At 38.2% G+C, this 144,179-nt stretch overlaps 2 protein-coding genes across 2 annotated transcripts in view; one reads left to right on the top strand and one right to left on the bottom strand.

Moving 5' to 3' along the window:
• The first annotated feature begins 44,507 nt into the window (after positions 1–44,507).
• Positions 44,508–128,157, top strand: METAP1 (methionyl aminopeptidase 1). The gene is made up of 11 exons (XM_028506149.2): positions 44,508–44,682; positions 85,331–85,382; positions 97,287–97,399; positions 100,312–100,372; positions 104,892–104,983; positions 106,464–106,547; positions 110,531–110,669; positions 112,624–112,755; positions 115,992–116,135; positions 122,971–123,036; positions 124,701–128,157. The coding sequence occupies exons 1-11, from the start codon at positions 44,569–44,571 to the stop codon at positions 124,862–124,864; spliced, it is 1,161 nt and encodes a 386-aa protein (XP_028361950.1). The 5' UTR covers positions 44,508–44,568; the 3' UTR covers positions 124,865–128,157.
• Positions 128,158–136,132: 7,975 nt separating this feature from the next.
• Positions 136,133–144,179, bottom strand: part of ADH5 (alcohol dehydrogenase 5 (class III), chi polypeptide) — a 13,170-nt gene continuing 5,123 nt past the window's right edge. The window contains exons 3-9 of the mRNA XM_028506591.2: positions 143,948–144,089; positions 143,164–143,251; positions 140,449–140,668; positions 139,754–140,014; positions 138,899–139,034; positions 136,766–136,904; positions 136,133–136,436 (exon numbers count right to left, since the gene is read on the bottom strand). Coding sequence (XP_028362392.1) covers positions 136,412–136,436; positions 136,766–136,904; positions 138,899–139,034; positions 139,754–140,014; positions 140,449–140,668; positions 143,164–143,251; positions 143,948–144,089 — 1,011 coding nt within the window. The 3' untranslated portion in view covers positions 136,133–136,411. The remainder of the gene's footprint in view (positions 136,437–136,765; positions 136,905–138,898; positions 139,035–139,753; positions 140,015–140,448; positions 140,669–143,163; positions 143,252–143,947; positions 144,090–144,179) is intronic.

The raw sequence follows: 144,179 nt of genomic DNA, 5'->3' as shown, positions 1-144,179 counted from the left end.
ACAAATATGGTAGCTGAACTGTGGGTCAAGAATCTCCCTATCCCGGACTAACAAAGTTGGTGACACCTATAATTTAGTAGGCTATAAAACTCAAAAAACAACCCAATAAAACTAATCCCTAAAGTGGTTTCAGATAAATGCTGATGATGGTAAGTGGAGACCAAAATAGTACTAATTTCTCTTCTATCTTACCAAACACCATTCTTTCCCTGAATTCTTTACCCTGGTTACTGATGAAAAGCATCTTCCAATGACTCTTTTTCTACAAATGCTGAAATCATCCCTCCAATGACTCTCCCATTCTAGCCATGTGGTCCTACTGGAGTCTCTCTCTTACATTTCCTTATTCCAGCTTCAAGTGGAGGCACGTGACGCAGGGAAGGGAGTTAGAAGGGGAGGCATAACTGAAAGGATGTGCTCTGAAATTTAACCTTCTTCAAGTCAAGGTTATTTCAGTGGCCATGGTAGGTGACTGCCCAGCATTGGTCCCTCTCCAAATGATTAGTCTAAATTAATAAGTCTTTATATCATTGACATTTGGAGTCAGATAATATTTTTCACTTTTATTGATACAACTGATGCACAGTTCTATATAAATTTAAGTTGTAAAGCATATAATGGATATATGTATTGTGAAATGATTACCAGATAAGTTCAGTTAACATCCATTACCTCGTATAGTTACAGAAAATTATTTTTTCCTTGTGATGAGAACTTTTAGTATGTACTCTCCTAGGAACTTTCAAATATATCACATAGCAGCATCAACTATGAGTCACCATATTGTACATTACATCCCTGGTACTTATAACTAGAAATATGTACCTTTTAACTATCTTCATCTAATTCCTCCACACTCCTATCCCCTGCCCCTGGTAACCACAAATCTGATCTATTGTGTATGAGTTTGAGTATGGGATTTTTTGTTTTTAGATTCTTCATATATAAGTGAAATTATACAGTATCTTTCACTGACTTTTATTTTATTTAGCATAATGCTCTCAAAGTCCATCCATGTTTTCACAGATGGCAGGATTTCCCTTTTCTTGTGGCTATATATATATATATATATATTTCAATATATGTAAAACTTTTGTTAATAAAAAATTATATACAGGGGTGAGCAAAAGTAGGTTTACAGTTGTTCATATGGGAAAATATATAACACAAGAATAAATAATAGTACAGGAATAAACTCTGTGTTTCATGTACTCACAACTGTAACCCTACTTTGCCCACCACTGTATATATCACGTTTTCTTTATCCATTTGTCTGTCAATGGACACTTCTTGGCTGCTGTAAATATGCTTCGATGAACAGGTGGGTGTAGATTTCCCTTTGATACATTGATTTTGTTTCCTTGTGCTTGTTTTGGACATATACCCAGAAATAAAATTATTGGATCACGTGCTATTTCTTTTTTTCTTAAAGTAATTCATTTGTATTTCCTTGATGTATAAATGATTTATTTTTATTTATTTATTTTTAATATGTTTTGTTGATTATGCTATTACAGTTGTCCCATTTCCCCCCTTCACTCCCCTCCACCCTGCACACCCTCTTCCACCCACATTCCCCCACTTTAGTTCATGTCCATGTGTCATACTTATAGCTTCTTTGGCTTCTACTTTTCCCATACTATACTTACCCTTCCCCTGTCTATTTTCTATCTACCATCTATGCTACTTATTCTCCGTACCTTTTCCACCTCTCTCCTCCTCCCACTTCCCTGTTGCTAACCTTCCATGTGATCTCCATTTCTGTGGTTCTCTTCCTGTTCTAGTTGTATGCTTAGTTTGCTTTTGTTTTTGTTTTAGGTTCAGTTGATAATAATTGTGAGTTTGCTGTCTTTTTACTGTTCATATTTTTGATCATCTTCTTTTTCTTAGATAAGCCCCTTTAACATTTCATAAAATAAGGGCTTGGTGATGATGAACTCCTTTAACTTGACCTTATCTGAGAAGCACTTTATCTGCCCTTCCATTCTAAATGAAAGCTTTGCTGGATAGAGCAATCTTGGATGTAGGTCCTTGCCTTTCATGACTCGAATACTTCTTTCTAGCCCCTTCTTGCCTGTAAGGTCTCTTTTGAGAAATCAGCTGACAGTCTAATGGGAACTCCTTTGTAGGTAACTGTCACCTTATCTCTTGCTGCTTCTAGGATTCTCTCCTTCATTTTAATCTTGGCCAATGTAATTATGATGTGCCTTGGTGTGTTTCTTCTTGGGTCCAACTTCTTTGGGACTCTGTGAGCTTCCTGGACTTCCTGGAAGTCTATTTCCTTTGCCAGATTGGGGAAGTTCTCCTTGATTATTTGTTCAAATAACTTTTCCACTTGTTGCACTTCCTCTTCTCCTTCTGGTACCCCTGTAATTTGGATGTTGGAATGTTTAAAGATGTCCTGGAGGTTCCTACACCTCTCATTTTTTTAAATTCTTGTTTATTCATTCTTTTCTGTTTGGTAGTTTCTTTCTTCCTTCTGGTCCACTCCAGTGATTTGAGTCCCAGTTTTCTTCCCATCACTATTGGTTCCCTGTGCACTTTCCTTCATTTCACTTAGGGTAGCCTTCCTTTTTTCATCTAATTTGCAACCAAAATCAACCAATTCTATGAGCATCCTGATCACCAGTGCTTTGAACTGTGCATCTGATAGGTTGGCTATCTCTTTGTCGCTTAGATGTATTGGCTCTGCGGCTTTGATCTGTTCTTCTGTTTGAGCCATTTTTGGGGGGAGGGGAGGGGTCTGGTCGCACCTATTAGTGAGGGGTGGAGCCTTAGGTGTTCACCAGGACGGGGCAACCCAGTCTCTGGGTTGTGACACTCTATGTGGGGGCAGAGTCAGAGAGCGAACAATGACGCTTGCTCAGCTCTCATATTTCAGTCCCTTCCTCCAAGCAAATTGGGCCCTTTTGGTGCTAATTGCCATGTGGGTGGGCTTGTATACATTCTAGGATCCTGTGGGTCTCTCCAATGAACTCTCCTGTGTTGCTGGGAGTCCTTCCCAGCACCTCAACCCCCACAAGTGTTTTCAATCGGTGCTTTTAGGCTTTATTTCCCTGCACTGGGGCCCTGGGTTGTGCAGTCTCTCTTGCTCCCCATTTTCCCCTGGTTTATCTGTAAGCAAATGTGTGTCCGTGGTTAGCCAGTGGCCTTGCATGCCTCGCTGGGTCTGCCTGTTGCCACCCTGTGCCCAGGATTGCCAACCACCACTTTTTCCTGCTGCGACCCCTCTCTGCTGGCTGCCAATTCCACCCCTCTTACGGGTCTGGATGAATGGTTGTTGGGCTTCCATGCAGTTCAATTTTCTGTTAGATCTGGTTGTCTTTTTGTTATCCTTAATTTTGGTGATGCAAGGAGGCACAGGGTGTCTACCTACGCCTCCATCTTGGCCAGAAGTTCGGTATTTCTATTTTTGATTTTTTGAGGAAGCTCCATACTGCTTTTCATACTGATTGTACTAATTTATATTCCCATCAGCAGTGTACAAGGCTTAGGGTTAGATAATTCCTGGTTCAGTACATTCTAAGATGACTAGCAGTATTCTTGTCTTCTATCCATTAGATGCCAGTAGTAGCCTCCTGCAAGTTGTAACCAAAATGCCTCCAGGTATTGCCAAATGCCCTCTAGAAGACAAAATGACCCTAGGTTGAGAATCACTGGTCTAAGCTATTTATTTATTTCTCACTGTTAGATTTAGATTCCAAATTGGCTAATGTGGCATTAAGAAGTCGTCCACTAGAGGGCTTCTAGAAAGGTTTCATCATTTTTAAGAAAGTGAACTCCAAAAGACAATCTTTTTCTTGCTAGAAGTTATGTCTGCATATAAGCACTCAAACTCCTGCACCCATCTCGTGACTGTAACCTTTATGACGAAGGATAATGTGCATAGCCCTCATTAGCAACATATTACAGTACTTGCTGCCCCATCCCTCATAAATAAACTAAGTTGTTCAAGTTTTTGTGCTTTAGTAATTTCATGAAATGTGATTTTGCCATTTTAGTTTATATGTCTCTTCTAATGAATGAAGTTTTTATGTAAGAAGGAGATATAAGAATTATTTCTTCCTATATTTAGGAACCATATGTAAATTCATTTTAGGAAACACCTGTTCATATCTTTGCCCATTTTTTATTGGATTTTTAGATCACTTTATTTTTTACTTAGAAGCCCTTTATGTATTATGGGAATTGTCTCTTGTCCCTTTGTGACATGAATTGCAAATATTTCCCTCAGTTTATGGTTTGTCATTTTTCTTAACCTTCTAAAGTATATTTTATTGATTATGCTATTACACTTGCCCCACTTTTTTCTCCCTTTTATCCCCCTCTGTCCTGCAACCCTCCTCCCATGTGCATTCTCCCACCTTAGTTCATGTCCATGGGTCGTACATGTAAGTTCTTTGGCTTCTACATTACCTATACTATTCTTACCCTCCCCCTGTCTATTTTCTACCTACCATCTATGCTACTTATTCTCTGTACCTTTTCCCCCATTTTTCCCTGCCCTCTCCCCACTGATAACACTCCATGTGATCTCCATTTCTGTGATTCTGTTCCTGTTCTAGTTGTTTCCTTAGTTTGTTTTTGTTTTTAGGTTCAGTTGATGATAGTTGTGAGTTTGTCGTCATTTTACTGTTCATATTTTTTATCTTCTTTTTCTTAGATAAGTGCCTTTAACATTTCATAAAATAAGGGCTTGGTGATGATGAACTCCTTTAACTTGCCCTTATCTAGGAAGCACTTTATCTGCTCTTTCATTCTAAATGAAAGCTTTGCTGGATAGAGCAATCTGGGATGTAGGTCCTTGCCTTTCATGACTTGGAACACTTCTTTCCAGCCCCTTCTTGCCTGTGAGGTTTCATTTGAGAAATCAGTTGATGGTGTTATGGGAACTCCTTTGTAGGTAACTGTCTCCTTTTCTCTTGCTGCTTTTAAGATTCCCTCCTTATCTTCAACCTTGAGTAATGTAATTAAGATGTGTCTTGTTGTGTTCTTCCTTGGGTCCAACTTCTTTGGGACTCTGTGAGCTTCCTGAACTTCCTGGAAGTCTATTTCCTTTGCCAGATTGGGGAAGTTCTCCTTGGTTGTTTTTTTTTTTAAAATAAGTTTTCAGTTCCTTGCTTTTCCTCTTCTCCTTCTGGCACCCCTATGATTTGGATGCTGGACTATTTAAAGTTGTCCCAGAGGTTCCTAAGCCTCTCCTCATGTTTTTGAATTCTTATTTCTTCATTCTGTTTCAGTTGAATGTTTATTTCTTCCTTCTGTTCCAAATCATTGATTTGAGTCCTGGTGTCCTTTTCTTCACTCTTGGTTCCCTGTATATATTTCTTTATTTCACTTTGTGTAGCCTTCACATCTTCCTCTATTTCTCATCCATACCCAACTATTTCTGTGAGCATCCTGATTACCAGTGTTTTGAAGTATATATCTGATAGGTTGGCTATGTCCTCCTTGCTGGTTCTTTTTCTGGAATTTTGATCTGTTTTTTCATCTGGACCATTTTTTTTGTATTGATGCACCTGGTATGTTGTAAAAGGCAGAGCCTTAGGTATTCACCAGGGTGGGGCAATGCACTTCACTGTGTAGTGGTGTTGTGTGGCGGGGAAGGGTCGGAGAGGAAACAGTGACACTCCTTTTGCTCTTGGACCTCTGTCAGTCACTTCCCCTGCTCCCCATAAGCAAATTGCGGCTTTCTGGTGCTGATACTCGAGTGGGTGGGTTTGTGTACATTCTAGAACCCCATGCGTCTCCTCAATGAACTCTCCTGTGAAGCTGGGAGTTTCTATTACCCTGCAACCCCCACAGGTTTTTACAGCCAGAGGTTTTGAGACTTTAGTTTCCTGCACTGAAACCCCGGGTTATGTAGTCTGTCTTGCTCCCCAGTTGTTCCTCTGGTTTATCTGCACACAAATGTGGGACCACCTGGTGCACCGGCTGTCACCCTGCCCACCCTGTCTGCTGCCTTGCCACGTGTCCTCTCCACCCCAGCTTCCTGTCTCCAGCCCTACTACCAGGCTGGATGAATGTTTCTTTAACTTCTTGCTTGTTGGACTTTCATATAGTTCAATTTTCTGAAAGTTCTAGTTATTTTTTGTCTTTAAATTGGCTTTGTCCTTCTTTTGGTTGTGTGAAAAAGCAAAGCATATCCACCTATGCCTACATCTTGACCAGAAGTCCAGACCCTCTTTCCCCACTGGAATGAATCTATGTCATTTGGGATATTAGAATTTCATGTCATTGTGTTTTCATGCTGCCATGGGTCACTATTGCTGAGGGGACTCAGCTAGTCTTTGTAGCTGCAATTTCTACTATTCCATTCTCTCCATTGTCTTTCTTGGCTCTTGCCATTCATGGTTTATGACTACTCTTAGCTTTCATTGTCTCAGTGCTTATGATCATTGCTTTTTCTCTAGGCATTTGGTTGGTTTTGTTCTTTTCATTTTAGAATTCTCTGTCCACAATAAAGTGCTGCCTTAGCCTATGTACTATGCATTCAGCTTTTGTAAGTAAGAATATTGGTCCATTCATTCAGTTATGTCATATCTATTGGACAGAGTTCTCACACCTCTCAGCTGTAGCCAGGGTCATGGGTTCTTGAAACTTTCTGAGCCTACCTCACAAGGAATTGTGGTAGGGATGGACTGTATGAGAATAATAAAGATAGCTAACACTCATGGAGGCCTAGCTGTAGTCTAGACATCATTCCTAGTGCTTCACAGTTAGTTTGTTCAAACCTCTGAATAAAATTACCATTTTATAGATGAGGAAGCTAAGATGGTTAGAACTGAGCAATATTTCCAAGGTAACAGAGCCAGGATTCTAGGTAGGTAGTCTGTCTTTTAACTGCTATCTTGCCATTTCAACCTACAGTGAACTTGCTATGGATAGCAGAAATGGCTCTGCCATTAAATAATTCAAATTCAGTATTCATAGTGGAGAGTTGTTTCTGGGAAGCAACTGCCCAGCCAAGGTCCACATTTTCCACTTCCTTTGAATCTAAGTAGGAGCATATGGTTGTTTCTAGCCAATGTGAACTGAAGTCATGTGTTTCACATTCAGGTCAAGCAGGTAAGGTTCTTGTGTGCCTTCCTCATGCTCTATTCCCCTTCCATGGAAACCTTGGAATTCACATATTTACAATGATAATGCCATGTGAAAGGGAGTGCCTACTTCTTTCATTGACCAGGTGGAGAGTTGCCTAGGAGAGCTGCCCAATAAGAAGCATTCACTAGTCTTTGCATAAGAGAGAGATATACTTTCACATACAAAATTTGGGGTTGTTTGTTACAGAAGTTAGCATGTTCTGTCAAATACACCATCTAAGCACCTATTTCTTGAAAACAAACTTGTAAAAATTTCTTGATACACATGTGGTTGAGATCACCTAAACAACTTTGATAAAGGCTCTGGGAAGAAAAGGTTGTAAATCTTTTACTGATTTTACTTAAGATCAATACATTACAGCATTACAACAATGGTAATTGACTCTTTTATTCTGCATGTGTGGCCATATATGCAATTACTGTTGTACACTGAAGCATCTTTCCCTGGACTTCCTATAATTATTATGCAAATAGTCAAGATCATACATTAGGAAATATTGTGAACTGCTCCCATATTTCCTGGATCTAGACCCTGATAGATAGAATAACATACTTCCCAGTTTTATGGGCTGAACTCTGTTCTCACAAAATTCATATGTTGAAGTCCTAATCTCCAGGGTTTCCAAATGTAACTGTATTTGGACATAGGGTCTTTAAAGAGGTAATTAAGGTAAAATAAGATCGTGGATGGGCCCTAATCCAATATGACTGATTTCCTTGTAAGAGGTTAGAGCACACACAACACAGACCAAGAGATGACCATATGTGGACACAGCAAGGAAGTGGCCATCTGCCAGCCCAGGAAAGTAGCCTCAGAAGAAAACAAAGTTGCCAACACCTTGATCTTGTAATTCCAGCCTCCAGAATGAGAGAAAAGAAATTTCTATTATTTAAGCCACCCAGTTGGTGGTATTTTGTAATGACAGCCCTAACAAATTAATGTATCATCAAAGGCCCTTTGTCCCTCAAAATCAGCATTCTGCTTCTTCAAATCTCCTGTCATCATAGGTATAATCTTGCACAGCATGGGCAGGATTCTTTATATATAAGCCAATCCCAAATATTGTGAACACAAACATTTTTTTGTTTTACTAATTCCATGGGCAAAAGCTCTCTGTTTGCATCCCATGAAATCCTTGTATATTAAAAACTGTTCCTTTATTTTCTGAGTTGGGACAGATAATACAAATTTTTAATTAAGTCAGGAACATCCTACTAAAATGCTGATATTCAAAGATTGAAAAGCATTTAACTGCAAACTAATAGTTTTAGTTAGAAAGATTATTTTTGTAGTCTCACAAATTTATCAAATGCTTTCTTCCTAAGTGAAACAGAAAAGAAATATTATTATGACAAATATTTTCCTTCAATATTCAAGGAAATATTGGGACTATCTGGAGTATAAATGGTTTTGTTTGAGACCTCTATATTTATTTTAAGAGAGGATGGAAGCCTTAGAAGAACAGATTCATTAATATCATACTTTTAAAAAAGCCTTCAAAAAGTATTTTATAGTCATGTCCTATTCATTTTCATAAATTACAGAATCAAGCGCTTATAGATAATACCAATAATTTAAATAAGATAAAATGACATGAGGAATTGGAACACTATTCTATTTTTCTTTGCAAAAAGTAACAGAATACACAGAGAAAGCAGTAATGAATATAAAAATACTTGAGAATCCTTAGAGATGTATTACTAATATCCTTGTTGTAAAGACTATTGTCGGAAAAAACTTGCATGAATGCACTGTGTTTGAGAAGAAATGTGGTTTAACTATAAGATAAGGAAAGAGAACTGTATTGTATTATTCAGTTGCATTATTCATTTTTGTGCTGATGAGACTGGAATAAAGTAAAATAGATAGTCTGTGCAATCCCAGGTTGCACATTGACACTTTTTGAATTATCAAGAGACACTTAAGTAGCGTCACCCCCACATGCTTGCTGGTTGTTCTCACAACAGCAGCTGTACTCACAGCTGGATGACATTGCATTCTCACAAAGACATTCTGACCTTGGTAGCATGTCTGACCTCTCCTTTGAGATTTCTCTGCTAGCCCCTGTCGATCTCACCTCTTGCATTGCCTTCAGACATGCCCAGAATAGAGCTGAAGTGAAGTCCTGCCATAAATCTAGGTTCAAGAATGAATTCTATAAAATTCCTAATTTATATGCTATTTGGTGTGTGTTCTTTTCTGAGGCATAAAGCTATGTAAATGGAATAACTAGAAAGCACTGATAGAAAGGGACTATTTTGCTAAGAAAGGAAGCAACACATCAGTCAACACATGTCATATGAGTGAGTGTATCACCAAGCAGTACAAAAGGTCAGCTAAGAGAGGGCCTCCTCAGAAGCTTGCCTAAGCTATCATAAAAGACGTGGATAAATTTATAAAACAAACAGGCACTTGTCTTTCATTTCCAAACTGGTCTGATGCAGGGTAGTTATCTCTGTAGCCATCTACTTGCAAGGCATGATGAACCATTCTGTGTAATCTGAGCCCAAACTGAAAGATAAGAAAAATTGCATCAATAAATCCCCTTGCTTCTTTCATGGGCCTTTCTCTTTGCTAAAAGGGTTGCCATGAACCCAGAAGAAGCCTCATAAGAGGCTATTTATTTGCATATGAAAGTTATGTTCTGGAGTAATCAAGTCTCCATCTTTTAGATCCTGTTAGCTGGTACATGATGCATTACTTTCACAGTTCAAACGAGAAATAAAGTTCAGAATCTGTTTTGGTGTTAATGTATATGTCAAATATTCCACAATTTATGGACATTCTCTAACCCTACTTACTCATAATTTCACTTCTTTTAAATTTATCATAAGCACTGAAGACAGAAAACCAGAATGGTATTCATTTTATAGCACATGGTGATTTTTTATACCACTTAAAAATAACTTTTAGTTTGACTTGCATGTGTAATCAATCTTAGAACAGTCTTGTAATACATTGTAGAATATGGCAGCAGAAATAAATTTAAGCAACTCTTCAGTATCTCTTTCTGCCTCAAAGGTTTAGCAGATGATGTCACTTGCCATTTTAATTTGTTAGACTATTGAGGGAAACCAGGCTGTAATGTGAAACACATATTTCAAATTAAACTTTGTAGTGCCTGGTTGATATTTATCTGAGGTATTGCATTTTGGAGATGTATTAGCTCAAAATTGGAGTCAATTAATTCAGAGGATGATTTGTAAATGAAACATGTGTTTCCTATGCAAAGTAGAAAAGATGGTTTCAGGAGTTTGTTACCCTTGTGAGTCCAGATTTCTTAGACCACAGGTGGCAAACATAAAGTCCGTGGGCTGAATCTGGCCCTTCACCTTATTTTATCTGGCCCAGCACCTTGTTCCTACCCGGTGGCAGCACTGAGCTCCTTGCCCCTAGTTAAGGAGTAATTACATTTACACAGTCCTAAAATTACATTTGGCCCTTTGAAGGCAACTGCAAGGCTGATGTGGCCCCTGGTGAAAATGAGTTTGACACCCTGTCTTAGACAATTTAAAAAAAATGCACATTGAAAAATCCCCATGTTATAATTGAACTGAAATTCAGAACTTGTAATGAATTCAAAAGATATAGATATGGACAACAGTGTAGGGACTGACTGTGGGAAAGGGGTATGGGCTAGGTGGAGGCGGGCAAAGGGGGAAAATTGAGACAACTGTAACAGCATAAACAATAAAATATTTCTTAAAAAGATGTAGGTAATTATGGGCAATCCAAAAATAAAGTGGATTTCATACTTACTATTATAAATAGCATATTATGTAAGTAAAAAAAATAATGTGCCCTGGCTGGTGCAGCTCAGTGGACAGAGTGCGGTCTGCAAACCAAAATGTCGCAGGTTCGATTCCCAGCCAGGGTACATGCCTGGGTTGCAGGACATAACCCCCAGTAACCGCACATTGATGTTTCTTTCTCTCTCTCTCTATCTCCCTCCCTTCCCTCTCTAAAAATAAATAAATAAAATCTTAAAAAATAATAAAATAATGTTCCTCCATTTTTAAATAGCTTTTCCCCTTCATTTTAAGAAGGCACATCTTCATTAGGGGTATTAGAAAATTAGAAAAGTATATAGAATTGATGCTGTGCCATTATGGATGAGATGAAAGAAATTTACATGGATTACCGAGTCCTGTGGAGGAAAAGGGATGGCATGGCAGCTCTCTTAAGGGGAGAGCCCCTTGGAGCACCTCACCCACTCTCTCAAGAGGAGAGCACACCAACCCTTGCCTTGACTAGCTTTTATTGTTTTTCTGGGCACAGAAAACACATTGAATATGGTCCTCATTTACTATCTTCAGGTTCGCTTTAGGTGATTACCTTTTACAGAAAACAAAGGAGAAGATGCCACTAATCACATCACAGATTGCCTTTGAAGGTAATCACTAGGCTGATGTGGCCCCTGGTAAAAATAAGTTTGACACCCCTGCTGAGTAGAAGAATAAAATATATATTTAAACTCACGGGATCAAAGAAAATGAGAATGAAAACATGACGTCTGAACAAGAGGAAGCTGTGACTCCAGAAACTAACCAGGAGAAAAAAGCAAAACTATGCAGACTAGTTTGTTCAAGCAGTTGAGGCAGTCAGTTATACACAACTTCTTGGCAGGAGACAGAATTATTTTCTGGAATAACTTAAGATCAGGAAAAAAGATCACCAAAAAAATCACATTTTAGGCTCCTAACATAAGAGTTGGCTTGTCTGAAATATTGAGACAACAACTTGGAAAAGAGAAAGGATAGAAAATATTTTTAAAAGAGCATAAGAATCATATGGGACATGGAGAAGAAATTGAATACATGTGTAATTGGAGTTTACTTTTAACATATGTATAATGAGAGATATTGACTAAGAATTTAAAAAATCTAACAAGATTAAGTGCTAGCCTGTGAAACAAAGGGTTGCCAGTTTGATTCTCAGTCAGGGCACGTGCCTGGGTTGTGGGTCAGGTCCCCACTAGGGGACATGTGAGAGGCAACCACACACTAATGTTTCTCTCCTTCTCTTTTTCCCTCCCTTCCCCCTCTCTAAAAATGAATAAAAATCTTTTAAAAATCAAATGGGAGGTGTCAAGTCATACAGTAAATAAGCTCTAGACTCTAGGGAGGATACAAAGAAAATCATGTCAGGTACATCACAGAAAAACTGCTGAAAACCGAAGACAAAGAGGGATACCTTAAAAGCATTTGGGGGCAGGGTGGAGGAAATCACTTTGTAAAGGACAAAAAAATGGTTAACAGTTAGTTTTTAAACAGAAGTCCTGAAAACTCAGATACTGGAATGACAACTCTAAAGTCCTGTTTAGGCTCACCTCCATGTGTCAGTCTTTCTATCTTTCTTTCTGTTTCCTCTTTTGTTTTAGCGGCTTTTAAAAATTGAGATATAATTAATTAATATACCATAAAATTCATTTTAAAATGTACAACTTGGTATTTTTAGTATATTTACAAGGTTGTGTAACCACTGCCACTAATTCTAGAATACTTTTATCACCCCAAAAGAAACCCCCAGTCATTCTCTGTTCTCTCCTCCCTGCAGCCTCTGGAAAGCACTAATTTAATTTCTCTACTACAAATTTGTTTATTTTGGACATTTTATATAAATGGAATCATACTGTACAATATGTGGCTTTTTGTGTTAGGCTTCTTTCACTTAGCATAATGCTTTTGAAGTTCACTCATCTTGTACCATGTATTCATACTTCATTCCTATTTTATGGCTGAATAATATTCCATTATATAAATATAACACATTAAAATTTAGTCATCAGTTGATGGCTATTTACATTGTTTCCATTTTTTGGAAAATAAATTTATAGAGTTATTTCTTGACTCTCAGTTCTATTCCACTGATATTTATGTCTGTCTATAAGCCAGTATCACACAGTTCTTTATTTTCTTGAAAACACTTCTTTCCCCCGATATTTATTTATTTGATTCTTGTTGGAACCTTCAACAATACAAACTATATGTTGACTGTTGTTCACAGAATAGAATCTAGAATAGCACTTAGGATATGGTAGATGTTCAATGGTATATGGTAGACTTACATTTGGAATTATTCTTGAATTTTTAATAATTTCTAACTGTAGAATTCTAGAAAATCTCTCAGATGTTTTACAAATATCCAATTTTATTTCTGACACTTATTCTTTAGCTAATTATAAAACCTTCAATTTTTTACTTTTGCTATTTGATTTGTTATTTAAATTTTTTTCCAAATTGCTTTCTAATTTTCTTAAGATTATTTATTCAATCATTCCTCCTTCTTTGTAATAGTTCTGTCATGCATCATATGTGAGTAAATCCTCATATATAAAAGGAGGGCAAGGAGAAAGTAAGTAGCTAGAGAATGAAATAGAATGTGAATTCAGACATTCCCACTTCATCACTCTGCTTTCTAGACTATTTTGTCCCAGGGGACAGTATTATTATACTGATACTATATATTGTTTAATATATGGTACATTTAGGCTTCTCTTTTAATTTATTATTTCTTGTGGCTACCTGTTTTTAAAAGATAAATAAAATTCAAAATCACTTCAAAAACAATTAAGAGCAATTACAACATATCTCACTGGTATTTAAATTGTAATTATAACTAACCTAGACATTAGCTTAGAACATGGACAATTTATTAAAAGCCTGTCTATATATAAATAGGTTTGTCATTCTATTTATTTAAGTTTCTCAATAAGATTTAAATTTTTTTCTTTATATTAACATCAACAAGTTATTGTTAGTATTTTTACAATTAGTATTATAAAAGACTTTTTTGTTTTATTTTCTAGTTTCTTACATCTAGTAGATATCATTTATAAAGTGTGAAAAATCCTCTTAAAAGCACTAATGAATACTTATCAACTAATATTTATTTTTTATTTTATTTTATTGATTATGCTATTACTGTTGTCCTAATTTTCCCCCCTTTGCTGCCCTCTACCAAGTACCTCTAACTCCCTCAGGCAATCCCCACATGCTTATTCATGTCCATGGGTCATGCATATAGGTTCTTTGGATTCTCCATTTCCTATACTGTACTTTACATCCCCATACTACTCTGTAGCTACCTATTTGAACTTCTTAATCCTCTCACCTCTTCATCCATTTCCCCACCTCTCCTCCCATTTGTCAAACATCAAAACACTCTCTAAATCCATGATTCTGTCTCTATCCTTCTTGTTTGCTTAGTTTGTTTTTTAGATTCAATTGTTGATAGATATTTATTATTTGCCATTTTATTGTACATAGTTTTGATTTTCTTTTTCTTAAGTAAGTCTCTTTCACATTTCATATAATAATGGTTTGGTGATGATGAACTCCTTTAGCTTTTTCTTGCCTGGAAAGCTTTTTCTCTGCTCTTCAATTCTAAATGATAGCTTTGCTGGGGAGAGCAATCTTAGCTGTAGGTCTTTGCTTTTCATGACTTTGAATAATTTTGCCAATCTGTTCTAGCCTGCAAAGTTTCTTTTGAGAAATCAGCTGACAGTCTTATGGGAGCTCCCTTGTAGGTGACTAACTGCTTTTCTATGGCTGCTTTTAAGATGCTCTCTTTATCTTAAACCTTTGGCATTTCAATTATGATGTGTCTTGGGGTGGACCTCTTTGCATCCATCTTGTTTGAGTCTCTCTGTGCTTCCTGGACTTGCATATATAATTCCTTCACCAAATTATGGAAGTTTTCTTTCATTATTTTTTCAAATAGATTTCCAATTTCTTGCTCTTTCTCTTCTCCTTCTGGCACCCTTATGAGGAAAATGTTGGAATGCTTGAAGTTGTCCCACAGGCTACTCACACTAGCCTCATTTTTTGGGATCCTTTATGCTTCTTGTTGTACTCATGGGCTGTTTTTGCTTCCTTATGTTCCAAATCATTGTTTTGATTCTTAGTTTTATTGACTCTACTGTTATTTCTCTGTAAATTATTCTTTATTTCAATTAGTGTATCCTTCATTTGTGACTGTATTTTTTATTTTTAATTTTTAAGTATATTTTACTGATTATGCTATTACAGTTGCCCCATTTTTTTCCTCCACCATACAATACCACTTCCACCAGCATTCTGCCCCTTAGTTTATGTCCATGGGTCATACATATAAGTTCTCTGGTTTCTCCACTTCCTATACTACTCTTAATCTCCTCTGTCTATTTTGTACCTACCATTTATGCTTTTTATTCCCTGTACCTTTCCCCCCCATTCTCACCCCTCTATGTCCCTGCTGATAACCTTCCAGGTCTTCTCCATTTCTGTGATTCTGTTCCTTTTCTAGTTGTTTGCTCAGTTTGTTTTTTAGGTTCAGTTGTTGATACTTGTGGGTTTGTTGTCATTTAACTGTTCATAGTTTTGATCTTTTTTTTCTAAGATAAGTCCCTTTAACATTTCTTTTTAACTATATTTGTCATTTCAAAGTCTTGGTAGTGATGAACTCCTTTAACTTGAACTTTTCTGAGAAGCACTTTATCTGCCCTTCCATTCTAAATGGTAGCTTTGCTGGATGTAGTTCATTGCCTTTCATGACTTGGAATACTTCTTTTCAGCCTCTTCTTTCCTATAAGATTTCATCTGATAAATCAGTTGATAGTGTTATGGGAACTCCTTTGTAGGTAATTGTCTCCTTTTCTCTTGCTGCTTTTAAGATTCTCTCCTTATCTTTAATCTTGGGTAATTTAATTCAGATGTGTCTTAATGTGTTATTCCTTGTGTCCAATTTCTTTGAGACTCTCTGAGCTTCCTGGACTTCCTGGAAGTCTATTTCCTTTGCTAAATTGGGGAGTTTCTCCTTCATTGTTTGTTTAAATAAGTTTTCAGTTTCTTGCTCTTCCTCTTCTCCTTTTGGCATCCCTATGATTTGGATGCTGAAATGTTTAAAGTTGTCCCAGAAGTTCCTAAACCTCTCCTCATGTTTTTGAATTCTTATTTCTTCATTCTGTTCTGGTTGTTTACTTCTTCCTTCTGTTCCAAATCATTGATCTGCGTCCTGATTTCCTTCCCTTCACTGTAGGTTCCCTGTATATTTTTTGTTCCACTTTGTATAGACTTCATTTCTTTCTCTATTTTTCATCCATACTTAACCATTTCTGTGATCATCCTGATTCCCAGTGTCTTGAACTCTGCATCTGATAAGTTATCTATCTCCTCCTCACTTAGTTCTTTTTCTGGAGTTTGATCTGTTCTTTCATTTGGGTTATATTTCTTTTTCTTGGCACACCGTTATGTTGTAAGGGATAGATGCTTAGATATTCACCAAGGTGGGGCAACCCACTATGCTGCACTGTGGCACTGTATGTGGGGGGATGAGAGAGCGGACAATGTCACTTGCATGGCTCTCACCCCACTTTCATTCACTCCCTCACTACCCACAAGTGAATTGGGTCTTTATGCTGCATATTCCTCATTGGGTGGATTTGTGTATGTTCTAGTATCTTGTGGGTCCCTCCAACAGACTTTCCTGTGAAATGGGAGTTTCTCCCACCACAACCTCCACAGGTTTTTACAGCCAGAGGTCTTGAGGCTTTATTTCTTTGTGCTGGAAACCTGGGTTGTGCCATCTGTCTCACTCCCCAGTTGTTCTTCCTGCTTTATCCTCACATGACTGTGGGGCCACCTGGTCTTCTAGCCACCTTTCCATGCATCCTTTCCTCCTTGGCTCCCCATCTCTGCCCCTCCTACCAGTCTGGATGAATATTTCTTCTTTTATTCCTTCATTGTTGGACTTCCATATGTTTTGATTTCCTGGCAGTTTGGTTGTTTCTTGTTTTTAAATTGGTTTTTGTCCTTCTTTTGGTTGTGAGAGGAAGAAAAGCTTATCTCAAAAGGATGCCTTGGCCAGAAATTCAGACTGGATCTTTTTTATGCTTTTGAGGTCCTTACTAATTTCCTTGAACTTTGCATCTGATAGATAGCTTACCTCCATTTTGTTTAGTTCGTTTCTGGAGTTTGATCTGTTCCTTCATCTGGGCCATGTTTCTTTGTCTTCTCATTTTGGCAGCCTCCCTATGTTTGTTTTATGTATTAGGTAGAGCTGCTATGACATCCTGTCTTGGTAATGTGGCCTAATGTAGAGGGGTCCCGTAGGGTTCAGTGGCACAGTCTCCTCTATTACTCAAGCTGGATATTTGTGGTGTGCCTTTTGTGTGGGCTGAGTACAACTTTGTCTTGCAGTTGAAACTTGATTGCTGTTGGCAGGTAATGGGAGGGATTCACTCAAGCCAGTTAGCCTCTAGGACCATCCTTTACCACTGACCACCAACCTCTACCCTTCATGGAGGATCAGCTGTGCAGGGACAGGGTGGTGGTGTTCTGATGTGGTCTTTAGCTGTCTAGTATGCGTATGTATCCCATGGGATATCCTGGATTGTGCAGGCCAACATCACTCCCTACTTGTGTTCTGCCTAGGGTCACCCTGCATGAGCTATAAAGCAATCTGAGATGGCTGCTGCTTGTGCTGGGCCTGGAGATTTTCAAGGGAAGCCAAGCTATGAACCAAGCTGGCTACTGCTAGTGCCTGGCTTGGGGCCACTTAACAAGTAATATGGTGGCTGGGGACTCACTGAGGCTGGATATTGCTTGCTTGAGAGGATTTGGAAGTTGTATAGCATGAGACAACACCAGCTATTCATATGGAAAAGCAGCTTGGTTGGGCCCATAAAGTGGGTTGTACTGAGTCTCTGAGGGACTCCGAGGTGGGGCATACTGTGTTAGTCAGGTTGATGGGGTTTCAGATATGGCACCAGTTGCCAGCTCTGCGGGAGGAGGGTTCAGAATGGGGAAAATGGCCTCTCTCTGCCTCTCTGTCTGGGAAAAAGCTGTCACCAGCTCTTGCCTTGATGCCAGATACTTTAGTTTCTCCCTGTATGCCACTGGTGCCTGTCAAACAGCTACCACAGTGCTGGAACTCAGAGGGAGTGCATCTGAGTAAGTCTGTGTGTGGGTTCTTTAAGAGGAACTGCTTTGGACTCCACAGGTTTTCTTCTACCGACTCAGTCCCTTTGGTTTTTGCAACCAGAAGTATGGGGACTTTTCCTCCTGGCATTAGAACCTTAGCTTGGGGGGCCTGGTGTGAGGCTAGGACTCCTTGCTCCTGAGATATCCCTCCTGAATTTTTATCCACCATATCTGGATGTGGGACCAGCCCATTCCATGTCTCTGCCACTCCTACAAGTCTGGATAGATGTGGTTTCTTTAATTCCGTAGTTAGACTTCCATTCCACTTGATTTCTGATAGTTCTGAGTGATGGTTATTTTATATTTTAGTTGTAATTTTGATGTGGTTGTGCAAGGAGGTGAGTCATGCTTACAGATGCTGCCATCATGACCTAAAGTCTCTATCAACTAATATTTATGTGTCAATTTTTAATATGGCTTTAAAGGGAAGTGTCATATTTTTAATATTTTAAAAGCCTATGTATTTATGTGTAAAATGGGTGTGCCAAGTTTTCCCTAATGATGATTCCACATGCACATTGGTAATTTGAAACCAATAGAAATTGTATTATTCATACCTATAATTTAGTCAAAGCATATGAGTACATTAATGTGTATTTAGTGCTTTATAATTTAATAAGAACAATATATCATTGTTCAGAATTTTAAACAGCTTGTTATATAATCTGGTTATTTAAAAAAATTAAAGTATATTGCAGAAAAGTCACTCTATGACAACATAGTGGAGGAAATATAACTTGTAGATAGGTTTTAGTAAGACATGCTAATCTATTGCATTTCTTTAATAAAAATTATTATTGGAGATATAGTTTACTATATCTATGATCTAATGAACACATGGGTATTGTATATAAGCACAGGGTTATGTTTTATGTGATTAATGGCTGACATGAGCATTTGTGTGAGCCCACTATTGTTGGGAACCACCCTGCCTGGTATCAGAAGCTGTAACCCCACCAAGGCTAAGGCTGAGGGAATGACCTTGGACCTAAGGCTGAGGCTAGCAAGGAGACAAAAGCTTATTTCCCTGGCAGGAGCACTGCTTCTGTTCCTTTTACTTCACCCTGCCTGGCCCCTAATGCTTGGTCAGTTAGCCAATGACGGGTAAGATTCCCCAAGGGGGGAACAACCTAAGACAGGCATGATCATGTGGGAGGCCCCCAAGGAAGGACTTTTGGGGCTACAGCAAAAGGGGGTGATGGACCCTTGCCCCTTGGATTTGAAAAAGCCTGAGTCCTCATTGTCTGCAAGAAAATCTCCTAATCTCTTGACTGCCTTACTTCTCTTGCTCCACCTAAGCCTGAGACAATGACAGAGGGTGGTGCGGCCCTGTGCTGGAAAGGGTGAGTTCCCCGGGTGATCAGGCCTAAGAAAGAATATGTAAAATCCTGTGAAACCTGCTTTGTTTAGAACGTTCTCAATGAAATGATAAGGGTCCAAGCAAGAAGTAAGTTTGTTCCTCAAAGTTTTACAGCTCTTTAGCTATCTGACCCTGACTCAAAATAGGCCCTCAGACTTCCTTGTTATCTATTGTTTGATCCTTACTTCCTGGAAATGTTTAATGAGCTTTACCTGAACTCCTGTGTAAACGAACCCAATAAAAGCCTGCTCGGGCTGGAGGATGGGGCACTCTCCCCTAGAGAGGGTGGCCATGACGCTTTCCACTAGAGATAGTGGCTGTTCCGCACCTATTTCCCCACAGGACCTGGTTGTCTCTGTGTATCTTTTTCTCGTGTTTCGATAAGCCATCTGCAGCATTCTGTGGTCACTACAGGCCAGTGGTCGTGTCACACTGTTCTGTTATTTTGTTATTCTGTGTGTGTGTATATATGTGTATATATATATACACACATATGTATAAGCATACACAAGTATGTACTTTGTTTATATTAATGATAAAATCCACTTTCTAGTGGAATTAAAATATGTACATTCTAAAATGAAAGCATTTGCATCAATGTCAACCACAGCCTGAAAAAAGGTCAGGTAATTTTCAAAATATTGATACCTATCTGTAGGTCAAGCAATAGCTCTGCCTATAAATTACCATATGATTTAAAATTTTACAAAAGTTTATTGTACTCTGCATTAGTAAAATAAACAAGTATACATAAAATATTATTTTGAAATACCTTGCATGGAATGAGGCTACATTTCTTGAAAGAATCTCAAACTTTGAGAAAAGTTGTAAGTACAACACAAAAACTATTTTTTCTTAACCTATTTGAGAGTAAATTGCCTACCTGATGGCCCATTATTCCCAAACAATTTAGAGTATATTTTCTAAAACCAGGGTATTCTCTTATATAATCATACACTGCTGTAAAAATCAGGAAATTGCCATTCATATATTACAACCATCTAATCCTCAGACCCTGTTCAATGTTTGCCAGGTATTGAAATAATATCCATTGGAGCAAAAGGATACACTTCAGCATCACACATTGTTTTTAATTGTCATGTCTCTTTAGCTTCCTCAGTCCAAAACAATTCCGTAGTCTTTTCTTTATTTTCATGATCTTAATTCATGTGGCCATTGCAAGGCAGTTGTTTGTATAATGTTCCTAAATTTTGGGTTTTCTGATGTTTTCTTGTGATTAGATTCAGTTTATGCATCTTTGGAAGGGACCTAAATTCTTCTTATTGGATTTTATCAGGTGTAGCACAATTTCAAAGCGTCCCTTTGTAGATGGTGTTTACTTTGCTTGCTTGCTTAAGGTGGTGTCTTCTAGGCTTGTCAACTCTAAAGTTAATTTTTGTCCTTTATAATTGATAAGCACTTTGTTGGGAAGTACTTTGAAACCATGTAAGTATTCTATTCCTTATCAAACTGTTATACATTTATCATTTTATAGTGGCATGATTCATTGTTTCCTACTTTATTCAATGAGTTATAATCTATTACTATCATTATTGTGATTCCTTTTAGGAGAGACTGATATTTGGAAGCACTAGATATGATCCTTATAATTTGGATGCTGCAGGTCTCAGGCTCACTCAGTAGATAGAGCTAGGGGCTGTGTATATTTATATATACAAATATACTTACATCCAATTTATCTTTATGTCTATAACCATCTATATACAAGATATGTCTGGAAAAAGTCAAGCCATTGTTAATATAGCAAGAATGATTTGCACAACATTGATGTGACCTGGTAGCCAAGGAATGACAACTTCACTGTACTAGTCAGTGGGCATTGTAAATGCCATTGAGTGAGCATGTATGCTGTGTGGCTGTTGCATTCAAAATGACTGAGGGAGTAGAGTGATGAATCTATATGAAATTTTGCATTAAGCTTGAATATTCTTGCACAGAAACTATTTGGATGATTCAAAAGACTTTCAGGGACAATGCAATGAGTGCAGAGCAAATAAAAGTGTGGCACAAACACTTCAAAGGTCGTCTAGAATCTGTTCAAAGTGATCCACTTTCTGGAAGGCCTGCACAAGCAGAACACCTGAGGATGGTGAAGACATATCAAGTTCAATCAACAAACATCACTGACTGACAGCCTGAGAACTAGAAGCTGATCTAGGGATTCCAAAAACTACTGTGTCTACAATTTTGATGCAGAATCTTGGCATGAAAAGTGGCATGGCAAAATTTGTTCTGTGGCTTCTGCTATTAGAGCAGAAGAAACATTGTGCTGCAGTTGCTAATGACTTGATTCAAACCACTACCAATGAACCAGATTTCCTCAAGAAGGTCACAACTGGAAATGAACCATGGGTCTACTGCTATTATCTACAAATGAAGGTCCAGTTGTCCCAGTGGAAGTTACCTAGTTATCCACGCCTGAAAACGGTGTGTCAATGTTGCAGCAAGATCCAGACCGTGTGTTTTTTTGATTGGGAAAATGTTGTCCATCGTGAGTATGCTCTTCTAGGATGAATAATTAATAATAGGTACTACCCCAATGTTCTTTGTCAGTTGAGAGATGCAATATGATGAAAACAGCCACAGCCATGGGCGACTGATGATTGGCAGCTTCATCACAACAACACGCCCGCTCATGCATCACATCTCTTGCAGTTTGTTGGTGAAACAACAAATCACCCAGTTGACTCAGCCCCTCTACAGCCAGGATTTGGCATCTGTGACTCCTGGCTTTTCCCAAAAACAAAATCTCCTTTGAAAGGGAAGAGATTTCAGACGGTCAATGACATGCAGGAAAATATGATGGGGCAGTTGATGGTGATTCCGACAAAGGATTTTGCAGATTGTTTTGAACAGCAGAAGAGATGCTGAGAGAACTGTGTGAGGTCCCAGGGTGCCTACTTTGAAGGGAATTGCAGCATCATTGTCCAGTGTACAATGTTTCTTGTATCTACAATAAATGTCCCCATTTTACATAGTACATGGCTGGATACTTTCTGGACACACCTCAAATATTGAAAATGGTAGCTTGCACAGATTCCTTCAGTTCAAATTTAACATCACAGAATTTTCTACCTTTTCATATTTTAATACCCTTCTCTGACAGAGAGAAAGCTAGCTTTAATTATTCTTAACATATTAATTTATTTAATGGTCTTAGCATACAGAAATTACCTCTATTTTCACAGCTGCCCTCCTTTATACACATTTTCTTCTTACCACATGTAGGCACCAACACTCATATCATCCTCCCCCTTCCACATGGATCACTTCCTCAGTCAGCTCACACTCCAACACCTTGTACCTGCCCCCTTCTCCATGGACACCTTCCTTGCAGGATTCAGGCTCTGACTCTCCATGTTGGACCATCCCACTGGGGTGTCTTCTACCTTACCCCCATCAGGCTCTGACTTACCATGCAGAGCCTGTGCGCCAGCACCCTCCTCTCTACTCTCAAGGGCTGATGCTCCTAGCCAGGCCACCCGTCTGTGAGGGTGCCCTTCTCACCCTGCTCAGGTTATGACACTCAAGCCTGGACCATCATTCTGTAGAGATGTGCTCATCACCATGCTGGGGCTCAGACACTCTACTCCAGGCAATCCGCCTTGGGCAATACTATCTTCACACTGAGTATCAGAGCTTCAGAAGGCTAAAAAGGGAATCGCTGAACAGAAGCACCCCAGTGTAGATGTCAGCCTGAGCAGGGTGAGTGAAGTGACAAGTGCCATGCTATCTCCTTGCATGGACTGCCTCTACACCCTGTTTAGGTACTGACACCCTATCTGAGCTCCATAGACCCCCATGCCGGCATGGAACTCTTCCTTACAACTTTTGAGCTTGACACTCTGTCCCAGTTCATTCCCCTAACACTTCTGTGGACACTTTCTTCACACTGCTTGGTGCTAAGAACCAAATGTCTTGAAAAAAAAGAACAAAGTGGAAAAGCTTGCTCTTTTATTTTATCATTATTATTTTAAAAGATTTTATATATTTATTTTTAGAAAGTGGGGAAGGAAGGGAGAAAGAGAATGAGAGAAACATCAGTGAGACAGAAACATGATTGGGTTGCATCTCTCTTGTACCCACCCAAACCGTGGGGACTGAACCTACAACTCAGGCATGTGCCCTGACCAGGAATCAAATCAGTGACCTTCTACTTTGCGGGATGAGACCCAACTTACTAAGCCATACCATTCAGGGCAGGACTTGCTCTTTTAGACATCAGTATTCACTATAAAGTTATGGTAATAGAAGCAAGGGATAACCAAATAGATATTTAATAGTGTCAAGACACAAATCCACTCACATATGGAAGCTTGATTTTAGGACAAAGATGGCATGCAGAGCAGAGGGGAAAAGGTGGACTTAAATAAATGAAGCCTTTGTGTCCTGTTCTTATGTTCTACCATGTCACAAAGATATTTGCAGTATTACTATCTAGAAGATATATTGTTTCACCTTTTGCATTTATACCTACAATCCCCCAACATTGAAAAAAAAAAGTGCCTCCTTCACAGAAGTTTCAGGGGAGACTTCTTAAATGGTGACTAGGTACTGAGAAGGAGTACTCCAAGACGAGTTAAAGTTGAAGCTGCAACTCTCTTGAAGCCTAATCTCAGATGCTTTCACATTCAGGTTCTTACCTGTGAAGAAGATTGAGGTGGGGAAGATACAAATGTATAAGTGGAGCCCTTGTTGTTTCAGAATGAAATAGAAAAGGGTTAGTCTCTTGGTCAGCAGGCGTACATTACAAGCCATCCATGTGAGATGTTGAAAGCAAGAAATTAGGAAAAAGAGCTTCTGACTCTTTTTCTAAGGAAGGTAGACAATGCCATGATGTCATTAGAGAATTGATCTAGTAATGGGGCAGCACCACCATTTGATAACTAATCTCTCCAAATCACCTCCAGGAAACAGGATTATTGACAAGCAGCTAGGCTCTCAAAGAGGCTTAGCAGCACACACAGGCATTTTAATTGATTCAAGTTCAATATTAAAGCATTATTGAGATACTTTAAAAAAGTGGGTATTAGGTTGCATTCATATATGTATACAGCATTCATTTTTCATTTATTAATTTTGGAAATATTTATTGAATGTCATAGCTAGATGCTGATTACATGCATTTTCCTTTTTTCAAGACCACAGCTAAACTACTTTTCTACCATCTGTTGGATCAAGATGTGGCTAGTGGTTGACTTCTGGCCAATGAAATAAGCTAGCATGAAGTGCAACACTCTCAGGGTTGACCTGTTAAATCTCATGTACACAAATGTTCATTTGCAAGCCTATCCTCAACTGAGGTTTCCGAGGACCCATCAAGTGGTAGAGATAAAAAATGAATCTGCAATCTGATTGACTGGGAGAGCAGGGCTTCCTTATTTTTTTTTTTTAAGATTTTATTTATTTTCAGACAGAGGGGAAGGGAGGGGGAAAGAGAGGAACAGAACCATCAATATGTGGTTGCCTCTCAAACTTCCCTACTGGGGACCTGGCCAGCAACACAGGCATGTGCCCTGACTGGGAACTGCCCTGACTTGCGACCCTTTAGTTTGCAGGCTGGCGCTCAGTCCACTGAGCTACACCAACCAGGGCAGAGCAAGTCTTCCTTGGATGACCAAATAGCTGACTCTGATATAAGGAAAATATACATTTTGATTTTTCTTAAGTCACTGAGAGTTTTGGGACTGTTTGTTATAGTCGTTATCCTTCCCTAATTAATGAAATGCCTACTCAGTGCCAGCCCTCATCTGGGTACTAGAGACAAAATAGCAAACAAACAAGAGAGACACGTGGTGCTCTCACAAGACACATTGCAGAAAGTTGGAGGGTGGCAACAATAAACAGTGATTACTTGTTGTACATTCATATGGTGCTTTACTAAGTGCTTTCATAGGCACTAACTCATTCCATCTTCATAACAATATTTTAACAATGAGGAAATGAAAAGTCAATGATTTTAAGTGCCTTGCACAAGACAGGTAGGAGCTAGACACATGGAGCAGAGTTTTCTGACTCCCAGCCTGTTTTTTATACCATGATGTTTACCAAGCATGAGGATATGACAGATCAAGAAAAGTGCTACTCCTTGTCAGAAAATTCCATTATTCAATTTTATTTTTAAAATAACATATTAGGGAGAAGTGTAAGAATCCTGTGGTAGCACTGAATAGTAAAAGCAAAATAAAGAAAACAAAGTAAATGCCTACCAACATGGTAAACATACATTGTGGTATATTCAGAGAATAGAACACTATAGGGTAGGGAACATAAACAAACTGTTACAGGGTGCAGCCAAGAGGGGGGCCCAAAATAGGCATTTGAAATGGGGTCCAGAACTTAAGGTGTCCAGGAGATTTTGGGATGTCTCCATTCCCCCCCCCCCCCCCCCCCCCCCCAGGGTGTGGGTTGGGGGAAGGGACAAATGGAGCAGGGCTATTGAGAGCTGTTTAGCATAGCAACAGCCTTGCAGCTAAGCTCTGGCGTGGTCGTTTGGCATATCTATAACCTTTGACTGGTTGCATAGGTATGCTAAGTAGCTGTGATCAGCTCTAAGCCAGGGGAATGGAAGTAACTTCCCCACCTAGATGTAACTGGGGGGGCGGGTCCCCTGCGTTACAGCGCCTGCATGGGAGCTCAGAGAGGATTGGCTCCAGGACATGGGGCCACACCTGCCCAGACTCATGATGGCAGCCCAGTAAAGCTGGAAGGATACGAGTTCTGGCATGTGAAGCTGAGTGTGGGAGGAGTTGGAAATGGGGCTGCAGAGGGAGATTGGCTGCGGGGATTTAAAAACCCAGATTTGGCGGCCATTGAGAAGGAGAACCACGCGGACTTAACGGAGTGGAGACTCCTGCAGCCCTGAGAGAGAGAGAACCACGCGCAGCCCTGAGGAGGAGAGCCATGCGCAGCCCTGAGAAGAAAGCCATGCAGTTTTGGCAGAGTGGGGACTCTCCCTTCCCACAGCCCTGAGAGAGAGGGGGAACCACCACCTGGCTTTAGCAGAGATCCTGGCAACTCAGCTGAGGGTGCTGGGAACCCAGGGAGGTCTCCCAGTCGAGATGGAGTACTAACTGGGAATAACCAGAGGACTGCCTGAGCCATGGACTTCTATTTCCTTTCCTGAGATATGGTACTCTGGACTGGACAAAGGGGGAAGGAAGGAAGGACTGTGTGTTTGTGGGTGTTTTTAGGGACTTTGGGATTTTGGTAAAGACAATAGGTCACTACTTTAAGTTTGTATAGCATTAAATAAACATTTCCTTTCCTTTTCACAAATCTCTGGCATTGAGAGACGTCTTTCCTCGGGCAGCGGACATAATGGACCCGCGGCCTTCTTTCAATAATAGTATATCGTCCCAGGCCCCCCTTGTTGCGTTCTGTAACAAAACTAGAGCTGTTAGTGCCAACAAGGATGAAGTCCACAGTCAAAATGAAGAATGATAAATGTAAGATGAACATTATACATAGTACAATGTCATTATAAAGTTTGAAAACATTCATGGGGATGATAAACACCAACTTCAGGATAATGACTCTTCTATAAGACAGAAAGAAGGGAGATGTGATCAGGGAAGAATACACCAAGGACTTCAACTGTACTGGTAATATTCCATTTCTTAAGATGTGTTGTAGGTACAGCATTCTGGATTATCTTTCATTTGCCTCCTCTGGATCCATTTTCCACCCTTCTTCAACCGGTCCCCTTCTCTGGGAGAACGGCTTGTATGGTCTATTGTAGATCAATTTGTGCCTTTTCCTTCCTACTTGTAGAAGATTGGAAGGATGGAAGAAAATGTGGTCCCAGATTCCTGATTTTAGAGTGGACTTGGACTGGCTAGATTTCTTAACCAAAGGTCGCAACTCCTATCAGACAGCTCTCTCCACCTAGGTCGCTTTGGGTTTTGGTATTTGCCTGGTTTCATTATTCCTTCAGGCCTAGGAATGGAAATATTGCCGCATTGTTAACTCCCAATTATTGCATTATTACTTTGCTCTTCCAAGATACTGCCCATGCCTTAGTATATAGTCCCTTTATTAAACTCTTCATTCTTCTCAAATTACCCCACTTGAGAGAGTCATCTGATTCTTGCTGGGTTCTGACTGATAGAATGTCTGTTTCTCTCTCTCTCTCTCTCCATTCACACACACAAATTTTTTGATATTTGAGATAATTCATATTCATAAAAAACTTAAGACGGAAAATGCTTTATTAAGCATTTATTATATGTCAAGCATTGTGATAAGGTTAAAAGTTGGGAACATAGACAAAAATGAGACATAAACCTTCCTGTCACAAGGAAGTCACAGTCTAGTAGGAGAGAAATTAAAGGCATTAAGTACAGTGGTAAAGAGCATGGGTTTTTGCAGTCAGACATACTTGAGCTCAAGTACAGGCTCAGCCACCTACTGGTTATGTGAACTTGGGCTAGAGAGATAAAGAATGGAATTCGTACTAGTACCTTCCTAATATAACTCTTGTGAGGATATAAGTAAACTCACTAGCATCTATATGTACTTATACATTAACATATGGTAAGTCTTTAATAAAAGTTTCTTAAAATTATTAACTGCAAAAATTGCATTTTGTAGCTGGTTTAGAGGTAGCACAGGGGAGGCACTAGTTAGCTAGAGCTGAGGAAGTCTACAAAAGTTTAATTGGTGACGTGATGCCTGAGCTGGATTTTGAAGAAATATTGATTTAACCAAGAGATCAAATGAGACATGTAGGCCAGGTGGAAAGAACAACATCTATAAAAACATGCAAAACTGAAATAGTATTATGTGCTCAGGGAACCATGAGCAGTTTGCTATTGCTGGAGAATATAGGCCAAGGCATGAAGAATAGTGAGAGATACGGCTAATGAGTTAAGCAAGGTATACATATAGACAAAGCCTGGTTTGAACTTGATCCTGCAGGTGATGAGCACATAGGGAAGATTTTTAAAACCTTTTACTTTGGAAAAATTTCTAACTTACAGAAACATTGCAAGAATTGTAAAAATGTTCATCTACCCAGGTTTCCCAATTATTAACATTCTACTACACTTGTCTCATAATTTATTTTCTCCCTCATATATGTTGAACCAATGATATACAGTATAACTGTCACAATCAGGTAATTTATAAGGATATAATAAAACCTAATTTCCTTTAGAGAAAAAATACTTTTTTTCTTTTGGTACAAAATCCAATCCAGGATCAAGTGTTGCTTTAGTTGTCATACCTTTTCAATCTCTTTTGATCTAGGATAGTTACATTATATATTATATAGGGCAATTATATTGTAGATTATCTTCAGTTTGGATTTTGCTTGGTATTTTCTCATGATTAGAACCAGCAATGCATTTCTGGCAGGAGCACCATGAGATATACTGTGTTCTCAGTGTTTCATATCAGGAGGTACACAAAGTTGATTTGTACCATTACTGGTGATTTTAACTTTGATAACATAGTTAAGAGAGTACCTGCAAGGTTTCTCCACTGTGAAGTTACTATTGACATTTTGTCTTTTTAATGATAAATATTTTATAGGGAGTTACACTGAGACTATGTAAAGGTCCTGTTTCTTAAACTCTTACCCAATTGTTTTAGCAACCATTGATTCTTGCCTGAATAAATTACTATAACAGTTGTCAAATGGTAATTTTCTAATTTGATCATTCCTTTATTAGTTGATATTCTATTGTAAGAAGAGTTTACTTTTGTCCCTCATTTGTTTATTTATGTAATTTTATTAGTATGGGCTCATAAATTACTTATATTTCAATGGATTATAATCTGCTATTATTTATTCTGATGTGCAAATTCTCTCCTGTTTAGTCAGTGGGAGCCCCTTCATATTGGCTACTATGCCCTTTTTTGGTTTTTGTTAAATATCTTACTGCTTTGCTATTAGAGTTACCCCAGTTTCCCCACTTTGGCCCCCTTTACCTAACCTGTCCCACCCTGTAGTCAATCCCCACACCACTGTCCATGTCCATGGGTCAAATATATATGTTCTTTGGCTAATTCATTCACCTTCTATCAATCAGTTCCCACCTACACTCTCCCTTCTTACAGCTGTCAGTCTATTCCATGTTTCTATGTCTCTGGTTCTATTTTGCTCATTAGTTTATTTTGTTCATTAGTTTCCACTTATAAGTGAGATTGTATTTTCTTGCTTTTGCTTAGCATTATAGTCTCCAGTTTCATCCATGCTGTCACAAAAAGTAAGAATCCCTTCTTTTTTACTGGTATGTACTGTTCCATTGTGTAAATGTCCCCTATTTGTTTTATCCACTCATCTACTGATGAAAACTTGGGCTGCTTCCATATCTTGGCAATGGTATATTAAATATGCTGCAATGAAATTAGGGTGCTGATGTTCTTTCAAATTAGTGTTTTGGGTTCCTCCAGATATATTCCCAGAAGTGGGATGATTGGGTCAAAAGGCAGATCCATTTTTAATTATTGGGGGTATCTCATACAGCTTTCCACAGTAGCTACACCTGTCTGCATTCCTACCAACAGTGCAGAAGGATTCCACTTTCTCCACATCCTTGCCAATACTTGTTGTTTGTTGATTTATTGATGATAGCCATTCTGACAGGTGTGAGATGATATCATTGTGGGTTAATTTGCATTTGTCTGATGATTAGGGGTGTTGAGCATCTTTTCATATGTCATTGGCCATATGTATACCCTCTTTGGAGAAGTGTCTATTCAGGTCCTTTGCCCATTTTTTTAAATTGGGTTTTTTTTTTTTTTTTTGGTGATGAGTTTTGTACGTATTTTATAAATTTTGGATATTAAGCTGTTGGGGACCACCCTGCCTGGTTTCAGAAGCTGTAACCCCCCATGGCTAAGGCTGAGTGAGCGACCTTCAGACCATAAGCCACTAAGGAGACAAAGCTTATCTCCCTGGCAGGGGCACTGCCTCTGCTCCTTTTACTTCACCCTGCCTGGCCCCCAATGCTTGATCGGTTAGCCAATGACAGGTAAGATTCCTCAAAGGAGGGACGACCTAAGACATGCATGATTACAGGTGGCCCCCAGGGAAGGACTTGGGGGCTACAGAAAAGAGGGGTGATGGACCCTCACCCCTTGGCTTTAACATAGGCTGACACTTCATTCTGTCTGCAAGAAGTCTGATAATCTCTTGGCTGCCTTACTTCCCTTGCCTGACTTAAGCCTGAAACAATGCTGGTGGTAGGTGCAGCCCTGTGCTGGAAAGAACAGGTTCCTTAGGGCGATCAGGCTTAAGAAAGAATGCATAAAAACCTGTGAAGCCTACTTTGCTAATACTCTCAATTTAAATAATAAGGGACCAGGCAGGAAGTGAGTTTGTTCCCCAAAGTTTTATAGCCCTTTAACTATCTGACCCTGACTCAGAATAAGCCCTCAGAGTTCTCTGAATGTTATCTATTGTGTGATCATTTCTGCCTAACAATGACTGATGAGCTTCATTCCTGTGCAAATTGAGCCCAATAAAAGTCTGTCAAGGCAAGTCAGGGCACTGTCCTCCTGAGAGAGTGGCCAAGGCACTCAGAGGCTCTCTCCCCTTAAGAGAGTGGCCACACCATCCCTTTTCTTTCACAGGACTTGGTAGTCTGTGTGAATTTGTCTCGTATCTCATCCATAACACTGTGGACACTGCGGGCTGGTGTCCGCATCATTAAACCCTTTATCAGAAGTATTGGTGAATTTCTCCCATTGTGTGGTGGTTTTCTTATTTTGTTGATGTTTTCCTTTGTTGTGCAAAAACTTATTAGTTTGATGTAGTCTCATTTGTTTATTTTTTCTTTTGCTTCCCTTGCCTGGGGAGTTTATCTGATAAAATATTGCTACAAGCAATGTCTGAAATTTTGCTACCTATATTTTCTTCTAGAATTTCTATGGTTTCAGGTCAACCATTTAAGTCTTTAATCCATTTTGAAGTTTTTATCATGTATGGTGTAACAAAGTGGTCTTGTTTCATTTTCTGCACATGTCCAATTTTCCCAACACCACTTATTGAATAAAAAATATTTAGCTTATTGTATAGGCTTTCTTCTTCTGTCAAATATCGCTTGATTATAAAGGTGTGGGTTTGTTTCTGGGCTCTCTATTCTGTTTCATTGATCTATGTGTCTGTTTTTATGCTAGTATCATGCTGTTTTGATTAGATTAGCCTTATAGTATAGTTTCATATTAGGTAGTGTGTTTCCTCTAACTTTGGTCTTCTTTTTCATGATCATTGTTGCTAAGTGGATTCTTTTATGGTTCCATATAAATGTTTGAAATATTTGTTATAGTTCTGTGAATACATCATTAGAAACTTGATGTGAATTGTGTAGAATCTATAGATTGCTTTGGGTAGTATGGACATTTCCATGATGTTAATTCTTCCTATCTATGAACACGGTATGTGCTTCAACTTATTTGTATCTTGTTCAACTTCTTTTTTCAGTGTCTTATAATTTCCCCAGTACATGTCTTTTATATCCATGGTAGATTTATTCCTACGTATTCTATTCTTTCTGAAGGAATTGTGAATGGGATTGTAGTCTTAATTTCCCTTTCTGTTAGTTCATTATTGGCATATAAAAATGCAACTAATTTCTCAATATTAATTTTGTATCTTCCTTCTGTCCTGAATTCATATATCAATTCTAGTAGATTCTTGGTGGAATCTTTGGTGTTCTGTATGTCCAGTATCATGTTATCTGCAAATAAAAACAGTTTTACTTCTTCCTTTCCAATTTGAATGCCTTTTATTTCTTCTTCTTGTCTGATTGCTGTGGCTAGGGCTTCCATACTTTGTTGAATAAGAGAGGTGAAAGCAGACATCCCAGTCTTCTTCCTGATCTTAAGGTGAATGCTTGTAGTTTTTGCCCATTGAATATAATGTCAGCAGTGGATTTGTTATATATGACCTTTATTATGGTTAGGTATGTTCTCTCTGGTTCAACTTTGCTGAGAGTTTTTGTCATAAATAGTCACTGGATTTTATCAGATGCTTTTCCTGCATCTATGGGTATGGTCACATGGTTTTTATTCTTTATTTTGTTTATGCGGTGTATCACACTTATTGATTTGCAAATGTTGTGCCAACCTTGCATTCCAGAATAAGTCCCACTTGATCATGGTGTATGATCTTTTAGATGCATTGCTGCATTTGGTTTGCTAATATTTTGTTGAGGATTATGTTCATCAGGGATACTGGCCTATAATTTTCCTCCTTTGTAGTATCTTTATATGGTTTTGGAAGTATGATAATGCTAGTCTCATAAAATGAGCTTGGGTGCCTTCTGTCCTCTTGAATTTTTTTGAAATAACTTTAGAAGGAGAGGTGTTAGTTCTTGGACTGCTTGGCAAAATTAACTTGTGAAGCCATTCAGTCAAGGGCTTTTGTTTGTTGGGAGTTTTTAAATTACTGCTTCAATTTCACTAGGTGTAATATGTCTATTCAGATTCTTAGATTTTCCCTGATTTAATTTTGAAAGATTCTATGTTTCTAAGAATGTATCCATTTCATCCAATTTGTTGGCATATAGTTATTCACCTTTTCTTACAATCCTTTGTATTTCTTTGGTGTCAGTTGTTATTTCTCCTCTTTCATTTCTGATTTTAGTTATTGGGTCCTCACTCTTTTTTTCTTGATGTGTCTGGTTAAAAATTTGTCAATTTTGTATATTTTTCTCTATTATTCATTGATTTTGTATCTTTTCTTAGACTCTATTTCATGTATTTCTGCTCTGATCTTTATTATTTCCTTCCTTCTACTCACTTTGGGTTTTGTTTGTTGTTCTTTTTTTTCAGTTCCTTTAAGTGTCAAGTTAGATTGTTTATGTGAGGTTTTGTGTGTGTGTGTGTGTGATAGGCCTGTAAATCTATAAATTTCACTGTTAAGATTGCTTTCGCTGTGTCCTACAGATTTAGGTTCTTGGGTTATCATTTTAATTTTTCTCAAGGTATCTTTTGATTTCTTCCTTGATCTTGTTGTTGACCCATTCATTGTTTAATAATATGTTATTTAGCTTCTAATTCTTCACAAGTGTTCTTCTTGTGATTCATTTCTAGTTTCATAGCATTGTGGTCAAAGAAGATGCTTGATATGGTTTCAATCTTTTTAAATTTATTGAGACTTGTTTTGTGTCCTAACATGTGGTCTATCCTAGAAGTCATTCCATGTGCACTTGAAAAGTATGTATATTCTGCTGCTTTGGGGTGAAATGCTCTGAAGATATCAATTAAATCTATTTGATCCAGTGTGTCAAGGCCACTGCCTCCTTGTTGCTTTTCTCTCTGGAAGATCTATCCACTGAAATCAATGGCATGGTAAAATCTCCAACTATGACTGTATTTCTAGCTCCCCCTTTATGTCCATCAAGATTTGCTTTACATATTTAGGTGCTCCTTGTTGGGTGCGTAAATGTTCACTAGGATTATATCCTCTTGTTGGATTATTCCCTTTATCATTATGTAGGGTCCTTTGTCTCTTACTATAGCTTTGGTTTTAAAGTCTATTTTGTCAGATATAAGTACTGTTACCTGAGCTTTTTCCCACTTTCCATTTGCATGAAATATCTTTTTCCATCCCTTGACTTTTAGTCTGTGTGTAGCTTCCACTTACTCCTCTGCCATCTTGGGTCTTTCTAATTTTCTTTCTTTGTTGTGTCTTTACCAGGTTTGGGAATAAGGATAATATTGGTGTTGTAAAAAGAGTTTGGAAGTCTTTCTTCTTCTTGGATTTTTTGGAATAGTTTGAGAGAGATATGTGTTAGTTCTTTGAATGACTGGTAAAATTCTCCCGTGAAGCCATTTGGTTCAGGACTTTTGTTTGATGAGACTTTTTGATTACTGCTTCAATTTCACTAGTTGTTATTGGTCTATTCACATTTTCTGCTTCTTCCTGATTCAGTTATGGAAGATTGTATGTTTTTAGAAATTTATCCATCTCACTCATGTTGCCCAATTTCTTGGCACATAGTTGTTCATTGTAATTTCTTAAAATTCTTTGCATTTCTGTGGTATCAGTTGTAACTGCTTCTCTTTCATTTCTGATTTTACTTATTTGGGTCCTGTCACTTTTTTTCTTGGTGAGCCTCATTAATGATTCATTAATTTTGTTTATCTTTTCAATGAACCAGCTCCTGGAGTTATTGATTTTTTATTTTATTTTTTAGTGTCTGTGTCATTTAATTCTGCTGTGATATTATTTATTTCCTTCCTTCCACTCACTTTTTGTTTTGTTATTTTACTAGTTCTTTTAGGTGTAGGATTAGGTTGTTTATTTGAGTTTTTCTGCCTTCTTTAGGTAGGCCTGTAATGGTATGAACTTCCATTTCAGGACTTCTTTGCTGTGTTCCATAGGTTTTAGGTTGTTGTGTGTTCATTTTCATTTGTTTCCAGGCACTTTTTGATTTCTTCCTTGATCTCATTGTTAACCCATTCATTATTTAATAACATGTTATTTAGCTTCTATGTATTTCAATGCTTTTGAGGGTTCTTTTTTTCCCCCAGAAATTGATTTCTATTTTCAAGCTATCGTGACCTGAGAAAATACTTGATATGATTTTAATTTTCGTGAATTTATTAAGAGTTATTTAGTGTCCTACCATGTGGTCTATCTTTGAGAATGATCCATGTGCACTTGAGAAGAATGCGTATTCTGTTGTTTTGGGATGAAACATTCTGTAATTGTCCATTAAATCCATTTGATTTAGTGTGTCTTTACAGGTAGCTGTTTCCTTGTTGATTTTTTTGTGGAAGATCAATGCATTGGCAACAGTGTTAAAATCCCCTACAATGACTATTGCTATTGATTTTTTTCTTAAATTCCTGCAAAATTTTCTTTATATATGTAGGTACTCCTATGTTAAGTGCATATATGTTTACAAGGGTAATAGCCTCTTGTTAGATTGATCCCTTAATACCATGTAGTGACCTTATTTGTCCCTTTTTATGGCCCTTTTTGAAGTCTATTTTGTCAGATAGAAGTATTCCTACCCCAGCTTTTTTTCTTCTCCATTTGTATGGACTATTTTTTCCACAACCCTTCACTTTCAGCCTGTGTAAGTCTTTTGTTCTAAGGTGAGTCTATCATACACAACATATATACAGTTATGTTTTCTTATCCATTCAGCTACTCTATGTCTTTTGATTGGAGTATTTAATCCATATACATTGAGGGTTATTATTGATAGGTACTATTCATTGCCATTTTCCTTTGTACCTGTGTTCTTTTCTCTCCCTATTTCTTCTTTTAAAGCATTCCTTTTAGCATCTCTTGAAGTGCTGGTTTCATGAAAATGTACTCCTTTAACCTTTTTTTTATGGTCTGGGAAGCTCTTTATTTCACCTTCCATTTTAAATGAAAGCCATATTGGAGAGAATAGTTTTATTTGTAGGTCCTCGCTTTGCATTACTTGAAACACTTCCCTTCTGGCCTATAGTGTTTCTGTTGAGAAATCTGCTGACAGCCTCATTGTAGCTCCCTGGTAGGTATATAACTGTTTTTATCTTGCTGCCTTTAAGATTCTGTCTCCGTCTTTGAAGTTTGCCATTTTAATTGTGATGTGTGTTGGTGTGGGTCTCTTTGGGTTCTTCTTGATTGTGACTCTCTGTGCCTCCTGAACTTATGTGACTTTTTCCTTTACCTGGTTAGGGAAGTTTTCTGTCCTTACTTCTTTGAACAGGTTTTCTATTCCTTGCTCCCTTTCTTTTCCTTCTGGTATCCCTACAATGAAATATTGTTATGTTTCATGTTGTCCCAAGGCTCCCTTAAACTATCCTCATTCTTTTTCAGTCTTTTTTCATGTTGTTGCTTTGTGTGTTTTTTTCCTACCTTGACTTCCATATCACTAATTTGATCTGCTTCATCTAGCATGCTTTTAATTCTTTCTATTATATTATTCATTTCAGATATTGCATTCTCTATTTCCACCTGGTTCTTATTCACATTTCTATATCCTTTTTCATGCTGATGTAGTTCTCATTAAGTTCCTTGAGCATCCTTATAACTATTACTTTGAACTCTATGTCTTATATTGCTTGTCTCAATTTCATTTAGCTCTTTTTCTGGGGATTTCTCCTTTCTTTTGTTTGTCTTCCCATTTTATCTGACTCTTTTTTTTTCTTTCTATGTGTTAGATAGATCTGCTTTGACTCCCTATCTTTGTGGGGTTGCCTTATGTGGTAGGAATCCTGTGGAACCCACTGGTGCAGTCTACTTGATCTCCTGAGCTGGATGCTCTAGGAGATTCTTTGTGTCTTTGTGTGGGTTATGTGGACCCTCTGTTATATTTGGGTCCTAATAGCTGTTGGCCTGTTTGTCAGTGGGATCTCTCCTCTAGCTGACTGACTAAGAGGCTCAATCCCTCACCATGTCTTGTGTGCTGTTGTACAGGGTGCTGACAGAACAAAGCAAAACAACACAAAAAGCAAACCAAGACAAGGAAAAAACAACAACCTCCCAATAACAACAGCAAAATCAATGACCAAAGAAAAAGAATAATAAAAGTGTAAAGAAAAATGGCATAGTAGAGATAGGGGGGAAAAGAAAAGAAAGGAAAAAGAATAAGAGAAAACCAAAGGAAAGAAAAATTAGTATGAGAAAAGAAAGAACTAATATGAGTAATGAATAGAAAGAGGAAAATGAGAAAAACAAAGAAAGAAAAAATAACAAAAATAAGAAAAGAAAATAAGAATGAAAAATGGACTAATCAAAGATAAGAGTAAAATAATGGATATGAAAGAAAAAATAGAGCATCAAAAATAAAAAAATTAATTAAAAATCTGTGAAAAAGAAACATAACAAAAAAAAAAATGAAAAAGAATGAAGTGGAATTCCTCTCAGCAGAGTTTAGTGTTTATCTTCTGAGTTTTTCCTTTGGATATGGCCCCGATGCTGTCTGAGGCTAGTAAAAGCCAGTGTCAGGTGCTGTCCACACGTAGCCCTTGGCAGCCTGTTTGAAGCTACAAGTGATTCATAGTTTGTGGCTGATTCCTCTGGCCTTGGCTGTACTCAGGATGGGCCAAGCTTCTCTGCAAAGCTGGCATTTATCTGCACTGTCCACAAATATCCCAAGGCACTGCAGAATCCACCACTCCCTGTCTCTGCCTGCTGGCCTGCTGTCAGTCTTAGACTACTCGCAGACCTGACTGTTTTTTCTAAGAGGGCTTCTGGTGGAAATGGGGAGATAGGACTCCTGGATCTCCAGTGGGAAGTGCCTTTAAGACTGCAGGGAAGATGGTGGGTGTGCTACCCTGCCCTTGAGCTACTAGTCTGAAACTGTCTTGGATTATTTCCCTGAATTTGACAGGACAGGGACCCTAGTAGACTAGTGGGTGGGGCCTCCAGAGCCTAGATTTTGGGTCTGTGGGAAACCAGGAGGGTGTTTTTTCAACTTTCTCTTGAAGGGAAAGCACCAGTCTGGTTCCTGGGAAAGTGTATGGAATGGCTGCACACTGCAGTCAGTCTCTGACACCCCCGGAGTCTGAATGTATTGCTGTCTCCTCAGCGGGGTAAGTTAAGATGCAGGATGGGAGGAAAGAAAGAGAAAACCCCCAACAAACAAAACGAACGAAGACAAAAAAAAAAAAATGTAGGGTGGGACAGGTGAGATCCCAGAGGAGGGGCGAGCAGTATCTCGCAGGGTAAGGTAATCGCTTTTCCCCTGGGAGGGGTTTGCTCTTCTCAAGGAAGATGGCTGCTGCAGTGTCCACGTATCCCAGCTCTGGAATCCCCACAACCACTCCTCCACATCTTCCCCCAGGGCCTCCCAATCCATATTCTCCTGTGCAACTCCAGTTCATGCTGCCTTCCCTTCTCTGGAGCCAAAGGTGAGTGGCTGCAAACACAAAACCTTTGCTTTGGCCCCTTTAAGAAAAAAAGAAAGTAAATGGTGGCTTTGTCTCCAGAGGTTCAGTCTTTCTCCAGCAGACAAAAAACCCTGGGCCTTTCACTGCTGTACTCGATGTGGTCAGTTGATCCCAGAACTGGCCCTCTGTGCTTGAGAGTCCTGTGTGTGCACCTGGCTTCTCTTCTCTCAGGGGTAAGCTCCCACAGCCATGCTGCAGACTCAGCCCACTGCCCATATGAATGGCTGGCCCTTTTCACATCCCTGCCCTTCCTACCGTCTCCTGGCGGTCTTTGCTCATCCTTGGTTAAAAGTCTCTTTTTCAGGTAGTCCTCAGTTTATTTTGGGTGATTGTTCTTCTTTTTAGTTTTATTTCCAGGTTTTTAAAATTATTTTAATTGTTCAAGTACAGTTTTCTGCCTTTTACCCCCATTCCAGCCCCCCTCCTCCAACCCTCCCCACTTCCTTCCCATTTCCACTCCCCACCTTGTTATTGTCCATGTGTTCTCTATAATTGTTCCCACAAACCCTTTCCCTTTTCCCCTGAAATTCCTTCCCCTCTCCCTTCTGGTCACTATCAGCCTATTCTCAATTTCAGTGTCTTTGGTTATATTTTGCTTGTTTGTTTTGTTGATTAGGTTCCTGTTAAAGGTGAGATCATATGGTATTTGTCTTTCACTGCCTGGCTTGTTTCATTTAACATAATGCTTTCCAGTTCTATCCATGCTGTTGCAAAGGGTAGGAGCTCCTTATTTCTTTCTACTGCATAGAATCCCATTGTGTAAATGTACCACAGTTTTTTGATCCATTCATTTACTCATGGGCACCTAGGTTGCTTCCAGCACTTGGCTACTGTAAATTGTGCTCCTAGCAGTGGAATTGCTGGGTCAAAAGGCATATCCCATTTTTAGTTTTCTGAGAAAATTCCCTACTGTTTTCCACAGTGGCTGCACCAGTCTGCAATCCCACCAACTGTGCACTAGGGTTCCCTTTTCTCCCCAACCTCTCCAACACTTGTTGTTTGTTGCTTTGTTTATGATGGCCATTCTGACCGGTGTAAAGTGGTATCTCATTGTGGTTTTAATTTGCATCTCTCTGATGATTAGCAATACTGAGTATCTTTTCATATGTCTCTGGATTCTTTGTATGTCCTTGGAGAAGTGTCTGTTCAAGTCCTTTGCCCGTTTTTTAATTGGGTTTTTGTCTTCCTGGAGTGAAGTCATGTGAGTTCTTTACATATTTTGGAGATTAAATCCTTGTCTGAGGTATCATTGGCAAATATGTTTTCCCATACAGTTGGTTCTCTTTTTATTTTAGTACTGTTTTCTTTAGCCATGCAGACGCTTTTTATTTTGATGAGATCCCATTTGTTTATTCTTTCTTTTATGTCCCTTGCTCTAGGGGACATATTATTTCCAGTTTGGTTCTGGGAAGAGTTTTGTGAAATATTCTCCTACTCTGCCACCATCTTGCAACTCTCATTCTGTGTCCTTTCTATGGTCTCCATCATTTTTGAGCTGTGCCTTACATTCTGGTACAGTGAAATTCTCCAGATGTATCTTGCACTTTTCCTTTTCTGGCAGTGAAGTGAGCCAATCCTCCAAAGAGCTCTGATTCCTTTTAGTGGAGAATGGTATTTAGAAACCAAGATCTGGAGATTAGGTGTGCTCACTGCCATTAGGCCCTCTTAGTAGTCAGAGCTTTACACACACACACACACATCTATATTACTTATTTATCTAAACCTTGAGTTCATACCAATACTTCAAATTCCAGTAAAATTCTACATAATTAATTCCAGCCTTCATCCTTTCCATACTTGTAACTTCCTTCTCACAAAGTGAAAAACTTGGTTTTCATTATCCTTAATATAGGCACTTATTTGCTCCTTTCCCCTTTATGTACCATGCCTGTGATCTTTTTAACCTTTTCTTTAGTTTCGGCTGTATAGTCTCACAGATGCTCTTAACCCTAATAACTTAAGCCTGATTGTTTACTTGTTTCCAACTGCTTAGGCTCTGGCCACTTCTTTGTTCCTGGCTCCATCTCTGCAGGCCCCGCATTAGTGAAGGGTTTTAAGCAGGGAAAGGCATGATCAGATTTGTCTCTTAGAAAATCAGCTTGATGTCAGGGTAGATTCAATGGATTAGAAGCAGTTAAGTGGCTTACAGTAATAGTCCAAGCAAGGCTTAAAATGGCCTAAAGTTGCAGCCATATGAAAAGAGAGAACACATAAAAATATTAGAAGATCAGATCTATAGGACTCATTAGTTTGCTGGGTGTCAATAAGGAAGAGGTAGGAGCCTAATTCTGAACTAGGAAAACAAGAGTAGAGAGAAGGTATCACTAAGAAAGATAGGAAATTCAGGAGAAAGAGCAGATTTAAAGGGGGTGGCAAAAGTGAGTGAATACAAGATAATTGTTTCTTTTTGGTCATGTTGAATTTGAACTAGTCAATGGGCACTAGCAGTATAGGAGGTAGTTGGATAGATAGCTTTGGGTATGTGCTCACACACTATCTCCAAAGTGCCTTTCTCTATGTAAAAAGTCCAGGGAAACAAGTGCTTTCAGGTCAAAGGACTCTTTAGACATTCCAAATTCTCATCTGAGACATTGAGGTCCATTCTTCCTCCTGGAAATGGGTTGGCTGAACTTTGCCCACAGGAATGAAAATAGTGACTAGATGTCCAATGGGGACTTTGACTTAGTCTCAGGAGAATACAACAGTAACTATTATATAACTTATAAAAATCCTTTATGTTTTGCCACTTTTTTATGCTTAAACAAAAAAGATCTGGGTGATTATCCTAACAGCCAAAAAGGTGGTCTTAGGAAGTTTATCTTACTCGTTAGTTTGTCATGTGGGAGTGAAGAGGGCCAAGGAAGGAGGAGCTGATGGCCAGGCTAACTACTAATATCTCTTACTGGGCTCTTAAGGACTACACAAATCCTATCCAATTTAAGTACAAGAAAACTCTATGAGTTAGGTACTCTAATCTGTATTTTTCAGATACGGAAAATGAAGTTAAACAATTTGCCCGTGGAAACATGACTGAGCAGGGTTGAAAGCAGAGAGGTTTGCCTATTATCATGCAATATCTGTGTTCTTAACTGCCCCAGAACACCACTTTCCTAAAGATGTGAGGAAGTGCAGCCCCGAGAGGCAGATTGCCAGTAGGGGCAGGACCATCTCCAGTCTCCTTGTACCCAAGAAGAACCCTTATGGTCTTTTGGACCAGAGTTTTCAGAAATTCTTATTCCTCTATTTTATTAGCACAATACTGACACAACCCATCAGGAGTCAACAAACTGTAATTCCTTCAGAGTAAGTGGACATGGATTGCAAGGGATCTAAACGTGCTATATAGCCCTGGCCAGTGTGGCTAAGTTGATTGGAATGTCATCCAGTACAACAAAAGGTTGTGTGTTTGATTCCCTGTCAGGGCACATACCTAGATTGTCGGGTTGGTCTTTAGTTGGGGTGCACATGAAAGGCAATCAATATTTCTTTCTCACATTGATGTTTTTATTTCCCCTCTCTCTAAAAGTCAATAAAATTTTTAAAGAATCATAAAACATGCTATATAATACAAATGGATATTGTAAGAACTGACATACCATAAGGTATGATAGTTAATCTCAAATACATAAAGAGCTACTGTATAGAAAAGGAATAGGATTTATTACTTCTAAATCTAAGAATAATCCATGGTATAATGTTATGTGAATATATGCAATAAAAATTTTGATCAATAACTGCAAAAATGTAAACATTGAATATGCCTGTGGTCCAGGACTAAAGATACCAAGGGTGAATGAAACATTGATGGAACTGTGGTCAATTTGTCTTGGCTTTTTTTTTTTTTTTTTTTTTTACTTTTTAGTATTTTTCTGCAAAAAAAGAAATATTAACAAATAAAAGCAAACACATAAAAGAAATATAGCATTGGCCAGTGTGGCTCAGTTGGTTGGATCACTGCCACATAACCAAATAGTTGTGAGTTCAATTTCCAGCCAAGGCACATACCTAGGTTGTAGTTAGATCCCTTGGGCAAGTGTGTATAGGAGGCTTTTCTCTCTCCCTTTCTCTCTAAGAGCAGTGAAAAAAATGTTCTCAGGTAAGGATTTAAAAAAATACAAATGCTAATGAGAAAAATGTCATCTTGCTATAATTTAATAAAAAACCAAAACACCATTTTCATTAATCAGAATTACAAGCATTAAAAATAAATAGCAACTGGCACTAGTAGTCTCAGGAAATAAGATCTTTAGTGCAGTTCTGACCAGAGTATAACTATGTACACACTTTCTGAAGAAAATTTTGACAACCTGTATAAAAAACAATAAACAGTGACAGCCCTTTGATGCATCAGTGCCACTCTCAAGAATATATCCTAAGTAAATAAGGATGTATGCAGCTCTCTTTGGTCTTGGCCACAGAAGCCAGATGACAATGGAACATCTTTTGGCAAGTGCTGCAACATGATGTATGTGCTGAGCCGGACACTGAGCTACGCCGTGGCTCCAGGGCCTACCACCTTCAGAAGTCCACCTGCAGGAAGTATGGCTACCTGGCCAAGCACAATTGGAAGTGTAACTGGGGGAGTGCCAAGGCTAAACAACAAAACATCACCAAAACATCACTGGGACTGGTCTCATGAGGCACCTAAAAGTTGTCTATTGTGGATTCAGGCATGGATTCTGTGAAGGACCAATACCTAAACCCAAGAGGGCAGCTGTTGCAGCATCCAGTTCATCTTAAGGATTTCAATGGTTAATCATGCAATAAATATTCCGGTTTTAAAGTAAATAAGTAAATACATAAATAAGGATGTACACAAAGTTCTAGCTAAAAGGGTATTCACTGAAGTTTTCTTTGTAATATATACCAATTAAAAATAACCTAAATGTCTATAGTGGGTTTGGTTCAGTAAATTATTATTGTAATAGAACGTTATGCACACAGCAAAATCATGTGGTGAAAATATATTTAATGACAAGAAAAGAAGTTCACAATAATAACTGAAGAAAGTAGTTTACTAAATACTCTGCATGGTATGTTTTCCTGTTCTTGTTAAAAAAGATTTTGTGTGCATATGCTCACATGTAAATTACATATATACATATATTTGGTGGTTGATGTCTTTTTGCTTATTTGTATAACATTTACAATTTTATTACATTATTTGTATTGCTTACATTGCAAAAGTTATTTAAAGTAATGTGAGCTGTTAATATAAATTTTTAAAAAACGGGTTAGATAACACAAAGTTCACAGTACTTACTTGACCATAAATTTTAGTTCCTCTCTCTTCCCTAGTAACAAGAGGTATTCAAGCACAAATCAGCAGTGAATGGCAGATCTGGGATATAGCTGAAAGGATTTAGGCAACAGATTTGCATCAGATGACGGCTAACGTTCCTTGCAACTCTATTTCATGATTAATACAATTCTCCCCTATTTACGTCTTAAGTTACCCGGGATAATACAAAAATACTATATATAGAATATAACTAAATTTTGTACTTAATATTTAGTAGCTACCATCTTACTAGTACTAGCATTGTAGATTGTGAATGGAGTGGGTTGGTGTGGAAAAAATATCCGGCGCGAAGGAGGACGTATGCAAATCCCAGCCCACCTCCTTACAGACAGCTGTCTGGCTCAATTTTTTTTTTTTTTTTTTTTTTTTGAATGAGCGGCTATCCTTCGGCCTCAGAGAAGTCAGTGAGAAACACAACTTTAAGAAAGGGCATTATTTTCCTTTTCTAAGGAGTTGCCGGATAGGCTAACGCATAGGAGTGGAGCGCTCTTTGCAACTGCTTGGGAGCTTGGGGGACTTTCAGGATCTCGGGACTCAGTCAGTGAAGTACGACTGGGAGTGTGTCTGGCCAAGTAGCGCGAGGTATGTGAGCCTATCCTCGCGGGCCTCACCTGGCCTCCACTGGAAGGCGCTAGGAGGACGCGCTCCCAGAGGGCCGACAGCCTGGCGGCCCGACGGCCGAGGGAGGTTTCAGCCAGGGTCTCCGGCGTCTCCCACGTGCGAGGCCCGAGGCCGAGGGGGCGGAGCGAAGGAGGTGGGCCGGACGCCAGCCGCGCGCGCGGGGAAGGGGTGGGGCGCGTAGCGTCGTCCGGGCCGACCCGGCTCAGGTCTTCCTTCCGTCCCCAGGCCCGGCGGGTCCAGCTCCGCCTCTGGCTCGGCCTCTTTCTCCTCCCCGGCCCTCCCTCCGCCCAGCCGTTCCTCCCTCCCTCCTCCTCCTTTTCCTCGGTGAGGCGCTCTTCCAGCAGCCAGGCAGCATGGCGGCCGTGGAGACACGGGTGTGCGAGACGGACGGCTGCAGCAGCGAGGCCAAGCTCCAGTGTCCCACCTGCATCAAGCTCGGCATCCAGGGCTCGTACTTCTGCTCCCAGGTAGATCCCCGCTCCTCTGCGGAGCCCCTGCCGGCGGCTGCGGACCCTCTCTCCCCTTTCCTCTTTGCCAGCCCTTGCGGCGGGGTCAGGACGCGCTCCTCCTCTTCCCCGGGCGGGCGCGCCTGCTGCTCTTCCTCCTCCCCCAGTTTCGCTGCGCCGGCTCCTCCTGCGGTCGCCGGCGATCCTGGGCCCTGCGGGACTGGGGGCTCACGCGGGGGCGGGGGCCGGTCCGTCGCGGCCATGTGGGGTGGAAGCGGAAGCGGACTTGCCCGAGGTCGCCGGGCTGCCCAGAAGACCTGCGTTTAGGGATCGGTTTCTGCCACGCGTATTCTGCCGGGGCAGGGGCTCCCAGGTGTGCGGGCTGCCGGACTGGTGGGGACGCCTTGGGAAGGGGTCGGCCCTAGCCGAGCGAGTTACCGCTACCGCAGCTCCCAGCAGGGCTCCTATGTTGGGTCGCCGGGGGCTTCGGGGCGGGTAGTCACTCTGGTCACGGCGGGATTGGGGTCGAAATAGACCCTCAGGGCTTTGAGGAATGGGTTGCCTGAGGATGGTGGCAGTCACTGGGAGGAGGAATACTCGCTCCAGCCCCACATCCGTCCTCGTGTTTAACTATCTCGCTTTGATACTTAAGCAACTTTGGGGGTGATGATGGGTAGAGGTCTATATAATTCATTGTTTTCATTTGGCATCCTAAGTTATTAATTTAGAAAACCTCAAGTTAACTGTATGAGTCACCTTTGCATTCATTGAACTTCCACTGAAAAAGACAGTGTCGTTAAGGGCTATACTTTAAGACTGTAGTGTATTTTAATAAGTTTTGTGCAGTGGAGCAAACCCAGAATTGGATGGGGTCCTGACTGAAACGTGTGCTCGTGTTTATGTTTACTGAAAAGTGCTAGTGTTCCGGCTGCATTTCGACACTCAGGATTTTGGCAGAGCCGCAGTGGTGTGGCCTTTAGTTACAGTCCAGGTTTGTTGAAGTGAGACACATGAATATTCAAGTATTAAATTGGTAGTGTCCTGCGGGGAGAAGAGCATGAACAGAAAGTCTGAAGACCGGGTCAGGACCCTGTCCTTGCCAATTACTGTGTGATCTTGAACTAGTCAAGTTACCTAACCTTTCAGAGCTCCAATTTCACCATTGTACAGAGGGGAAAATATTTTACTTACATATTTGATAAGGTAGTTCTGAACTCCAAATTTTCCAGTGAATATGAAATACTGGTAAAAATCGAAGGCATATTTTTAAAGGCTGCTAGTACGATATAATACTGCCATATGTAAAAATATCAGTGAATGGAATGAAAGCAAATACTTAAGAACAATAAATACAAATAGTATATTTTAAGTACATGTACATAAAGATATGTGCGAAATAAACATATAAGTAAAATCTGTAAGTCAAAACACTTGTTGATAAGCCATTGTAAGAGAGTCTAGCTGTCTGTGTACAGGTCTTGTTTTTAGAAAGGATATGATCCTTGGCCTTGTTAGTATCATATAGAAAAAGTTGAGAAGTGTTCATTCTAAAAATAGCAGTGGGACTACTCAACATACTAAACCTGGTATAAGTCCTTTTGTTTGTTTTAAATTTTCAAATTCTCATTTGTTGAGGCCTATACAGGACCTGGACTTAAAACAAGAAAACCCCATGGTTTCCTTTTGGAAATTGTGTACCATCTGAATAGAATAATGTGGTTATGTTATGTTTTAATAGAATAATGCGGTGGGAATGGTAATGCTAAATGAAATAATATGTACAGACACTTATCTGTTGGCTTTAAAATGATACTATGAAACCATATTCATCAAACACAGGTAATATTTTCTTAGGCATGGTAGTATTCAGTACAAAGAACACTGGCTCATGGGGGTTTGTTGAAAAATTCCTCCTCATTTGTGAAAACATGCAATGTTTATTCAATATTGTAGGATTGGAGTTATATTGTGTTCTGCAGGTATATTTCTGGTACCATTGCTACACCTGTAGTCAAACGTATCCCAAGTTGCTTTTACACTGTCTCTCTTCTTTCTTATTATTACCTCCTAGGGTCAGTTTTTAAAATTTTCACCAGATGGGTTGTGGTGGTCTCTTAATGAGTTTCCCTACTCTAGTTCCCCACAGTGCAAACACCAAACAACCAAATCGAACCTTTTCTACAAGAGTTCCTTTTCTCTAGCATATCACAGTCTGATTATGCTTACCATTCACCCATACAGATAGTTATACCATTGTTTGCAGGGTGGTAGTCCTATAATCAGGACACCTCTTCTGAGTTCAGCTTTATTCTCTTGCTGGACTTAACGTCTTTCCTTCACCCCAAAGGTAACCTGTCTTCTGAAATCATAGCTATTCTTTCAGTCCCAGCTTGAGGCCTTGGTCAAATCACTAAATTTTTCTAAGCCAGTTTCCACACTGGTGAAACTAGGGCTTCTCCTTGCCACGTTTCTGATCATCTTCACTAGGAGTGGTGTGTCTTTCCTCTACTCCTTGATCCTCTGGTCCTCAGCCTGATCAAATCTTATCTTATAAAGATCTAAATACCATTTTATCTTTGGGAACAAACTGAGAACAAAACTGCAAAACACCATCATGGAAGGACCCTTCCCAGTTACTCTGTCACACCTCCTTGTTTATTTCCTTTAGAATTTATACAGTCTAATTATCTTATTTGTTTTCTTCTATGTTTTCCAATTTCTGATTGAGGTGAGCTTCATGAATAAAGTTACCTTGTTCAGTGCCCTATTGTCATTTTTCAACACAGTGTATTGTATGCAGTACGTAGTCAGTAAAATTTTTTAGTGTGTGTTAATAGGTACACCTGTTAAAAACAACTGAAGGCTATGTATCGAAAACATTATCAATGTCACTATTTTGACTTAGGAATTTAAATTCCAGCAAAATAAAGAAAATCTCAGAGATGAGCACAGACTCATTGCTATAAGACTGATATACCTTCTGTAGAGTGCCTGACAAGTTGACAGGTTGATCTTTTCATGATGTCAAGACGTGACACAGCATAACTGAGTCTGGAAATGCTGGCTGAAGGCCAGTTCACACTACCACTGACATGGGGATCTTTCCTTAGTTTCTTTTCTTTTTCTTAAAAAAAAAACACAGGATAGTGAAATTTGTATTTTGATAAAACTTTTGAAAGCTGATTTTTCTTTAAGGTAAAAATATTTTTTATTAATATTTTTAGTATTTGGTTTACAGTAAAACTGAGAGAAAGCTACAGAAATTTCTCATATTCCTTGCCCCCAAACATGGATAACCTCTTCCATTATTAATATCACTTACCACATTGGTACACGTTTTATCAAGGATGAACCTACATTGACACATCATAATCACTCTAAATCTGTAGTGTGCCATAGAGTTCATTCCTCTTTTTTTTAATTATTATTTTTATTTATTGACTGGAGTGAGAGACAGAGGAAGGGAGAAAGGAACATGAGTTGTTACCCCACTTATTACATGTATTCGTTGGTTGATTTTTGTATGTGCTCTGGCTAGGGATTGAACCTATAACCTTAGTGTATTAGGACAATGTTTCAACCAACTGAGTCACCGGACCAGGGTTAGGATTCATTCTTTTCTTTTTTTTAAATAAAGATTTTATTTATTTATTTTTAGACAGAAGGGAAGGGAGGGAGAGAGGGAGAGAAACATCAGTGTGTGGTTGTCTCTTATGTACCTCCTACCGGGGACCTGGCTCACAATCCACACACGTGCCCTGACTGACAGTCTTAACTGGTGACCCTTTGGTTTGCAGGCCAGCACTCAATCCACTGAGCCACACCAACCAGGGCTAGTGTTCATTCTTAATGTTGTATAATATGAAGGCTTGGACACATGAATAATGACATATCCATTGTAATATCGTACATAGTATTTTCACTGCCCTAAAAATCCTCTGGGCTCTGCTGGTTCATCCTTTCACCCTCCCATCCCTACCAACTCCTGGCAACCACTGATTTTTTTAGAGTTTCCATAGTTTTGATTTTCCAGAATGTCTTATAGTTGGAATTACAGAGTATATAGCCTCCTTAGGTTGCTTTCATTCACTTAGCAATATGCATTTAAGATTCCTCCATGACTTTTCATGGCTTGATAGTTCATTTAAGAGCTAAATAATATTCCACTGTCTGGGTATATCACAGTTTATTTATCCATTCACCTACTGTGTAGGACATCTTAGTTGCTTCCAAGTTTTGGAAATTATGATAAAGCTGCCATAAACATCTGTATGAAGGCTTTTGTGTGAACATACAATTTTCAGCTCCTTTGGGTAAACACCAAGTAGTACGAATGTTGAATTGTATTATAAGAGTATATTTAGTTCTATAAGAAAACACACTGTAACATTTTGCATTCCCATGGCAAGGAATGGGAGTATTGGTTGCTCCACATCCTGACCTGAATTTGGTCTTGTCAGTGTTTCAGATTTTGGTCATTGTTTCAGGTGTGTAGTGAGTGTTATCTCATTGTTTTAATTTGCATTTCCCTGCTCACAAATGACATGAGGCATCTTTTCTATGCTTATTTGCCATCCATATATCTTGTTTGGTAAGGTCTTTATTAAGTTCCTTGACACATTTTTAAAAATTGAGAATAAGTGTATCAAAATAGAGTAGACTGCTGCATTTGAATCATGATGCCATCATTTAATACATTGTGGGCAAATAAATTAACCTCTCTGTTTTCCATTACATGCTTTTAAAATGGGGCCATTAATAGTACTTGTCTCAGGGTTTTGGTGAAGACTAAACACTAAGTATATGTAAAACACGTAGTATATCAGTAAATTTAATCAATATTAGCTTTTTTATTGTTATACTGTGTTTTATCTTTAAGTAGGTAGAAATATTTTTATCTAAGATGCTTAATCTTAAGAAAAGTTTGGTCCTTTAAATGAGTAAAACCCATTTTACTTAAAAGTTTAGCTTTTGGGGGGGTTCCTGAATTTTTTATTAATTTTTAATGGAACTGTTTATCCTTATTTAATAGTGGTTTACTACTTTTAGTAGTAGTTTAGTAGTTTACTCCTAGTCTCTAGGAATTTATAACAATTTTTTGAGAATGGCGCTGTGCTTTACTCATTTCTGTATTTCTCTAAGTGCTTTGCATATACTAGGCAAGACACTTAGTTTGTGAAATGAAAGACAAGAAGTCGATGGGCCTGAGAAGGAAATGATGGAGCATTAATACCTGAATAAAACCTTTAGTTTATAGCCCAGGGCAGATGCTATGGTGTCTTGAGTTAAAGGATCAGCTGGGAAGAACCTGAGTAATAAGACATGAGAACTAAGGGTAGTAATACAGTGTAAGAAGGAGACTGGGTGCCCTCTTCGTGCCCTAATTTTGTGATAGAGGGCTAATGGTGCACTCTCTTCATGGAGTCGAGAGGAAGGTGAGTAAGAGAGAGCATGCAAAGTACCTAGCACAGTGTTCAGTAAATGGTTTTTAATGCATATAGCTTCATGTCTGATGCTATTACAGTTACTTATAAGGAAGGTTTAAAAGTGTTTAAGAAGTATTATTTATTATGAACATTTTGAACAAATTCTTGCAATAGGCTCTTTCAAAGAAGCAGTGGCATGGTAAGATGATTAATTAGGTGTACAGGTAGAAAGCAAGTGGCTGGGCATCTTGTAGGAGGAATTGCCCTTCTAATATGTAGCATCTTTGAAATGCAACCCTACCCTGTGAAACTTTTTAAAAAATATTCTTATTTTTAAAAAATTTATATTTAGAGAGAGAGGAAGAAACAGAGGTAGAGAAATATTGATGTGAGAGAGAAACATTGATCAGTTGCCTTTTGTATGTGCCCCAGCTAGGGACCAAACCTACAACCTAGGCATGTGCCCTGACCGAGAATTGAACAGGTGACCTTTTGGTTTGTGGGACAGTGCTCAACTAATTGAGCCACACTGGTCAGGGCTGAAACTCTTTTGTTTTCCTTCAGTAACAAAGTTTCTGACAATGCAGAGTGTTTCTGAAACTCATCTTTATCATCCGTGGAGATAGTAACCATGTTATGCTTTTTGTTATGGGGACTTTCTTCAAATTTCTCACATTACTCACCATCCTTAGATATTGCTGTAAGTTAAATGACTGGGCACAACTATTGTAGCTTCTTTATTAAGCAAAAGGTAGAATGAAGATATAGAGGTGATTTTTAAACAAAAATAACTCTACTAATATGTTTATTGTAGAAAAATTAGAAAATACAGGTGAAAAGTTACCCAGTGATAATTTTTGTGAAATTTTTGAAGTGTATTTTTACACTTATATGTTAATATACATTAATGTGCATATGCTTGTATATATTTTAACACATAATGTACATAATCTTAGAGTATTTGGTCACCCTGTGTCTTAACCAATATGTTAAGAATGTCTGTTATAGCTACATTTACATTATTTTTTGTAGTTGCTGAATAGTAAACTGTGTTGTGTATGTAGTCCTTTATTTAATTATCTGTGGTTGAATTTAGTTTAGTTTTTTTTTTTTTTCCACTTTTTTACCTGCTCTTTAACTGCTCTTCAATGAATGTGTAACATTTAAAGCATTTTGATTTACTCAGGGACAGAATAAAGGTAGGATGGTACATGAACCCAGGATTGAACCACCCCAAGCTGCTAGTAGTTTTCAGTGTAGTTACTGGATTTTTGTTGGTTTGAGGACCTCTGTTGGTCAATGGAGAGCTCCTTTTATTGACATGCTTATAATGTAAATACTTACATTGGAGTTTTCTGAATGAAATATACTTACATTACACTTGAACTTGTAAAAAGCAAGAAGCATCATTTGGTTGGCAGGTAATTAAAAGTTGAACAAGTCTTTAACTGAGTTACTTTTTTAGACATTGAAGGGCCATTGGGAAGTAGTTATGATCTGATATGGTTCATAAACTTTGTGGATAGGACTTTTAGTCCCCCTCCCCCCCTTTTTTGGTAAGCCCTTTCCAGGTTTGACATACTTGCAGAAATTTTAGTTTGGTCTTGGTAAATTTGTTGGGGGCAACACATGTGACACAGGTAGATGTTAGGAAGGAGAAGCAGTAGTGTGGTTAACTTCCATATTAATGAGGAATTGTCTTTGGTATGAATAGCAAACCTATTTAGTAGATGTATATAGTCTGGTGCCTGACACAGCAACCATTGGTATTCTCTCCATATTAAATTTTTTTTAAAAAATATTTATTTATTTTTAGAGAGGGAAGGGGGAGAGAGAGAGAGAGAGAAGAGAAGAGAAGAGAAGAGAAGAGAAGAGAAGAGAAGCATCAATGTGCAGTTGCTGGGGGTTATGGCCTGCAACCCAGGAATGTACCCTGTCTGGGAATCGAACCTGGGACACTTTGGTTCCCAGCCCGTGCTCAATCCACTGAGCTATGCCAGCCAGGATTAAATTTTTAATGAAATAGAAATATAATTATATTCTTTCTCCCTACCTTACAATTTTAACATAAAGCACTTATTCCTGTTTGGGCAGGTCGTACTTCCAGCTCGACAGTTATAAGTCTTTTTATTTTGATTTCTTTGATTGGTATCATCCTGGTGTCTGGCTATGAATAAAGAACAGTTCAATATAACCCTACCAGTTAGGCCTGCTTTATTCAACATGTGTCTTTGGCAGCTGTAGTTGAACCCAGGAGAAGAACTTCGGGAAACTTTCCTTAAGTTACACATTGTAAGTAAGTTCTCCCCTCACCCCACTGTTCACAATAGCCAAGTTTTGGAAACAACCCAAGTGCCTGTGGACAGATGAATGGATAAACCAAATGTGGCATAAAGTTACAGTGGAATACTACTCGGCCTTTAAAAAGGAAATTGTACAGTATGCTACAACATGGATGAAACTTCGGGACATTATACTAGTGGAACAAGGTAGTCACAGAAAACAAGTACTGCATGATTCCAGTTACATGAAGTACCTAAAATGGTCAAATTTATAGACCAGAGAGGGGAATGGTGGTTGCCTGGTGCTGAGGAAGGGGAACTGGGGAGTTAGTTACTGATCAACGACATGAGGTTTCAGTCATACAAGGTGAATAAACTCTAGATGTCTGCCATTCAATATTGTATCAAGAATGTTGGAAATTGTATTGACACTTAAATTTGTTAAGAAGTTACATCTTGTGTTAAAGTGTTTTTTTCATTAAGAAAAGGTCTCAAGATGGAGGTGTAGGCAAATACGGCTCACCTCCTCACATAACCACAACAAAATTAAAACTAAATTATTAACACCCATCACTCAGAACCATCAGAAATCATGGGGAATGGAAGTCTGACAACTATGGAATTAAAGAAACCACATATCCATCCAGGCTGATAGGAGGAGAACATGGAGATGCAGAACAGGCTGGTTCCACACCCATGTGTGGTGGATAAAAATTTGGGAGGGATATCGCAGGATTGAGGAACACCAGGTGACCCAGCCCGGGGTTCCAGTGCCAGAAAGGTAAATCCCCATAACTTCTGTCTGCAAAAAACAGTGGGGATTGAGTCAGTGGAAGAAACTTTGGTAGTCCCAAGCAGTTCCTCTTAACCCCCACATGTACTTGCTCAGACTCACTCCCTCTGAGCTCCAGCACGGGGTAGCAGCCTGAAAGACACCAGCAGCATATGAGGAGGAACTGAAGTGTCTGGTATCAAGGCGAGAGCTGGGGGACAGATTTCTCCCAGACAGCAAGATGGGCAGAGGCCATGGTTTCTTTTCTGAACCGTCCTCCAGCAGAGCCACAGAGCCAGCAGGCAGGTGCTATATCAGAGACTTCAGCGACTGTTTGCCCCACCCTGGAGATCCCCTGAGGCTCTGCCCCACTCAATTTACAGGCCCACTCAAGCTGTTGACAGTGGCTTTTCCATATGAAGGGCTGGTTGGTCTTGGCTTATGCTTCACAACTTCCTAAATTCTCTCAAACAGCAGGCCTCAGCCAGCCCTCAGCCCCCATACCTCTTGCTAAGTGGCCCAGGCCAGGCACTAGCAGCAACCAGCCTAGGTTCACAGCTTGGCTTCACCTGAGAACCTCCAAGCTCAGTACAAGTAGCAGCCATCTGTGCATTGCTTTGTAGCTCAAGCAGGGTGACCCTGGGCAGAACACAGGTTATGGCTAACCGTGGCCTGCACAAACCAGGAAACCCCAGAGCCTGCACACCCATTGGACAGCTACAGACCACATTGGAGCACCAGCACCTTGTCCCCCACAGCTGATCTGCCATGGAGGGTGGAGCTTCATGGTCAGTGTTCACAACCAGTTCCTGCAGCCAACTGGCCTACTTATGGCCTGGGTAAATCCCTCCCACTGATCTGCCAACAGCAATTAAGGCTCAACTACAAGAGGAGCCTGGACTCAGTCCACAAGGAGGGTGTACCTTGAATACCAAGCTTCGGTGATAGGGGAGGCTGTGCCACTGGACCCTATAGGGCACCTAGTACATTAGGCCATGCTACCAAGACAGGGTCATAGCAGTTCTACCTAATACATAGAAACACACATGAGGAGTCTGCCAAAATGAGATAAAGAAACATGGCCCAAATGAAATAGGTCAAAACTCCAGAAAAAGAACTAAACAAAATGGAGATAAGCAATCTATCAGATGCAGTTCAAAACACTAGTTATAAGGATGTCAGGGGACTTAGTGAGAACCTCAACAGCATAAAAAAGATCCAGTCAGAAATGAAGGGTACAGTAATTGAAAAAAAGAACAGTTTGTAGGAAAACAACAGAGTGGATGAAGCTGAGAATCAAATCAGCACTTGGAATATAAGGGAACAGAAAACAACCAATCAGAGCAACAAGAAAAAAAAAGAATCCAAAAAAATGAGGTTAGGGTAAGCAACCTCTGGGACAACTTCAGTTGTTCCAACATTCACCCCATAGGGGTTCCAGAAGGAGAAGATAAAGAGCAAGAAATTGGAAATCTATTTGAAAAAATAATGAAAGATAATTGCCCTAATTTCGTGAAGGAAATAGATATGCAGGTCCAGGAAGCACAGAGAGTCTCAAACAAGATGGTTGGAAAGAGGAACACACAACATAATTAAAATGCCAAAGGTTAAAGAGAGAATCTTAAAAGCAGCAGGAGAAAAGCAGTTAGTTACCTACAGGGGAATTCCCATAAGATTGTCAGCTGATTTCTCAAAAGGAAACTTTGCAGGCTAGAAGGGATTGGCAAGACATATTCAAAATCATGAAAAGCAGAGACCTACAGCCAAGATTGCTCTACCCAGCAAAGCTATCATTTAGAATCAGAGGGCAGATAAAGAGCTTTCCAGACAAGAAAAAGCTAAAGGAGTTCATCACCACCAAACCATTATTATATGAAATGTGAAAGGGACTTACTTAAGAAAAGGAAGTCAAAACTATGAATAATAAAATGGTAATAAATACATATTTATCAACAATTGAATGTAAAAAAACTAAACAAACAAGAAGAACAAACAATCATGGATACAGAGAGAGTTTTGATGGTTGCCTAATGGGAGGGGTATATGGGGGAATGTTGAAGAGGTGAGGAGATTAAGAAGTACAAATAGGTAGTTACAGAATAGCAGTGGGGATGTAAAGTACAGTATAGGAAATGGAGTAGCCAAAGAACTTAAATGCGTAACCCATGGACATGAATGATAGTAGGGGGATTGCTGGAGGGAGCTGGGGTTGCTGGGTGGGGGTGGCAATGGAGGAAAAATTGAGGCAACTGTAATAGCATAATCAATGAAATACAATTTTTTAAAAAGTTCTCTCCCCTTTTTGTCTTCAGAAACTTATTCTTTTGTTGCAAAGTTCAGTAGAAACTTCTCCAAAATATACCAGTGCTGTGGCAAGCCTGTTGGATAGCATTCCTAAGACCCATGTCAGCTGGGGTCTGCTAGTGTGTGGCATTTTCCTGGGTCATAAGCTCATGTCTTTGAAGAGTGGGTAGGGTATAAATGATAAGTGAAATTATGACTTGAGCAATTTCTTTATCATCTAAAGTGGGAGGCAACAGAGGTTTCTCCATATTGTGAAAACTGAATTTAATGATTCTGTCTTGATAAAGGTGCAAAAGGGCAACCCTTTGCATCAGATTTTGAAGATTAAGCCTATCTTATTATCAAGTTATGAGCACAAATCATTCAGTAAAATAGATAAATATAAGGTTTTCAGCGTGGCAGAGTCCTTTTTTGCCTTGAATATTGTGACTTTTTTTCCCAAATGAAATTTATTTTATTCCTGATTATTGCACTAATTGATGTTAGTGATGGGTTTGACTGTTTCAATACTGAATTGAAGTTTTAAGTACCTTAAAGTCAGGATTTATATGTAATTTTTTTCTTACTAAATTGTTTTTATTAAATATTGATTAAGAATAAAAAACTATTATCATCCATAATGATACAGTAGACACAAAATACAGTAAATGCCTATACTTACCACTCAACTTATTAAAAATAATATGACAAGTAAAAGAGTAAAACAGAAGGCCCTATGTGTCCCTCACCCTGAGGTACTTACCCCCTTATTGTGAGTTTTGTGTTTATCATACATTTGTTTTTCCATAGGTTTAGTTTCCTAGATAGTACATTGTTTAGTCTTGAAGTTTTTGAAATATTTATAAATGAAATCACCAGAAGTATTCTTCAGCAACTTCTTTTCTTTGTTTAACATTATGTTCTTGAGATTCATCCACATTACAACAAAGCTCTAGTTCATTCATTTTCATTGCCGTATGGTATTCCAATGAATTTATCCATCCCTTTGTTAATGTAAATTTGGGTTGTTTCAGGTTTTTGCTATTATAAACAATGCTGCTCTCAACATTTTTGTGCCTAACTTTTGATGTCTGCATGTGAGAGTTTCTCTTGGGTATACTTCTAGGAGAAAAATTTTAGGTCATAGGATATATTTGTTCAGCTTTATTTTGGTGATGCCAGATTGCTTTCCAGTGTGATTATACTTATACTCCCATCATCAGAAACTTTTTATTGTTCCATATCCCATATTAGCAGAAATACTGATTTTTGCCAGCCTAGTCTTCTGTGTTACTTTTGAATAACATTCATTGGGGTATTTTCATATCTGTAAACTTAACAAAAATGTAGCTGTTCTCAAGGGGCTTATGGTTACTTGTACTGACAGGAAGTATTTTAAAAAGATAAATGACATTCAGGTGCTAAGTTCAAGTTATAGACAAGGCATTTTTTCCCTTTGATTATTCTACAACTTTATTGAGTTTCCCTAGATATTTACTATGAAAAATTTTAAACAGGAAAGTTTAAAGAATATTATACTAATCACAATATATCTATCACCTAAATTAACATTGTTCTATTTGCTTTGTTTATGTGTGCTTGTGTGTATTGTATTTGTATATGTGTTTATTGAAACATTTGAGAATAAGGCACAGTTAGCATGATAGCCACACCTCTTAAATATTCCTCATGCACCTTTTAATGAAAAAGACATTCTTCTTAACCAATACCGTGATTACATTTAAGAAAATTAATCTAATGGTCCTATTCAACTTTTTCAGTCATCTGCCAAGTATCTTTAATAGCTGTATTATTGTTTGGAGGGGTTTTTTTTTTTTTGGTTTGTTTGTTATTTTTTGGAATCAAGATTCTACGATCACGAATAGCATTTGGTTGTTGTGTCTTAGTCTCTGTTAAATCATCTTAGGCTCTCAAATTTTAACAGTCCTCTCATCTTTATTTTCATGATGCTCATGTTTTGAAGAGACTAGTCACTCATCTTGTATAATGTCATACATTTTCAGTTATTTCCTCACAGTGTCTTTTTTAAAAAGATTTTATTTATGTTTAGAGAGAGGGGAAGGGAGGGAGATAGAGAGAGAGGTTTACATCAATGTGAGAGAAAACATCAGTTGGTCACCTGTTGCACACGCCCCGACTGGCAATGTAACCTGCAACCCAGGCATGTGCCCTGACTGGAAACTGAACTGGTGACGTTTTGCTCTATGGTATAATGCTCAGTTGAGCCACACAGGTCAGGGCTTCTCATGGTGTCTTTCATCCTCAGTATTTTCTGTAAGCCAGAAATTAGATCCAAAGACCCAACTAGATTCTGTCAAGATTCACTTGACAAGAAGACTCATATGTGATGCTGTGTATTTCATATTATATCACTCTAGGAGGCACACAATGCCTGTGTGTCCACTGGTACTAAACTTGATCACAGGAGGTGCTGCCAGATCACTGTCATAAACATATGTTTTTCACTTTACAATTACTGTGTAATCTGTGGGATGATACGTTGGCATGATGAGAATACACATTTCCTCAATAATCTTTCTCCTGGTGGTTTTAGTATCCATGGTGATCTTTGCTTGATAATTATTTCAGTGTGGGGTACCAAAGTTGTTTTCTCACTTTTCTGCTTAGGAACCTTTGAACATTTTTCCTTCATTAAATATTAAAATCATTTACAGTCCTATTCTTTTTGATGTTGTTTATCATCAACCATCGTGGGTTCTTCGTAGTGGCTTCTGTATCCTTTTGACCCTCCTCCATTAGTCTCATTGCTTCCTGGCTTTCTGGCACAAGACTAATTAGGTTTACCTTGTAATTTCCATGTTTCAGATTTGGAATCAGTCCTGTTTCCAAGGAGCCCTTGTTTCTGGTAGGAATGTCTTTACAAATCTAGATCTGGATGCTAAGTATGCTTCATGCTCCTGGAGTGTCCTTGCTCTGGGAGAAAGGGTAGTGACATCTTCAAGGAACTTTGCTGATGTCTCTGGAGGACAAAATAAAACCACTAAAGCACAGCTTTTCAAAGCAGCATACAAAATTGCTGAAAAATGGTGTAAAAAATAAAAAGGTCTGCATTAGGGTGAAGGAGAGAACATGCTGTCCACAGAAAGGATGCGTTGGTGGCGATAGCAAGCTGAGGCACGTGTGTTACAGCAGTTAGGTTAGCTTTACTGTAGTGAAGAGTGCAAGTACAGACACACTGTGTAAGGAAATAAGACGGTTGTGGGGATAGAGACCTTGCCGTCCCACTGAGTTTTTTTTCAAAATGTAAATATTTTCTTTTGTTTTTCATTATAAAAAGCAGTGCATGATCTTCACGTAAATTTAAGAGAGAAGCATATAAAATGAAAGCACCATCATGGTCATGTCCTAAGAGAATGTTAGCAGTTTGCTTTATTATCTTTCCATGCTTCTTTGTATGTATTATATAGAGGTTAAGAGCATACTATCTGAAGAAGGCCTGTATTTAAAACCTGGTATTGCCATTAATTAGCTCTGTGTTTTGGGGGCATGTTAATTAATCTGTCTGAGGTTTTAGCTTTCTCATTTGTAAAATGAGATAGTAATAGTAGTACCTGCCTCTTAAAGTAGTTGTGAGGAGTAACATTGTTAATACATAGCAAGTGCCTAAATCGCCAGCTTGGCGTGATAGTAGTACATAAGTAGTAGTAGTGCACACTTAAATGTTAGCTGTTTTTATTTTTCAAAACAAAAAATGGCATCATTGCTTTATATTTTATACAGCTGTTCAGTTTTCAAAATATATATATCAAGTTTATTTTTTAATTTCATGTTAGATTCAGTATCATAATTGTATTAGTTTCAGGTGCAGCTATAAAATTTTGTAACTTACACTTTTATTTTATTTTTTATTTTTAAAGTATTTTTATTGGTTATGTTACTACAGTTTTCCCAATTTTTCCCCCTTTATCCCCCTTCCGCCCTGCCCTCTCAGCCCTCCAGCATTCCCACCTTAGTTCATGTCCGTGGGTTGTACATATATGTTCTTTGAGTCCTCTGTTTCCTATACCATTTTTTATCTCTCTCCATCTATTTTATGCCTACTAATTATATTTCTTCTTCCCTGTACCTTTTCCCCCTATTCACTCCCTTCCTCCCTCCCCACTAAAATCCCTTCATGTGATGTCCATTTCTCTGTTTCTGTTCCTGTTCTAATTGTTTGCTTAGTTTTTGTTTTCATTGTCTTTTCTTTTAGGTTCATTTGTTGATAGTTGTGAGTTTGTTGTCATTTTACTGTTCATCTTTTTGATCCTCTTTTTCTTAGATAAGTCCCTTTAACATTTCATATAATAAGGGCTTGGTGATGATGAACTCCTTTAACTTGACCTTATCTGGGAAGCACTTTGTCTACCCTTCCATTCTAAATGAAAGCTTTGCTGGATAGAGTAATCTTGGATGTAGGTCCTTGCTTTTCATGACTTCAAATACTTCTTTCCAACCCCTACTTGCTTGCAAGGTCTCTTTTGAGAAAGCAGCTGATAGTCTTACTGGAACTCGTTTGTTGGTAATTCTCTGCTTTTCTCTTGCTGCTTCTAGGATTCTCTCCTTCATTTTAATCTGGGGTAATGTAATTATGATGTGCCTTTGCAGTTTGATTTTCTGGTGCTTCTGGTTGTTTATTGATTTTAGATTGGTTGTTATCCTCCTTTTGGTTGTGTGAAGAAGTGAAGGATTTCTACCTATGCCTCCATCTTGGCCAGAACCCTGTAACTTAACATTTTTAAAAAAATGTATGTATTTTTTGTATTGTTTTGAAAAAACATATGTAAACTTTACTGTCTTAACTAATTTTAAAGTGTTCACTTCAACAATGTTAAGTATACTTTGTTGTGGAATAGTTTTCCAGGACTTTTTCATCCTCTAGAACTGGAACTCTATACTCACTAAACAATGTTCTTTTGCTCCCTCCTGCCAGCCCTGCAGACTGTAGTCACTATTCTGCTTTGTGTATCTGTGAATTCGACTATTTTAGATATGTCACAGAAGTGGAATCACAGTAGTTATTCTTTTGTGACTAACTTATTTCACTTAATATCCTCAAAGGTCATCCATGTTGTAGTGTTTGACAAGATTTCCTTTATTTTTAAGGCCGAAGATTATTCCATAGTATATATACTATTTTTCAGACTATAAGACATGCAACCCCCCCCTTCCCCAGTTTGGGAGGAATAATGGTTGTTAATGTTGTTGGGTTCAGTTTGGTGAAATACATTGGTGAAATATTATGTTACTTATGTTATTAAATATTTTACCACATTTTTTGCTTCAAAATTTTTTTCCCTATTTTCCTCCTCTAAAACCTAGGTGCATCATATGGTCCGAAAAATGTGAGTATACCACATTTTGTTTATCTCTTCATCCTTTGCTTTACTCTTGGCTATTGTGAACAGTGCTGCTGTGAACATGGCTGTGCCAGTATCTCTTTGACCTTGCTTTTACTTTTGGATAAATATCCAGAAGTGGAATTTCTGGGTCATTTAGTAATTATATTTTTAATTTTTTGAGGAACCATTATACTGTTTTTTATAGCGTTGCTTCACCCAGTACGGTTTAACGGTTTACATGGTGGTTTACAATCCCACCAATCCCACCAATAGTGCATAAGGGTTACAACTTCTCCAAATCCCCACCAATACTTATTATTTTCAGAGGTTTTTTTTTTTTAATAGTAGACATCTTAGTGGGTGTGATATGATATCTCATTACGGTTTTGATTTTTCTCTGATGATTAGTGATGTTGAGTACCTTTCATTGCTTGTTGGCCATTTGTATATCACTTTTGGAGAAATGTCTGTTCAGTTCCTTTGCCTATATTTTAATCAGGTTATTTGATTTTTTTCCTTATTCAGTTGTAGGAGCCCTTGTATGTGCTGGATATTAACCCCTTGTCAGACATATGATTTGCAAAGTTTTTTCATCCCACAGGTTGCCACTTCCCTGTTGATTGTGTCCTTTGGTGAACAAAAGTTTTAAAGTTTGATGTGGTACCACCTACCTACTTCTGCATTTGTTCCCTGTTCTTTTGGTATCATATGCTAGAAATCGTTGCCATATCCAATATCATGAAACTTTTCCCGGATGTATTCTTCTAGGAGTTTTATACTTTTGGGCCTGGTATTTAGGTCTTTAATTCATTTAGAGTTAATTTTTTTGTAAGATAAGGGTCTGATGTTATTTTCTTCACATGTAGATACCAGTTTTCGGAGCACTGTTTGTTGAAATAGTGTCTTTTACTCATTGAGTGGTCTTGACACCCTTGTCAAAGATCATTTGAATATATGTGAGGGTTTATGTCTGGACTCCATTCTATTCCATTATTCCATATATGTCTTTATGGCAGCACCACACTGTTTTGATTACTATAGCTTTATGGTATGTTTTGAAATCAAGAAGTGTCAGTCTTCCATTCCAACTTGGTTATTTTTCAAAATTGTTTTGGTGATTTGGAGTCCCTTAAGATTCCATATGAATTTTAGGATGAGTTTTTTTCAATGTCTGCAAAAAAATGTCTTTAGGATTTTGGTAGGGATTGTGTTGAATCTGTAGGTTGCTTTAAGTAGTATTGACATTTTCATAATATTTAGTCTTTCAATCCATAAACATGGGACATCTTTCTATTTATTTGTGCCTTTTAATTTCTTTGAGGAATGTTTTGTAATTTTAAGTGTACAAGTCTCACCTCCTTTGTTAGATTTATTTCTAAGTATTTTATTCTTCTTGATGCTATTGTTACAGAATTGTTTTCCTAATTTCCTTTTTCATTGTTTATGTACAGAAAAAACAATCCATTTTTGTGTGTTGATTTTGTGTCCTGCAACTTTATTGGTTTTGTTGATTCTAACAGTTTTTTACTTTAGAATCGTTAGAAGTTTTCTACATATAAGATCATGTCATCTGTGAACCAGGAAAACTTTACTTTTCCTTTTATTTTTTCCTGCCTAATTTCTCTGGGTAAGACTTCCAGTGACATGCTGAATAGAAGTGATGAGAGCAGGCATCCTTCCCTAGTTCCTGATCTTAAAAAAGGAAAAGCTTTCACTCTTTTTACCATTGACTGTGGTATTAGCTGTCAGCTTTCTGTATATGGCTTTTATTATATTGAGGTAGCTGCTTTTTCTACTTTGCTCAGTGTTATCATCACTAAAGAGGGGTAGTTTTAGATTTAGTTTATTCTTTTTCTGTGTCCTCGAGGTATAAAGTTAGGTTTTTAATTTGAGATCTTTTTTAATGTAGGTGTTTATAGCTATAAACCTAGCATTCTTTTTGCTGCATTCTGTAAATTTTGGTATTTGTGAAGTATGTTTTATATTTTGTTTTCATTTGTTTCTGTGTCTTTTCTAATTTCTAATTTCCATTGCATCTTCATCTTTGACCCCATTGGTTATGTTTTATAGTGCATTGTTTAATTTCCATGTTAATTTAGATTTTTCCAGTTTTCCTCTTAATTTGCCTTTCTAAAACCTAAACCATTGTAAGTCTTGTATGTCCATATGTAAGGTTAATTCCATTACTTTTTATTGACTATAAAATTCACCTACCTGGTTGAATCATAATTTATCTAACCCATTTTGTATTGATGGGTATCTAAATTCTCTTTAATTTTTCACAATTCTAAGTGCTGCAGTGAGCATTAAATTTGCATACATCTTTGCTCATTTGTCAGGTTATTTCCTTTGGTTAAATTTCTGGAAGTGGAAGCTACTGGGGTGAAGTATGTTTTTGAGTGAGTATACAGGGTAGGGCAAGAGGTTTACAGTTGTGAGTATGCAACACACAGTTTACTCTTGTATTATTGTTAATTAATTCTTGTATTATTTGTGAACAACTGTAAACCTACTACTTTTGCTGCACCCTGTATATGTTTTTATATATTCTGTATTTACGTGCATGCTATATTTTGATGCCCTGTAGCCTTTTCAGTACTAGCTGACCATTCAGCATACTCATTCACATTGTACATTGTACCCATTTCCCCATACCTTCATCAACATAAATTTATTTTAGTTTTGAGGTGGTGGAAAAGGGAAAATAATAGGTTCTTAAGGAGATAAGAGTGGGTAGGTGGTCACATTATGAAAACCATTTAATGTTAATTCTAGTAATTACTTGTAGGATGGTTGGAATAGGAAAAGATTAGGGGGAGAAGAGGGTGGAGGTAAGGAAACCAGTTGGGAATCTGTGTTGGTAGTTTGGCCAGTCAGTAGGGCCTAAAACAGACTGGGAAATGACTTGTTCTGGCAGTGAAATGAAAGTACAGATTTCTCAACTCTGGTGGTACTTTTTCACTCTCCAGTAATTCACAATCCTGAAAATAAGTAAGAATCACTTACCTAGCTTATCCTCAGAAATTTGGACTTGATTTGAGGAAGGGATAGCATGTGTATTTTTAAAGAGAAGCTTTCCGGGTGATTCTAATATGTCACCAAGACTGAGAACCACACTGCCCCATATCACCTCCTAAAATTGGTAGATGCCTATTGTTTGTAGTAAAGTGTGTTCTCTTGGGGTGAAAATGAAAGTGAAAGTTTTACCTACTGTTGGACCTATTAAATAGGTGGAGAATAAGGCAGGTAGACAAAGTGCTCTCAAGGAGTACCAAATAAATATATATGACCTGTTAGGCTTGGGGTCAGGTTGTGTGTGGTGTGGGTACTTTATGGGTACTAGTGTTTGAAATAGACCTGAGGGGGCAGGTAAAACTTCTGAGGATACAGATGGAAAGCTGAGTGTGAGGAGCAGATAGAGCAGGGTGTGCAAAGGAAAGGAAAGTGTGGTGTTTGAGGAACTCTAAATCTAACTTAGTTAGGCCATTGGTCCTTTTTTTTGTTCTCAGAGACAAGGAGGGAAAGATTGCCCAGTTAAGGAATTGGAGCTTATTCTTCTGGGAATGGATAGTCACTCGGGGTTTTGAGTCATTCTAGTCTGATAATGAATAGGTGAAGAAAAAGAGGGAGACTGGTTTAGGGAAGGAACAGTGTTCCTTCCTTCAAGACTTACTAGATTTGGGAATCTTCTTTATGTCGTCAGTGATTTTGAAGACTTAGAACTGGTTGCTACATGGCCTCAGCAAGTAAGAGGAAGGTGGATATCCTTATGCAGGTGAGAATTTTGGTTCACTCACTTAATTGAATCCTTGTATATCTTGAAATATAAGCCATTAGCAAACTAAGCCATTTTGTGAGACAGTTCCCTAGTTGCTTTAATGAGAATAATCCTATTAATCCTCTTATTAAAAAGCTGAGATTTGATGTTACGTTTCATGAATCAAGTATAAGCATCATGAAATCCCCTAAAGGAAAACAAGGCTATTTGGATAGTTACTTAAGTGAATGTGCGGAATTTCAGAATGTTAGTTGATGATGACCACATTGAAAATACAGTTGGGAGAAGAATTGATGCCAGACAGAGTAATACCAAGTAGTCTGAAAAATGTAGAGCATATTATGCTTTTTCAGGACTATGTCCTTAATCTTATTGAAAATGTTCTTTGTTAAAGTAGAATCAAGATCAGGGATGACTGTTTTTAAATTTGGTAATTGGTCCACAGCTTATGACTTCTCAGAATAGATATGAAAATAATTTTCCATGACTGCTTAGGGTGTGTCCTAAATGCTGGTCTTTATGCATTATTTTGGGTTTTTACTCTGCCCACCAAGAAGTGAGGATGGAGAAGGGTTTTGAAATACAGTGCCTTTAAAGAACTTATACTGCTTTTAGTTTGTTGAACACTTAACTGAGAAAATCAAATCAACAGTAGAGATTACAGTGAAATAGAACTGAAGTGCAGAGGCAGTGATACTAAAGGGTCATTTTTCACTGGGGGACAGGAGGTAATGGAGAAGATGGTATTTAAAATCAGTTACTGTCATCTTCTGTACTCTTGAAGGAAGGTAAGGTTTGAATGGAAAAGGACATCTAGTTATTTAAGTGTAATTGGTTTGAATTATGCATTTGGATGTGTGCAAGTGAAAATGGCACCAGCTCTCTGCTCCTGTCTCAGAACAGCTTTTTTTTTTTCTTTTTTAAATACTGCAGATTGCTTTAGATTTCTTTTTACAGGAGTTCTGTGATCAAGAAAGGTAAAAAGAAAAATGTTTGGAATCTACTCTGATATACTCCAGGTGGCAAGCATTTGCAATTAGAAAAGTCTTTGTTTATTTAAAATTGAGAAACATTTGATAATTGAGTTCTGTGGGTTCTGGCTGTTGCCTTGCTGTAAATGACATTACCTTCTGAGTAGAGAAACTAGGAACAATCGACAATAATGAATGTGTAGGCACACCTACCGTAAGGGGTGGGCCACTGAAGACAGCAGTGTTGGGAAGGTAATGAGATTGGTCCAAAAGAAAGGAGTGGTCTGACTGTCTCTCTGGATACCAGCCTGTCAAGGCTCATGTTGTCTTGGGAAGAGGTTGAAAGAGGTGGGCTATGTGTTTTGGCCACTGCGGGGATTACTCAATGAGCAGGAAACTGTAAACAGCACATTCATTGCCTTACTGCTGTATTAATTGGGATAGTGTTTGCTTCAAATGACAAGATGCCTTAAGTCAGAATAAGAAAACAATTTTTATTAGATGGAATCTTCATGCAGCCAGAAAATGGCAGTAGGAAATGAACCTTAATATATATTTTGTATACATTTTAGAGACTGTACTAATTGTAATTTTTTATATATGGTTTTGATTCTTGAAAAGACATGCCTGTGACTTGTGTCAAATATTCTATAATCTTCACACCCCTATACCAGGTAAATCTCTTTTGACATTTCTCCCCCAGTTTTATTGAGAAATAATTGACCTATAACATTGTATAAACTGAAGATACACTGTATGCATAATGATTTGATATAGGAGTATTTATATATATTGTGAAATGATTACCACAATAAGTTTAGTTAATATCCAACACCTCACATGGTTACATTTTTTCCCTTGTGATGAGAACTTTTTGAAGGTTTATTCTCTTAGCGACTTTTAAATATAAGACAGTATATTAACTGTAGCCATCATTGGTACATTACATTTCTAGAGCTTATCTTTGTTTTAGCATTTAACAGATTATTTTGGTATTTAATTCTATATTTCTAAATAACATGATTACAATTGCCATGTCATGATAATTTGGAAAGATGAGAGTTCAGTTATTTTACTTAACTGCCATATGCATGTCTTCTGACTTGTAAATGGTTTTGACAAAGGAGTCATGTAGTCTACTTACCAGTAATGGCTAGCTGTGTGACCTTGGGCAAGTCATTTAACATCTATTCATCTAGGTTTTCTCTGTAAAATGGGTATAGAAACAGTACTTCATAGGGTGAAGAGTTACATAAAGATTTAGAATAGTGACCAACACATGGTAGGCACTGTATAAATATAAGTGTTTTCTGTTAAGTACATTGAGATTACTTTTCCTTTCCTGTGCAACTCCTTTACTTAGCTTTCTACATCCTTATCTTTAATTTACCCCAACCCTTCCTTTGGTTTTGTAAATCTCTTCTTAGTATGTTTAAACATACTCAGTATTTGATCATTTCATTTCATGTTCTTAAAGGAGTCTCGGACCTCTCCAGCTTGGACTAGGTGAGCTCTAGCTTTTCTGTAGAGAGTTTTATTTTTTTGTGAGGGTAGGGGATCATCTCACATCGTTGGGGGTTTTCCTTTACCTTCTCTTGTATAGTATCCCCTAATTCCTGCATTTTGCTAAACTATTTATGGAAAATTTCTTTGAAAAATAGCATTTTAAGAAAGAATTTTTTTCCTAGGATTATAAAGCATTTGTTTCTAATTTGAAACTACATGTAGGTGGCAATTTTATACTTCATGCCCTTTAGAAATAATTTTGGTATTGCTGTAAAGTTACATATATCAGTAATGGTGAAAGATATTAAATAGGAGTTTTATATGGAATACCTTAGTTTGGACCCAAAATAGGTGCTTTCAAATGTAGTAAACTGTCATTCAGGAATGCTTTTTACATATTGAACACTCATTTAATATTGATTGATTGCTTTTGGCAACTGTTAAGCCTTCAGTTTTTTGAAAATTTTAAAATAGAAACAACCAGGTCTTACAGTTATGAAACCACACTAACTGTTGGTTGTAGTATCTTTAGAGCTTAAAAAAATGGGCCTGTATCCTCTTAAAAGGACATTTTCTTGAACTTGTCACCCTGTTCCTTCCTTTTTCTTGTGTGTAGTAGGTCTTCTAAAATAAGTAGTTTTAATATATTTTTTTAAGATTTTATTTATTTATTTTTAGAGCGAGGGGAAGGGAAGGAGCAAGAGAGGGAGAGAAACATCAGTGTGTGGTTGCCTCTTGCGTGCCTCAAAGTGGGGACCTGGCCCGCAACCCAGGCATGTGCCCTGCCTGACTGGGGAATTGAACCAGTGACCCTTTGGTTCACAGGTCTGTGTTCAATCCACTGAGCTACACCAGCCAGGGCTTAATTTTTTTTTTTAATTAAAAAAGGTAATACATATTAGTTGCCAAGAATTTAAAATAAGGGGTGCACTTGCCTTCCCCTACCCCCACAATTTCTCTCTAATTTCTCAGGAGTGATCCTTGTGTAGCCCCAGGAGTTTTCAAGGTACAAGGTACATCTCTTAATCAGCATATTCGGCAGAATTTAATAAGAGACATTCTGTTCTCCTGAGTTTGATAACATGGGTTATGATAGTATCTAATAAAGAAATAATTACTACTGTTAAGAGAGTTAACATACAATAATATAAGCTCTTTGAATGAAAACATTAATCTTTTTTTTATTGCCTTTGAAAGGGAAAAGATTTCAGAACGTTGATGAGATTCAGGAGAAAACATTAATCTTTTGTAGATTGTTTATTAAATGGTAAATATGATTCTGTTTGAGACCAGTCTTTTTTCCCCCCTTTGACTTTATCCTTTTTTGTTTGTTTTTTGAGAGAGAGAGAGAGAGAGAGAGAGAGAGAGAGAGAGAGAGAGAACGAGCATGGGGGAGAGGGAGAGAGAATCAGTTTGTAGTTCCACTTATGGATGCATCGATTGGTTGCTTCTTGGCATATTGAGACCACATTCTAACCAACGGAGCTACCTGCTCAGGGCTGACTATCTTTTTTCAGTTAAGTGTTTATATATTTTTTCATATTTATATTTTTAAAAATCTAAGTTAAAATTTTTTCTTTCTCTTAAAATCTATCTCATTTTACTTTGATCTCATCGGTTTTTCCTCTCTGCTAGGTTGTTTTTGTTTTTATTTATTTTTACTGGTTTATTATAAAGGCTACAACTCGGCGACAGCCAAATGGAAGAGATGCATAGGGCAAGGTATTGGGGGTGGGAGCAGTGCAGACCTGTGTCTTATCCCCTTTACTGAGCTGTTGCTTCTTTAGAGCACTGCTCAGTGAGTCTTGTAGCTCTGGAAAGAGGGTGAACTTTGGATCCAAAGAACCTTATATTCCAGCTCTGCCACCTAACAGCTGTGTGAGCTGTCAAATTATTTAACCCTTCCTTGCTTTAGTTTCCCTATTGGTAAAATGGGAGTATAATATCCAGTTCCTAGGATTAGTGCGAACTCTGAATGACAATACACACAGAAGGTGTTTGACACAAAAAAGGCTCTCCACCAGTGGTAGTTCCCACTGACAGATGTTGAATGGAGGCAGGACAGGCTGTTATCTGTAATGGGAAGGTGACAATCCTGCTAACCCCAGCAGGCTGATGGGAATCTTTCTCTACAGATACTCACCACCTGGTGCTTTTTACTCATTAAGAAGATGACAGGACTATTTTTATTTTTGAAACAAGACTCTGAAACAGAAGTAATGGCTTCGTCCGTATTTTGTATTGGGAAAGTTAGATAAGTGTTGGTAATAACACTTTATAATAAGGGTTGATAGTAATAGTGAAATTACAGGTAGAAAGGAAAGGGAAGAAAGGTCAGCAAGAAAACTTTGATTTAAAATATCTAGCAATACATATTTAGACATAAAAAGACCACAGCTTGGTAAAACACATATCACTAAGTTTCATTATGCAGTGTGTGTGTATATATATATATATATATATATATATATATATATATATGAATAATCAACCATAGGCAGCTAGTTTATTTCAGGGGAGTAGAAATCATTAAATAATAAAAAAAAACTATTAATATAATACATCAGACACAAAAAAATGTAATTGCTTTTGTAGGTGATTAAAATAATTTGATAAGATTCAACACTAGTCCCTAGTAACATTATTTTAAGACTAGAAATAGAAAAAAATATTTCTTTAATAAAAAGAAAAAGTATGATTCCTTCAATTTCATTTTTTCAAAATTGTTTTAGCTCATCTGTTTGCCTTTTCATATAAATTTTAGAACCACTCTTTTCTAAATCTAAAATGTCCTCTATTTTTATTGATTTACTTATAACTTACAAATGAATTTGGGGAGAACTGGCATTTTTTTCCGTGTGTAGTCTTCCATTGCATGAAGACAGGATATCTCTATTTATTTAGATATATTTGATTTTTTAAATTATTGCTTTTTAATTTTTAGTGTACAGCTCCTATACATGCTTTTAAACATTTACTTATTTAATAAATTTATTTAATATTCTAGAATTTATTTAATTTTGGGAGAAGTGATTGTAAATGGCATTGTTTTATGTAATAGTTCAATTATGCAGTGCCAGTATCGAAAAATAAAGTATATTTTTGTCTCTTGATCGTATATTTGTGACCTTGCTAAGCTGATATTTTAGATGGAGAAGTTTTTATTTCCCCTGGTATTTTTATATAGATAATTCCATCATCTTTGAATGGAGACAGTTTTATTCCTTCCTGGTCTGTCTTTTTAACATATTTTCTTGCCTGGTTGTATTGTAAGATTTACAGTGTAATGTTGAAACAGGAATATTAAGAGTGGAAATCCTTGTTTGGTTCCTTAGGGAGAAAGCATTGTGTTTTTCACATTAAATGTGATTGTAACCTGTAGTTTTTGTAGCTTGTCTTTATCAAGTTTAGGAAATTCTCATCTAGTTCACTGAATTTTTATCATGAATGGGTGTTGATTTTTGTCACCAGCAATATTTTGCAGATTTTTCTCTTTCCCCTTCCACTTCTGCCACTTAAAAAAAAAAGATTTTACTGGTTTATTTTTAGAGCGAGGGGAAGGGAGGGAGAGAGGAAGAGAAACATCAATGTATGGTTGCCTCTCATATGCTCCCAAATGGGCATCTGGTAAACAACCCAGGCATGTGCCCTAGACTGGGAATCTAACCAGCAACCCTTTGGTTTGCAGGCCGGCGCTCAGTCCACTGAGCCACACTAGCCAGGGCTACGCAGTTTCTTAGCTGTTGTATTTCTCAATTAAAATTTTTTTATTTGGTTTATCTGCTTTGCAAAGATTTTCTCTTTTTCCATTGGTTTTAAGAATATTCCTGATTGTTTATTGGACCATTTTAATAATAGCTGTTTTATAGTTTTTTAGTTAATGCCAACATTGTGAATGCCAGCATTGGTGTCTGTTGACTCACCTCCTTTGTAAGTTGAAATTTTCTTGGTTGTTTATATGCTGAATAATTTTAGAATGTATTCTGGATATTTTGAATATTATGAGATCTTGAGTCTTGTTTAAATCCTGTGCAGAATGTTGATATTTTTATTTAGCAGGCTACTAATCTGGTTCGATTCAGGCTGCAAGTTCTAACCTGCCGTCTTTGGGCTGTGGATTCAATGTCAATTCAGTTTTCAAAGCCTTTGCAGTGTAATTCAGATCTGTTCCAGTGCTTGGTTTGAGACCTGAATGATGATCTGCATCTATTAGTTCTGTTCTCACAAACATCTATATTTTGTATTACGATCAACTTTATGGGGTTACTTTCTGGAGCTTCTTCCTTGGTACTGTATGGTTCGTTGGGAATCCTTTTCTTTGGTTCTTGGGCCAGAAAGCTGGGGTTTAGTTACTTGCTCTGCTGCACACTTCCGAGACTGCCTGGGCCTGGCTGGGGCTAAATGACAGGAGGACACAGAAAGAAGCAGTGGGGTTGGCCCTGCCCTCTCTGGACCACTGTTTCACCCGTTAAAGAGAAAAATGCCTCTTTAAGAATTTTGGCTCCTACAAGTTCATGGCATGGATCTATAAGCTTGGGGTCTAGAGTGTAGATAGAAAAGAGAAAAGAATGTGGATATGTACTCTTTGAGCACTGGGAGTTCCCTTTCCTGTTTCATGAGCCAGCATTAGAGGGTTTCTCCTGGAGTGCTCTTGAGTTCGTCCCCTGGTGGTTGGTCACTTTTGTGTTGACCTTGGTGATTGGGTGGTGGAGGGTGGGAATACTACATCAGATTTTTGGTCTTCCCTAACCTGCCTGCTATTGTTCCCTTTTCAGAGTCCTCAAATAGCTGCTCCCTGCATTCTGTTCACATTTTATAGTTTATAGTTTTTATAGACCAAGTCTGTAAAACTGTGACTTTTGTGTCCTATGCAGTGTGGCTACTGATGTTTGTGCTAATTTTACATTTTATGTAATTTTCTTTTTAAGAAAAAGCCTGGCTTTCTAGGGGTTTCCTTTGTGTCTGCATAACTTATTAGGCTGTCAAAGATTGGTCACAGGTTGTATTGAAATACACCTCGAGCCTCTTTTGTTCTCTGTGATGGTCTGTAATGTTGGCTGGGGAGCTCATTTGAACTTCAGATTCTGCTGGGCTCTTCCATTTCCCTCCCCAGTGTGCAGCTTCTGTGGGCAATGATGCTAGTAAGATACAATGCTCACAGTAATCACTAGCTTCCTAATTGTCTTAAGTTTTCATAAGCCAAGAATTTGGGCCAGGATTTACACACATGTTAAAAATAAATATTTAGAATTTAAAATGCTTAAAATAATGAAGTTGATGATAATTAGAATTGAGCACTTTAATGTTGGCCACACGTCACACAGTAGTTTTTTCTAATTACAGTTGAAGAAAGCAGAGCTTAGAGATAGTAAGATTTTCCCCCAGTGTCTTAACAGTTAATATGAGCAAGCTAGTGTACAAGTCTGTCTGACCTCAAAGCCCATGCTTTTTGCCACTGCCCTCAATTCAGTTCTGAAATGGAATGTTTTAAAAATAATGTGGGTTTTGAGTTGTTTCTACTTATAAATTCTTTATGAATTATGAGTTATTCTTAGTAATAAGTGGGCAGTGCAATTTTTGTAGTGTTACAATTAGATGAAGATACTCATTATTTATAACAATTAAAATTTTTTATGATTTTATTTATTTTTAGACAGAGGAGAAGGGAGGGAGAAGAGGGGGAGAGAAACATCAGTGTGTGGTTGCCTCTTGCATGGCCCCCACCAGGGACCTGGTCTGCAACCCAGATATGTGCCCTGACTGGGAATCGAACCAGCATCCCTTTGGTTTGCAGGCTGGGGCTCAATCCACTGACCCACACCAGCCAGGGTTGTTTGTAACATTTTAAATGCTTCTGTTACTTCCCTTCTCTGATGGTTCCTTCCCCCTTCCTTTCTTGATTTAAATTGGTATGTAATCTTTCTCTTTCTTGATTTAAATTGGTGTTTAAATTTCTGTGTTTTCTAAATGAATGAATTAGGATATAGATGTTATTTTTTAAGGAAATATGTGTCAGCTTTTGTGAGGGTAAAAGACACTGGATGATGCAAAAGCATTTTGTTTCACTATTTAGAAGAGTTTTGTCAATGGTTGCCAACTACATAAAGGCAGGTCTTATTTTGCAGTTTTGATGTGCATGAATTTATTTACCATAGTTCAGTTAAACAAAACCAGTTTCTCAACCACATGGAGTAATTACATAAAGTACAAGCTTTATTAACAGTGCTTTAGTCCTTGCACCACTGCAGAAAGTCACAGGTGTGCATCTTGAATAGTGACCATATCATTCTACTTCTTTCCAAGTCTGTCAGTGATTGGTCACTGTGATCTGTCAGTTCTCATGCAGACAGGAAAGGCTGTACTTGTGTTACTTTCTCGCTACCCAGTGATAAACATAGGTGACATTTTATAAAAATTGATAAATGAAAGAAGTAATTGACCAACAAAGATGACAGTGCAGCAAAGGAATGGTAACTGATAATGCTGGAAGTAAAATCTAAGTTGAACATAAATGGAACTGCAGAAGAATTAGCTGACCATGGGAATATTGCTGTTGCCCACCATGCACATCTGGATGTGCAGCCAGGGGAACTCTGTGAGGCAAACTTTTGACACAAATGGGGAAAATGGTTGTGATGACAAGAATGACAGTGTCTCAGGGGGAGTGACTGCAACAAAAAACTTTACATTAAAGGAATTCTCAGAGGTATTGAAAGTGTAAAGGATAAAATTTAGAAGTTGTTCCAGACCTAGACAGGAGTGTGACAATTCACTAAGCATAAAAAAAGATGCTCATTCAGTTTCCTGTTATACGGTGCAAAGAAGGCAAACATTGTTTAAACTAGTCTTGATAACTTTTTAAAGAAATAAAACACTCTAGTTCTAGATACTGTAATATTTTAAATTACAATGTATAAACAAATATTACTTTTACTTTTTTCTTTTCACTTCCCTGTATATTTGTAACTGACAGTAAAGGAGTTTTTAAACAGTTTGACAAAAAAAAATTAAAGGTCATGTACCAGTTATAATTTTTAAAATTTTATTTTTCAGTTATGGTTGACATTCAATATTTTATATTTGTAATTTTTTATATTGATTGTGAAGATTGCTTTCTATGGTTATAGCTTGCTTGGTCATTTTTATAGTTCTTCACTACTATGTAAAGCAAGGACAGCTTGTATTAAAAACCAGTTTTATGGAGTTCTTCAAGACCATTCTGTGTATTATTTAGAAAAAGGAGCTTTAATATTGGGTTGTGGTTGGAGGGCAGGGATGCCATGAACTCATGTCTTTATCAGGTTGTTCTTTGGTTTAAAATACTTTAATGGCTTTCTGTTTTGATTAGAATAGACCAGAATCATTAACATGATCTGACCCCTGCCTATATTGGTAGCTCTTGTCTTTACCCTCTCCTGATAGCACTGTGTATATTTTTGTTTTTAGCCCTGTGACTTATAAACTATGTAGTTAATTGCATAATTAGCCATGTGATATTTGTCTGTAATGGGTCTGTATTGTTCACTGCTGAATGTTCTGCACCTAGCACGGTGCACTGTGGTCATAATGTGTACTCTGTATTTGAATGAATAAATGAATAAATAGAATTGTAAGAACATGTTTATTTATAAATGTATTTTTGGAAGGGAATTGTTTCTTTCCCAATATTACAAAAAGATTCAGTGATCGAATAAAGTTAAGTATCACATTACAGAAATTGATACAGTGAAATGGATACTCAACCTAAATGGTATCATTACACATTAAAGATGTTCACTTTCCAGTCTCAAATTGCATTTAAATATTTGGTCATATATAGTATTACATATGGTCATAAGCAAGCTTTTAACATTTATGTATTGTCTGTAGAATATAAAATTCATTTTAAAAATCATCTGTGCTACTAATAGCATTTTAAAAAATCTGTGTTGATTATTATATAACATATATGACAGCAGAATAGAGTTGCTGTTGAGTGGGAAATTGACTAGTTGGCAAATTTTATCTTCTTTTGTTGGGAATTTCTTAATTTTTGTTTTCTTACAGTTGTCCCAGTTTTTCCCTCTTTGCCCTCCTCTGACCATCATAGTCCCCACTCCCATAGTCAGTTCCCACACTGTTGTCCATGCCCATGTGTCATTCATACATTCTCTTTAACTTGTCTCTTCCCCTTCTTTCCACCATTACTCCCTCCCCCTTGCCCTCTGGTCACTGTCAGTCTGTTCCATGTTTCCATGCCTGTGGTTCTGTTATGTTCATTAGTTTATTTTGTTCATTAGATTCCTCTTATAGGTGAGATCATGTGGTGTTTGTCTTTTGCTGACTGGCTTATTGCACTTCGCATAACATTCTCCAGTTCTATCAGTACTGTGGCAAAAGGTAGGTCTCCCCTCCCCTCCCCTCCATCATTTACTGATGGGCACTTGGGCTGTTTTCAGCTCTTGACTATTGTAAATAGCACCACTATAAATACAGGAGTGCATAAATTCCTTTGAATTGGTGATTTGGGATTCTTAGAGCATATCCCCAGCAATGGAATTTCTGGGTCAAAGGGCAGTTCCATGTTTAGTTTTTTGAGGAAATTCCATACTGATTACTGATGGCTCATTTCATTAGTGGGTTCTCCACTCCAGCTGGCTAACCGAGAGTCACAGTTCCCGCCATGTCTTGTATGCTGCTGTGCAGGTGCTGGTTAACAAAGCATTACTACCCAGAAAACAAAACCCACACCAGCAGAAATATCCCCCTACCACATCAGCAATTTCAACAGCAAATGAGCAAAGATTTATAAAGGTGGAAAGAGATTAAGAATATTATAAATAATAAAAAAGAATATGGGATGACTAAAGGAGAGAAAAATGATTTTGAGAGGGAAGACAGAGGAGAAATAAGAGTAAAGAGTAGAAATAAGGTGAAGAAAGGGAGAAAATAAAATCTAAAATGCAAGTAAAAAAAGGAAGGGTAATGGAAAATGGAGTAAGAAAAGGGAAGAGGATAATATGAGGTTTGAAATAAAATTAAAAAATAGTGAATGAACAGAAACAGAATTGAAGAAAAATCACCTGTGAATAAGGCCAATAACAATGACAGATGAGCAAAGATTAATAAAGGTGGGAAGAGAATTTTATAAGAAAGAGAAAAGAGAATTTGAGATGACTACAGTAAAGGAAAAGGATTTTGAGAGAATAAAGGGGGGAGCCATAATAAGAGTTAAGAAATAGAATCCAGGCTAAGAAAGGGAAGAAATAAAATCCAAACTCAAATAAGCAAGGACCAAAGGAACACAAAGTGGAGTAAGAAGGGTACTATGTAAGTAATATTTGAAATAAAAATAAAATATATAAAAATACATAAAATCTAAATGAAAAGAATGAAAAATAAGAGATAAAAAGTAGTGAATTAGTTGGAATCCACTTGAAGAAAATGAAGAAATGTTAAAGAGCTATGCAAGACAAAAAATAATGTAAATTCTGAAGAAGAATGAGGTGGAATTCTTCTCAACAGTTTGGTGTTTACCTTTTGTCTTCTTCTGCATCAGCGTCTGGCTTTTTATCAGCTCATGGTCCAGAGGTGGGTCATCCAACTTCTCGCAGCACTGCATATATCACCTTCACCTACCACTAGAGGGGGCTTCTGTTGTGCTTAGGTGGGTGGGATTCCTGGGTCTCCCCTGGAACTGTTCAGTCTTCTGGGAAGATAGTAGGTTCTGTTGTCCTGCACCACCTGTGTGGTCTGTCCCTGCTTATTCCCAGTAATGTATAGCTTCTGGTGAACTAGCTCTCTGTTGCAAAGGAGGGGCTAATATGTGTAAGAGGGTCAGCTCTTTCCTGCTTGGTGCTGTTGGCAGCTCTGTGTGAGAGCCAGTGCTGGGCGGGGTCCTGATTACCCCTTGCTGCACCAGTGTCTGACCTTCCTGCCTTACTGACCTCAGTGGAATAGGACCCTAGGAACCAGCATATTTTGTCTCCCTGAGAGAAGTTCAAAATGAGTTCTTTTGGAGATTCTCTTCCTGCTTTTCTCCTGTGGATATACATTCTGCACAGGGTTCTTGACCCTGTCCTTCCTGTACTGCCATTCCTTCAGCAGGTGGCGGCTGGGTAGTCCTTCCCTTCCCAGAAGTTTGATTTCTGTTGGAGAAAGGGGTTCTGCCTGGCTGTAAATAATCTCAGGGGCTCAACTCTTGCCCGTCTAATTCCCAGCCCACTGTCCTCATAGTAGACACAGTTTTGAACTCTCCATTTTGCATGGACCCCAGCTTGCCAGTCATGTTGGTCTTGGACAGAAATCCCTTCGCTGTGCAATTTTCTGACCTCCCCACCCAGCTGTATTCAGTGGGAGCAAACTGCGCTTTTGGCCTTCTCCCTTTGTTGGCGAGACAGCTGTGCACAGGGTTCCCTGCACAGCACACTCTAGCTCCCCTTTTAAAAAGTCTTTCTGTGGCACACACACTGTAGCACCAAGTCCCTGTCTGGTTTTCTGCTCATTCCACCTCTCTAGAAAGCCAGAAGCTTTTCATGGGTGCAGCTGGTTGCAGCCTGCCTCTATCAACACAGGTATAGATAGAGTTCTTCTCTCTGACAGTCTCCTGGTTGGCATTTAGCGCTGTAGCTATAGATGATGAGCTGCTCACAGTGTTCCTATTCTGGGTCTCCCCGACCTTGCAAGTCACTCCTGACCCAGGTCTGTGGATTCCCCACTTGGGACTGGGGCCCCTCTGCCCTGGGAAGAGAGGGAGCCACAGAGCTGTGATTTCTTAGCAGTCTCCACAACTACAGGCACCACCACGCATGGGGTGTTTCCCCTTCATAATATAAAATCTCTTTAAAGCCCATTGTGAAGGGTCTTCTGTATTCCTTGGCCCAAAACTTCATATCAGCTAAGATTCCATTAGTAGTTCAGGTTATCTGTTGGAAGATTAGCTGAGAATCTGAGTTGGGAACTAGAGCAAGTGAACTTAGCTTCTACCTACTTTGCCGCCATCTTCTCCCTCCTCATATCATCTATAAAAATGTAAATTTCTTATAGTTTTAAAATTCGTTGTTTTTTTTAAATATTACTTAACTGATTTTTAAGATGTTAATTCATTCATATTATAAACTTTTAAAAAGGGGATTCTTTAGCAGTGGGCATACATACGAGGTCTGTCCAGAAAAAGTCCAGCCACTGTTAATATAATGAGAAAGATTTGTGTGAAATTGATGTAACCTGCAGCCATGGAGAGTGGTCTGAAATGTGCATGTGTGAACAGCGACGACTTCACTGTACTAGTCAGTGGAGGGAGGGGTAGGCAACATTGAGTGAGCATGTGTACTGTGTTGCCATTGCATTCAAAATGACGAAGTTAGTAGAGCACCGAGTCGATGTTGCATTTTGCGTTAATCTTGAACATTCCTCTGTGGAAACTGTCTGGATGATGCAGAAGTCTGCAGCTATGGGCAACTGGTGATTGGCAGCTTCATCATGATAATGCACCCACGGAAGCATCACATCTTGTGCAAAGGTTTTAGGTAAAACATCTAATCACCCAGGTGACTCAGCTCCCCTGCAGCCCAGATTGGGCATCCTGCGACTTCTAGCTTTTCCCAAAACTAAAATCACCTTTGAAAGGGAATAGATTTCAGACCATCAGTGAGATTCAGGAAAATGCAGTGAGAGCAACTGATGGCCATTGGGAGAACTGCATGAGGTCCTAAAGTGTCTAATTTGAAGGGGACTGGGGTGTCATTGTCCTATGTACAATGTTTCTTGTATCTTCTTCAATACATGTCTCTTTTTCATATTACATGGCTGGTTACTTTATGGTTAGACCTCGTGTTTTAAAAAATACATTATGTTGAATCTTAATCTGTAGTAAGGTCATTTAAATGCTTCTAGATTGCATTTATGTTTACTGTCTCAATGTCATAGAGGCAAAATGTCCATAGTTAAAATGACTTTTGTAACTTGTTGATCAAATTATTTCACACACCTAGTTAAATGCTTCTAATTTATAAATTCCCTCCTCACTTTCCAATTTCCCACTTTTTAAAAATATTTTTACTCACCCTGGCTGGTGTAGCTCAGTGGATTGAGCGCGGGCTGCGAACCAAAGTGTCGCGGGTTCGATTCCCAGTCAGGGTACATGCCTGGGTTGCAGGCCATGACCCCCAGCAACCGCACATTGATGTTTCTCTCTCTCTCTATCTCCCTCCCTTCCCTCTTTAAAAATAAATAAATAAAATCTTTTAAAAATATTTTTACTCATGATGTTTACTTATAAATGCTTTTTTTTTTTTAGATTTTATTTATTTTTATTTTTTAGAGAGGGAAGGGAGGGAGAAAGAGAGAGAGAAACATCAATGTGTGGTTGCTGGGAGCCATGGCCTGCAACCCAGGCATGTGCCTTGACTGGGAATCGAACCTGCGATGCTTTTTTTTTTCTTTTTTATTGTTGAAATGGACCACTTCCTATTTTTAAAAAGATTTTATTTATTTATTTTTAGAGAGGGAAGGGAGGGAGATAGAGATAGAGAGAGAGAAACATGTGCGGTTGCCGCGGGTCATGACCTGCAACCCAGGCATGTACCCTGACTGGGAATCGAACCTGCTACACTTTGGTTCGCAGCCGGCGCTCAATCCACTGAGCTATGCCAGCCAGGGCCTATTTCCCATTTTTTTTTTTAACAGTTTCCTTTGGTCACTTACTGATTCATCCCCAAACTCTTCCACAGATGTATAGAACTCCTCTCAGTAATTTTAAAACACATTTGACATTTAATCAGTTTTATCTTGGAAATGCCTCTCTTGGAACCATATGACCTCCTCCAGCCAGAACTTCTTGCTGCCTGGGCTTGCTGCATAGTAATCATCGTTACATCTCTTTTCAAGCACCATCCTAGAGATGCTCTTTACTTCTCTGTTGTCTTGTCTGTATCATATCCTCCCCCGCTTTTTTTAGGATTTTATTTATTTATTTTTAGAGAGGGGAAGGGAGGGAGAGAGGGAGAGAAACATCAGTGTGTGGTTGCCTCTCACATAGCCCTCACTGGGGACCTGGCCCACAACCCAGGTATGTGCCCTGACTGGGAATTGAACCCACAACCCTTTGGTTTGCAGCCTGTGCTCAATCCATTGAGCTACACCAGCCAGGGCCCATCTCTGGGTTTATTCTTATGTGTATGTAATATCTCCTCTAGTAGCTTCCTAAGAAAGATTGTATGGGAGGTAAAATTTTGAGATTCTATGTATCTGAAAATGTCTTGCTATGCCCTGATACTTGAATTGCAGTTTGACTGCATATAGAATTCTAGTTTGCAAATGGTTTTCTCAGAGTTTTTATGTTATGAAAGTCTGATACCACTAAGAATCACAATCTTTTGCATAATTATTCCTTACCTTTTCTCTGTAAGCTTGTTGGGTGTTCTCTTGTTCATGGTATTACGACATTTCATACTGTGTGCCTTGGGCAAGCTGGTTTTCATCCTTAGGTGGTCTTTTCCATCTGGAAACTTCTGTCTTTCAGTTATGGAAAACTTTTACATTGTCTCTTTAATCTCTCGTCTTCATTTTCTTTCTGAAATGTGGTTATGCAGATGTTAGACTTGTTGGTTTAATCCTTTGTTTCAAAAATACCATCTCTTTATTTTTAACTTTTTGTAATTTTGCTCACAATTTGGGGGAGATTTTCCTAACTTTGTTTTGAGATATTTATTCCTACTGTAATTTAAAAATTTCTGAGAACTTGTAATCTCTTCCATAATTACTTGTAAAATGCAGTTATAGGCTTTGTGGAGCTGAAAAGTGTCTAAAAGTTCATCTACATTGACCCTGCTCTGTCCAGATGTTACTTCTGTATTGTTCTTAACATGTTTATTATTATTATTATTATTCCTTTTTTGTGCCCTTCTGCCTCTATATTCTAATTTCAGTGATGTCAGGAGAAGGGATTGCCAGGCTAAGGGTACAAACTTTGCTAGCGCTTACCTAACAATCGAAACAGTTTAGAATATTGGGTAAGGGAGTTTATGTGCTAGACCAAGAATCAGTCCTTAATTTTTTCAGGGAAGACTGAACTGTTCATAGTGGTGCTACAGTGTTAACTATTAGTACGTAAGAGATGCACAAACCAGTTAGCCTTGTATAGTTCTTGGTGGGCAACATTCAGTTGGTTTGTTCTTAGCTGACATAATGAAAATTGATTGGAAATTGTGCCACATGTAGTTGGTATGCAGATAGTTTGGTGTTAAGGAAACATTAGAATCAAGGCCTTGAAGTGAGGTGGAGTAGTGCGCCTAACATTCTGCTGTGGTGGGATTTTGCCTTGGCCTGGCAGACTCTTAAACTGGGGTTCCAATACCTACCTACTTTGAACTTTTCCTTTTACTTTTCTTCCCTATCTCTGATCTTTCCTTTGCTGACATTCTTACTGCCATAAACATCTTTGCCACAGGCTAGCCTAGAAGAAGGAAAAAAGGGTGAAATACCAATGTGCCACCACCTTTTTGTCAGTCATAACTGATGAGGAATAGCTTGGAAAGGAGAGGAAGAGAAGTTGAAATTGCTGGCTGAAGTTAGATTTCTTAAAATAAGTCATCCTTCTTTGCTTGCCCCACTTAATAAGTTACCATGAATAATTGGGAGTTGATTCCATAAATAAGTACATGTAAGTGAGAAAAGCGTCAGAAAGACTGTAATTAGTCCTTCACCCTGGTTTAGTGTAGTCATCAATTGGATTCATTCTTCCAGTGTGCCCTGATGTCTGGTCAGTTACTGTATTGGTTTTCTGTGGCTGCTGTAACAAATCACTACAAACTGAGTGGCTTAACATAACAGATTTATGCTCTCACAGTGTTCTGGAGGCCGGAAGTCCACAATCAGTTTCACTGAATGTAAATCAAGGGCTGTGCTCCCTCCAGAGGCTCTACTGCATCACTTCAGTGTCTGCCCAAAGTGATTAAGGACCCAGGCCTCTTGGGATGTGTTTGTTGCTTTGTCAGGCTGCATCTCCTTGTTTGAAGCCAGGGAAAGGGCAAAGAGTAGAAAATAGTGCCTGTTTTCTAAGAAGCTTTCCAGAAGTCCTACCCAACAACTAGACTTACATTTTGTTGGGCAGACTAGATCACATGGCCACCCGTGTAATTAAGGAGGCTGGGGATGTTTTTAGCAGGGAGCATTAGAACTCCACTGGCAGAATTCTGTTGGTGTTAAGGAAAAGGGGAATGGCTATGGAGTAGGCAGTTTGCAGTCTGTTCTAGTAGGTAATGAACACAGTTTACATTTCCACCTACAACTAGAAGGCTTTTGTGTATGTGATCCCATTACTTTTCGTTCACTCTCCAACATATATTGAGAAAACCTGTTCAATTCCAGGCATAGTGGTAAGTGCTGGGATGTCAAGGGCTCCCATATATTGATACTTGCTGTGTGCTAGACACTTTGTCAACTACTTTCATGTAGGTTATTTACACCATTTCTTGTAGTCTGCTATATTATCTTTTCCTGGAGCTGTCAACCCCACTTTATCGGTGAGGCAATTGAGGATCCATGAGAATGGTTAATAATAACCAATTTCTAGATTTAAAGATAATATTTCAGTGCTTACAGTGGTATGGCTAGTACATGGTATAGCTTAATCACACCCATGTTTTCTGGTTCTAAGTTTAGTGCTAAATTGATGCTTTGAATTGCGTGCCCACGCGCGTGCGCACACACACACACACACACACACAGAGTAAAGCAGTTCGAAAGCATTACTTCTAATGCAGTAATGTGGGTTTGAGTCTTAGTTTTGCTGGTTATGGTTCTGTTATGTGATTGTCAAACTTGTTTCTGCTTCAGTGTTGTCATGTGTAAAGTGGGGATAATGTCCTCTGCCTTGCAGAATTTTTGTGAGGATGAAATGAAATATTGTGTATAGTGCACCTATTCAGTAAACAGTAGCTTATGGTTATCTTCATATTATAAATCAACATTGACTTTTCCTTTCTTATTCTGTAGTAGATGTGGTTTTACTGAAGAAATCACTTATTTTAGTTCTTGGGACTTTTCAGGTAATCATAATAGCTCTTTCTTATGGCATAAATACTTGTTTTTCTACCAACTTCCTATAATTCTGGGATGGAGAGAAACCAGTTGTGAGTGGTTTTGCAATTTGACAACAAATAGGGATAACTGTTTTCCTTCCTGTAGCTGCCATAACAAATTGCCACACACTTGATGTCTTAAAGCAACAGATTTATTATCTTACAGTTCTGTAGCTCAGAAGCCTCGGGTCTCAGGGCTAAAATCAGGTGTTGGCAGGTCAGTATTCCTTTCTGGAGGCTCTAGGGAGAATCTGTTACTTGCCCTTTTCAATTTCCAGAGGCTGCCTGTATTCCTTGACTCACGGTCCCCTTCCTCCATCTTCAAAGCCAGTAATGTAATTATCTCTCTGACCCAGCTTCCATCATTACATGTTTCTCTTACTCCTACCTCCCCCTTTTTAAAGTTCGTTTTTAAAGATACTTGTGATTACACCAGGCTCATTTAGATAAAACAGTATAATCTCCGCATCTCAAGGTCAGCTGATTAGCAACTTTAATTCCTCCTCACTGTCATGGTAACCTGACATAGTCACAGGTGTGTGAGGATTAGGACATGGACATCTTTGTGTCACCAATATTCTGCCCACCACCCTCACATCCTCCCCAAAAGACAGAACTTAGTTACAGCTTCAGGAATGAAAAAAATCTAAGGATGTCTTTTTATACACTTGGATTCTATTGATGTTGTAGTAGGAGGGAATAAATAATGAGCTGGGTTTTCTTGACTTAACTGCTGCAGGATATGAGGATACAAGGAGAGTGAAAGTAAAGTAAAATAGTGGCAATCCTGGGTCTGGAGGGAAAAGTTGACCTCTCAGAGGCCTGGGGCAAACCTCAGGAGAGTAGCCTTAGCATCACCAGTGTAATGTGCTGTGTTTGCTAAACATTTCTAGGGATGCTTTATTTTCTCTTTTCTCTTAGCTTTTACTCATGACTTACTTTTTTATGTTTGTAAAGTCAAAACATTTATAGGACTTTGTGAATTTTCTTAGTATTTGTAATGATTTATAATAGTTCTCCCTTACCAGCAGGGGATATGTTCCGAAATCTCCAGTAGATGCCTAAAACCTTGGATAGTACTGAACCCTACCTTTACTATGTTTTTTCCTGTATGCATATACCCATGATAAAGTTTATGGCTTCCCTTTGGCATATTGAAATTGCCAGCATCACTCTTGTGCTTTGGAGCCATTATTAAGTAAAATAAGGGTTACTGGACACAATTACTGTGATACCGAGATAGCCAGTATGATAACTGAGACAGCTACTAAGATAATAACAGGTGGGCAGTATAGAAAATGTGGATGTGCTGGACAAAGGGGTGATTCATGTCCTGGGCGGGACTTCATGGGATTTCATCATGCTATTCACACTGAAGTGCAATTTAAAACTTAAAAATTGTTTATTTCTGAAATTTTTCTTTTAATGTTTTTGGACTGCAGTTGCCTGTAGGTAACTGAAACTCCAGAAGGTGAAACTGTAATAAGGGGAATTACTGTACTTGAGTAATTTTAAATTCTTTGAAGGAGATACTCTAAAAATCAAAGCATAAATAATATTTATTGCTTGAGTTTATTTTAATTCAATTTATTACTTGAACTTATTTTTCTAGTTTAGTACTTCTTGCTGGTGTTGTCTGGAATATGTTACATGAACATACTTTCCTAAATGAAAAGCTTAGCCTTTCTAGTCATTCATCCATTTGACTAATCAGCAAATACTCACTGAAGCTTTACCGTGTGCCAGGCTGTCTGCCTGGCTCTGGGGCACGTTGGTACACTTGACACAGTCGCTTCCTTCATGGGGCGCCATCTAGTAGGGCTGTCAGCACATAGTAAATGAGGTGGGTGTGACTGAGAATTAAATTGCTATAGTAATGGAAGAGGCTGCACCATTTTTCTTGTCTTTTTTAAAAACAATTAACTGGCTCATGATTTTAAAAAATACTTAAATAGTTTAGTGACAAAATTGAAATGTTATCTGTGACTGCTATTTACAATATAGGCTAATGTTTCTTGCTTATTTGAAGTAATGTGAAGTTTAGGTTGCTCTTTGAAATGAATTTTTAAGCAGGCATCATTTCTTGAACTTTTCTCAGCATTTAGTGAAGTCAGAGATTTGTTTTTTGCAAATGAAATTCTTAATGACCGTTTCTTATATACATCATTCTTTAAGATGCTCCTAATTAAGGAAGGTCTGACACTAATTTTCATGTTTGCTCTTTCAGGAATGTTTTAAAGGAAGTTGGGCTACTCACAAGTTACTACATAAGAAAGCAAGTAAGTGAAATCACACACCTCTATACCGTGTGTTTTAGAAGTGGCTTTTGTGCAAAAGACAAGAATTCTTCAGTTTTGAAAATGTACGTTTGAATATTCAGAAAATGCATATTTGAATATTCTGAGAGTATAATCTAAAAGCTAGAATATGAACATATTTTTTATTCTTTGTGGTATGTAATCATGTAAATAAAATATGGCCAAGTAATATCTTTGTGGATCTTTTATGACATGTGATATGAAAACACAGAATTGTTGGAATAAATGGATCTTGCTTGGGCAGTACCTGAAAAGTCTGACCTTTTGGTACCCTCTTTCCTTTGCTAGAAATGCTTGCACTTTGTAGGCTTCATTTAGTCTGATATTTTGTTCTTGTTTAGTTTGAATTTCAATGATTTTTCAACTCAAAAGCATATTACTTTTGTTTTGGGGAGAGGTTTAGGTCATTTAATGTTATTACTTTCAGTCTAATGTTTAATTTGTTCTTGTTTTACTTTCTGAAGAGATTTTTTTTATTTTTAGAGAGAGAGAAAGGGAGGGAGAAAGGGAGGAAGGAGAAATATTGGTGTGAGACAGAAACATTGATTGGTTGCCTCTCGTACACACCCCATTTGGGGGACCAAACCTGTAATCCAGGCCTGTGCCCTGACAGGGTATTGAACTGGTGACCTCTCACTTTGCAGGATGATACCCAACCGAGCCACACCTGTTAGGGCTAATTTGTTCTTTTGAAGTTACTTTGTGACACAATGCAAAGTGAAACTACTGGCTGCTGCGTAGCTATTGCTGTCACCCACGGGGATATATCTTAGATTGAAATGGCTTTTCCTGTTCTGGCCATTCATCTTGTAAATTCATGTCATTATTTTTGCCTGGCTTATGGCAGGCAACCCATCACGGTTATCTGAAAATTGACAAGGAGGTCTCTGTTCTTTTGGCATTGCCATCCCGATGGATGAAGGCTTGGCAAACAACCCGGTCCTTGGTATAAGAGTTCAGTTTCAGCTTACTGATCTTGGTTTTTTAAAATTATTTATCTATTTGTGTGTGTGTGTGTGTGTGTGTGTGTATGTGTATTTTACAGATTTCATTTATTTATTTTTAGAGAAAGGGGAAGGGAGGGAGAAAGAGAGGGAGAGAAACATCAGTGTGTGGTTGCTTCTCTTGCACCCCCAACTGGGGACCTGGTCTGCAACCCAGGCATGTGCCCTGACTGGGAATTGAACTGGTGACCCTTTGGTTCACAGGCCAGCGCTCAATCCACTGAGCCACACCAACCAGGGCTACTTGTATATTTTTAAAAGGAGTTTCCTGATTTAATAAAGTTTGGTAGACTGTTTTATATCAACAATTTAAAAAGATACTTTCTGTGGTGATATAAGGCAAAGTCTGCATTTAATAGAAATGCTAGGCTGTTGGAGGAAATGTGGTTAGAGATGAGGAAAAATGAAATGATAGAATTTGTTACCTCAAATCAAAATAAAGATTGGTGTAAGTAATGCAATTTAATTTTATTCACACATACATTAAATACTGTATTTCTAATGTGTTTGGTATTTTTGGAGCTCTTTGAGCCAATTATTAACATTTTATAAGTGGGTAGTTAAAGCACTACGTGAGTGAAGGGTTGAAGTGAAGCAGTGTGTTTGGGAAAGAGTTTAGAATGGGTTTCTATCCTAAGCATTTGCTAACTTACTGAAGTGTGCCTGCTTCTCCAATATAGGATTGCTAAGGGTAGAGTTATTCCATTAAAAAGTATTCTATAAGAGAATTAAACATGATTTGCCCTAAGTAAAAAGAACATAATTATTACGGCATTAAACTGAGGCTGTTTGGGTTTTATTTGTACTGTAGTATTTAGTATGGTGCCCTTTTGGATCTTTTGGGATAATTTTCTTCAGGGGATGAGCCTAATATTCTTGATTCTTTTGGGCTGTGTTGAATAGAGACAGCCCTCAGTTGGCCAGCCCTGTATGTTTTCTACTGTAATAAATTGATCCTAACTGCATCCTTGAAGATGACAGTCCTAGAAGGGGGGATGTGTGAGGAAGGGTGATCTCCAGAACTAAGAAGATAATTAGGAAAGGGATGGGGGAAAGAATGTTGGGTTAGGCAGGAACAGGGCATCATATAAAATATCACCTTATTCCAACAAACAGTAGTAGTAAGATAACATATCAATCATTTCACATTATTAAGATGATATGCTTAGGCGTTTTCTTCTTTTAACCTGTAATGTGTACTGATCTCTAATTAAGGAGGGCTATTTTTATATTTTTATTCCTACGGAATAGGGATATTGGTTTGTAATTTTAACATCTTTTAACTGGTTTTGTCATTAGAGTAATTTTATTTCCAATAAAATGGGAAATGTTTTCTCCTCTTCTGTTTTCTGGAGGATATTATATAGAATTGGTATTGTTTCTTGCTTAAGTGTTTGGTAGAATTCACCAGTGAAATCATATGAACCTGGAATTTCCTTGAATGAAGAAGCTAATCAAGCCTTAGGAAAATTTCAAGTGTATGTTAAATAAATGACTCAAAGGCAGGATTTATTTTTTGTTGTCATGGTAAATACCAGTTAAATTATAAAGCCTTTAAAGACATATAATACTGATGCCTTGTTGCATATTTTGGGGGGGTGGTTAAAAATAGTTAATTGTAATTAATTAAATTATGGTGTCCCTCTTCCATTTTTGTAAATGCTCTAGACCATTTTTATAAATGCTCTAGACCAGGAGTGTCAAACTCATTTTCACTGGGGGCCACATCAGCCTCGTGGCTGCCTTCAAAGGGCCAAATGTAATTCTAGGACTCTATAAATGTAACTATTCCTTAACAGTTAAGTGAGAGCTTGGTGCTGCCACTGGGTGGAAACAAGGTGCAGGGCCTAATAACACAAGGTAGAGGGGCAGATTTGGCCCATAGGCCTTGTGTTTGCCACCTGTGCTCCAGACACTCAGGCATAGAGTGTCAGGTGTAGAGTATATTCAGAATTAATAAACCAAGCAGAGCAGCTTCCAGGAATAAGGAAAAAGGGACCCAGTGCTTCCTGTGCATTTTCTCTGCCTGTGACCACCATCCTGATGGCATGTTTACCCTGGTTCACAAACAGTGCAGAGCTGCTGGGTTGAATTGGCTGGGTTGAACTTGCACAAAACTGTGCAACAGCCTTGGCTTTTGCTCTGGACCAAGGAGACATGCTCCTAGACACCAGTGAGAGAGGGTTCACTGAATACACTAGCCACATTCATACATTAGCTGCAATGTACAGTTTACAAAGACCGGGTGCTTCCAGAACATGAAGGATGTAGGCCAGCTTGAGACACTGCATGTTGAAACTGTCCCCTTCCTTCTTTGCCAGTGACTGCCTGGAGCAGGGCCTGCTTGTTCTGCATCCTCTGGGTGGACTCCAGCTTGTGCCTGGTGGTCAGTTTGAGTTGCATCCCCTCATGCAGGTAGTGCCTGGGGTCCTGCTGCACCATGCTGCACAATGGTCTCAAGCTGCTGCTTGAGTTTGCCCAGATAGAGCAGACACAGCGTTGTTGTGGGTCACAGAATTTGTTGAGTTAATCTTTAAAATTTCTGTGAAGAATATGTGGGCTTCTGGGAAGTTATACTGACTGAGGTGAAAGAAAGCTCTGTTCATTAAAACTATTATTTTCCCCTATAGTCCATCCAGTTTCTGTGGTACTTCATGTTTTGAGAATACTTTTCAGTTGTTTTTTTCTTTATTTTTTAACTTATATTTTATTGATTAAGCTATTACAGTTGTCCCAATTTTCCCCCCTTTGACCTCCTCTACCCAGTCACCCCACTCACTCAGGCAGTCTCCACCCCATGTTCCATGTCCATGGATCATGCATATAAGTTCTTTGGCTACTCCATTTCCTATACTGTACTTTACAGCCCCATGATTATTCTGTAACTACCCATTTGTACTTCTTAATCCCTTCACCTTTTTCACCTGACACCCCCACCTCCCTCCCCATCTGGCAACCTTCAAAATGTTCTCTGTATCTATGATTCTGTTCCAGTTATGTCTGTTTGTTTATTTTGTTTTTTTTTAGATTTAATTGTTGATAGATGTGTATTTGTTGCCATTTTATTCATATTTTTACTTTATTCTTTTTAAAATATATTTTATTGATTATGCTATTACAGTTGTCCCATTTCCCCCCTTCCCTCCCCTCCACCCTGTACACCCTCTCCCACCCACATCCCCCCTTTTAGTTCATGTCCATGTGTCATACTTACAAGGTCTTTAGCTTCTACATTTCTCATACTATTCTTACCCTCCCCCTATCTATTTTCAACCTACAATCTATGGTACTTATTCTCTGTACCTTTTCCCCCTCTCTCCTCCTCCACTCCTTCTCCTCCTACTCCCCTGTTGCTAACCCTCCATGTGATCTACATTTCTGTGGTTCTGTTCCTGTTCTAGTTTGCTTAGTTTCTTTTGGTTTTGCTTTAGGTGTGGTTGTTAACAATTGTAAGTTTGCTCTCCTTTTACTATACATGTTTTTTTTTTATCTTCTTTTCTTAGATAAGTCCCTTTAACATTTCATAAAATAAGGGCTTGGTGATGGATGAACTCCTTTAACTTGACCTTATCTGAGAAGCACTTTATCTGCCCTTCCATTCTCAATGAAAGCTTTGCTGGATAGAGCTATCTTGGATGTAGGTCCTTGCCTTTCATGACTCGAATACTTCTTTCCAGCCCCTTCTTGCCTGTAAGGTCTCTTGAGAAATCAACTGACAGTCTTGTGGGAACTCCTTTGTAGGTGACTGTCCCTTTATCTCTTGCTGCTTCTAGGATTCTCTCCTTCATTTTTATCTTGGCTAATGTAATTATGATGTGCCTTGGTGTGTTCCTCCCTGGGTCCAACTTCTTTGGGACTCTGTGAGCTTCCTGGACTTCCTGGAAGTCCATTTCCTTTGCCAGATTGGGAAAGTTCTCCTTGATTATTTGTTCAAATAACTTTTCTGCTTGTTGCTCTTCCTCTTCCCCTTCTGGTACCCCTGTAATTTGGATGTTGGAATGTTTAAAGATGTCCTGGAGGTTCCTCAGCCTCTCCTCGTTTTTTTGAATTCTTATTATTTCATTCTTTCCTGTTTGGTTGTTTTTTTCTTCCTTCTGGTCCACTCTATTGTTTTGAGTCCCAGTTTCCTTCCCATCACTGTTGGTTCTCCGTGCATCTTCCTTCATCTCTTTTATGGTAACCTGCATTTTTTCATGTAATTTGCACCCAAAATCAACCAATTCTGTGAGCTTCCTAATCACCAGTGTTTTGAACTGTGCATCTGATAGATTGGCTATCTCTTGGCTGCTCAAAAGAATGAGCCCTTGGGGCATTGATGTGTGTTTCTGTTTGAGACATGTCTCTCTTGCTCTCTCTTTTTTGGGGGGGGGGTCTGGTTGCTCCTGTTACGGTGAGGGGTGGAACCTTAGGTGTTCACCAGGGCTGGGCACCCCAGTCAGTGGATTGTGGCGTTGTATGTGGGGGCGGGGTTGAGAGGGAACAATGGCGGTTGCTCCGTTCTCCATGAGACCTCAGTCCCTTCTCTGGGGTCCTGGGTTGCGTGCTCTGCCCTGCTCCACAATCGTTGCCTCACTGGGTCTGGCAGCTGCCGCTTGTGTACTTAGGGTCCACCTGCTGTGATCTTGTGTGCCCTGGATGCCTTATGCACTCAACTCTCTCTGTTCTCCACGCTTGACTGCTCATCTCCGCCGCTCCTACCGGTCTGGATGAACGGGTCTATTTCAACTTCTTGGCTGTCCGACTTCCATTCAGATAAATTTTCTGTCAGTTCTGGATGTTATTCTGCTTTTAAATTGTTGTTGTTCTAATCTTGGTTGTGCGTGGATGTATGGTGTACCCACCTATGCCTCTATCTTGGCCAGAAGTCCTATATTTCTAATTTTATTCTTAAAGAAGACCCTTTAACATTTCATATAATGCTGGTTTGGTGGTGCTGTATTCCCTTAGTTATTACTTGCCTGGGAAGCTCTTTATCTGTCCTTTGATTCTAAATTATAGCCTTTCTGGGTAGAATAATGTTGGTTTTCAGGGCCTCCTATAGGGCCTTGCTTTTCATCACTTTGACTATTTCTTGCCACTACCTTCTGATCTACAGTTTCTTTTGAAAAATCAGCTGATGGTTTTATGGGGGCTTCCTTATAGGTAACTAACTCCTTTTGCTTCTTTTAAGATTATCTCTTTGTCTTTAACCTTTGGCATTTTAATTATCATGTGTTTTGATGTGGGCCTTTTTGAGGTCATCTTATTTTGGTACTCTCTGCACTTCCTAAATTTGTGTCTGTTTCTTTCACCAAGTTAGGGAAATTTTCTTCCATTATTTTTTTTTAAGATTTCATTTATTTATTTTAGAAGGAGGGAAAGGAAGGGAGAAAGGGAGGGAGAGAAACATCAGTGTGTGGTTGCCTCTCGTAAGCCCCTAGCCATGGACCTGGCCCACAACCCAGTCATGTGCCCTGACTGGGAATTGAACCAGTGATCCTTTGTTTGCAGACCATCACTCAATCCACTGATCCACACTAGCCAGGGCTCTTTCATTATTTTTTTAAAATAGGTTTCCAATTTCTTTATGTCTCTCGTCTTCTTCCAACACCCCCATGATGCAAATGTCGGTACACTTGAAGTTGCCCAGAAGCTGTCCCAGAAGCACCTACACCATCCTCTTTTTTGTCTGTAGTCTTTTTTCTTATTGAAGTCTGATTGGTTGTTTTTTTGCTTCCTTATATCCCAAATGCTGATTTGATTCTCAGCTTCATCCACTCTACTGTTGATCCTCTGTAAATTGTTCTTCATTTCAATTAGTGTGTCCTTCATTTCTAACTAGTCCTTTTATATGTTGAAATTCTCTCTGAGTTCATCTGATCTTTCTGTAAGTTCATTGAGCATCCTTATAACTAGTGTTATAAACTTTGTATCTAGTAGCTTGCTTGTCTCCATTTTATTTTGTTCTTTCTTTGGAGTTTTGTTCTATCCTTTCATTTGCCAATGACTGTCTGGAGCAGGGCCTTGTTTCACCTGAGCCATGTTTCCTTGTCTCCTCATTTTGGTGGCCTCCCTGTGTTTGTTTCTATGTATTTGGTAGAGCTGCTGCAGCTCTCAGGCTTGATAGAATGGCCTAATATAGTAGTTGTTTAGTAGGGCCCAGTGGCACTGCTTTTCCCATTATCCAAGCTGTGTACATGAGGTGTGCCTACTCTGTGCATTGTGTACACCCTCTTTTATAGTTCAGCCTTGATTGCTCCTAGCACATCCAGGGTCAGCGACCACCTGAGTTCTGCCTGGGGTCACACAGCATAAGCTACAAAGCTATCTACAAATGGCTGCTACTTATTCTGGGCTTGGAGGTACCCAGGACAGACCAAGTTGTGAAACAAGGCCAGCTGCTGCTAGTGCTGGGCCTGGGGCAACTTAGCGAGATATACGGGGCTCTTTGAAGCCAGATGCTGCTTGTTTGGAAGAATTTAGGAAAATCTGAAGCATGGACCAAGACAAACCATTCGTGTGGAAAAGCCACCAGAAACACCTTGGGTTGATGTGCAACTTGCGTGATGCACGGCCTCAGGGAATGAGCAGGATGGGGTAAACAGTGTGATCCAGGTTGGTGGACTCTCTGAAAAGGAGCCCACCTGCTGGCTCTCTGTTGCTGTGTGAGGGGAGGGTTTGGAAAAGGAACAGTGACCTCTGCCAACACTTCTGTCTGAGAGAAAGCTACCCTTCAGCTCTCAACCTGATGCTAGGCATTCATTTCCTCCCTGTGTGTCCCTGGTGCCTTTCACTTTGCTGCCCCTGCACTGGATGTCAGAGCAAGTATATCTGAGTAAGTCTTAGTGCAAGTCCTTTAAAAGGAACTTCCAGGGACTCCCTCAGTTTCTGTCATCCAAAGCCTCAATCCCCACTGGTTTTTACAAGCAGAAGTTATTAGGATTTATCTTCCTGGCATTACAACCCTGGGCTGGGGGCCTGTGGTGGGGCTGGGATGCTTCACTCCTAAGATATCCCTGCCTCTCGACACGTGGGTGTGGGACCAGACTATTCTGCATCTCTGCCCCTCCTGCCAGTCACGATGTGGTTTGTTCTTTAACTTGTAGTTGGAAGACTTCCATTCAGCTCGAGATCTTACAGTCTGAATGATGATTGTTCTATAATTTAGTTGTAATTTTGATGTGATTGTGTGAGGAGGTGAGCTGTGTTTACCTGTGCGGCAGCACATCTTTCAGCTGTTTTTGTTTCCAGGGGGTGCATATTTCCTGTATCATGTTTCCTGTCAGAGTGTACATAGTAGCATTTGCTTTTAGTCTGATATGTAAAAGTTGTAGCACTTTCACATCTTAATGCTCTGTTATTCTGCACTCTTGTCATATATCACTAATATACAGGATCCAGTAGAAGTAATACCTGCTTGAGTGTGGTTGGTAGGGTAATAATATGGGTATAATAATTTATAGTTTTAATTTGAACATTTTACCTAAAATGTCATGTGGTGTGTTTGAGTATGATACTGTTATGTTACAGAAGTAGATGCTTGTGATTTTGTAATAAAAAAGGTGTTATTTGTTCCAGACCGTGTGTGTGTGTGTGTGTGTAAAATAGTCTATCCAGAAAAAAAATCCAGCCATTGTTACTATAAGGAGAATGGTTTGTGCGACTTGATGGAGAATAGACTGGCAGCCAAGGAGAGTGGACTGGAATGCACATGTGTGAACATTGGTACCACCACTGCACTAGTCTGTGGGGACGGTAGGCGCCGTTGAGTGTACTGTGTGGCCATCACTTTCAAAATGACTGAGCAAGTAGAGCAACAAATCTGCATCAAAGTTTGCATTAAGCTTGAATATTCCCCTGGAAACTATGCGGATGATTCAGAAGGCCGCAGCTATGGGCAATCAGCTATAGGTGATTGGCATCTTCATCACGACAGTCTGCCTGCTCATGCATCACATCTCATGCAGAGTTTCTTGGCAAAACATCAAATCACCCCAGCGACTCAGCCCCCCTACAGCCCAGATTTGGCACCAGCAACTTCTGGCTTTTCTCAAAATTAAAATCACCTTTGAAAGGAAAGAGATTTCAGGCCATCGATGAGAATCAAGAAAATGTGACAGGGCAGCTGATAGCTACTGGGGAAACTATGTGAGGTCCGAAGGTGCCTGCTTTGAAGGGGACTTAGGTATCATTGCCCTGTGTACAATGTTTCTTATATCTTCTTCAGTAAATGTCTATTTTTCATATTACATGGATGGATACTTTCTGGATAGACCTCTTACTGTGTTTCTTTGTCTCCCATTTCCTAAATTAAAAGATGGAAGCATTTGACAGATTGTTTTTTGAGTAGCCAAAAATATGCTGTAAAAACTCCTTCAAAAAACAAAACAAAACACCAAAAGTAAATAATCCTTTATTCTACTTCTCTACCATCCAAACAAGTGTGCTTGATTTTTGGATTGCATATAAGGTTTTATGTAATGTTTCAGATCTGGTTCCACCAAGCTTTGCAAGCAGGCATTATTTTGAGCTTGACCTCCAAACTACAGAAATTTTAAGTCTTTTCTGAAAATTAAATGAATAAATCCATGGAAGGAGCTTAACATATGTACAGAGTTATAATAAGTGCTCCCAAACTACTTACTAGCCATCTCTGGAAGAACTGAGTCAGAATTGTGATCAGATGGTACTATCCTAGGCAAAACTCGATATATGCAGTTATTTTATATCAGCTGACTGGAAAGAATCCTCCATGGATTTTTTTAAAGACCAAAGCCTGCATGTGATGTACTCTGAGCCAGATTATGAACGTAGCAGGTACTCTCTGACCCTACCTCTAGCTTACCTGGCTCCATTTCATAGAAATGTTTGAGAGGCAGCTTGCAGGTTTTTATTTACACTGCCCAGTGTTTTCACAGCTTTTTGAAAAAGATTAGTCAATTTGGAATTTCGTTACCAATCCCAGTCCAATTCAGATTAATTATATGTCCATTATGTGTCTAGCATTTAGGGCTCAGATCAAATTGATCCTAAAATGTAAACAAACTGACTTTTGCAATGTTTATTCTAAAACAACTTGCCACATTTCAGTCTCACTTAGGTAGCTTTTTGGTTATTTGTTGGAGGTCTTTCAATTCTCTTTCGAAAGTAGATTGTGGAAGCCTTGGAATGCAGATCAGAAGGTTTGAAAAATTTTACTTCCTTCTCCTTGCTTCCTCCTTAGGAGTATGTTAAAGCAAAAAGCCTGCATCTTGATTGTTATTCTCTCCTAGGTTTCAGTGAAAATCATTCTTGAGGTTCATGTTTCAGACAAAAGCACTTGATGCAATGCATAACTGAAGCAGTTCTCAGCGAGCCTGCATTTCTAACCTTTCTATAATGTTTGACCCTGTGGCAGTGAAGGCAGTCCATTTTTGTCCTGGGACCAGAGACAGTCTCCCTATTGACATTAATATTCACAGTGGCTTTCTTGAACTCCAGAGGGGAGAAAGATATTTAAAATTTCAGTAGCACAGTAGAGCTTTTCTTTCATTTTTTCTATTATTTTTTTCTATTCCTTTACTTTATATGTAATATTATATTTGTATTCTCTTCCAGAGTGTGAATGGATTGGCTGTATTTTTGCATTCCCCCCACATATCTCTGCCTGCATGACCCTCCTTAACTCAGTTTTGTCATGTATAAAATGAGGAAATGTGACTAGATTGTCTTTGTTGTTTTTGTTGACTTCAGTCACCATGCTGTACATTACATCTCCAGAACTCGTTTGTTATAACTGGAATTTTGTACCTTTTGACCACCTTCACCTATTTCACCATTCCTCACCAGCTTAATTTAGTGTGATATCATCACTTCTTAATTTTGTATTTTAAATAGATTGTTTTAAAGGGGAGTTGTATTTTTCCTCATACACTTCTAAAATGATCTGAAGCCTGATTTTTAAAACTTGTGACAACATGGCAGTAATTAGGAAAAGATGAATGTGCTTGGGAAATATATGGGTAGATACTTTGTCAAGCAGGGATTTTAACTCCTGCTATTTAAGGTTCTGTTTATTAGTTGTTTTATTTTACATTGTAGTTAGAGGTGCAGTCAGTTTGCTGATATCAGATACTGTAGAGAGTCTGTTCTGTGTGAAAAGGGGCCTTAGGTGCATTTCAGTAAATACAGCGTTATGTATTAATGACTAACCTGGTAATGGGGGTGGGAAGTTGTGATTCTTAAAATTTTATACTGAGTTTTCAGTAACTTCCTACTGATTGTTCCATCCCATTATTTTTTACCTTTTCCTACCTCCTGTTACTCCTGTCCTGGAAAAAAGGGCAAATGATGCTCATGAAATTTTTAAAGCAATTTGAAATATTGACTTGAAATATTCATCAACTAAGTGGGAAATTTTAATTTTTTCTTTTACTTTAAATTTGCTTTGGGGTTATTTAGAATCTGTCCTTTTAATAAGAGCACAGAATTCATTTGTAATACATGATCTCAGAAATTTTGCCTAGGCTCAGATTTTGTGTTTCAAAACGGGCTTCCTATCTATACATTGATATTGTAGAGAGAATACATTTAGCATTTACTTGAGAAAAGGTGTTCTACTATGAGCTGCTCCTAGTTGATATTGTATAAAAGCTTACAATATGGTTAGCTTGGGCTTTTTCTCACAAGACACTTAGATATTTGAGGTATTGTAGGGTTGTACACATAGCAAGAAAGCAATAGCTTTGATGATAGAGGTTAAGATGAGAGGTGGCTGAATTTTTGTGCCTGGGCTCTTTGGTGTGGCGTTCAAACGAGAGATAAAGCATGATGCTGCTCAGTAGCTTGACCACTGAGGCATTTCTTTTTCTCTCTCCTCTTCTTTTATCCATCCATCATGCAGAAGATGAAAAGGCAAAGCGAGAAGTGTCTTCCTGGACTCTAGAAGGTGATATTAACACTGACCCATGGGCAGGTTATCGATACACTGGTAAACTCCGACCACATTATCCACTGGTGAGTAAATAAGGTAATAAAAATTTCACATTCTTTTAAACCAATTTTCAGAGTTTTCAGTTCCCCAAAAATGGTACCTCTAATTTGTATTCGTATTATGAATCCATATAATTAGGATTGTTCACATTCTAGCACTTTTTATGGTACATTATTTGGAAGTTAATAGGGATAATTGGCAATCATGAAAAAGGAGAAAAAATTTTAGATGAAAGGATGAAAACTTTTTTAATCTCAAAAAAAGAAAGTGGGATTTCTGGCCAAGATGGAGGTGTAGGTAGACACACAGCGCCTCCTTACAGAACCAAAATAAGGACAACAAAAAATTAGAAACAAAAAAACAACCAGTACTGACAGAAAATTGAATTGTATGGAAGTCCAACAACCAAGGAGATAAAATAGACACATTCATCCAGACAGGTAGGAAGGGTGGAGTGGGGTAGCTGGGTGGAGAGGGGTCATGGCAAAAAAAGCAGTGGCTGGTGGACCCCAGGTGTGCAAGGTGGCAGCTGGTGGACCCAGCGAGACAGCACATTGTGGAGGGGCGTGGCACACAAGGTGGCTGGTGAACTGGGCGATCCCACATTCATGTACAGATAAACCAGGCAACACTAGGGAGAAAGACAGACTGCGCAACCCAGGGCTCCAGCGTGGGGGCATAAAGCCTCAAAACACCTATTGAAAACACCTGTGGGGATAGAGGTTCCGGGAGAGGCTCCCAGCCTCACAGGAGAGTTCATTGGAGAGACCCACAGGGTCCTAGAACATACACAAGCCCATCCGCAAGAAAATTGTCACCAGAAGGGCCCAGTTTGCTTGGGGGAAGTGGTGGAAGGGAGTGAAATCCAGCAGAGTGGAGCAAGCGCCATTGTTCCCTCTCAGACCCCTCTCCACATAAAGCATCACAATTGGGTTGCCCCACCTGGGTAAACAACTAAGGCTCTGCCCCTCACTATGTAATGGGCGCATCAAGACAAGACAAAAATAAAATAGCCCAGATGAAAGAACAGATCAAAGCTCCAGAACAAATACAACTAAGCAACGAAGAGATCATCAGTCTATCAGATGCACAGTTCAAAGCACTGGGAATCAGAATGCTCACATTTTGGTTGAATTTGGTTGCAAATTAGATGAAAAAATGAGGCTACACTAAGTGAAATAAAGGAAAATGTATAGTGAACCAATAGTGATGGGAAGGAAACTGGGACTCAAATCAATGGTGTGGACCAGAAGAAAGAAAGAAAGAAATATCCAATAAGAAAAGAATGAAGAAACAAGAATTCAAAAAAATGAGAGGCTTAGGAACCTCCAGGACATCTTTAAATGTTCCAACATCTGAATTATAGGGGTGCCAGAAGGGGAAGAGGAAGAACAACAAGTGGAAAAGTTATTTGAACAAATAATCAAGGAGAACTTCCCCAATCTGGCGAAGGAAATAGACTCCCAGAAAGTCCGGGAAGCTCAGAGAGTCCCAAAGAAGTTGGACCCAGGGAGGAACACACCAAGGCACGTCATAATTACATTAGCCAAAATTAAAATGAAGGAGAGAATCCTAGAAGCAGCAAGAGATAAAGGAGACAGTTACCTACAAAGAAGTTCCCATCAGACTGTCAGCTGATTTCTCCAAAGAGACCTTACAGGCAAGAAGGGGCTGGAAAGAAGTATTCGAGTCATGAAAGGCAAGGACCTACATCCAAGATTTCTCTATCTAGCAAAGCTTTCATTTAGAATGGAAGGGCAGGTAAAGTGCTTCTCAGATAAGGTCAAGTTAAATAGTATGGGAAATGTAGAAGTTCATCATCACCAAGCCCTTACTATATGAAATGTTAAAGGGACTTATCTAAGAAAAACAAGATAAAAAATGTACAGTAAAAGGACAAAAAACTCAGAATTACTAACCACCACACCTAAAACAAAAACTAAAACAAACTAAGCAAACAACTAGAACAGGAACAGAACCACAGAAATGGAGATCACATGGAGGGTTAGCAACAGGGGAGTGGGAGGAGGAGAGAGGGGAAAACGTACAGAGAATAAGCAACATAGATGGTAGGTAGAAAATAGACAGGGGGAGGGAAAGAATAGTATGGGAAACGTAGAAGCTGAAGAACTTATGACACATGGACATGAACTAAAGGGGGGGAATGTGGGTGGGAGAGGGTGTACAGGGTGTAGGGGAGGGAAGGGGGAAATGGGACAATTGTAATAGCATAATCAATAAAATATATTTTAAAAAATAAAAGAAAAAAGAAAGTGGTATAATAGCTGTTGTCTGGTTGGCGTGATGGTGGTGTATATCACTACTTTTCTAAAATTTTTTAATGTGTATTTTGACCTTACTTTTGATATGGTTTCCTACCACTCTCACCCCTGTGTTTTTTGTCAGATGGTTTTCAGAGGGTCAACAGAGGAATCCATTTAAGTTAAAATTTGTCATCCATAAATGTTTAAATTTTTTACTGATTTTCTTTTTAAAATAAAAGAAATGCATCTTTAAAAATTTGGACAAATATCAACAATATAAGAATGCTTTTTAATCCTACCTCCCAGAGATAATGATCAGGGATGTAATGGTGTATATTTACTTAGAGACATTATTTTATTGTTTGTTTGCCAGTTTCTTGGGAACAATGTGGGCACCTGGATATCTGCATGTGATGTTAAATCCTTAATGGCCTTGGCCACTCTCCCCCTTATGATATTTAACCGGTGTTAGCACCAGGGAAATGAAGCTTAATCTTCATGAAATAGGTATATTATAATTAAGTTGTCATTTAAAACTTTTTTCATTTAAATGAAGTAACTTGTTAGTGTTTTTCTCCCACTTTTACATCCTTTGTTAGTAAATTTTAATTATGAAAAGTGTTTTCATATTTGAATTGGTTTTAACTAACATACATATTTGATATTTTTAGATGCCAACAAGGCCAGTGCCAAGTTATATTCAAAGACCAGACTATGCTGATCACCCTTTAGGTGAGTTCTGTTGTGCTGATTCCTCAGTTTTCAATGTGTAAGCCTGATGACTACTGTAAAATAAAGGAGTGTTTTTTCTTGGAGACATTTTTCAATGCTTGCTTTGTTTTTTGTTTTTGTTTTAGTGCTGGATTTCTAATAAATGTAAATATGGCTTTTACATTTGTGAAGATAAAGATTCTTTTCTTCCAAGAAATCTGCCCCATTGTGAAAACATTATATAGATGTTACAGACTACATTTGACATAATATAATGTGTTATATCAAATTCTAGGTTTAAAAAAAGTTTAATTTTAACATGTCCTCTTACTTTAATTAAATAAATAAACACAGATTGTGTAGGCCTAAAATGCATGCCTAACTAAAGACTGGACAGGTGTGGCTTAGTGGTTGAGTGCCAGCTTGCGAACCAAATGGTCACCAGTTTGATTCCTAGTCAGAACACATGACTGGGTTGTGAGCCAGGTCCCCAGTAGGGGGTGTGAGACAGGCAACTGCACATTGATGTTCCTTTCCTTTCCTTTCCCTTCTTCCTTCTTCCTTCTTCCTTCTCCTTTCTCTAAACCTAAACAAATGCAGTCTTAAAAAAAATAAAAAGACTGGACTTATAGCAGTAATAGAACCAGCAGTAATGGTAATAATTATAGTAGTAGTAATGATGATGATTCTATAACTGATCTTTATTTTTTTATAACTATGTGTCAGGCACTGTGCTAAGTTCTCACATATGTTATTCCTGGGGTGGGTTCTATTGTCTTTTTCATTTTATAGATGATGATAGTGAGGCACGTAGAGAAGGTAGATAATTTGCAGTAGAAGTGGAGCAATCTCTGACCTTTTTGGGCCTGTAGACATAATTTAAGTTGGATTATGTGAAATTACTGCTTTTGCATGCCAAAAACAGTTGAATATCAGTATTTTCGTGTAGTTAAATCTGTTAAGCTAAGCTACTATTGTTTTGTTCTCTAAGAAGTACGGAACCAATTACATTTTATCAATATAATTTAAAAATTTAGTTAAACTTTACTATTTCAGATATTGGGTTGGCCAAAAAGTTCATTTGTTTTTTTTCCCTAAGATGGCTCTAGTAGTGCTTAGTTGTCGTTAACTTCATTGGAAACAATTTTGTTGGATTGTACCGTGACAGTTGTCATATCTGTGTGCATTTAAAAAAAACATCAAAATTGGTGGATTTTTGTGTAGCCATTTTAATATTGAAGATGGAAGAAAATATGTAACATTTTGGCACATTATGTTGCCAAAATAGTAAAATTATTATTTTATTATTTCAAAAAGGTAAAAATGAATCCGAAATGCAAAAAAAGATTTGTGCAGTATATGGAGAAGGTGCTGTGACTGATCGAACATGTCTAAAGTGCTTTGCGAAGTTTTGTGTTGGAGATTTCTCACTGGATGATGCTCCACAGTTGAGTAGACTAGTTGAAGTTGATAGGGATCAAATTGAGACATTAATTAAGAACAGTCAACATTATATCACACATGAAATAGCTGACATACTCAAAATATCCAAATCAATAAAGTTATTGGTGAAAATAAAAAAATGTGTCTTTTATTTTAATAGCGTAAACTAAACAAACTTTTTGGCCAACCCAATTCATTGAAGGAAAAGATAGTCTGAATGATACATACCTCTTCAGGATGAATAATTTCCTTTGCCTGTACTTAATATTTTAAATACAATTTTTAAAAGTATATAGACATGGTAAATTCTAATATGATAAAATATTACACAGGGAAAAGAAAGTCCTACTCCTAAAGATATAAGAATTATTAACAACAGTTGCTGAACTTTCCAGAGATAATTTATGTGTGTACACATATCAGGTGTTCTCCCCAGATAGGAACAAACTATATATATCTTTTCACCCTATTATATTCTCTCAGTACATCTTGTAGAGAGGTCCATATGAGCCCATAAAACTACATCTTTCTTTTTAATGACAAGTGTTTCACTGTGTGGGTGTATCATAATTTATTAAACCAGCCTCTTCCTACTGTGTATTCAGATTATTTCCAGATTTTTTACTTCTTTGACTGTGGTAACTGTTCTCTCAAGTTATGTGTTTAGGTACATGTGAGAGTATTTCTGTAGGTTAATTGGTTGAAGTAAAAAAGCTGCATCAAAGAATACATGCATTTTTTATTTTGAGAGATAAAACAAATGTTAGAGATTTTGCCAGTTGTTACTTCCATTAACATATAGGAGTCTCTTCTTTCCCTTATCTTCCCCAGCAGTAGTGTATTATCAAACTTTGTGATCTGTGCTAAACTGAAAGATAAAAGATGGTATTTTGCTGTTATTTTAACATGTAGTTTTCAATTACGAATAAGGTTGAACATCTTCTTATATGCTAAAAGCCATTTTCTTTCCTTTTGAACTATTCATCCTTAGCCTTTTTTTTTTCAATTATGTTACTAGTTTTTCCATCCTGATTTATAAGCACTCTTTCTATACTAAGGAAAATAATCCTTTGATGTTACGTGCTATAACTGTTTTATCCCAAATGAACATTTGCATTTTGTCTCTGTTTATAGCATTACATTTATGACACATTTTCAGCATTTTTCTCTAATAAAATTTATCTGTGTTATCTTTTAAGGTGTCTGTAGCTTAATGACCTAGAGAAACCCTCTTGGTTCAGAGATTATAAAAATATTTTTCCATTTTTTTCTTCCACTGTTTTTATGGTTTCAGTCTTTTTATTAGTGACAATTTTTATTTAGTATAAAGAATTAAATATGGATGTAACTCCCTCCCTGAAAGAATATCTGGTTTTCAGATTACTAGTTATTTAAAATATCTTTTTCCTATTGATTTAAAATTTTGTATAATATAATTACATTAAATTCTGACAGGTCTGTGAGTCTGTTTTTTTATTCTGTTTCATTGTCCCATTTATCTAATCATGTGCCATTGTCAAACTCTTAATTATAATACCTATGTAATGTTTTAATTGGTAGGCCTTGTTGCCTTCACCTTTCCTCTTTTTCAGAATTTTCCTGGCTATTCTCACATGTTTGTTTTTTTATATGAAATTTGGAATCAGTTTGTCTGGTTCCCCAAAATATCCTGTTGCATTCTTTACTGGGATAGTATTAAATTTATAGACTAATTTTGGAAGAATTGACACCTTTACAATATTGAGGCTTCCTATCCAAGAACAGGGTATGTTTTTCTGTTTTATTTAAGTCTCCTCTATCTCTTTCAGTGGTATTTTGAAATTTTTCTTCATTAGGTCTTTCATTAAGTTTATTCCTTGATACTTTATTTTTTTTTTTAGTTATACTATCTTCTAGCTCATTTCATTTGTATGTGGGAAAGTTACTGATTTTGACATATTTATCTTATAATCTGCCAACTTGCCAGGGGTCCTACTCTAGGGATATATTAATCATATCTGAAATTGATAAAGGTTTTGTTCTTTTCTTTCTAATTTGTATGTCTTATTTCTTCCTCTTGTTTAAACACCTGCTGGTACTGTGTGGACAGTGTTAAATAGTGGTGCAGATAGTGGGCATTCCATGATGTAGGTTCTTGGTTTGATATTTATAGTTATTGTGCTGGCTGTGTTATCAGAATTAACTATCTAGATGATCATTGATTTACTTTGCCTTCCTTAATCTTTGGTGAATTATTAGATTTGTTAATATTTAACTATCTTTACCTTTGCAAAATGAATCTCACTTCAGTCATGGTGTATTATATGTATCTTGGATTCTGTTTAATATTTTAATTGGGATTTTTATATCAGCATTTATAAAAATACATATATTCTTTTTGACAGATTTTGAAATAATTAGTGTACTGGCTCTAATATTTTTAAATATATATGAATAATAGTTCATTAATTAATTTTATTAATGAAGATTTTTAGGGCAATATTTTTCCGTATTTTTTATTGTAACCCAGAGTGAGAAATATATTTTATAATATGATCTGTGTATATGTGTATGCATGTTGTGTAAATCAACAAACATTTCACAGTAGCACTTATCCCTACTCCTTGTATGATATAATCTGTTTTATTTTACTTATTTTAAAAATACTAGTCATAGCACATACTAATAGGCCACCAACAGCAGCTTGAAAAACACTGACTTAGGTTCCTATTTTAAAAAATACATGTGTGTAATTGATTCTTCAGTTGCTGGTGCATAGTTTCATTATGAGATGGTGATCATGAAAGCAGTTTGTAAATTTTGTGCTACAGTTTGAATGGGAATCACTTACTGACCTTATTAGCACACTGCCTGTCATATAACAAATAATCCATATAGACTGAATTCTAATAGATCTGTAAATTTGTTATTTAGAATTCTTCAGTTTATTTAGCAAATTTCCTTTTTATGTTGAAAATATTGTTTTGAGAAATCTGGCCCAGACCCTCCAAAATACAAAATACCCGTGTGTGAAATAGTGAAACTTATTATGTCATTGGGAAAATAATTATGCCTCATAACTACATCTTCCCTCTGTTCACTTGTTTTTCCTTTCCAGGAATGTCTGAATCTGAACAGGCGCTTAAAGGTACCTCTCAAATTAAATTACTCTCATCTGAAGATATAGAAGGGATGCGGCTTGTATGTAGGGTAAGCATTTTTTCCCTCATGGTTGTAGGACACGTTTAAGCAGTTGTTAGACATGAAGTCAGTGACTTGCTGATTTACAAAGGGCAGGTGTGTTATGTTGTAAGGCTATGACTAGCCATACTTACTGGGTTGGCCAAAAATTGGTTTAGTTTTTTTCCATGAAATAAGACACATTTTTCATTTTTACCATTAACTTTATTGATTTGGATATTTTGAGTATGTTGGCTATCTTCTGCTATTGGCTTCTAGTGGATAGAGGCCAGGTGTGCTGCTAAATATATTCCAATGCTTAAGACAGCCCCACAGCAAAGAATTGTTTGGCCCAAATGTCAGTACTACCAAAAAACTTCACAAAACACTTTGAATGTGTTCAATCAGTCACAGCACCTTCTCCATACACTCAACATATCTTGTTTTGCATTTCAGTTGCATTTTTACCTTTCTTGAAATAATAAAGCATAACACACTGAAAATACTGCATATTTTCTTCTGTCTTCAATATTAAAATGGCTGTACAAAAATACACCAATTTTGATAAGTTTTTAAAAATGTACACTGATATGACAGCTGTCACAATGCAATCTAACAAAATTGTCTCAAATGAAGTTAAAACAACTAAGCACTACTAGAGCTATCATACAGGAAAAACTAAATGAACTTTTTGGCCAGCCCAATACTTAAAAAACTTTTGTTAGTATATAATTCTGTGCAGCAGTTGTTTTATACTTAAGTATCCTATTTGAAAATGAATATGGCAGAAAATATATATTTAGTTGAGAATTTATTTTTGTTACCCTTTGTATTTTTTTTTAAGAACCAGGTTTTTATGATATTTTGTCATTTATTTCACAGGTTATTTTAATGAAGGGCAGAGTTTAAGGTTTATATGAAGTTAAGCTAAAACTCTTGTTGTGAATACTTGTACAGTATGGTATTAGTGGCTAAGTGAAGTCACATGTCCACATTTTTCTAAGGAAAAAATTGAAAAATTGATAGTGATTATTTAGAAATGATCCTTAAAGTTTTTATTCAGTGTTTTAAAGTGATTTGATACTTTCTATGATAATCTGTAGACATTTATATTTCTATCACTATGTACTGTGATTCTTTGAGGAAAATCATTCATGTATTCTTTTATTTCCCTTCTTTTTCCCCATTATGAGAAATATATGACAGGACTGAACCTCTACCAGTTGATCATTGTTTAGACTACATATGTACATTTTTACATAGAAATCAATCAAATTTATTGAGCTCTTTACTAGTTAGTCTACTTTTAGTTATATATTTACACATGTTTATTGATGAGCATTGGAAATACAACTGGTTTCTATAATGGAGATTCAGGGTTGTAATATTCAAAGTGAGATGCACTTTATGAATCTCTCACAAAATCTGTTACAGTGCAGAAGGTACAAATTTCCACTTTTATTTCGTTCCTCTTTTACTGGACTAAGTATTAAGGGTTTCTCTTTTACAGCTTGCTAGAGAAGTACTGGATATTGCCGCTGGGATGATTAAACCAGGTGTAACTACTGAAGAAATAGATCATGCTGTACACTTAGTAAGGATTTTACTTTTATGCTTTGAAATTTTTTCACATTATTAAATGTTTTAGAGTTGTAAAAGTTAAATAAACAAGTTCTGAATGTCTAAGTTAACTTGGCTAAGTTAATTTAAAAGCAAATTTTTACTTTGTTTTAAATATAAAAAATATTCAACAGCCATTATTCACATCTTTCAGTGCCTGTGAAATGCTTTGTTTCTGAAACCTCAGATTTTCTAATATTTTACTTTAGCTTTTATAAATGATTAGTTTTATTAGTACTTGAAATAAGTCATGCCACTGCATACATCAGATATTCTAAAATAAAAAGAATACAAGTTCTGAAACTGGATTAGTGTAAAAAAAAAAGTTCCCTTCCAAATCCATAGTAATAAGGCAATAAATACACCAGATACAGGGTGGGGCAAAAGTAGGTTTACAGTTGTGTTTGCATAAAACAGTTCATTCTTTTATTAATACTTATTGATTATTGTATTGTTTTCCATATGAACAACTGTAAACCTACTTTTTTGCTACACTGAGTAAATATGATATAGGGACATATGTTCTTAAAGTATATTTTATTGATTATGCTATTACAGTTGTACCATTTTTTTCTTGCATTTATCCACTTCCACCCAGCACCCCGCCTCCCACCAGCATTCCACCCTACTTTGTTCATGTGCATGGGTCGTACATATAAGTTCTTTGGCTTCTACACACTGTTCTTAACCTCCCCCTGTCTATTTTCTATCTACCATCTATGCTACTTATTCCCTGTACCTTTTCCCCCATCCTCCTTCCTCCCCGTGGCTGCTGATAACCCTCCATGTGATCTCCATTTTTGTGATTCTGTTCCTGTTCTAGTTGTTTGCTTAGTTTGTTTTTGGTTTTTAGGTTCAGTTGTTGATAGTTGTGAGTTTATTGTCATTTTACTGTTCATAGTTCTGATTTTCTTTTTCTTGGATAAGTCCCTTTAACATTTCTTATAACAAGGACTTGGCAATGATGAACCCCTTTAACTTTACCTTATCTTGGAAGTACTTTATCTGCCCTTCCATTCTAAATGATAGCTTTGCTGGATATAGTAATTATGGATGTAGTTCCTTGCTTTTCATGACTTGGAATACTTCTTCCCAGTCCCTTGCTTGCAAGGTTTCTTTTGAGAAATCAGCGGATCGTGTTATAGGAACTCCTTTGTAGGTAACTCTCTCCTTTTCTCTTGCTGCTTTTGATTCTCTCCTTATCCTTAATCTTAGGTAATTTAATTAGGATGTGTCCTTGGATCCAGTTTCTTTGGGACTCTGAGCTTCTTGGACTTCCTGGAAGTCTATTTCCTTTGCCACATTGGGGAAGTTTTCCTTCATTATTTTTTCAAATAAGTTTTCAATTTCCTGTTCTTGTTCTTTGCCTCCTGGCACCCCTATAATTCAGACGTTGGAATATTTAAAGTTGCCCTGGAGGTTCCTAAGCCTTTCCTCATTTTTTTTGAATTCTGGTTTCTTCATTCTATTCCGGTTGACTGTTTATTTTTTCCTTCTACTACAAACCATTGATTTGAGTCCTGGTTTCCTTCCCTTCCCTGTTGGTTCCCTGTATATTTTCCTTTATTTCACTTTGCATAGCCTTCATTTCGTCCTCTATTTTTCATCTCTATTCAATCATTTCTGTGAGCATCCTGATTACCAATGTTTTGAACTCTGTATCTGATAGGTTGGCTATCTCCTCATTGCTTAGTTCTTTTTCTGGAGTTTTGATCTGTTCTTTTTTGGGCCATATTTCTTTGTCTCAGCATGCCTGTTATGTAGTAAGGGGCAGAGCTTTAGGTGTTGGCCAGGGTGGGGCAATCCACTTCACTGTGTTGTGGCACTGTCTGTGGAGGAGGGAGTCAGGGAGGGAACAGTGCCACTTGCTCAGCTCTTGCTCCACTTTTAGTCACATTCCCTACTATCCACAAGCAAATTAGGCCCTTCTGGTTTTGATTTTGCAGGTGGGTGGGTTTGTGCACGTTCTAGGACCCAGAGGGTCTCTCCAACAAACTCTCCTGTGAGGCTGGGAGTTTTTCCCACTGTGCCAACCTCTACAGGTTTTTACAGCCAGAGGCTTTGAGGGTTTATATCCCTGCACTGGAACCCTGGGTTGCTCAGTCATCACACTCCCCAGTTGTTCCTCCCAGTTTATCTGCACACAAATGTGGGACCACCTGGTTCACCAGGGGCTGCCTTGCTGTGAGTCCTCTCCTCCCCAACTACCAGTCTGGATGAATGTTTCTTCTTTAACTCCTAGGTTGTCAGACTTCCATACAGTTCAATTTTCTGGCAGTTCTAGTTGTTTTTGTTTTTAAATTTGTTGTTCTTTTGGTTGTGCAAGGAAGCAAAGCGTATCTACGTATGCCTCCATCTTGGCTGGAAGTTGGGTTTGTTTGTTTGTTTTTGTAAGATTGCCTGTCCTTCAAGGAGAGACCTTTATAGTAGCTGAGTGCATACATTATATGAATAATTGTTCACAAAAGAGCAATAACTAGCTAATAAGTCTGATGGAAAGTTAATTAAACGTGCTGTGAATATTAAACATGCAAATCATAGATTTTCTAAATTAGCCCTGGCTGTGGCTCAGTGGATTGAGCACTGTCCTGAGAACTGAAGTGTCACTGTTTCGATTCCCAGTCAGGGTACAGCGAAGGTGTAGGCCAGGCCCCAGTACAGGGTGCATGATAGGCAACCACACGTTGATACCTCTCTCTTTCTTCCTCCCTTCCCCTCTCTCTAAAAATAAAAAAATAAAAAAAATATATATATATATTAAGTATATTTAAAAAAATAAAAAGTAACGATCTATTAAATTAGTAATTGTTTTTAAAAATGTTTATATCCTCTGTCTATATGGGGATGATGAAATGTGGTGGTATTATAATTATAACCACCCTTTTAAAGGAAATTTGGCAATGTGTCTTGAGCATGAGTATGTTTTTAAAGACTCTATATTCAGAATGTCATAACCCATGATGTTTTGGTTATTGTTCCATATGTTATAAAACATGTAGTATGCAGGAATAGCACTTTGAGCATTTCCTTTTGGCCAGGTGCTCTTTTAGTAGCTCATTTAATATCCTAACAGCTTCATGAGGTAGTTACTACTAGCATCTCCATTTTGTAGGTAAGGAAGCTGAGACAGAGAGAGGTTAAGTTGCCTAAGGCTGGTACACAGGTAGTGATGGAGTTGGCATTGTTAGGGCAGTCTGCTATAAGAAATATAGGAGTAAATTGTTAAGCAAGGGAGAAGTGTTATTTATGTGGTTATTGGCAAGGAGTGATGATTTTTGCAATTAAGAAACTTAATTTAAATTGCCAAAATATTGTATATTCCACAAATTGTGTTATATGAAACTATTTAACAATTATTAATATGAATACTAAATGGCAGTATGGCAAAATATTACATGTGCTATGACTGGCACTTTATAAAAAATATCTTATAATAAAATAGGACTTGTTATAGAAAACCAGACCATTGTCTTAGAGGTTTCTTTGTTGTTCCACATGGATGTAGTGAAGTACTTTTCCATATCTTAATTATATTAGTATTCTTTTTTTGGCTTTAAGGATATTGGACTGTTTTTATATAAGAAATTATAATTACATTAAAAGTGCATGTTAATATTTACTTTCTCTTTTTTATTTAAAATAATATATTTTCCTTAAGTAGTTAATTCTAAACTAGAATTTTCATATTTATATATATAATATGTAAATTTGCTTTTCCTTTGCTATTATCAGTAAACTGGTTTGCCTACAGCCTGTCTGACTGGCACAAACCCTGGTACCTACTGTGTAAGATAAAAATATGGCCATTTCTAAAATAAAATAATTAAGCAAATTCTTCATTAATAGCACCTGCACTGCAAAATTTTCAGTTTTCAAATCTTAAAATCTGGTTAATTGCACAAGATTAATTTTTTTATACATCCCAAATTATTTTCTCTGTATTTTAATTTATTATAGGCATGCATTGCAAGAAATTGCTATCCTTCTCCCTTGAATTACTATAATTTCCCAAAGTCTTGTTGTACTTCAGTGAATGAAGTGATCTGTCATGGGATTCCAGACAGACGGCCCTTGCAAGAAGGTGATATTGTTAACGGTAAGAAATATGTCCAGGAGCAAAAAAAACAGTAAGGTGTAGAGAGTTTGGTAATGACTTGATTTTCTTCACTTCCTGTCTTTAACATCCTTTTTCATATTAAAAATTTTAAATCTTAAATTTGTGGAATCCTTTTTATGGTTTAAGATACTTCTAATATGATGCATTTGTTATAGCATGTATTTCTTTAATTCACATTATCTCATGTAATTGATAAATATGTCAGTGAAATGTGGGAGTAATGTTGATTCAAGTGGGATTTTCCACCTTTTTCTTTTAGTCCACTGATTATTTTGAATGAGTTCAGGGCAGGCTTTTTTGAAGAGAAAGAGAAATCTTTAGTGATATATGAAGATCTTAAGGAAAAAAAGCTAAAAATACTCCAGAAGTACCTTTCTTCATGTAAGAAGTTAAGCTTTCTTGGAAAGCTGCAAATGCAGAGGAAGAAGCTGCCCAGATATTTTCCTCTGTGATTTAAAAAAAAAATGATGAAAAAGGCTTCCCTTGATGGTATTGAGTTGGCCAAAAAGTCCATTTCGTTTTTTCCATAAGATAAAAGACACACTTTTTTTTTTAAGCAATAACTTTATTGATTACATATTTTGAGTATGTCGGCTATCTCCCACATGGTGTAATGTTGATTGTTCTCAATTAATGTCTCAATTTGATCCCTATCAACTTCAACTGGTCTACCCAACCGTGGAGCATCGTCCAGTGAGAAATCTCCTGCAGAAGCTTCGCAAAGCACTTTTGACATGTTTGATCAGTCACAGCACCTTCTCCATACACTGCACAAATCTTTTTTTTTGTTTCAGTTGCGATTTTAACCTTTCTTGAAATAATAAAGCATAATAATGCCAAAAATACTGTGTATTTTTCCATCTTCAGTATTAAAATAGATACACAAAAGTTCATCAATTTTGATGTTTTTTTTAATGTATGCTGATATGACAGCTGTCACAATGCAGTCTAACAAAATTGTTTCTAATGAAGTTGAAGACAAGTGCTACTACAGCTATCTCACAGAAAAAGCCAAACGAACTTTTTGCCCCACCCAGTATTTTTAATGTTGATGATCTTGGTCTTTTTAGTAATCTGGCATCTTCAAGGACCTACATATCGAACGAGGAGGTGTGAACCCAAGTGTTAAAGGCTGCACAGAATGCACTTACAGTGATGCTGGCTGTGAATGACAGTGGAAACACTTTTTATTTGGATTGTTACTGCTTTAGTTAGAGTATCTGTTTATGAACTTCCATAGGTTTTGAGGGATTTGCCCAACCGTGTTTTCCATATAAATCCTGTTATTTATGACATGCATAATATGTGAGGTTTTTTAGGGATGTGTGTATTATGCTAGAGCCAGCCCACCTGTACTTTGACATTGTAGGTTGATTGAGAATTCATGGTTTAAAAATGTGCTGTCTAGTGTACATTTAATGTATTATCCTGTGGCAGTAATCTGTATTCTTAAATATGGGGACACAGAAGGATGAATACTTACAAATAAGTGAAAGGCAAATGAGTTTTTGAAAAATAAGTAAAGAATAGTGGACGATTTCCTGGGAGGAAGGAAAAAAAACGGTTGCAGATAATAAAGCATTATTTTCTGTTTAATGTCAAATGTTGCACTTTTCCATTTAATGTCACTAATTCAGGTTTGCATTTTTCTTCTGCCATAAATGATCTGATTACTACTTTATAAGAGTATAATATAAAAGCCCACCATCTGGCTTTGCACTGCATGACCATGTCTGTGTCCTTCACAGTGAGCTTAGTTGCATTGTAGATAAAGGTGCCTATTGCATAGTAACTATATATCCATTGGGATCTAATTTGAGAATGCAGAAGTTATCTTTTTCATAAAGCTGCTTGATGCTGTCATGTTGGAGAAATGACTTCAATTTTGAAATAAAAACAAATGTGGTCTTTATATTTGCACATTCTTTTGCAGTGGACATCACTCTTTACCGCAATGGTTATCATGGAGACCTGAATGAGACGTTTTTTGTTGGAGACGTAGATGAGGGAGCACGGAAGCTGGTTCAGACTACATATGAGTGCCTGATGCAAGCCATCGACGCAGGTCTGCCAAGCTGGGTGCCCAGTGGAACTGCTGTGTGTTGATGGGTCTTTAATGACTCATTACTGACTGCACTGGGCATTCCTCTCCCTGCCAGGCTTTGCCTCCTGCTCACCTGAGTGAGCTTTGGGTTCTCATAGTAATTGTGGAAGGAAGATTCAGGATCTCTCGATGAGGATGAACTGAATAATTACTTTGTCTCATGTGATCTATCTTTCTTTGGCTGATAGATGAGGAGGAATGTATGGATAGTTCTTGAGTGTAAACTTTTTCCTACTTTTTTATTCTTTCATAAATATTATGTTCTCATAAAAACTAAAACACAATGCTAGATTATGAGGGAAAAATGAATGGGTCTCCTTTATGCTTGCCTCTTTTCTTTCCTTTTTATATCTCTTTTCTCTAGAATTACAAAACTCTCAACAGGTTTTTTCCTCCTTTGCATTAACACACACACACATACATATATACTTCTGTGTATATGTTTAGTGAGGATAAATGGAACCATGATATTGGTAGTATTCTGTAATTGGGTACTTTTTAGCTAATAATGCTTAGGGATCTTTCTAAATTAGCATATATGTACATGCATTCTCTTATTTTTATTTTTAAGATTTTATTTTTATTTTTAGAGAAAGGGGAAGGGAAGGAGAAGTGTGGGAGAGAAATATCAGTCGGTTTCTTCTCACACACCCCTGTCCAGAGACCTGGCCCACACACAACCCAGGCATGTGCCCTGACCTGGAATCAAACTGGTGACCTTTTGGTTCCCAGGATGATGCCCAACCCACTGAGGCACACTAGTCAGGGTGCATTCTTTTTAAAAATGTTTTTTTTTTTTTTTAATCTTCACCTGAGGATATGTTTATTGATTAGAAAGAAAGAGAGAGAAGCATCAGTTGGTTGCTTCCTGTATGTGCCCTGGCTGGAGGTCGAACCCACATCCTTTGGTGTGTGGGACAATGTTCCAACCAAGTGAGCCACCTGGCCAAGGCTACTGCATTCTTTTAATGGCTGTCTATTCCATAAAATAAAAATTTCTACAACTATTCTGCTATTGGATTTTTATGTTTTCTAGATGTCTTACTACTATAATGAATAGTATCTTTGGGTAGAGATGTATTTCTGTAGGATTTTTCTCAGTCTGTCTTTGTCCATACAAACAGTTCATCCACATTTTTTGTTTATGACTTAGCTTGTGAGGAGAGAGAAGGAAAGTCTTGTTGCAAATATTAACAGTCTATTACCAAATGGTATAGTTTGAGGCCAAACAACTTCCAGTTGAAATCCACAGCATCTCAGCTTTATTGTTCAGTGTTTTGTCCGCATCCCTCCACAACCACTCCACCACCAAAAAAAAAAAAAAAAAAAACCATGATCTGTCATCAACAAAGTATTGGATAGGACAAGATTCTTGGTTTAAACATATAGTTATCTATAGTAACAGATCCATTGTCTTTATTGTCTTTAGTTCATTTAACACGCGTGGCAGATAATGAAATTTTTATTAATTTAATGAAGTTGGAGGAATGACAAATGAAAGCATGTGATATTTATGTGTGAGATTTTTTATGTATTCACTGTTATTAAAATAACTGCTTTAATATTCCTGGTGGTATTGTGAGGTGAGAACTTCAGTGTTTAGTTTCTCATTTGTGGAAACTTTAGTTTTAAATAATTGTTAGGGTTTGTGCCAGATAATGTGTTCAAAGTTTATATCTTTTTTGCTTCTCTCTGAGTTGATTGAAATAACCAGACAGTTGAAATATTTTACAGAGACATAGGGAAGAAACTTAACCAAGAAACTACCAGAAACCAAAGTCATTATAACATAGCCAGAAAAGAACAAAAATTGCTTAATCTCTGGAAGGCACTAAATACTTTTGTATGTATCATTGATGCCCAATTTTCACTCATTTGGCTGCTCACCAAGGTACAGAGCATTGGAGAGCTTGACCAGGTGTTGAAATTAACCTTCAGGAATGGGGTGTCTCAGCCTACACATTAATGGCATTTTGAATTTGATAATTCTTTGTTTTAGGGTCCTGAACACTGTAGGTTCCCTAGTAGCATCCTTGGTCTGTACCTGCCATATGCCATTTGCACCACCACTCCTAGTTGTGGCAGCCAAAAATATCTCCAGATACTACTACGCACCCTTGGAACCAGAACTGTCTCTACTTCGAGAGTTAGGGAGAAATCTCCCCTTTCATTGTCCCTCGTTATTGATGAATAGGGATGTTCTTCATACTGTGTGCAACATGGGTTAAAATTTTGCCTTTCTTCCCATTTTCTGGGGCTGGTAGGAAGGCTTGAATTGGAATGCAAGAAAATTCTTACGAAAGTCAGCATAGTTCCTTGAAATCATTAACCTTTCTCCCCCTCAAAAGTCACCTTGGGACATCTGGTTAAGAGCAAGTAAATGTTAATTAAAATGAATTCTTGAGCTATTTGCCCAGAAATTTGATTGGCTGGAGAAGATAATGGTGTACCTGAATCTTAGGTTGGAAATGAGGTTCAGGTAGGGGACTAGGGAGTTGGAGGACCCCCAGAACCATGGCTGCATTTCCCAGGGGTCTCAGTGCTAGGAGAGCTGTAACAGCAACGAGAACCACTTCTTTTGTTGTGGTTTTTATTGAAACAGAAGTAAGTCATAAAAATTAAATGAAGTAGGAAATGTGTGCTAGTGAGAAGTACCTTTCTGTACCCTACCCCTAGAGGCAGCTATGAGTAATTTGAGAACCACTTTTATGGGGAGAAAGAAGTCCCAAGAAGGTAATTCTTTTGAGGAGTTGATAAGAAGAGACTGAAACTCAGGACAAGTCAAGTTGCTTTATGAACATTCCTTTTTCTCCTGATGCTCTTTCCTCTCTTAATCTCTTCTGCTCACTTCACTGGACCTTAGGGAAGGAGAGGAAGAGAAGTGTTTTTTCCATTCTCTCGGGGGTTTTTTTTGTTTGTTTTTTGTTTTTTCCAGAAAACAAAAAATGCCTTCCCACATTTACTATATGCAGGTGGTCCTTTTACACATCAAAGGAGGAAGCTGAGGTGCTACTGGTCTGAATTGCAGCTTTGCCATGTACTGCCAGAATATCCTCTTAATGCCTGGGTTTCCCATCTGAAGGTTTCAGCACATACGCCTCTAAAGCATTCAGAAGGGTTCCTGGCACATGGATAAGTAATTATATTGTACTTGTTAGTTATTGTTACTGTTTCATAAGTCTTCTCTTCCTTTTTAGTGAAACCTGGTGTTCGATACAGAGAATTGGGAAACATTATTCAGAAACATGCCCAAGCAAATGGCTTTTCAGTTGTTCGAAGCTACTGTGGGCATGGAATCCACAAACTTTTTCATACGGCCCCCAATGTACCCCACTATGCCAGTAAGTACTGTCCAAACATCTGGTATTTGCTAACAAATGTTTAGCAAACTTTTAGCAAATATTAAACATTCAGCAAATGTTTTCAAGTATTGAACAGGGCCTGTATATTTGCTCTGACACAGTAGGTGTTCCTGTGTTTGTGTTGTTCCTGTAACAGTTCAAAGCATGTGTGTTTGTTTGGTCACTGTAGGGCTGGGGCAGTTATTTTGTGACTTAGGCTCTGTCATTTTTAACCTGTAGCTTTCAAGATCACTTTGGGAGTTGCCCTCCTAATCTATAGATACTGGGGAGGAAGGGGAGAAGCATGGAGGGATCTTTGGAGGTTTTAATGATTCAGCCTGGAATCGGGATAATCACATTTACTTTTCATTCGCGGGAATTTAGTCACATGGCTATACTAACTGCAAGGGAGGTTAGGAATGTCAGCTGAGTACTCTGGAAAAAAAGTAAACTAATTCTGGTGAATAGCCAACAGTCTCTGCTGCATACCTATTCTGTTTCCTTAAGTGAAATTGGTTCATCTTGGTTTGACTTGAGTTTTTAGTGTATGTCAGATACGTATTATTTGTTGGTATAAATAAAGCACAATACACAGAGTGCCTTTCCTCAAGTTGAATGCTGTGTCATAGAGTAACAAAGGAAGTGTAGGACAATTAGTGTCTTCCAGAAGCCTTTTTTCTTGGAGCTGTAACACATGCAAGAATAAGTCGTTATTTAGTGCTAGAAATGAAAGCTGATCACAGTAAGTGACCTGAGAAAGAATTTAACAATTATATTTGTGAGCCACTGCTATATAGACACTTTCATATATATCCTTGTATTTCAGTTTTCTTGTCTGTACAGTAGTAGGGAATAGCTGGTACCTACCCTAGAACTGTCAATTAGGATTAAGTCAGATATTTTAACATGGAAAGTACTTAATAATAACTTAAAGAATGGTGATGATGATAATATATATTATCAGCGATTTTCAACTGGTGTGCTTCAAGAATTTTTAAAACATGCAGTACCTGACTACTTAGTCAGGGGCACTGACCTCTTTTCCCCTAGATTGTCATATAAAAAAAAATGTCAACAGTCAATACAATAGCTCTCTGGTGTGAATGCCCTGTCGTGAACCATAAATGTATAGGTCATACAACTGAGTTGCATCTTACTGATTATGTTGTGTGATAAGGTTTTGCCTGATTGGTTAATTCTTAGAATCAGGAACCCTTACACACAAGTATGGACACCCAATTTTTTAAAAATTCTCTTTGGAGCAAAAAGGGTAGGTAATTCCTATTTTTTTTTCTGTAAATGGATCAAAATTATACCTATTTTTTGTGAAATCAGCAAAGAAAGTATTTGGTGTGCGACAGTTTTAGTAATGAGTTTATGTGTGCCATGAGATGAAAAAGGTTGAGCATTTCTGCCTTATCTGATTTGATCATCGCAACTCTATGCCTAATTTTTTAGCCCTGTTTTAAAAAGCATATTCTGTGCTTAGAGAAGTAATTTATTTACTCACTTCACACAAACTAGTAAATACATGCCAGAGCTAGGATTTGTACCTCGCTTCTGTCTGGCTTTCTAGGGTCAGTCTTCTCCTGTACTTTGTGCTGCCTAGTGAAGACTGAAGCATTTGGTGCTGGGTCCTTTGGGAGAAGTAAAGAATGGCCGAGATTTGGTTTGGCGGAGAAGATGAGCAAGAGCATTCCCAGTGGAGGGGAAGCATGTTGAGACTGAACAGAGACAATATAAGCTTGGCTCAGTATTCTGTGTGTTAACAACTAGGAATAGACACTGCCAGCTTGAGGATATTTGACTTTATTTGTAGGGGTTTTCAGAAACATTTTTGGGCAGAGGAATGGCAAGGTGAAGATGCTGTTTTGGACAGACAGATTTGGCAGTGGTATCTAGAATGTATTGGCGATGGGGACCGGTGTCACTAGTCAGCCCATGCATGGTGCAGCGAGTTGCTCGAGTTCTAGACATTGATAGTTTTGTAGAGGAAGGGAAATGAGTGAGAAGTGACTTAATGGGAGGAGCTGAAGAAGTTGTTTAGGGTGCAGCATTTGATGTAGATCAATAAGCATTTATTAGCAGACCTTGTAATTTTTTTGTTTTTGTTTTTTATTAAAGCTGTGGATTGTGCTTGAAACAAGGCTAGTAACAGAAAATTAGTTGACTTCATTCCTTCCTGGTAAACCTTATAAATCAGCTGATGTGCATTCCATTAGACAGAATGGAAGTAGATATTCTGATTATAGTAGCATTCCTTGCCTGTGTCAATAAAAAGTGGGGTGGGGGGTGGTGGGTGAAAAAAGTGCCCTTACTTGCAGAAGTGACAGGCTCAGGTTTAGGTATGGATTATATAAAGAGAGACCAAAAAAGATAGAATTTGTGAGAGAAGGGGATGTGTCAGAGACATTGGGGTCAGCAAAATAGGGTGCCACTGATGTACAAGAGATACCACTTGTTGTTTTTTTAAAACCCTTCAATTAGAATTTTTTTTTTTAAATTCTAAAAAATGAAGCCAAGGGTGAGTTAGGTTTGCTTCATTTCAAACATTTGATATGTTTATATAAAGTCACGTGGTTCACATAAATCAGAATATGTTTTCACTTAGGGAGTGTTAGAGGAAACTTCTGGGAGACTCTTTGTGGAGCAGAGGCCTTTTGAAGTGTAAATGATCTCTGCATTGGTTTGTGACTCCATATTCCTAATCAGCTGGGGGAGGAACCAGGAAATTGTTGTGTAACTTCCTCAACCCCATTCAGTGTCACAGAAGTCCCTATTAGATGAGAGTTTGTTTGCTTCTTTAAGTTATTAATGGTTGGGAAGTAATAATGATAATGCCCTACATTTAGGATGCATATTATAATAATTTTGTGAGGTAGATGATAGAGCAGGTATAAATTTTTCAAGAAGTACTTAGCACAGTGTCTGCAATAGTGTAGTTACTCAGATAATGTGTGTTGGTTGAGTGAGATATGTTGAGAAACTGAAACCATAAGTCAAGGTGAGTGGGAGTTCTGACTTTCCTAGAGTAGTGAACCAGCGGCGGAAATAGGGTGGGTCTCAGGTTCTCTGTATCAGTGCTGTCCAATAGAATTGATGAGGTACATATGTAATTTAGAAATTTCCAGTGGTCATATTCAAAGAGGAAAAAGAAATAGGTGAAAGTAATAGTGTATTTTATTCAATCTATCACATTCAAAATACCATTTCAACATTTTATGAATGTAAAAGTTATTAATATATATTATATGCTTTTTTTGTGTTCAAAATTGGGATTAGCTTTACACTTATGGCGAGTCTCACTCTGACCGGTCACGTTTCAAGTGTTCATTAGCTGCACGCAGCCAGTGCTGCTTTAGCTGACAGCTCAGCTTTTTCCGTGACACCATACTGACACGCATGTTTTCTTTTTGATAGACTCAAGGGAATACTACCAATTAGGTGTATGTTGTAATTGATTGCATGACATTAGAAGAGAAAGTTGATAAGATTAGAAATAAAATGTCAAAATTATGTTTGCTCCTCTAATTTTGGCAATACCTAAGGTAGTAGAAAGTAGCATAATAGCTATTTACAAAGAAGGATGTGGGTGAGGCTAGACCACACCAGAAGTATGGTGTTTAGTAAATTCAGCCACAGTGGACATGTGTCATTGATTACCAAACTCACCATCATGAAGACCAGCGACCAGACCAAAAAACCCTGAAAGCCATGCTTTGCCATCTGCTGGTCAGGACAAGCAAATGCAGGCATTCATTTATTGGGGCTGCTACCTGTCTTTTTTGTTTGTTTGTTTGTTTCACTTTTTAATTTTTAATTTTTTTACCAAGTGAAAACAATGGTGTTTTCTGATTGTCATTTTAATATACTTTTAATTTATTTAATATATTTTATTGATTATGCTATTAGTGTTGTGCTGTTTTTTTCTCCTCTTTCTTCCCCACCACCCTGTACCCCCCCCCCCCCATCATTCCCCCACCTTAGTGTTCATGTCCATGGGTCATACATGTAAGTTCTCTGGCTTCTCCATTTCCTGTACTTATGCATAACCTCCCCCTCTGTTTTGTATCTACCGTTTATGCTTCTCATTCCCTGTACCTTTCCCCTATTCTTCCCCCTCCCCCTCCCCACTGATATCCCTCCATGTGACCTCTGTGTCTGTGAATTTCCTCTTGTTCTAGTTGCTTGCTTAGTTCATTTTTGTTTATGTTTTTGCTTTTTAGGGTTAGGTTGTTGATGGTTGAGAGTTTGTTGCTTTTTTACTGTTTGTATTTTTGATCTTCTTTATCTTAGATAAGTCTCCCTAACATTTCATATAGTGAGTGCTTGGTGATGATGAACTTTAATTTCACCTTATCTGGGAAGCACTTTACCTGCCCTTCCATTCTAAATGATAACTTTGCTGGACAGTCATCTTGGATGTAGGTCCTTGCCTTTCATGAGTTCAAATACTTCTTTCCATCCCCTTTTTGCCTACAAGGTTTCTTTTGAGAAATCATCTGACAGTCTTATGGGAACTCCTTTGTAGGTAACTGTCTCCTTTTCTCTTGCTGCTTTTAAGATTCTTTCCTTATCTTTAATCTTGGGTAATGTCATTATGATATGCCTTGGTGTGTGCTTCCTTGGGTCCAACTTGTTTGGGACTCTCTGAGCTTCCTGGACTCCCTGGAAGTCTATTTCCTTTGCCAGATTGGGGAAGTTCTCCTTCATTATTCAAATAAGTTTTCAATTTCTTGCTCTTCCTCTTCTCCATCTGGCACCCCTATGAGTTGGGTGCTGAAATGTTTAAAGTTGTCCCAGAGGTTCCTGAATCTCTCCTCATGTTTTTGAATTCTCGTTTCTTCACTCTGTCCCAGTTGAATGCTTATTTCTTCCTTCTACTCTAAACTGCTGATTTGAGTCCTGATTTTCTTCTCTTCGCTGTTGGTTTCCTTTATTTCATTTTTCATAGCCTTCACTTTTTCCTCTATTTTGTGGCCATACTCAACCATTTCTGCAAGCATCCTGATTACCAGTGTTTTGAGCTCTGCATTTGAGAGATTGGCTATCTCTTAGTCACTTAGTTGTATTTTTTCTGGAGCTTTGATCTGTTCTTTCATTTGGACCATATTTCTTTGTCCTGGCGTGCCTGTTACATAGTAAGGGGTGGAGCCTTAGTTATTTGCCAGGGAGGGGCAACCTACGGAGGGGCAGCCCACATGGTTGCATTGTGGTGCTGTATTTGGGGGAGGGGTCTGAGAGGGAACAGTGCTGCTTGTTCAGCTCTCAGCTGGCTTTCAGTCACTTCCCCTGCTACCCACAAGCAAATTGCGCCCTTCTGGTGCTGATTCCCCGGTGGGTCGGTTTGTGTCCGTTCTAGTACCCTGTGGGTCTCTCTAACGAACTCTCCTGTGAGACTGGGAGTTTCTCCTGCTGCCTCAAGCCCTACAGATTTTTTTAGTCAGAAGTTTTGAGGCTTTATTTCCCCATACCAGAACCCTGGGTTGCGCAGTCTGTCTTGGTCCCCAGTTGTTCCTCCTGGTTTAGCCTCACACAAATGTGGGACCGTCTGGTCCTCCAGCCAACACCTTGCTGCGAGTCCTTTCCTCCCTAGCTGCCCACCTCTGCCCCTCCTACCAGTCTGGATGAATGTTTCTTTTTTAACTCCTTTGTTGTCGGACTTCCATACAGTTCAATTTTCTGGCAGTTCTGGTTATTTTTTGTTTTTAAATTTGTTGTTGTCGCCCTGGCTGGTGTAGCTCAGTGGATTGAGAACAGGCTGCAAACCAAAGCATTGCAGGTTCGATTCCCAGTCAGGGCACACGCCCGGGTTGCAGGCCACAGCCCCCAGCAACTGCACATTGATGTTTCTTTCTCCCTCTCCCTCTCCCTCCCTCCCTCCCTTCCTCCCTCCCTCCCTCTCTCTCTCTCTCTCTCTCTCTCTCTCTCTCCTCCCTTCCCTCTCTAAAAATAAATAAATAAAATCTTAAATAAGTAAATAAATTTGTTGTCCTTCTTTTGGTTGTGAGAGGAGTCAAAGTGTATCTATCTATGCCTCCATCTTTGCTGGAAGTCCCTTAATTGTTTTTTTTTTTTTTAATTAGAAATTTAAATAGGTTATTCCCTTTTGTCTGAGATTATCTCAAAAGGCCCATCCCTATTTTTAAATTTTGGCCTTTTGTTGGGGGGCAGGTGGCAGATCTGGACACTTTAACTCATAGTTGTATTTCTCATGATGGTCCTGAAAAATACCGTTATTAGTGAACTTGGACAAAAAGCTAAAACAGTGTATGGAGGGAAGAAGTGGAATTTCTGATTTCAAATAAAAAGGAGTAGTCATGTCAACATTAAAAATAGATAGGTTAGTGTTCAGAGACTTTGTTCCCCTTTAAAGTTATGAGAAAGAGTACAACCTAAAAAACTTTGAGAAATCAGGCAGTTGTTTCTGTGGGCTGTGGCCAACTCCTGCTGCGCATCCACACACACCCTTAAACAGCTCCACCTGAGGGGGTGAGTAATGGGACTTCGGTTCTACGATTGCAATTTAATCCTACTACAACATAAATTTGTGGAATTTTCCTTTTATACAAGCGATAATCACATCAAAAATTCAGACTACGGATATCTGTGTATTTTCCTAGAGAAAACAAGCAGAATGAACTACACCTAGGACAGTATCTGTTCCAAAGTAGGTGTTTATCATTTGTTGAACGATCTACTTTATAAAAAGGTGAATCAGGAGAGGAGAAGGTAATTAAGAATCACTGAGGGGAATATAGTTGTATATTCTTTCCAGTGAGTTTTTCAGAACTACACTATGTTTTGAGATTGTTTTTTATTTCTTTAATTTCAGAAAATAAAGCAGTTGGAGTGATGAAGGCGGGCCATGTATTTACAATTGAGCCAATGATTTGTGAAGGTGAGAACAAAGGATGCTGTGTGTTCTTTAATTGAATTTGTATTTATTTTTGGTTACTAATGCACAAAATAGTATTCTCCTCTATTTGCTTTTTGCTTCACTTCCACTCACTGTCCTGTCACAAACTGGATTTAGCGCCATGTGGAGAGCTAATCATTGTAAGGGTTGACCAGGAAGCAAGTACTGCTCTCTGCTGCTGTCAGTAGATGCCATAGTACTTAAATCCTGGTCCCTTTTCATAAAGATCCTGGCAACGGGTGCATTGTCATAATTAATTTTTAATTTTTTAAATTGATTGACATGAGAGAAGGAAAGAAATATCAGTTTGTTGTTCCACTTATCTGTGCACTCATGGATTGCTCCTTGTCTACACCCTGACCAGGGATCAAATTGGCACCCTTAGCATATCAGGAGGACACACTAACCAACTGAGCTACCCAGCCAGGACCTGCATTGTAATCATTAGACACCACCATCAAGCCTGTGTAGAAGTTCTTGCTTGACATGTGGGATTGGTTGGGGGTGGAGAGGAGGAGAAAAGTAGACCCACTCACTTTTAGGCAAAGTCAAATGCTTTAGTTACCCACCAGTTAGGAGGTGGTGCCGTCCCCGTTTTACAAGAAACTGATTCTTTAAGAGGTTAAGAAACTTGCCTGTAGTCATTTAGCTAGTTACATGGCAGATCTTGTTGGACTCCAACGTCCTGAGCTGTGTTTTGCCTCTTCAGGGTCTGCACTCATGCCATCAGGTGGTGTCATGCAGCTATTGGGGAGAAAGCACAGTACATACACACTTAGCCCTGGCAGTTTTATGACCTCACTGTGGTTTTTCCTTGTGATGGGCATGTGGCACTGATGACAAACTCAGAGTCATGATTAGTGCTCCTCACTGAGGTGTCAGAGTGACAACTTGGGTCTGCTTCATGAAGCCTTCACCTTTCTTTCTGCCAGTTCTTTGTTGGGATTAGGGGATGTAGAGTGAGGCAGTAGTAGTAGGTAGTGTGTCCAGGGCTGTGTAGGAAAGGATATTCCTTTCTTTGGATCCTTCTAGTCTTTTTTTATAACTTAAACTTGGGAGAAACATCCTATTGCTTCTACCAGATTCTCTTTCTCAGAAGTGAGTCTCTGAATCCAGCCCACACTCATGTGGAGGAAGGGAACAATGGAGGTCATTTGAGAGGCTGCCTTTTTTTCTATAAAATGGAAATTACAATTTGTATCCTGCCAACTCCCCGGGGCTGCGGTAAGCATTAAGTGAGATAATCTATATTAATACTGGTTATAGTTTAGTCAGATGCCAGAGTTATACTGGGAAAGAGCTAAATTCATTCATTCATTTTATTTTCTTGTACGTTTGTGATGAGTGGTGCTAATATACTTTCTAAAATCAAACCCAAACCCAGTGCCTTTATTTTGGAATTATCATCTTGATTTGATATTTGGGAAGTATAAAACATGTCAAGTTAAAACACATCTGTGGTAAATTTAAGTATCATCAAAGGCTTTAGCTAAAACTTAGTTGAAGTATAAATAGAAATCTTAATAGTGAATTTTCTGATTGGTTTTCTGTGATATCTAGTGACATAGAATGCACAGATACACTTACCTAGAGCTTATTTAGAAAACTGAGGGATGGAATTAAGAAATTGTTTCTGTTTGTTTAAGGTGGATGGCAGGATGAAACCTGGCCAGATGGTTGGACCGCGGTGACGAGAGACGGGAAGCGGTCTGCTCAGTTCGAGCACACCCTGCTGGTCACGGACACTGGCTGTGAAATCCTGACCCGGCGGCTGGACAGCGAGCGGCCTCACTTCATGTCCCAGTTTTAATTTCTCCCAAGCCGGCACATCTCAGTAATACCTTCTGGCTATACTGTGCTTTTTATTGAGAGTACAGAATGGAAGAGGAAATTTTTTACTTGTTTTGTTTTGACTATAGATAAGAAAGTACTACCACATTTGACATGTATCCTCAAGAACTTGTCTTGAGTCTGGAAAAGCCAAGAAGAATAAAGGAAACATTTTTCAACTCCTTTCAGTGTTCCCCTGCCCGCCCTCCCCACATCGCTGCACCCTTGTTTTCTCATTTGTCCTTTGAGCACTTTTGCTTAAACCTGCTTCTAGTTGCTTTTATCACTGCCACAACTGGGCCATCAGGAGCCGCTGCTTTCCAGATAGATGAATGTGGAAGGTGAGAATCCTTGAAACTTTAGCAACATATGTTGCTTCAGATTTTTTTTACTATATAGGAAATATATATGTATACATTTTAAATTCATATATGTAATTACAGAACACTATATGACCTGGAGTTTATGTTGATTCTGCTCCAACAGGGTCATAAGCTGTCATAAATGGACACACAGTTTGCAGTGATTTAATTCTTAACTGGGAATCGGCCTCCCCCATGCTAATTATTTACCCATGTAGTTTTGTGGAAGGAAGCATTCAGAGTCTGTGTCAGTGAATGGATATGGCAAAATTCACTCTGGAAAAAGGTTATTAGGTTTTTTGAAATCTAGTTTATGGCAAAAATAGCCGTGCTCCAAGTGGTAGTGGCTGTTGCAGAGTATGAAGATTTTGTAATATATTGCTATTTCAGACCTCTATTTGGTCAAAATGGGGGGAACAAAGTTCCCTTTCTTCCACTGTCTATTTTATTTCAAGGGCACACCTTGGAGACATTCAGAGAAAGGTGGAGGTTGCACTGTGGAAGTTGATCGGGAAAGCCAGTTCTGAAATTTCTCCAGCATTGAGCACAGTAAGTCAGGTGAGATGTTAGATTCTAACATTTAGTAAACCTGGTTGTGATGAGAAAGAAAACTCTTCAAAGATTGGACTGTTGCCTTGCAGTAGGGATACAGCTGTCCTTGGAGTGCTGAAAACACACTTCACCTTTACATCGCTGGGAACCTCATTAGAAATGACCTCAGCTGCCCAGTATCTGTGTTCCTTTCAGTAGTTCAGTCCAAATGCGACTGTATCCTGTGAAGGCATATCAGATCAAAGTCATTGTCCTTAGAGTGTACTTGATTACTGGGATTCAGGTGACTGTATTGTAAGATAACTTGATACCACTGACATGTTATACTTGTACGAAAACATCTTTCCCAGAGTGCCTCAGACCTTACTGCTTTAAAAGAATTATGGTAATGTTTTCATTTTATTATTTTAATGTTTAGTCGAGTGACTGAATCTGGTATAGATTTTCCGGGATATATGTGTGAAGTTTTTTATCAAACTGTAATATTTGTGAATGGAATGCCTTGCAATATGAATATTAATATAATGTGTAAAGGGAGATTAAAAAGTTTGAGTGATTATCCTGCCATGTGGTCATTAACTTTGCTGTATTTGTTTGGCATTTCAGAGGAAATGGTGGGAATGGGGTAGCTGATTTCATAATCTAAAACTCATGACCATACTTTATCAAGTTTATTGGCCATATAAAAAATTCCAGTACTGTGTTTGGTTGAGCAGAGTCTACCAGCAGCATTTGAGATGCAACCATGTGGTTTGTTTTTGTTTTTGTTTTTTTAAGAGCTGTCAAGGCAGAGAATGCTGCAATTTAGGGGAGCATTTTATGTGCTGATAGTGGAATTAAGTGTGGGCTGATTTGTTGTCTATCATTCATTACACAAGAAACTCCAGGCCCTTGTTGGTGTAGCTCAGTGTATTGAGTGTCCGGCTGCAAACCAAAAGGTGACTGGTTTGATTCCCAGTCCAGGGCACATGGCTGGGTTGTGGGCCAGGTTCTCAGTTGGGGGTGCTCAAGAGACAGCTGATCAATGTACGTATAGCACTTCGACATCTCCCTTTTTTCTCACTTCTCTTCTCTCTGAAAAAATAAATAAAATCTTTTTTAAAAAGAAGCACCAGGAGAAAAGTCTTGGTGGGATAGTTTTTTTGTTGTTGTTATTAAAACACCTTACTGGTGATGATGCTTTTCTCGGTTTGGGAGATTTAAAACAATATGGGCTCTATTCTAATTGTCTATATATATATATAACTATAGATGTTTATTAGATTTAGATAAGAAAACATCTAGTTTCATCATTCTGCCAACTTCTCAAAATGAGCCAATGTGTTAACTTTTTATTTATTATTGTATTAACTTTTAAAATATTCTTTTTCCTGCCAGTCCTCCATGCCCCTTTCAAAGGGAAACATTTTAGGCTTTTAATTCATTTTATATGTTTTCACAATAAAATGGATTAAGGTTTGTTAGAGCTCATTTACCAGCACCTTTATACCACTTGCCATCCACTTGTATAAGTTAATAGGAAGAGGAGATTTAGGAATTTGTTTACTACCTTAATTTGATTCCTTAATTTGGTCTATAATCACTTCTGGTTTTTCATTGTATTTGGTTAGAATTGAGAGCAGGATGCTCTACTTTGCTAATGCCCGTACCCTCATGGTGTCACTAGCTTATTTTTTCTTCCAATTTTTTATTTTGAAAATTTTAAGTTTACAGAAAAGTTGAAAGTATATTACCATGAAATAATCATATATTCTTTTCTTGTATTCATCAATTGTTCTTTTGCCATCATCTCTCTCTGTAAGCACACTTTTCACTTGAAAGAAGTAGCATCATACTTACCCATTGTTACTACAACATGTCTTTCTTAAAACATAAGGATGTGTCCTACATAATTATAATACAGTTATCACACCCAAGGAATTCAACATAGATACCGTATTGTCTAATACAGGGATTTTTCAACCTTTTTCATCTCATGGCACACATAAACTAATTACTAAAATTCTGCAGAATTCCAAAAAAATACATTTGTTGTTGATCTGATAAAAAAAAGTATGATTTTGTTTCATTTACACTGGACAGTTATTGTTGTGTTGGCTGTTGTCATTTCTTAAATTTGGCAATCTAAAGGAAAAGAAGACAATGCCCGTGACTAAATACTCAAGTATTGCATGTTTAAAAACACTGCTTAAAAATAACTGGTCTAATGTATGTATTACAATGCATTGTAACATCACTTGTTCTTTAAAAGCTTTTTCTTTTTCTTTTATTTTTTTTTAAATCCAGGATCCAAAGCTACAGCATTGAGTTGCCATGTATCTGTAGTCTCTTTCACTCTAGAGCAGTTCTTCCACTTTTTTTTATTTTATATGAAATTTACGTTTGAAAAAGCAAGCCAGTTAGCTCGTAGAATTCTGTTTTCTCTGATGGTATCTCACGAGTGCCTTCGGATTCAACATTTTGGCAGGAGACACCATAACAGCATGTGGGATGTCCCATTCATTGCTTCACATCTGATCAGGAGGCACATAATGTCATTGTCACATTATTGCCAATATAAGTTTATTACTTGATTTCTGTCAGATCTTTCATTTTAAGAAATAATCTGGGAGGAGATACTTGGAAACCATTTGGTTATCCTGTTCACTCAGTTGTTTTAGTGTTCATTGATTAATCCTTGCCAGAGTCCATTATTTTATTACATTGGTTGCTGCAAATTGGTACTTTCTAAATCTAGCTTTTCATCAACATTATTAGCTGGCAGTCTTTACAAAGAAGCATGTTTATTCCTCCCTCTACCTATCAATGTGGGTTCATCGATTGTTTTTAAACATTCTATTTAAATTACTGTAATTGTTTCAAATTTGATTAGCAAGAACACCTTTAAGCTTATTCATGGGTTATTTTGACCCGTGCCTATTGGTCTTTGAACACTTTCTTGCTTTTTGCTCTAGCAAGATATTCTACATTTATCATACACTTTGCCTGCCTCAGGCTGGTAATTGGCTATTTTCTTTAAGGAAAAACTTACTTTCTTTGGGGCGGGGGATGGTATTTGGAATTGAAGATCTGGGTGCTGCTAGGGTGTCATTGTTTCTGGGCCCTTTCAGGGAACAGAGCCAGAAAATGCATTGTTTACACATCATGAGATCCTTCAGGTACTTCCATTTCACATCCAACATTCATCTGCCTTCCTCACCCTTCCCTGTCTCCTCTCTGTGTCTTCCTTCTCTGATGGTGAGAGCTTTGGTTTTGAACAACATCAATATTTAAAGTTTGGTTGATTCTGTACGATGTAAAATTATTTCAGAATTACTACATGAAAATCACTACAATAAAGTTATTAAGTGCAAAACGTGTGACTTTTTATTTATTATTTTTAAAGATTTTATTTATTTTTAGAGAGGGAAGGGAGGGAGATATAGAGAGAGAGAGAAACATCAATGTGCGGTTGCTGAGGGTCATGGCCTGCTACACTTTGGTTCGCAGCCTGCACTCAATCCACTGAGCTACACCAGCCAGGGCTCTTTTTTTTTTTAATTTATTTTTTATTCTTGGAATATATGTCACTGAGGGCGTGCAGAGCATTGGTTCAAAAATTATTTGGACTTATGGTCAAGATGGTGTCTCAGGCAGACAGGGCTCATTTCTCTGCACAACCACATCAAAATTACAGCTAAACTATTGAACAGCCATCGCTCAGACTGTCAGAAATGGAGTTAAATGGAAGTCAGACACTATGGAAATAATATCCAGCTAGATGGGCAGGAGAGGCACAGACACAACAGGCTGATCCCTTACCCACATGTGGTGGATAAAAATTCAGGAGGGGTATCTCAGGAGCAAGGAGTCCCAGCCCCACACCAGGTTCCCCTGCCCAGGGTTCCAGTGCCAGAAAGATAAGTCCCCACAACTTCTGGCTGCAAAAAACAGTGGGGATTGTTAGTGGAAGAAACTTCTGGAGCCTCACGTACTTCCTCTTTACAGAACCAACACAGAATCACCTACTCGGACTCCCTCTGAACTCCAGCACCAGGGTCATGGTTTGAGGGGCACAAGTGGCATATGGGGAGAACTGGAGGTCGCTGGCATCAAGGCTAGCAAAAGCCATTGTCTCTTCTGGGCCTTAACCCTCACAGGGCCAGCAGGCTGGTGCCCTATCTGAAAATCCTTCAACCTGGCTAACACTGTTAAATCCCTCTCGGAGATTACCAGAGACTCTCCCCCACCCAATTTATGGACCCACTCAACAGCTTTTCCCTAAGAATGGCTAGTCTTAGTTGGCTCAAGCTGCACAACGTTCCTCTGAAACAAGCAATAGGTGGCCTCAGCCCCAGGCCTGGCACTAGTAAGTAGCAGCCAGGAATCAGGAAACAGATAATTAAACAGGCAGTTTGCAGCCATCTAGTAAATCCTATCTTCCCTAAACTAGAGGGTAAATAGCTTAAAATCACCCTGCTCTGGGAGATAGCAGAAATCCAGTTAGTGCCATTTGCTAACCACACCCAAGGAGAGATGAGGGTAAGAGAATAAATCTAATTTTGGCACTAAAGCACAAAGCTGATATTCTATGGAGATCCTGCCAGAGACCTCCCCTGAACTTAGCCATTAAAAGCCTCAAGACAAAGGACCCAGCACAGGCTTTTCCCAGGAGCATTCTGGCACCTTTTCCATTCCCCTGTTCCCTCACAGGTGTGCATCTCCTAAACTCGCAGGGACCCCAGAGACCTGCACTTAGGGAGCAGTGGGCAGCAACACCTCGTCGTCCCGGCCTAACCCCCTGACCCTGACCCAATGCCCGCTATTCGACTTTTTAGTGAACTGAAGCAGCCCCATCAAGGCTTGCTTCCCTGTAACATTTCTAGAGAGCCAAGGCAGCCCCGCTGAGGCTCTCCCTCTCCTGTTGCTTCCAGTATCCTAAGCCCTTCCTCGTTTCACTCTCCCCAGCTTTAATAAATGTACTCTAAAAATCACCAGGACTCAGTGCGAAATCTTTCCTGCAGGAAGTCAACCCACACACTACCAGCCGGCCCAAGGCAGATGCACTCAGGGCCAGGTCCCCTTGCCAGTAACGGGAGGATGAGCCACCATAACTGATCTTTTTGTGGGCAAAACCACAATTTAGCAAGTGTTTTTATCTATATATAGTGTGACTATACAGCAGATTTGCTTTATTTTAGTAGTTGCATCAGAGGTCAACAGGAAATTCAGGCTAGAATTTTTGAGACCTTTCCAGTCAATATGAGCCCTAGGCGATTCTGAGGAGACACAATAGCCGAGCATGGACAGTATTAAAATGTTCATTCGAGAAAGAGATCAAAGTATTTTTAATCCAAATTTCCACTGTTTTACCTTAACATAGCTTGATTATTTTTGGTATTTTAGTCCATGTCTAAATTGGAGGTAGTTCTATGGAACTAGTACTTCTTTCTCAAAAGGAACGTGTGTATTTACCTCATCTCAGAGAATTATGTTGTGGAGTCCTGTTTGGTAAGTATCAATCTGCTTAAAATTTCCATCTCATCTGCTTTGTTCCCGAAAAGTTCCACCAAAAGAAATTGGTATAGTGGGGGACTTTGTATATCCCTGTTCATTTTGTAGTTGTTTCTCTAAAGACATAATTTCCTTGGAATAGTTCTATGGATTTATTGTCCAAATAATTTGAAATATACTTAATAAAATGCTTTCCAAATACGTTTGAGGTATACTTTTCTCTAAAAGTATTTGCTGACAGAGAATCTGATCTTGAATGTTAATTGAAACAAAACTGTCGGCATCCAGAGTTGGTCTTTGTCCCAGGTCAGCGAGATGACTGCAGGCCCAGTTCCTTTTGGACTTCGCAGATTGGCGGCCGAGCACAGAAAGTGTTCTGAAGCGTTCTGTGCGTGGAAAATGTGTCCCCCTTCCCCAATTCAACACAGCATTTTGAGTTACATGTAATTTACATCCCAAATGGATACATGATAGTAAGCATTATGTGTATGTTTTTGTTTAGTGTGAGTTTTACACACATTAATCGGCTCCTCATGACAGTTTTGGACATAATGTAGTTTTTTTCCTCACCTCCATTCCACAAAACATCATCATGCTACACATTCAACTTCCGAGATCAGGTGAGATCGGGTGCGTTGAGGGTGGTGGTATGGCCGCAGACGACACATTCTACTTTACATGTTGTTGAATCCCTGTGTATGTAAAAAAGAACTTGCTCCAAATCACACATGCCTGTGTGTGGAAAAACTGTCTTCAGTGAACATCATTAAGTGGGTTAAGTAGAAAGCACAATAATCCAACATGCTGAAAATGGAAATGCAGAAATTTGAAAAATGTTAGGTATGTGAAAATTTATCAAAAAATAAAAATGAAGCTGCTTAGAATTCTTAACATTATACATTTTAGATCCTTAACTTAAAAAAATACATTTTACGTTTTCATGAAATATACAGAAGTTATATGTATGTTAAAATTATATGTCTTTTGTCCAAGATAGCAGTTTGAAGATATTTTCAAAAAAATTCTAAAAATATTTCTAAGGTAGTAGGATCCTAATTTTGGACAAGGATAGACATGTGTAGAGTGAATATTTTTTAGTCCTGTGTTGTATATATACTTTCCTCCAAAAACTAGTTTAGCAATATATGTAACATTCTAGATGTCACTAAAAATAATGTATTAAAAGGCTCTTAATAAAGAATACTTTATATTCCCATGATCCAAGAATCCATATAGTAGGAAAAAAAGAGGAAGTAAACTTTTTAAAGGATTATTAGCTCTTGCCAATACTACCCTACATGCCCATTTTGTTACTGCATTTGCCCAAGGCATTAACACACTCTGTTCCTGGAAGCTGGGCTAATCCAAACCAGATTAAAAGCACATTTCCTGCTGCTGGGGTAGAACGTAATTTTAATTTCCCCTTTCTTCCAGTTCACCCAGGATCATAGTTCAGGGCCACTTGGGCCCGTACTGTCTCCAGCGCTCTAGGTTAAATAAGAGAAGGTAGGATGCACTGCCTAGCCATTTGATGCACCAACGATTTAAAGAGGAGAACCCTGACCGTGCTTCCACTTTTCCTCTTTCCAACCAACTCAATTTGCTCTCTCAGAAACACACCCTTTTGAGAACAATTAAGCCAAATCAATAAAAAATAGTTTTTTTAAAAAAGTACCTGGTTTCAGTGTAACCAAAGGATGTCTGCATGGCCTATCTGATGCAGCAATACAGAAACAGTCTAAAATACTCTATCAGGTGGACAAACAAAAGAACACTTAATGGTGTTAATGCTGTTTCTCTGTGTTATTGTAAAGGAAGCATAGAAATGCTATTACATGCATAGAAACTTATGGGACTGTGCAGAATTAACAGTGACTGCCTGGCTTTGGGGGAGAAGGGACTGTGGCTTTTCTCATATGACCTCTAATATTTGACTTTTCTAACTCTTGGATATATTGCTTCATGTGTTTATTTTTATGACATCAGATTACCTGGATGGTAAGAATATGTCAATCACTTTTGTTTGCTTCTTTATACTGCTCAAGATAAAATAACCTTAAGTGTTACTTAATAGAACCAGGAAAAGACTGATAATTATAGTAAAATAAAAATAATATAAAATATATTAAAATATAAAACTGACAAAGGATTGGCAACTAAAATAAAGACTTCCTACAAATTACTCAAATACAGACATAATGCAATAGAAAAAATGGGCAAAGGATGTGAACAGATACTCAACAGAAAAGGAAATATAAATGGCCAATATAATGAAAACCTTTAGTAATTAAGAGAAATGCAAACCAAAGTCATGATAAAATATTGTCAACTTCTAGTAAATTTAAAATGTGCTTATCCTAAGCACCTAACACAATGAGCATAATGTACAAGAATGTCTCACTGCAGTGTTGTTAGCGATACAGACACAGTTGGAACAACTTTATACCATCACCTGGAGAACAGATGAATTCTCATACAGCCAAATATTAGCTCATATAACTGAACATTGCTGTATGGTATTAAAATTAATGAGTGAGAATTTCAAATACAATACAGATTAAGCACAAAATAACACAGATTACACATACAGTGATTGAAAAAAGCTGCAGAATGAGCCAGTATCAGGTTTAAATGCTGCATAATACTGAAGATTGGAGGGTTTATGGGTATGTCCAGGCATACCTCATATATTATAGGTTCAGTTCCAGATCGGTGCAATAAAGCAAATCACACAGATTTATATACATAGAGAAGTATACATTATACTGTAATCTATTAAGTGCAATGGTATTATGTCTGAAAAAAGAATGTACAAATCTTAAAAATGTTGTGAAAAAGTGCTAACCATGATCTGAGCCTTCGGTGAGTTGTAATCATTTTGTGGGTGGAGGGTCTTGCCTTCCTGTAGATGGCCACTGCCGGATCAGGGTGGTGCTTGCTGAAGGGTGGGGTGGCTGTGGCAATTCTTTAACATAAGAGGACAAAGAAGTTGCCACATCAGTTGACTCTTCGTTTTATGAACAATTTCTCTGTAGCACTTGATGCTGTTTGATAGCATTTTACCCACAGAACTTTCAAAATTGAAGTCAATCCTCTCAAACTCTGCTACTGTCCTGTCAGCTAGGTTTAGGTAATACTCAGAATCCTTTGTGGACATTTCAACCATCTTCATAGCATCTTCACCAGGAGTAGATTCCATCTCAAGACCACTTTCTTTGCTCATTCCTAAGAAGTAACTCATCTGTTAGTTTTCTCGTGAGATTGCAGCAATTCAGTCACATCTTCAGGCTCCTCTTTTAATTCTAGTTCTCTTGCTGTTTCTACATCTGCGGTTGCTTTCTCTACTGATGTCTTGAACCCCTCAGTCACACATGAGGGTTGGAATCAACTTCTTCCAAATTCCTGTTTGTTATTTTGACCTCTTCACACGAGTCAGGAAAGTTCTTAATGGCATCTAAAATGGCAAATCCTTTCTAGGTTTTCAGTTTACTTTGCCCAGGCCCATTAGAGGAATTGCTATCTGAAATATTGTGAGAATCACCAAAATGTGACAAACACAAAGTGAGCAAATACTGTTGGAAAATGGTGCTGATAAACTTGCTTACAACTTGCTCAACACAGGGTTGCCATAAACCTTCAATTTGTGAAACAAAAAAACAAAACAAAAAACAACCCAGCATCAAGGAAACACAAAGTGAAGTGCACTAAAAACGAGGTAAAGCAGATCCTTGAATAACCTGGTTTTCTTTAACTTCATTTTGTTCTAGCATTGGTAAGAAAAAAAAATTCCCCACTAGGGTGACTGTTTGTGTGGAGTTAGTCCATTCTCTCCACATCCGTGTGTCTTCTCTGGGGATTCTGGTTTCCTTCCACATCCCTAAGATGTGCATGAGGCAAATGGCTTGTCTTCATTGTCCCAGTCTGAGCATAAGTGACTCTGAATGTGCCCTGAGGGCTTCCTGTCCAGGGTGGGGGTCCTGCCTTGTGTCCTGAGCTGCAGAGAAATGCCCTGGCCACCCAGGACACTGAACTGGAATAAGTGGGTTGGAAAATCATTCATTACCTGACTTGTTTTTATTCATCTTCCTCAGACGTATGTATGCCTCACATTTATTTCAATGTTTAATCAGAAGTGTTTAGAGTCTTAGAAGTTTGATGTTTTTGTGACTAGAAATATGCTGTAGGAAATTAGCTGTTTTTACCAGTTCACATGTGGGAAAACTGGTTTTATTATGCATCCTTTTGCAGTAAGTTGCAGTTTCCAAGAGTCCGCTGATACTAAGTGAGGACTTACTGTATGACTGTGTACTAAAAGCGTAACAGTCATGAGACTGATAAACACTGAATTCTGAATGGTGACCACTTCCAAAAAGGCAATGTGATCAGCACATGGTAAAATGTTAAAATTGATGAGTGTTGGGAACTTGCATATTCAGTACATAAGTAACCATAATTTTTAAAATCTTGAAATAGTGCATAGAGCTAACAACACACATACACTTATGTATAGAAGGTAGTTTCAACAATGAATGTTAGAGCTCACTCTGGGCTGGATGCCATACTAGGAACTGGGGGTATGTAAGTTTGAACAAGTCATAGTATCTGCCCTCAAGAAGATAATTTCACAGAAGCTGACTTGGGTTCTGATTAACTTTGCCACAGATGGTGTAAGGAAATCTACTCTTTAGTAAATGGGCCCGAGACTCTTAAGTCAAAGTTCCTGAGGAAAGCAGCAGATAAGGTTCATCAACTCACTATTGCCCTGCTTCCTCCATCTTTCCTTTAAAGAATAAAGATAGTGGGGAGAGAACCATGAGAATAAATTCAGCACCAGACAGAGATAAACACATGCCAAAATTACTTTTATTATGTTAAAAAAATTCCTTCATGAGCTAGCAATTATTCATGTGAAGGAGAGTCTAGAAAACAGATGTATGATGTTATTAGACTTATCCCTGACTGGAGATATATTAATTACACAGAAAACATTATTCCCTAGAGTAGGTTACTGAAAGTCCAAGAGACTGTGAACTTGGAAGAACTTCTCTCTGCTTGTCTTGCTGCTCCAATAAGATTACATGATTCAGTTATAAGGGTGGACATATTTTCTTCTTTCAAATTTAAAACTTTACAACAGTTCGGATGCTGTAAGAGAAAAACAATACACATAGGTTTTGAACAGTATCTTTTAAGAACATTACAATTACAGATATATTTTTAAAGTTTTCATTTAAGGATGTGTTTCTTGGTTTTGGAGAGAGGAAGGGGGAGAGAGGAACATCAGTGTGAGAGAGAAACACCAACTGGTTGCGCCCTGTAAGTGTGCCCTGAGGGTCAAAGCTGCAACCTTTTGTGTATGGGACAACTAACTAAGCACCTGGCCAGGGCAAAATTGTATTTTTTTTAACCCTCTTCCTCCATACACCTCAAATCCTCCCTATATTCCATAATATATAACTAAATAGGAAGCTTACCTCTTTCCTGCATGCAACAGTTCAAAGGCTTTGTTAATTTGGTCAAAAGACAGATTGTGAGTCACAAATTCATCAACTTTTATCTTTTTGGACATATATTCAGACACCAACTTTGGGACGCTTTCTACACTCTTCCATCCTAAAAGAAATCATAACATCTATTCATTAATTTCTTCAACAAGTCTCTACAGTATGCTCATTTGTAGGTTAAACAAAGGCCTTGAGAATACATTTTTTTTCATTGCAGGCAAATGAAAAACTTCAAAATTAGTATAGAGATAAGACAGAATTTAATGCACATCATTAGTTAAGAAAAAAGTAAATGCCTTTTTAGTGTTTTCCTTTTTCTGTATTCATTTACTAAAATCTCATTAAGTCTCAATTGAGACCTCCAGACTACCAGGATAGAACTCTCTGAGTCTTAGAACAAGCTTATTTATTAGGTCCACAGCAATACGGTTTCTGTAATAATGAAATTCAAGGAAGAATAATATTGATGTGACGCATCACTATCTTTGGTTTTAAATTCAACAATAAATAGGGATAGCATCTCAGAATGGAAAAATGAAACTGAACGCAAAGTAGAATATCAGGTGCTTCAATTTTTCACTTGTTATTAAAAGAAGCAATAAATCAACAAAACAGCCTTCCTACTTTGTATTTTTTTTCTATTTATTATTTTTTAAAATATTTTATTTATTTTTAGAGAGGGGAAGGGAGGGAGAAAGGGGGGCGGGTAAACATCAATGTGTGGTTGCCTCTCATGCGCCCTCTACTAGGGAACTGGCCTGTAACCCAGGCATGTGCCCTGACTGGGAACCAAACTGGTGACCCTTTGCTTCATAAGCCAGTGCTCAATTCACTGAGCCACACCAGCCAGGGCACCTTCCTACTTTTTAAATCAGGGATGCTTTGGACCATATTTCAAACCTCCTTCGAGCTTTTCCCAAATCTCCCTCCTTATATCTTCTGCCAAGTTGTGGGCTTTTTTTCTTTTTCCTTTAAAACTCCTCTTCAGCTGAGACAACTACAACTCTAGGCCAGAATTTCTATTTACATCTGTGGGTCATATTTTAACAACACCCTGGAGCCCCAATGCTCCAGTTTATTCCCAAACGGCACTGTGTTAGGATGAGGCTTTGGGTAGAGGTTCCTACCACCTGCCCTGGCTCAGTCACCCAGGCTTAGGAAGCCCTTCAAACCCAGTTGTGGATGCTGAGATGATGCCTCTGAGTTACATATGTGGCTTTAGAAGTCTCTTCTAAGACACTCAAGTTCAGCATACATCCATAGACTTGGAAAGGAGGGTTTAATCAGCTTGACATTTCTACGGCAAATTGTACAGTTTAAAGAAGGAAAACTTTGGCCAAACTCTTCATTTTAGCATACTATTGTAATCTTTTCTTCTTTCAAAAACCTGGCATAATATAAGCAAGGGGATGTTAACAGATACTTGTTAAACACAGATCATTGAAAGCTCATGCTATGTGATCTTTTTCTTAAGAGCATAGTGAAAATATATTTTTAAAAAAACCTATCAAAACGTAGGCAACCCCAAACAACCATGTACTTTTGAGGATCATACATAAGAAAAATCATCAGTCTGGCAGATTTTCAATTTTGCTGTAAGGTGTGTCTAATTTTAAGTTTAAGATTTAGGTTTAAGGATTCGGTTTAAGATTTAGTATTGGGCACTGCTGAAATCAGCACTACTTGGACGGAAGTACTATTCTATCCGGTGATCACTGCACTCTCTGGAAAAATGAGTGAAACATGCCCATAACCTCCACAAAATGACACAGTATGGATGACACCATCATTTGCTTACCCTGCAACCAACCTCTCATGCCTGACCTACCCCCAACTATAACCTCATGAACATAATATTGATTTTTTTTTTAAGTGTGTAAAATGTTTCCTTGAGTCTCAGGAGGAGCTGAGAACCTCCCCAGCTCCAGGAGAAAATACTGATTGAGTGTGAAACCATCCTATTAAAATAGTGTTGTATGTAACAACTCAGGACGAGAAAGTAACCTATAAAAATTATTGTTAAAACAAGAAAATTGGCCTGGAATTAAAACATTGCCAATGGAAATAGGAGAGCAAATGTACTCATCCCATCCCACAAATTACCTCCAAAGGCAGTGCCTTTCCACGTGCGGCCTGTTACCAGCTGGAACGGACGAGTGGCGATTTCTTCACCTGAAGCGGCTACGCCCACCACCACACTGACGCCCCAGCCTTTGTGGCAGGCCTCCAGCGCTGCTCTCTGCAGGCAGAGAGAGGACCAAACACAGAAGTCAGTGCATTTTGCCGTGAACACTGGCTTCCCCAGAAACTTCTGCGGGGAGAGGGTGGTTTCACAAAGCTTTCTAAAAAAATGGCAACAAAATGATCAAATGGAATTTTCAGTATATTAACAGGTATTTAAAAATTTATTAACTTGGCTAAACAGTAACACAAATTGAAAGACTCTAAAGCTTTTACTTGCTGTAAATACTACCTCAAAATTCCAAAGACTTGAATAAAACAAGCAGGCAGAGAACACTAATATTTTTGCTGAATGTCTACTTTGTGTCATGTAGGTGAAGTTACTGCCCGTATTTCACACATGAGGAAACTCAGGTTTAGAGAAGTCAGGTCATTGCCCACGACCACTGACTTAGTGTGTGGATGCCTATCTGATTTCAAAGCTCAGGCTCTCCACAACGTTTTGCCCTTTGTTTAAGCAGACATCCTCTAAGGTGTGGCACACACGGAAAGGCAAAGAAACATTTTCTTAACCCTTTCCTGAGTCATTCTGTGTCATTTCCTACTTGTAGTTCAAATCATTATTTTCCTTTCTTCTATTACAATAATTCTTACAAGAGACTTTTCTTTTCCAAAAACAAAACAATTTTAAATCTCAATGAAGAAAATTCCATTAAAAAAGCAGTTATACACACACATAATGGAGAAAGGGAAAGGAATGAAACCAAGCACACTCACCATGACTTTCACATTGCCAATACACTCGAAGGAATAGTCTACTCCCCCATCAGTCATCTCAATGATCACTTCCTGGATGGGTTTACTGAAGTCCTGAGGGCTGATACATTCAGATGCTCCAAACTCCTTGGCCCTTGCAAATTTATCTTTATTGATGTCCACACCAATGATCCGAGATGCGCCAGCCACCTTACAGCCCATGATGACCGCCAGTCCAACTCCTCCTAGGCCAAAGACGGCACAAGTAGAGCCAGGCTCCACCTATTAGAAGACATTCTATGAGGTACTCCTTAAACAAAAGTCAAGAGAATCACTAGGTTTCTTTCCTTCTTCCCTCTCTCCCTTTGTCTTTAAGATTGTACTTAACTTTTTTTAGAAAGAGCGGAAAGGAGGGGAAAAGGGAAAGAAACATTGACAAAGGAGAGAAACATCAATGTGCGAGAGAAACATCTGTTGGTTGATCAGTTGCCTCTAGCACGCCCCCAACCGGGAGCCTGGCTCACAACCCAGGCATGTGCCCTGACCAGGGATCAAATTGGCAACTGTTCTATTTGTAGAATGATGCCCAACCTACTGAGCCACACCAGTCAGGGCAAAACACCAGGTTTCTTACAGATTGGGATGATTTAATTATTCCAACACAGTTTTGTTGTATCAAGTTAGAAGGTGAAGCTAAAAGCCAGGCCACCACTTACCTTGGCAGTGTTCACAGCAGCTCCATAGCCAGTTGAAATGCCACAACCCAGGAGGCAGACTTTATCCAAAGGTGCCAAAGGATCAATTTTAGCAACAGAGATATCAGCCACAACTGTGTATTCAGAGAATGTGCTGGTTCCCATGTAATGTAAAATTGTCTTTCCTTTGCAAGTAAATCTGCTAGTGCCATCTGGCATTAATCCTTTTCCTTGAGTGACTCTAAAGAAAAGAAGAAAGGAAAAAGGCAGGGTAGAATTAAGTTTCCTAAAACCTGTAAGAAAAAGAAATTAGTTTTAAAAATAATGACTAATAAAAACAAGAGTATGCTAAGACCAAAAGTCCAATTTTTAATATATGTATTCATAATTTAGTATCTTTCAGCAACGCCTTATTGGGGAAACTTAGGAGATTTAAACCTTACATATGTTTTCCAACATTCAACATCCTTCTGGATCTTATTATCAGCATATTAAAATAATTTTTAAGAGGTACAATTTATGGATCAGATGAAATTATTTAAAAATGCCATCCTAGAACTCTGTGAGCAAATGTAACTTCATAAAGCATGAAGCCAAATGCAGCACCCACACAAGCAGCAACCACACACAGCGATCCATTCGGCGGAGGAAAACAGATGGACAACTGGGTAACTCAGATCTTTCAGGAGGACTTTTTCGAAAGTATAACAGTCCTCAAGGATTCAAGCTGTTTTTTTCTCTTCACTTAGTTTTTTGCTTGTGTAGTTGGTTATAGCAAAGAGGATGGGGGTGGGAGAACAAATTCACAAAGGCAACCAATATGATTTATGGTAACAAAAATCATTTTTGATATTCTAAATATATAGGTGATATAATGTCTTGCTTAGGAAACTGAGCCTTAAAGTCAGACACACCTGGGTTCAAATCCTGTGTGATCTTGGGCAAGTTAATGAACCTCGGTGCCTCAGCTTCCTCACTAGAAATGCAGAGATTGCTAACAAATCAGATGAGATGTTACATCAAGCATGACACTGTGCCTGGCACATGGTACTAAATAAATATGTTATTTATAATAAAAATAAACAATTTGATGCATCCTCGTGGACAAATCCTTTGGAATATATGAATAAACAAATACAGAGGAAGAGAAATGGATTGCCTCTGGATTCAAGAAGAAATACATTTCCTTTGAGAGAAAAACAAAAATATGACCAGAAACACAGAGCAAACACGTGACAAAGGTCTACTGTAAGTAACTGTTATATCTGTATATGACAACTTGTTTGTTTAGCTCTCCTTAGTAAATAGTCACTTCTTCCCGGAGGAGATCACAAGCAAAGGTGATGCAAGACACATTTTAACCTGTGAAAAGACCTGTTCCTCTAAAAGGTTACAGACAGCCACAGAAAGCCCGTTTCCATGAGGCAAAATTTTTCAGACTATTTGAAATTCTCTTTGAAAACAACTAGTTCTTGTTGTTATTCTACTTTTGCTAAAAGTATCTGGATTTATGTTATAAAAGAAATGGAATCTTGTTTTCCAAAAAATAAACTAATTTTGTCGACGGCATTAGAAATGCAAGAACAGGTCCCCCATACACTGCTGGTAAGAGCGTACCCCCTATGACCCAGCATTCCAGTGCTAGGGGTACTTGAATGGAGTATGACACAGCAACTTGGATACAGTTCTCAGATGCTGTGAATGAAAGAAACCAGACAAGAGCACACAATGCATAACTCTTTTTATAAGAAGTTCTACAGTGAAAGAAACCACAAGAGTGGTGACCTTTGAGGGGGGCAGGTGTTTACTTGGGAGGAACATGAAGGACTCTGTGGTGTGTTGGAAGGGCTCTCTCTCTCTTTTTCAATCCTCACCCAAGGACCTTTTTCTCACTGCCTTAGAGACAGAAGGGAGAAAGGAAGGAAGAGAAACACTGATGTGAGAGAAACATTGACTGGTTGCCTCTTGTAGTACCCAGACAGGGGACTGGACCCTTAATCTAGGTATGTGCCCTGACTGAGAGTCGAACCCATCACCCTTCCGTTACAGAACGACACTCCAACCAGCTGAGCCACACTGGCCAGGGCGAGGCTCTCTGTCTTGATTTGGGTGATGGTTATAACCATTAGATATATATATGCAGCAAAATTCATTGAGCTGCACACGTAAGATTTGTATACTTTAAGTACTTCACTATATGTTTGTTTGATCTCAATAAAAAAGAAAACAAGGAAACATAAATAAGAAAATCATAAACTGCCTCAAAGTAGTTCTTTAACAGCTGTTTTACCTTACCTCAATAAAGTAACTACCTTTTCTGTGTTAAGGGGTTATGTTATCTCTTGTAGTCTTCCCACTGTAGTCTTCCCAGTTATCTTATAAAATAAGTTTTATTACCTCGGTATCATGGACGATAAAATGGACATAAAAATGATTCCATTAAATTTCATAAGCATGTCCCTCCTTATTACACAGGTTGGCAAACTTAGCCTAGTGTTATGGGAAGAGAATGAGTTCAGAAAATTCAGTTTTCTCTCTTAATAGCTGATGATACTTGACAAACCACTTAATTTCTGAGTCTTAACTTTCTCATCTATAAAAACTGGGATATAATGATGATACTAAAGTTGTTATAAAGAGGGAATAAAGTAATTCATGCAGAATGTGCTGTATAAATAGCCGCACACTTATAATTAAGATGACCTTGATTTAAGAAAAAAATAATATGATACTAACCTTATCTTCTGGCAGAGATTTGTTTTAGGATTTAGACAAAATTTGCATTCCCCACACTGTGGGATGTAAAGCGGGATGACGGTGTCACCTGGAAAACAAATGCAAAGGCTTTATCCTGAAGAGGTGGCATCTGTTCTAAATGAGCGTACCAGCCCCTGCAACATTCCTATTCCTGTCAACTCATTCGGCTTTGGAAAGTCAGCAACTTCAAAGCTTTGTACTTCACCTACCGAACATCATTCAGGTACTGCCTGACTCGGAAGAAAATGCAAGTTTCAGAATTTTTGTTAAAGGAAACTTTTAAAACAGTATCTGGAGAATAAGGAGTCCTGTGCCTCAAAATACTGACTCACTGATCCATTTTGAATAATTCTTGCTTAATTGGGCAAAACTGGCTTTGGAAAGGTTTCTAACTGCTTCAGATGAACAGCAGTCTGCAAATCAGAGGGAAAAACCATCAAATACAGTGTGGGCAAAAGGAGGTTTACAGTTGTGAGTATGTGGAACAGTGTTTATATTCTTGTATTATTTGTGAATACTCAAAAGAGTTTATTCTTGTATTATTATGTATTGATTACTGTATTATTTTCCACACAAACAACTACCAATCTACTTTTGCCCTCCCCTCTGTTTGTGCTTCCTGGGTGAGAAATAAAATCAATCTTGACAACTTTCTTAGGGGATAACTTATGCATAAATAAGCAACATGTAGTTTATCAGAAATGTTAGTTCCTTACAGAAATAAGCCAAAATTGTAAAATAAGTGGCTCATATACCCTCTTACCTGCTTTCAGCTTAGTAACTCCTTCGCCAACACTTTCTACAATTCCAGCACCTTCGTGTCCCAAGATCACTGGAAAACTCCCTTCTGGATCAGCCCCACTCAGGGTGTAGGCATCAGTGTGACACACCGCAGTGGCAATGACCTAGCAGGATATTCAAACAGAGAGTGTGTATGAGTGTATGTGCATGTAGCTCAGAGTGAGGCAGAGGTCAAAGGAAAAATACTTTTCCTT

This window comes from Phyllostomus discolor, chromosome 1 (genome assembly GCF_004126475.2).
Source record: "Phyllostomus discolor isolate MPI-MPIP mPhyDis1 chromosome 1, mPhyDis1.pri.v3, whole genome shotgun sequence".
NCBI lineage: Eukaryota > Metazoa > Chordata > Mammalia > Chiroptera > Phyllostomidae > Phyllostomus > Phyllostomus discolor.
This window is presented reverse-complemented; position numbering and strand designations above follow the sequence as displayed.

What these genes read in the sequence shown, in the direction of transcription:
- METAP1 (XM_028506149.2), top strand. Translation starts at nt 44,569, where the DNA reads ATGGCGGCCGTGGAGACACGGGTGTGCGAGACGGACGGCTGCAGCAGC. An exon ending in GTTACTACATAAGAAAGCAA is followed by an intron (nt 85,383 to 97,286) that starts GTAAGTGAAATC and finishes TCCATCATGCAG; the next exon opens with AAGATGAAAAGGCAAAGCGA. An exon ending in TAGATCATGCTGTACACTTA is followed by an intron (nt 106,548 to 110,530) that starts GTAAGGATTTTA and finishes AATTTATTATAG; the next exon opens with GCATGCATTGCAAGAAATTG.